General features: G+C 27.8%; 3 protein-coding genes and 1 pseudogene across 4 annotated transcripts; 2 read left to right on the top strand and 2 right to left on the bottom strand.

Moving 5' to 3' along the window:
* Positions 1 to 12,592: 12,592 nt before the first annotated feature.
* Positions 12,593 to 43,857, top strand: LOC114120319 (teneurin-a). 2 transcript variants are annotated; one of them, XM_027982192.2, is made up of 35 exons: positions 12,593 to 13,074; positions 20,833 to 21,111; positions 21,179 to 21,283; positions 22,769 to 23,368; positions 23,434 to 23,628; positions 23,684 to 23,893; positions 23,967 to 24,152; positions 24,241 to 24,387; positions 25,464 to 25,671; positions 27,461 to 27,487; positions 31,625 to 31,744; positions 31,807 to 31,985; positions 32,060 to 32,193; positions 32,937 to 33,179; positions 33,291 to 33,456; positions 33,615 to 33,867; positions 33,939 to 34,177; positions 34,929 to 35,086; positions 35,146 to 35,528; positions 35,904 to 36,045; positions 36,110 to 36,367; positions 36,435 to 36,593; positions 36,818 to 37,055; positions 37,165 to 37,424; positions 37,485 to 37,660; positions 37,724 to 37,856; positions 38,016 to 38,288; positions 38,624 to 38,932; positions 38,996 to 39,312; positions 39,524 to 39,665; positions 39,726 to 39,857; positions 39,924 to 40,181; positions 40,678 to 40,855; positions 41,049 to 41,689; positions 42,265 to 43,857. In XM_027982192.2, exons 2-35 carry the CDS (start codon positions 20,889 to 20,891, stop codon positions 42,571 to 42,573), a joined length of 7,701 nt encoding a protein of 2,566 aa, XP_027837993.2. In that variant the 5' UTR covers positions 12,593 to 13,074; positions 20,833 to 20,888; the 3' UTR covers positions 42,574 to 43,857. The 2 variants fall into 2 exon arrangements, with proteins under 2 accessions (XP_027837993.2, XP_027837992.2); XM_027982191.2 differs by having other exon boundaries at positions 36,815 to 37,055.
* Positions 43,858 to 58,388: 14,531 nt separating this feature from the next.
* LOC126552392 (piggyBac transposable element-derived protein 3-like) lies at positions 58,389 to 64,256 on the bottom strand. Its single transcript, XM_050207092.1, has 3 exons — positions 64,156 to 64,256; positions 58,839 to 60,568; positions 58,389 to 58,447 (listed from the first exon to the last, which is right to left on the bottom strand). Exons 1-3 carry the CDS (start codon positions 64,254 to 64,256, stop codon positions 58,389 to 58,391), a joined length of 1,890 nt encoding a protein of 629 aa, XP_050063049.1.
* Positions 64,257 to 69,473: 5,217 nt separating this feature from the next.
* Positions 69,474 to 70,010, bottom strand: LOC126552391 (uncharacterized; annotated as a pseudogene).
* Positions 70,011 to 74,560: 4,550 nt separating this feature from the next.
* On the top strand, positions 74,561 to 117,889 carry LOC114120322 (procathepsin L-like). Its single transcript, XM_027982194.2, has 8 exons — positions 74,561 to 75,002; positions 75,090 to 75,210; positions 78,410 to 78,559; positions 89,596 to 89,706; positions 90,148 to 90,281; positions 90,373 to 90,508; positions 115,755 to 115,915; positions 117,494 to 117,889. Exons 1-8 carry the CDS (start codon positions 74,806 to 74,808, stop codon positions 117,732 to 117,734), a joined length of 1,251 nt encoding a protein of 416 aa, XP_027837995.2. The 5' UTR covers positions 74,561 to 74,805; the 3' UTR covers positions 117,735 to 117,889.
* The last annotated feature ends 23,517 nt before the right edge of the window (positions 117,890 to 141,406 follow it).

Genomic DNA, 141,406 nt, shown 5'->3' with positions numbered 1-141,406 from the left:
CGCGGGATCGGAAATGTATTTCATGGTGGAAGGGATGAAAGTGGATATAGAGAGCGAGATACGCTGTGAAATCGTGTATGCGTGTGAGGGAAAAAGTTCAGAGGTATAAAGAGTAAAGAAAAGTGACCTATGACCCTTTCGCCGCCGTCGCGTCGCGCTACCATGGTTACCGGACAACGACCCTAAATGTGTCACGTATACGCTACGACGGTTCTTCTGGCACCGGACTTATCGTTGCACACAAATGCAAATGCAAATAATGTATGTATTCATAAATATATATTTTGTTTAACATATGTTTTATTTCCCCAAGCCCGTCGACGCCGTGCTCACTAAAGTTTGCACATTCGCTATCATTTTTGGAAAACAACTACTCACCCTTACATAGCGTTATTAGTATATGATAATATCACTTTAAACTAGCGCCATCGAATTATTAGATTATTAGGTGAGTTACATAATATACCTACATATTATATACAATTAAAATTATATTATATTATATTATTTAAATACAATTAGTGGAGATTTGATCAAATGTTGGTGAGCTTATTTTTTTAATAAATATAATATAACTATCATAATATTAGGAAAACAAAATATTCATATAACCGCACAGATCTGAAGATATATTAAAGGATTAAATTACTTTTATAAATTCAGAACAGTAAGAACAGTAAATTACTCATAAGAAATTGCGACAGCCGAATGTTTGCATTTTTGGTGCTTTGATTTAGAATTGCTTTATGATAAAGTTAATAACTGTGGTGCCATGGAATCAAAAGTTTATTTGCTGCTCAAACAGCACAACGATTATTCATATATTTTGTATCGCAAAAGTTATTATATGATTTACAAACTCTTCATCTTTATTACAGTTTTAAGCTGGCGAGTGTGTCGAATATTATGTAATTCACTAAATAAAATGCGATTCCCTCTATATAGTCTATAATCTATACGTTTAGTTTAAATCAACTATTTTATTAAATAGCCGAGATACTTCATTATATTATAAGTCTATAATATTTAAATTTTTCTAAAATATTTAACAAAGTACCTTCATTAAATTCATTTTATTATGAAATTATTCATTTGTACACACAAATTAGGTAAATGTCTTGTCTAAAATGAGTTTTGACTAGTTTTTGTAATAGAACATTTTTTTACTTGCAATTATCCTTGTACATATAATAATATATAGAGACTAAAGGTACATCATAGCATGGGTTTATTCATAGTAATAAATAATATGCGTTATAATATAAATTTCACGTAAAACAAAAATGTAGGTTATTGAATTTGAGTGTATGTATGTAAGATTTAAAAATAATACAATAATAATAATAATAATAAAATAATAATTGTATATAATATAATACAATATGTTACCTACCTTATTTGTATTCATATTAATGTGGATGGATAATTTTTCTTTTTATTATTATTACTATAATTCATATAAGTCGTTTTTTATGTATGAAACATTAAGTGTAAAATAGTTAATGCAGCGATAATCAAGTCAAAAATAACAATATAATAATTGAAAAAAAAATAATAAAGTAATAACCACTATACTATAGTATAGGCTTCAATTGAACCTCGTCATTGAGGAGTCGGTTATTATAATGGAATAGGTATATGTAATTTTGACATACGACACATAAAAAAATTGGTTTTATCAAAATTAATTTTTACGTCTTAATTCATCGTTCTTCTCTGAATTTTAAACTACATTACACTGGATTACTAATAATTTATTTTTAAATGTTATTATTTCTATTCTTGTTTTAAAATAGTATTCTTGGACCGTAGGAAATCACTTGTCTACTTTAATTCATTTATCCTGTTTATGAAAATGTTGAAAATAAAAATATAATTAATTATAATTTTGACGAAATTTTGTCAATATTTTAACTTCAAATGCTAATAAAAAAAATTGTGACAGTGTATTCTTATATTTTTTTAATCACTATAAGAAGAGCTTATGAGAAACTTTGTATTAAATTTTAAAGTATTTTGACTCTGCCAAAAAGTTTTTATCGATATGTCAAGAAAAATCGAAAATTTCAGTTGTCTATAAATAGCTCAAAAAAAGGCAAAATATTTTGAAAATTAAATCACGTAAAGGAAATGTCACTCTAAACAACTGGTGCAATTCTCAAGTATCTACGACTCATATTTTTTGAATAATAACAAATATTTAAAATTGTTTTAGGATAAATCGTTCTTGTTATGCTATTTCGTAAAAATTTAAAATTCAAACACACTTAAAATTTTTCCTATAATGATGCTTGAGTTTTCTCTATAGCTATTTGAAGGAAAACAAATGGAAAACTTAGTGTTGAATTTTTTATCCTTTAATATAAACACAAAAAATTTTATGATTTTTCAACTTCAATATACCTTACAAATGTTTGCAATTTCGACAGACCAGCGACCCGGACAACAGCGAGACTTCTACATTAACCAACCAATTAAACGCGAGGATGATTAATTTTGGATGAATACCACGAGCAATTATAGGACCTGCCAAATCTGAAGAAACCAAAACTGTCCTTTTTAGGACAACCAGCGAGATAAATCAAGTTCCTCCAAGCGCGCCTACCTAGGCCACGCTTAACCCGAATAGATATTGTAATTAGACGTCACTTATTTGAGCGGGCCAAATTCAATATTCTTGTTCATTCCATTGTTTTGTATAAATAATAAATTATCTTTTGTTAACGGGATATATATATTATATATGTGTATATATAAATATATATCTTTCTACTTCCTATTTATGTATTGTTAAGATTTGTAAATAGAAATAAAAAATCAATTATATTTATTTTTTAAAAAAAAGACGTGTTCATATTTATGGTAAACGGCTGCAGTGCTATGTATTGTGTACCGTTACAATTTTTTTTCAAGTGAACACTCAAAAATGAATATAAGCAATGTGTATCAATGACCAACGTGTTCCAATTTTTGTTACAAATCTAATGGTGCGTTTAATACTTTTATACCGTATATATTTTGGATTAGGTAATAAAAGTGCAGGCACAAATTCCTAAAGCTTCTAGTAGTGCTCAGGAAAGGAAAAACATTTGAATATTGGTATCGTGTAATGAAAAAGTCAAAAAAACAATTTCACGTTTTATAAAGTGTAACACAAGTAAATAGAAAGTTGATTGTGTAATGTGTATGTACCTAAATAGTTTCAAAAATATGTGTATAAAAAAGAAAAATGTATTTATTATTATTACGTATAAATCGTTTTTGACTCAAGTTAAGATACAAAAAAATATTTACTTTTATTGTTCCAACATTGCGGGTAATTCAATAATCTGTTTATCTTATTGAAATTCTACCAACATTCAAGATAATACCGATGGTCTAGCGCACAGATGTGGTAAGTGACATTTACCAAATTGTTCAGGACAAGCATTTGAAAGTTATTTTAAATAAACGATTTGATTTTATATTATATTTGTAAGAAATCCTTAAATAAATATCATAAATGTATATAAAAAAGTTTTTTTAATGCAAATTTGATTTAGGAATTGGAATAGTTGAGTTGTATGTAATTGGTAAATTATATTTTTACAATTTACTAACTTATTAGTCTTACATCCTTTTCACAAGTAATTATCATGCAATCTTCTGAGACGCTTGGCAAAATATTGTTTTCAATATAGTGCTGATAAGACGACTGGGCTAATTACCTTGTTAACCAAGATTTAAGAAAGAGGAGATGAAAAACAAATAAATAATTATAAGCATTGTTTATTTAAAAGTTAATTAAATTGTTTTTCAAATTATTCGAGGTGAAGTAAGTTAAGTGTCATACGACTAAGTCAAAGAATAAAACGGTATTTCTACAAAATGTTGAAACTTTGTTTAAGTACCATTTCCTATGTCACTTGTGCAATTTTTTTTAGGATCATCTATCTACTAAATATTTTAATGATATAGGTAAACTACATTTACTATAACAAATCATTGGGGTCATTGGGGAGTCCGGTGAGAAATGCATACATATCTCATTCTGGTAACTCTCCACAAACTTTTAGGTATATTTCTTACTTCATAATTAATGTTATTAATATTAAATTATTATAATAATGTATATTTATACCATATTTTATGATTATTATTAACTTAATTATAAAAAATGTGAATACGGCTATGGTATAAATAGATGTTATAAATTTACATATTCTGAAAATTTTACTACTGAAATAACCGGTGGTAAGGGAGACGTTACAGTAGTAATACTAAATAAAAATATAAAGATGAAAGAAAAATTTCAAGACCCTATAAATAATACTTTAAAATTACGATAAAATAACTAAAATCGTTATTCTTTCTTTTAAACATCTAATTTAGTCAAATTTAAATAATTATAAAAAAATTGTTATATTATATATGTTTTAGATTTTTTTAATTTCAGTAAAAAACTACTTACGAGTATAAAGGGCCTTCTATTAAATTTTCAAGTCTTAACTATAAAAATGGAACATTTTATAAATTTTAGCTGCAAATTATTTTGCAAATGTTTATGAATAGAAATGGAGAACTTCAAATGTTTGTAAAAATGAATTTACGCTTTTAATATTTTTTTATTTGAATAATTTATGAGGAAACTTGCATTACATTTTTAAGCCTTTTTAGCAATCCAAGAATTTAAATTGTCTATAAATAACTTAAAAAGAGTAAAAATATATTAAAAACTATACCGTCGTGTATAGAAAATGCTGATATAAACATTTCGAGAACATTTCAAGAACATGCAGTTATATTCGTTTTTAAAAAATAACAAAATAAAAAAAAAATCAATTTTGTCAAAAATAGATTTATCATGAAATTTTTATTTTTTATTTATTTGATTGATTACTCAAAGTATTAACTAGGTCCAATATGCTACTAAAAACCAACCATAAAGTTGAAAATCAAAAAGTAATGCCAGACACAAACCAAAAAGAAAACATACATCATTTTAAAATTATTGTATTGCACCACTCAAAGTATTATATAGTTGCTCCGATTTTTTCAATTATTTATAATAACTCCGATAAATATTATTTTATTTTAATAAATATTAAATTTTTAATATACTGAATACATTTTTTTTTTTTGAATAAAGTCCTAATATTAAAACTATTATCCAATGAATAATTAAAAATTAAAAATTCTATTTTTCTAATATTCATCAATCAGCTCCCTTTTTAACTACCAATTATTAAGATATTAAAATTCAAATATAAATAAATTACAAACATATTATGAGACGTAATACGTAATCAATTTGAAAAATAGAATAACTTCAATATTAATTGTATTGCTAATTACAGTTTTTCAGGTTTTACCAAAAACGTTATTTTTTAGCATTTTTTTATTATTGGTTTGAATTCCAACCGTTTGCATTCAAGTTAATAAAGTTAATTTAAAAGCTAGGAAAACGGTGAGTAAATTAAAAATTTTAAAGATTATAGTGTAAGTTAATAATAAATTTAGATATTAATTTAATATGTTTACATAATATTCAACTATTTAAAACGTAAAAATTATCGCCAATACAACAAAATATTGTTATAAAATACTACCTAATCAAAATTACGATTAATTATACCTTACGTATATAATATAATATTAAACATTATAAAATATTGTTATTTATTACATATTATTTTATATATTACAGTATTAAGGTGTTATAAAAATTTATTTATTGTAATAAAAATGTTTTATTTTTGAACAGTGTGGAACCTAATTAATTAAGTATTAATTCCCCTTGACTTTAAATTTTATAGTATACCACCTATATAAATTAATCTATTTAATGAACATTTTCAAATTTTGTAAACATATATACCTATTATTTTCTAACAGTAATTGTGTGGACTATTAGTCAGATATTAGGTACCTACTCAAAAAAAAAAAAAAAACGCATTATCATAATATTATACACACTACATAATAAATTGAAATTACCTATTGATTTTAAATCAATTAAAATATTGTAGAATTTGAAATAAGCAAAATATACTGAACAATTAATATTTTAAATATATAATTCAGGTATTATAAATATAGTTATGGTAAGCTTAAAATTTAAATCGTTTCGGATTATATTTATTTTGGCATTATCAGTTTTAGTTTACAATAAATATATTAATAATGAAGTCTTTAGGCCTCATGATCCCCGATCTGGCACGTAAAGCGTGACTTGCAGCCACAAATTCAGATTACTGTGATTGATTTTTGTATACTTATAAAGATGCATAATGAACTCAATTCTTAACAAGTGAAGTTTAATTTTTAGATTAACCGAACTCAATACATTTGTCATGTACATACAATTTTAAATTTTAATATATTGTATATAGAAGACTAATACATGAAAAGAACTGTATCATTAGGTTATGCAAGGCTAATCTTAGGTAGATAGGTACTCATTTATTATAGAGAAGTTTGTATCGAGCATAATAAATATAGATACATTAACACAATTACCTGAGAACGAACATTGTAATACTATGTTTTATTTTTTCGACAAAGTAAGATTAAATAATAAACATTTGTACATTTTAACGCTTGGTATTTAATTGTAGGAGTACAAATAATAGTATAAGCATTAATAAATAATATTATATAATATACTAATGGTACAAGTAATGTATTAAACTATCAAAAAAATAATTATCCATGGAAAATATTTCACTTTGAACACTGTACATCATATATTTAATTTAGACAAAATCAATTTTATTGTGTAGTTGTAATTCAAAAACGAATAACTGCAGGTACCTACTTGGCATTTTACCAAATGTTTATATTAGTATTTCCTATACATTGTATAATTTTCCAAATATTTTCACCCTTTTGAGCTTTGTTGAATAATTTTTTTTCTATTCATATCGATAAAATAAATTTTACAAAGTTTTTATTTGCTTGAAAAATTAAAAAAGTGCCAAAAATAAGTTGTTTTTACTAGAAATAAAATTAAAAATGTTGAGTGTAATATAATAATATTATTATATCATGTATACACGATGTGTTTTTGGTAAAAATAGTTGGTTAACTTACCTATTACTAAAAGCAATATTTGTGTACAATAACATATTATCCTTAGGAGTAGGTTTTTATTTTGCAATGACTAATTTCTGAATTCAATAATTAGTCACTTTGTTATACACTTATATAGACAATTAAGTTGTTAATTTTGACATTGTGAATGATATATTAACGCCTTTTTAGTTTCAGTATCTATTGTACTAACGTGATACAAAAATAAAATTTATGATTTATGAGAAGCTAAATTTTTATTTTTTGAAATATCCATATTTATATGACCCCGAAACGGGTGTAATATAAATTGTATGAAGTAGTGCAATTAAAAAGCTTTTTTTCTGGTAAAATGTATTTGTGTATACTGTATACTGCTAACTCTAACATCAAATCAAATAGGTGCGTTTAATAAAATCACCTTAGCTGGAAATATCAAAGTTACATTTGTTGTAGGTATGATCACTAATTCAAGCCGATATTGGAAAACAAGTTGACAAAACTGAAAACCTATCCAGGTATACCTGAAAAACTGTTATATGATTTTTTCTATATTACCTAATTTGTCGTCTATTGATTGGATAGTAAACGCGTTGGGTCGTAAAAATTACTACGGTTTAAGCGTAAAATTCCGAATTTATAATACCGTTGTGGTACATATTATCTATATTATTTTGTGTTCTTTGTTTTTGTGTATGTATGTTGTATGATGGTAGTTTGTGAAGACCCAAATTGTATATTATAATTCTTTACGGTGGCCAAGTTGCTGGTTTGGAAGTTATAGTCTGGATATGGAATATCTAAACTTCAAACCAACTCCTCGTTTTTTAGGTTTATCGAATAAATCAGGAAAAAACATCTAATAAAATATTTGGTTATTTAATATAAAAAATATTATACAAATAATTAAAAAACAATGTAAATACTTTGTTTATGGTTCTTGGTTTTCTCAACCAATAGTCCAATGTTGACCGTGTTGTTTTTTTCAACTTCTATTAGCTGAATAATAGAAATAAACAGAACAAAAACGTCATAGTGTTCACTAGAACCTAATCTTCAAATGTATAAAATCGATAAGTGAATGCATTACAAGTTCCCAATATTCTTGTAAGTGTAATGTTTTTTATAGAGAATATCATGATCATTACCTACATCGTGAATACTTTAAAAGTTGAACGGGAAGGGCAACTTCTGTAAAGTAGATTTTGATTTTACTTTGTCAATGAATAACTCAACGGGTGAAATAAATATGTTAAATTTGAATTCAACCATAAATAAAAAGTTTTGAAACTAATTTATTTTAAATAAAGATATAATGTTTGCATATATTATATCACATTTTAATTTATATATTGTTATAAATTACTAACTTATAAGTTATAATTCAATACTGACATAGCTACGGTAGAATTATGTTAATTATAAATATTATAAATAATGTGTTGGTATTAAATAAGACAGGTACTATTTAACTATACATAGGTACCTTAAAATTAGTTTAAAAAATTCAAAAATTTAATTTATGCATATAGTTTTTATACGTTTAGGAAGTTGTAATACTATACTAACTTGTTATCACGTTATTCTAATTCGTAGATACATAATTAAAAAATATTAAATTTAATTCGTGAATATTTAGTTTTATTTTTATTTGAGCAAATACTTCCTTCCGTTATGTTAATTGACCGCTTATTTATTATCGGCGTTCAGTGATTAGTCTATTTAGTGTGGAAATCGAATGAGGTCGCTAAGTTGTATGTGTTGTATAATGATATACATATTATATGCGAAAAGTTTGCATAATTAATACGTATAGGTCAGAAGTAGGTAGCTAATGTTCGGTTAGGTTCATAAGGGATTTGTACAAAGCTCGTTGTGACAAAATTGCCGACTAACAGTCATCTGCTGGTTTGTTATTACACTTAACGTATTGGTGTACGTGCTCATGTAATAATAAATGTCAATTAAACGGATTACAATACATATTTTATTTGTTAGATAGATGTGATCATTTACTATTTATACACCAAAAATGTTTTTTCAAATCATCATTCCATTCAATCAATTTTGCCATTTGTTAAAACTATGAATCCTATATTTTAGAATCTTTTATTTATATATATTTTAGTGAGTATTCTTATTTTAAGGTAATTTACGAGCTTTATTTATATAAAATAATAAGAAATTTGTTAAAAATATTAAGAATACGATTTTAATTTTAATATCAAATAATTATAAGTAGGTACTTATTTTACTGATAATAATGTGTCTATATAGTAAACTGTATTATTTGTTACTGTATTGTGCAATTTAATTAATTTTCTAGTCCATTAACTTAAATAGAATGTGTTATAATGATCCACGACCCTCTGTAGTACATACAACATTGTTTGGCTATTCAGTAGGGAGCTACTCATTTAAATTAATAAACTAACCCTTTCAAGCCAATTTCACACTTGCATTGATAAACATGTCATTTAGAGGGTGCCGAACACTTAACTGGTAATTTTCAGTAATCTATTTTCTACGCTATAATTGAATTATTCACTTTATCTATGATTTAAAATTAAGTGCCAAAAATTACTAATTACAAACTCTATTTTTTAGTTGTCTCTGACACAAAGTGTATTGTTTGAAATTGGAAGTAAAACGGATTAAGAAAAGATTGTAGAAAAGTGTTTAGTTTAGTAAATCAGTATACATAAGTAAGTAAATAAAATAAAATATCATATTATTTATTTTATTTCTTACAAAAAAAAAAAATGTTTTTATGGACAAATATCTGAGCAATGAAGATAATGTGATCCATCTCATTAATTGGTCATTTCTTTTTAAATAAAATCAAGTAACAAGTAACTGCTATTACGTTATATTGATACTTTTGTATTGTTTGTAATTTAAATAAAATAACTAACAAGTGGATATTTGATAAAAAAAATAAAATGTTTTAATTTATTACTAAAAAATATAATAGGTGCCTATTGATATATTATAAAAGCAATTATAAACTACAAAAAATTATATACAAATATAACTTTTAATTTAAATAATATTTTATATAGAACAGTTAAGGAAAAAAATTATAAATTAAAAAAAATAATACGATTGTTTTATAAACCTAGTTACGATCTATATAAGATATAATGTGAAATATCAAACATACATTTGTTGTTAGTTGTGATCACTAATTCACGCCGATATTGGAAAAAATAGTTGACAAGACCTACTCAGGTGTACCGGAAAAAATGTTTTATGATTATTTTCCATATTAGATTGTTAGATAATTCGTCGTCTATAGATTGGTTATAGTAACGCGTATTATATATATTCGTGCATATCTATATTATTTCATGTTTTTTTTTTTTGTGTGCATGCATGTGTTTTTGTTTTATTGGTATAAACTATAAATATAAAATAAATGTAAGCACTATTCGTAATAGTAGGACGTTTTTTTTTTTATATTGTCATTCGATAAAACGTTTCAAAAGAAATATTATCCAAATAGATAACTTTTATAGTAGGTGTTTGGTATTTCATTTAGTTTTATTTTCGTGCTTCTATTTTTTAAGTTATACATATGCGTACATTATGCATAGTAGTAATCAGTGTTTTTTATACTATCATTCGATTACAACGTTTCGAAAATTTTTTTTTTTTTTTTTTTTTTGATGTATAAGGAGGGTGCGATGACAGCCACTATGAGTGGCATGAGCTATATTGGGGTCGTAATAATATACTGTAGCACACTACTACACAAACACGATATAATATAATATAATACATCATAATAATATTACTACTACAGTTCCACGACGAGACCGCCTCGTCGTATAATACGTGAATACAATTTATCATGTATATCTGTTCTATTTTACATTTAAAATTAAGAACAGCCGAATCTAGAAATATGCAAACTTTATTTCTGTATCATTTAATGTCACTGTTTTATAGCGAAGCGATGTAATTGTGATATTCAGTTTTACGTGGACATTTTTTTTTTTTTTTTGGTAACTACCGTAGTAAAAAAAAACTATGTATGCGTTTCATTAACACATTTTATAAATTCATTTATAACATTTAATATTTTAATCAACTAAATTGTATTTCAGTAGACTAACTAAAAAAAATAGAAATAAAATTACCACCCTATTCATGCATTTCTAGTTTAGGTATTTAGTGATGATTAGAGACTGGAATCATATGCATTAAAAATGTGATAAATATGATGCAAATGTGTAAATAAAATTGGTCGATATGTATGTACCAATATGCAAGAATAATTGTAAAATATGTTTCAATATGCAAAAATGAAAAATAAATTCATTTGAAACGAAGTAAAATAAATATTGTACTTTTACACGTCAAAAAATTTTAGTCAACAAAATAGGTAGGTACTTTAATATAATTTACAAAAGCAATCATTACTTTGGTTTTTGGTATAAAATTTAAATACATTAAATAAAATAATAATAATAGAAATACATAAAAATAAATAATTCATTAATGTGTATAATATCAGTCATAATCGTTACACTATATTATTATGTTTGTTATTCTACGCGTGTAACCGCGGAGAGGCGAAAAAGCTTGGTTTTTCAAAACGTCACGGTTGTTGTACGCTACACCCCCCGTGTGGGTGGTGGAACACTTCCGGCGGCGGTATAGTCGTCAATACGACAAAAGGCAGGTAACCTATACGGCATGTATTCGTCGCGGTACGGAGCTGAAGGAGCGGCGCGGCGATACGAAACATAAACGGCGCCGCCGCCGTCGGCCAGACGCAATCGTCGATAAAAACGGCGCGGTAACTCGCGGTGCACGAGGAGGTGACGAGTAGTGGCGGGGCGGTCGGAGAAGAGGGACGTAGAGAGCTGTGTTCTCGTGTGTTGTTTTTCCGTGTACGTTTTGTTGTTGAACGGCCTATCGTAATAATAATAATAACACCACAATATTATATTATGCGCTTAAATAATATATTTAAAAAATGTTAAGAGGGGACGATAGTCGTTGTGTATATAAAAAAATACAAAAAATGACGACACCGTAGAGGGGCAGGGGGAAGACGACTGATCTACCCGGAACACGGGAAATCCGTCGCCGACGGATCTGCTACCCGTCGTAATATGTTACGAGACCGCGAACACAAACGACGGCAACAGCGTTCATGCGATCGCATATCTCCGAGCGTTTCGCCGGGGTGTATGTGCTCGCACGTATTTACACGGCGGCGGCGGCAGCATCTGGCCGAGGGGTGTATCCCGGTGGGTCGGGCGGCAGGCACGTTCCGGAAATTTAATTAAATCCACGAAACCGCTTTGGCTTTGATTACGGACTACGAAAATACCCCCCTTTTCCGCGAAACGCGAACGCACCGGCGACGGCGCACGACGGACCGCGACGGCGGCGACCCTTGTGCGAGCGTCGCGGGGCCGCGGCCGCGGGGTGGACTTGCGCACGACACGCGCGTCGTCCCTCTCGCCCTCGCCGACAGCTTCGCCGCCGTTGCGTGCGCGACACATTATGGATTTGCCCGTCCGCCCGACGAGTTGCACCGTCGCCGCCACCGTTCGACCGTATAATAATTGATCGAACGCTTTCTCTCTCTCTCTCTCTCTCCCCGTCTGTCTGTCTCTGTCACTCTCTCTCGCCGCCTCTCTTTCGTCCTATGTATCTCGTTCCTTTTTCTCTCCTTCGACGGTAGTCGCGCGCATTCGCTCTCCAGACACCGTCCGTTCGCGGCCCGAAATAAACGAAACGCTTCAAATAAACAGCTCGCACGGCCGCGTACATCGTTGTCGTATCCGTACACCGTTACGTCCCGTCCGTCGTACGGTTTTTCGCGTTATTTTCGTGTCCGGTTCGCGATCGTCTCCGATCGTCGCCTCGCTCGCGATGTACCCTGCGAGACGTGTACCGCCGTCGGCGGCGGTACGCCTGTTCGGCCTTTGACGACCGGGTGGCTGCAACGCGAGAGCACATCGACGACAGAGCCGCCACCGCCGACCGTGTCCCGAACGACAAAGGGTGAGTAGCAGACGCCACTCGTTTGACATAATTATTATGATATGACAACGCCCTGCGAGTTGTTTGAATTATAATATTATCCCTTTCGTCGTCGTTATTATTATATCTGATTATCTGGTCTGTCGTGTTGGTCGACGTAATTATACGAGAAAATCTGCCGACGACTATTGCGACGTATACATAGGTACCTACCTCATATACGTACGTGATGATCGCGTACTTTATAACACGCCTATAGAAAAGAAAAAAAAAACGTCACTGTCACCATTGTTCGCTTTCCGGTTCCCAACATGTAACGCTCGTGTTGTCGGTCGGGTGATATAGGTGTCACGACGGTTTTCGACATTGATTTATAATTTTTTCCCTACCCTCCCCGTTCTTCTATCTTCGCAACTCGAAACCAAAACGTCGATCATGCCGAGTGTAATGCGATTTTCGACTATAATTGCCTGAATTATTAGATAGTCACTCATACAACCGTATATACTATAGATCGATAACATTATGTGGGTATCGCAAAAAAGTATAGTACTTAGAAACCAAGAGCTTTAAAATTCATCAAAATCCTTTTTGAAAACTTATTCACTTGTTTCAGTTATTACGAAATAATTATTATAAAAATACGTTTGTGTGGAAATAATTTTTTTTTTTTAATAATAAACATAAAATATGATACTATAACTATTACATATATTGATCAAGTTTACAAGTCTGAATTATTATCCTATTTCTTATAAATATTACTCGGAAATACAGTATAGTTTTTTTTTAATTTTGATAAACAAATTGAAAGACAAGTACAAAAATAAAAAATAGTGGGTATGCGAAAACCAAGTACCTAGATGTGTTCACTACACACGTGAATTCAAAATATAAATAATATACTGTGTTGTTTTAAGTACCTTTAACTGTATAAGATATGTCGAATACATTAAAACATACCTATTAAATACTTCTATTTAAAAACGAAGAAATAAAACTACGTTAACACCGTCATTTGACTAAAATTTTAATTCATAATATTATTTTTAAAATAATACGTTTCACCAAAAATCAAATATTTAAATTTATTTTGCTAAATTTATTAAATTAAAATATTTTACTCCTCTATCATATGCAATCAATTGTAATTTTTTAATTCAAACATTTGAATTATTTCTATACAATTCCTAAAAATTATTTTTTTTAAAATACCTATCGACCTTGTCCATTTAAATTGATAGACGTAAACACTAAGCGTGTTGTGCGTCTAAACCTACTGTAAAATAAATAATTTTCACTAATCCAATAAGTTTTAAAGAAATAAATACAATGCAATACCTGCAATTTATTATGAAGCATGGTTTTAATTGTTAAATGCACATGTGTTACATATAACAACTAATATAAAATAAAGACATTTGCAAAAATTGTTTTTTTATGTCAGAAGGGTCTAGCTAATGCGCTTAAACTAAAATAACATTTAATTAAAGATCTTGATTTGTTAAATTGTCTAACGCCATAATAAAATGTCAACTGAAATGAAACTGGCTATTTTTCGTGAAAGCTAGGAAAGTTATTTTTCCGTGTTTTTTCCTTGATTTTTATGTAGCATAACTTTTACATTTTAACTTGTGTATGAATATCGGAATAAAATGTTTACCATATATTATTATAAATCGTCAAACAGAGTACATTAGGTTAACGTTATAATTAAATTAGCCTGTAATTTAATATTATTTAACAAAATTACCTCAGTGTAGAATAATCTATAAGAGACCAATGAATTGCGTTTATACATTCTGGGCATGTTCGTTCGACGCGGTTGTGCATCATGTGCGCAAGCGTATACGCCAAAATTTAAATGACTACCCTCGACGCTTTCCGAACATAAACGGGACGTCAAATCATTGACATCGGTCAGTTTTAACAAAAGTGGTCTTCTTTTATTCGTTATTTTTCTTTACTGACAACCAATGTGTGTTAAAATAAACGTGAGTTGTCGAATGGCATAAGGTTAGTGATTATTTATTTATTAGTTTGATGTAACAATAAATACAAAACAATGTAACAAACGAACTTTTCATGTGTTACTATGATTAATATTCCTAATAATGAAACCTGTTAGTAAGATAGGTGTAAATATGTTTAATTTTTAATAATTCCTCAACTTTTAATACAAATAGACGAGATTTTCGTAGTTTTTGCGATTTATTATGACTACTGTGAATTGTATTTTTGTTCAATCAAATAAACAACTAATAATAATATAAAATTATCATATCATTGTCATTAAGTGATTAATACAAAGGGTTGTTATTTGATATCTATGTTAACATCAAAAGGCGAAATAATTTTAAGAAGGAACACCAGATGTGGTTCTTGTGATGAAAAGAAAACATTGTTATTATTAGCCCTTGGCGATATATGGCAGAGATAATAACACACCGGACTGTCTTAATCGTACGCATGGGACTAATGTTAATTATAAAATAGAAAATAACGTTTTAAAAATAAAAATATTTCGTTATAGAAAAACACTTTTATTCTAGTTATTCCAGAAGTGGGAGTGATTTTAGATTATAAGATACATTTTATGGTCATCATCCAACGATCGTTTATATTGATTCTTTATTTAGCTCAAGCGCATTCGCATCATATAAAACTAGTAACAAAATTAAATTGAAGAGTTTACTGAAAGAATTTCAATTAATGAACAAATACCTAGAGGCTAAGATAGAATGAATAAAAACAATTTGATAACATTGTAGATTCTTCCAAGTCTTAAGTTTTTTTTTGTTAGACGTTAAAAATTTAATAAAGTTATGTCAATTTAGTGAAAACTTAATTTTACACATTACTACAATTAGTATAAAATAAAAACTTAGTTAAAGACTGGCTAACAGTTAGTATCAATCAAAAGTCTAATGTATATTAGTTAAAATGTATAAGTTGGTGTTTATGCTTTATGGTAACTATAGGTATGTAGTAGGTATAGATGGTGATAATTATTAAATAGTTATATCACTACTGGCTCTATTTCTCTCACTAGATTTTGGTTTCATTAATTACCAAAGATTTTCAAAATGTATTTATACTCTTTTAATAAAAGATGAATTTACTTTAGTATAACTTCTTTAGATGTTGATATGTTATTTGCTGCATAAATAACTGCATACATTTAAACGTAAAATTAAAAATACACAATAAAAATCTCATAAACATTGAATAGGTAGTGAATACACCTATCAGATATTTTTTAAAAGAAACAACACATTTCATTATTTAAATATTTTAAAACGATTTTTTTTATACTTGTATGCGTTATTTGTATTAATAAGTATATATATATAATATGATTTTAATTATATTGCAAATTATTTTTTTGTAATATAATTTATTTAAATCTATAAAAACATGTAATTAGTTATTTTTTAAATACTTTTATTTATATTGTTTAACCAATTATTAAATAAAAATAAATTTAATATAGAACATATTTTTGTAAATTTATATTAAGAATAACTGGATTTAATATAAAAAACTACCAAAAAGAATTAAATAAACATAAAAAATATAACAATAGATACTTCATTAGTTAAAAAATAACTTTTGTTGAATTATCATACGCATAATAGGCATATTTGATATTAGTATAATTATAATTTAGAAACGTATCATACATATTAAAAATTATTTAACAAAATGTCATATATTGCAGAAAAATTTAATTTAAATATTTTTAAAGAAGTTGACGCATGAAGTGCAAACAGATAATAATCTTAACTTTAAAATTGATAATAGGTAATTTCAATGTAATACTAATGTGAATAACTCAAAATTAGAGTTTTTGAACGAAAATATGCTATAATGAGTGTATCAGTGAGAGAAAACAAATAAATATTGCAATAGTTGCTGACATAAAACAAACATAAAAAATAAAATAAAACTATGGCTTTGTAATAATTTGAATAACTGCAAACAGTAAATTTTCTTATAAGAAATGACTGGTTTACAATTAATACATTATTTACAACATGTAAACGTATTGTATTATATTCCTTATAAAATATTATTAACTACTGAATAGTGAAATATATTCTGTATTTCTGAGTGTGCTGTGTATTGTAAACTGTTTTACAATTATATTTTATGCTTGGTGAGTAATAACTAATATCAATAAGATTTTTCTTTTTAAAAAATAAAACTGATCATAAAATTAGCATACCTATTATAATAAAATATTAATATTACTTATACATTTTAATTGTCCAGGAAATAAACATAATTAACTATAAACTTCTAGTATAAAAATCTATAAAGACCATAGATGCTGTGGATAAATATTTATAATGGTAATAATTGTTGATTCGCAAACATAGAATCGTTTTAAATAATCATTAGTTTGAATACGAATTAAAATGTTTCCGAAGAGTCTTCATATTATATTTTAATTTATGAATCAAATTGATTTACAAAGTATAAGAAGTTTAATATAAAAATAATAAACATTTCAAAAATGAATAATATAGCGTGAATAAACGGATCACTCGAGGATTTATACTTTAGAAAGTATACTTTTTATTAAAAAGACTGAATACAATTTCAATAAGCTCGACTATTCGTATAAAAAGAGAGTAGGTGAGTTTGTCAGTTTTTGCTTTATTGAATCAGAAACTGATTCTTTGTTCAATTTTACTGTCGTCCATGTTAAAAAAGAAATTTTTCTGATCAGCCTGACTGGATTGTTACAGGATTCTTTTCCATTCTATAAAATGGAAGCCCTATTATTAAAACGAATTTTCAGACGTATTTCAATCAAGCCACTCTATATTGTCAATACCGGTTAAGTACAAAAGTCCTGAAATGTAGGGGTTATTTTTTACTTACTATTTAGTACTTATATAGTTATATGCGATGTACTTTGAGAATTATGTAACTTTTTTTTATTTTCCTTATGAAAACTGGCAGTACCTACATTATAACTCACTTTTTTGTGATACAGAAAAACTTTGTTCAAACTTATTTCTTGTACTCGTGTATACCGGTGTGCTGTATTTGAATATAAGTTTATAATATTATTGTAGAACTGCATTTCAAAAGTATTGGAGAATTATTATATTACCTAGTATATAAACACAATGTTCACATTTTTTTATAATGGAATATTATTTGTGACGGCTAAAACTCTTAGATAGGTAGTAGTAGTATGTATAACCAGAAAAAACAAAAAAAAGAATATTGTTTAATATCAAATTGACCGAGGCTTACAATTTTTTTTTTATAGACAAATTTACATTTATATGTATTCGCTATTAAACTTAATCGAATAATCGAAACAATAATTATTGAAATAACCTACTATTTATTTTAGCTTAATTTTATTTTATTTTGCTCAAGTTGTTATAAGTTGAATGTAGTTGCTTATCAAATATTTTTTTCAACGTTTTTATGAACTTTTTTTTTATTTTACTCTCTATATTGAACCAGATGGGTTGATTAGAATACGATCTCATATACAAATTATTGACATGTGGCTTATTTGTGAAGCGAATAAGTTTTTATTTGAGTATAGTATTAATATAAATTTATATTAACGGTAGTTCATTATAATATATATTTATAATAACGTCATCATTGATTATAGATTGTAAATGACTCATACAACATCTACGATGATTAAAATAATTTATGTATGTCTAAATAGATATCTAAATTAATTAGGTTCCTTTTGTATTTTACTTAGAAAACGTGTATAGATATTAGCTTATTACTTCGCTACTACTACTTATTACTGAGAAATGGAAGACTCTACACATTACATTACTAATCCGACCATCAGAATTTTGATTACATTGAACTTAGATTAACAATGACACAACATGTCACTTTTCATGATTCACTGTAGCATGTTCGCCTCCATATTATAATATTACGCTAGTTATTTTATACTATGCGTTTAATAGTAGGTAAAACAGTTTTTAACAAATTATTATTACCATTCTAAAATTTCAATTTATTTAATTATAATCTATAAACGTGTTGTATTCACACATTTTTGAACTGCCATAAAAGGATTTTTAGAAGTGAAAAATATTTGTCATTGTTAAACTAGGTAGTAGTTTTCTTCACAAAAAAAAAGATGAAAGATTCATGTATATAATACTACGAAAATGTATCAATTTTCTATTGGAAAAGAAACTATTATATTCGTAGGAGTTAGAACATGTATAGAGTACATTTTGTACAAACATTCATTATACCAAAGGTTAGAGAGCATAATATTACGAATTCGAAGTTGGGAAAAATACTATTCATGAAAGTCAATATTTATTTACTTTTCGTGTATAGCTTGGTAATAAAACCAAAAAAAAACCTTATCAATGTGATTTAGTAAATAGTTATGTAATATTTTAAAATCGAGTTTTTGTGCTAAGTTATAAGATATGTGTGTGTATGTTCAGTCATTCATGGTATGGATTTGTTTCTAATAAAAGATTTTATGCGTTACCGTTGAATAATAAAAAGGAAAATCTCCCTTTTATTTTGTTATTGATTTTTAGAATTTTACAAAACTATTTTGTGTATAAAGAATAAGTGTAGACACATACTGTATTAGAAATGTGTATGGTGTCAATACTGTTAGGTATAAGTAAGTTATACTTACATTGATATCATCTTTATCTTACTTATAGTTTTAGTTTTTAATAAAATATTTAATATACATTGACCAAAATTTCTAAAACTAAAACTGCTTGATTTTAAAACTATTAGCTTTTCATTTCTACATAATTTTACTGTTTTAACATAATATTTCGTTCAAAAACTATTTAGACATTAGACTTTTTTATTAATTAAGTCTGGTAATAGTAAATAATAAAATGTAAGAACACCTAATATTATTTTATGTTGGTACCTACTTTAATTTTATATTAGTGTCTGTTGAATCGATTTATAGCTTGTAGATTAAATTCTTGGGTGTATTAGTAAAATTAATATCCATCTACCATCTATTTTATAGAAACTTGAATTTTATATATCAACCAAACAAACCTTACATTTTTATTACTTTATAAAATTCATTATTTTGTTTATAAATCTATTATTAATATTTTTTTTTTTTTTGATAATAAATAATTATTATTAAATTTATATAATTATCATTATTAATCATTATATTCTATTATTATTTTTTTAACTACGTGTAGAATATTTTTTTGTTGGCTACACTTAAAAAAAAAATAGTATTGGTTATTTTGATAACAAAATTTACAAAACAATGAAGACAAAAAAATCTCGCCCTTAGCTATGATTAACATTAAACAGACAGTACATAATTTAATTTTAAAATAAAACTATATTTTACCTACTCTTAACAAACGTATAATACCGCCTATCAATTTTTAATAAATTCAAATGTTTTATTGAAAATTAAAATCAATAACTTATGTCTTTTTATATGAATTTAAATAATATCGTTATCCACTGTTGTAAGTAATGATTTGTTATAAAATTTTACACTGATAAAGTAATAAATGATATTTTTATTAGCATATTTTAATATGATATGTAAAATATCGAATGATGAGAATTTTATTTTTAGTTATGAGTATAGAAAATATATTCGATTTTTTCGACATAACTAATAAATTTAAATATATATTATATATATTTAGTATTTATTAACCTTTGAATATTTTTAATTTAGTATGTAGTTCTAAATTGTATTAATTTTTGACGGAAGTAAAATGTTTTAATAATATTTTATATTCTGTTTAGGATTTCAATGGACAGTTTATCAGCATGTTAATATTTGAAGTGAAAAATCATTCAAAATGATGTTCCCCGGTGAGCTTAATACAAATTCAAGGGCGAATCCGCCAGTACCAGTTTTTCCGTTAAGGTCTACGGGATTAAGTTCTCAATATTCACCATATTCAACTTCAAGATTTCAAGAAATACAACAAAAATGCAATTTAAAATGCACTTGGAAATGCAGTTTTCTTCTATTGGTATTCTTTACCTGCGTAATCACATCATTTCTTTTTTATTTAATGGGTTAGTAAATATAGAAGAGAAGTTAAATTTCATTGTGATTTACGATTTTATTTTTATTTGGTAATAGCTGTAAGGAAATCATGTACAGATACTAGAGAAAAATGCGTTTTCTTGGAAAAATCAAAGGCTATTGCAATGGATTCGGAAAACTCGCTGAAACTTACAACTGAAGGTTTGAAATAATCGAATTTTAATATCGTCAATATTATTAAAATAATATTTATTTGAATTCAAATTAAAATACCTTACTTTTATAACTTAAATCCAGTATTTAAAACAATTAATTTTTATCATGAACATTTGTTGTTGCGTATAATATAAGAATGGCTTTAGAGGATTAGTTTTCAACACATTAAGTTAAATATTAATTACTTAAAATTAAAATCTTGATTAAATATTATAACATTTTATAAGTTAATGTTAACCGTTTTGAATATAATATCACACACTTTTGTAAACTTATTATTTAGAAAAAATTCTACGTTGAATTTTAGTGCAAGTTTTTTTAAAATTATTATGATTATAGAGAGTTAAGGTCAATAGATTACCAATACAAAAGCATCGTTTTTAATATATTTACATTTTTAAAATTATTCTTACGTTTATCATCTATATAACTGTCATTGTTAAGCATTTCTTAGAATAAACTGAATTCCTTTTATTGTAAGGATTTTTTTTGAAATTGTCTATCATATTATAATCTTTAAATCCACGTGCAAAATAATAAATAAAACGTATTCATTCCAAATCTTGTTTTTTTTTATGTTTTTAAAGAATTTTAAAGTAAAATCATAAAGCATAATATAATATGATATTATTTTTCTATACTTTTTGTACTTAGTAGAATGATTTTATTCTAAAAGAAAAAAAAATATTTTACATAAATGCGTTTTTTATATGTTGGTCGTAGGTCCAAGAGAAAACTGCGCTATCCTCTAAACTGAATAGTAATACGTATTAATAACAATAAATAATTTTATTTAAATGTTTTTTGGTAGTTATTCTAAACATCCAAATCAATCATTCTTTTTTAATATAAAGCAAAAAATATGAGTAGTTAAATACTTTTTTGTTAAAATATATATCATATTATTTGAATACTTCTCATGGATAGGTAATCGTATTTTTAATTCCTAGAATTTTCATTATGAATCTCAAATTGATATTTAAATAAATTATACTTATGTATTTAATTAAGTTTATATAAAACTAGATTTAAAACGAAAACATCCAACTATTAGGTAGTTAATGTATGGCTTTATTATTGTTTCTATATTAATACTGCACCATTAATTAAGACAATTTCGGACGATGGTTATTGATCTTAGATATTAGATTCTAGTAACTAGAGTACCTATTACAATCCAAACTTTAAATGAATACAATTTTATTCTAGTAAGGTCATACATTTTTATTAACATATAGAAATAGGTACGTTTTTACAGAAAAAAAATACTAAAATTACTAAGTATATCTTGTTATATTGATTAGATTTTCAGATCATTAGTTTCAATCAGCTCATTCTTTAGAAATAAGTTAATGCTAATATAGATTATATTTGGTTTGTTTTACACGCTTGGTAAACAAATATGTAACAAACTTCAATTTATTTTGATAAATTGTCTTGATACATAATATTTAATATCGTTTTTTACAGCACCACCGTTAACAACTACTACTACTTCAAATGTATCAACACGTGGTAAATTTAAAAGTGATGTTACTCCAGAAGATCTAAGTGATTTGCATCGCCAACATACTAGATATCAATGGCCCTCAGTATTGGAGATAACTAGTTTTAATACTCCATACAGTTCCAATGTATATCCATACCATTTTTGGAACTTGGAGTTTTATAATAAACAGCCAGTGTTTATGAGACTCAACCTAACATTACCATGGGGAGCTAATTTTGCTGTATATGGTCGACGAAACGTAGCTCCTAGTATAACCCAACATGATTTTTCGGAATTCATTAAAGGGGGTAAATTGGACAACAGGTTAAGTCGCAGGTCGGCAGATATAATTGAAAAAGATCCTTTAGTCGTTAATGTAACATTAGTACAATACCTAGACACGGGTCGATGGTTTTTATCTATTTATAACGACGATATTCGACCGCATACGATAGTACTTAAAATCGCAGAAGCTGAAGACGTTTCAACGACATGTCCCAACGAATGTTCTGGGCACGGGTCCTGTTATCTCGGAAAGTGTGACTGTATAGATGGATATCAAGGAAACGATTGTTCTAAAAGTAAATATATTTGCATTTTAAATTTTTTTTTCTAAATTTTAATATTTTACGAAAAATGTATAAAGGTGTATGTCCGATGTTGTGTTCGAACCATGGAAAATATGGCGGAGGCCTTTGTCATTGTGAAGAAGGTTGGAAAGGTACAGAATGCGATATACCTGAAACAGATTGTAGAGTAGCTGATTGTTCTGGACACGGTGTTTGTAAAAACGGTGTATGCCAGTGCCAACAGGGATGGAAAGGAGATGATTGTGACGAAGGTACTGCAATCGTTTTGCTTATTATTTGATTATAAAGATATATTTCCATTTTCAGTGGACTGTATGGATAAAAGCTGTTCTGGCCACGGTATTTGTGTATCGGGTAAATGTTATTGTAAAGCTGGATGGCAAGGCGAAGATTGTTCATTAATGAACAAGCAAGTATTCCAATGCCTCCCTCGTTGTTCAGACCATGGCACATATGACTTAGAAACGGGAGTTTGTATTTGCAATAAATTTTGGACCGGGCCAGATTGTTCACAAGGTATTATACGTTTTATGCACACATGTCAAGAAATGAAATCTTTGATAACATGTCCATCCTTTACTAATTTCAGCATTGTGTAATCTCAACTGTGGTCCACATGGCAAATGTGATCAAGGTAGATGTGAATGTGATATCGGATGGACAGGTGATAAATGTGATCAACTTCCTTGCGACGAAAGATGCTCTGAACATGGGCAATGTAGAAATGGTACATGTGTATGTTCTAGAGGTTGGAACGGCAAACATTGTACTTTTCGTGAGTTAAAAATAATATTCATAATATAGTTCAACATTGTTTTTATTCTAAGCACTATCGACTATAATGTATATGCTCTATTTTTCAGAGGGTTGCGATAATGGTTGCGGTAATCACGGAAATTGCGTCTTAATTAACAATATGTACAGTTGTGTATGTAACGATGGATGGGAAGGAGAAAGCTGCTCGGTTCGTTTAGAAATGGAATGCAATGATGAAATCGATAATGATCAAGGTACACCTATATTCTAATTAATAATGAGCAAATAAAGACCAATATCAATATTTGGCATTTTTGGTCTTGGCTTATTTACTTATCCTTAGAATTAATATCGTTATGATCAACTAAATATTGTTTGTGTCCTTTATCTTGTTGATTCAGTCTTAGTATTGCTGTCTAGTCAGTTCGCTAAATATACATGTATATAATATAAACTATAAATACCTAACTCATTTACACAGTTAAGTTGACGTAGATACCTATGTAGTTTTTTTGGAAAAAATGGTTAGTGTCTTTTTTTTATGTTCTGATAATATTTTTTTGTAAGTTTTGAAGTGTTTTGATACTTTATTATTGTACACACTTTCTTTTATTTTACTTCAGTACACAATTTACAAATTCAGATATTTTGTTATCAACACTTATAATGTTTTAAAATAACAATTAAAAATCAATACTGTTTGAGTTTCTTGGTTTTACATTTTACATTTTTTGTTTTATTTTTATTTATATGCCAAAGTCATAAAAAATTTATTTTAATTTCATTATTCGTCCAAAAAACTCATTTGATTTAAGAAATAAAAATAACACTTCTAATTTCGCTGGCCGCACTATAATAAGCTATAAAATACACGAATTATAGGATATCTACTAAGTTTAAAATTCGTACTGTATTAGCAAGAGTTTTCAATTCTTAATCAATTCTCGTTTTGGTACCAGTATAGATGCACTTAAAGTCTTTTCTTTGTTTTGCTAGTGCAGTTACTATTTTTGCATTTATTTTACATTTACAACAAGACGCAGGATCATGATTAATTTTGCTTATCAGTTTATCACTAATTTTAATTATTATCATCTAGTGATTTAATTTCTATGAATCATTAAAAATATGAAATGTACTTAATATAAAAATCATATTTATATATAATGTTTAAATCTTTTTACTATATTACATAAATAATACAATTTATTTATGATTTGCTATTGAAACCACCAAAAAAATGTATATTATTTATTGAAACATAATATTTTTGATTGAATAGGCATTCCATTTTATAATAATGTACAATATAATGTTTATAACTGTTTAGATGGAATGACTGATTGTTCGGATAGCGAGTGCTGTAATTCTGCTTCCTGCACTGACCATATAATGTGTTTAGCTTCCAATGATCCTCTTGATGTATTACTAAGAAAACAGCCACCTTCGGTAACTGCTTCGTTTTATCAAAGAGTGAAATTTCTCGTAGAAGAGCATAGTGTCCAAAGCTATGCACATTTGGATGAATATAGAGAGCAGTAAGTATTAGGTTATGTCATTACACCTATTCATACATATATTATATACACATACATTTCAATCACTCATTTAGAAAAATGTATAATGTTTCACATATTAAGTACAATTATAATTGAATATTTTCAAATTTGAACAAAGTACCTAAAGGCACACACAAAGTATAAGTTGTGTGTACCTATACATAACCATTATTTATCGGAGTATCAAATAGTTTTAAAGATATTTTATGCTTGAACTTAATTGATAAATCTATACATACATTTTTTTTAAAAGCATATTTTATACAGTAATTAACTACTATAATCATAGATAAGATGGTTATTCTCGAATTTAAACGATAACGATACATTAATTTGTAAATTCTTAGTTTCTGATTCATATTTGTTATTATTATTATTTTTAATGTTGATCCTTTGTTCAGAAAAAAATATAGCCGTTAGTTAAAACAAAAAATAAAATAAGATATTCTCGATGTTTTTATTATCATTTATTAATCAATTTAAAAAATAAGCGATTTAGACATTTTGAAAAAAAGTGTCTAATGATAGATCCATTGATAGATTAGTTATGTATTGTATTTCGAATTTTTTCCAATAGACGTAATGTCATAACTTATAAGTTAATTAGTACTTACAAAATAGATCAGTAAAACTCTTATAATATCAGTCTCGTTGACCATATTTTTTATATTCCATTGATATACAAATAATAAGTAATAATAATAATATTTTTAGGTGTATGGGGTTGGATAGATTTTACTATCTTTTTTTTTTTATTGTTATTTTACTTGTTTTACTTATTTTATTTTCAACACTGTGTTGTGTGTGTTAATGCTTTTATTACATAGATATGTCGAAATTCCATTGTGTACGTCTCGAAAAAAAAAATACTTGTGACTCATTTCTTACTTTATTTGTAATAAGTAGCTGCCTGTGTAGTACCCTTTTCTGAATAAAAATGTTGTTCCAAAAGGCTTGGCTTTCGGCAAAAACAATATATATATATATATTTATATACACATATACATACATATATTTATATCATTTTATGTATATATACGTGTATTTTACATAATCGCATTTACACTTAAATTACGTAATTGTGAAACGACAAGCTTGATAATATCAAGATCAACATATGAAAAACGTGCATTACGAGACTTTTCAAAATGCAGGTGGAGTTCGTTTTGGTTATTAAAACAGAATTTTCAACATAATATAGTTGAATTATTTAATTAATAAATAAATAATCTAACGCTGTTAAGATGGTTAGTATACTAATGTTTGGTTTAAATTGTTATCAAAAAAAAAAAAAAAAGTAATAAAACTAAAACACGCAACACAATTCATATAAGTAAAAACCACACTTTTAATAATTCTCAAAAATCTATGTATAATGCCTATATAATATATTATGATTTAAGAACATTGTTTTAGACATCTTAAACAAATCAACTTATTGAAATAAAACTGCGTTCTTTAATTTTACTATATGTTATTGTAAATATAATTTAAAGAAAACACCATTTTATCATTTACCAACGAACTCCGCCATACTTATGCGTTTGTAAGAAATTGTAATTTACTAACATCAGCTGGACTAGTTCAATGTCCAGTACAATATTTTCATATTTGGTTTGTTTAAGATGTCTAGAGCTCACAAGAGTTAGACGATAAGATATTTTTTTATATATTTTAAAATGGTATTTTGGTAATATTCCTTCTCTTTTTCATTCTCTTTTTTTCTATTGTCCGTCCTCGTACACTTCGAAACGAATATGTACCATAGTGAATTTTGGAACTCCTTTGCACCTGGGTAAGTTTACAAATTATAAATTGTAATTTTGTTTTTGGTTTTTTTTTTTTAATATTTCATAAAGCTTGTATTTGGTTTTTTTTTCTGACAGCACATAGTCAGATTGCTCATCATTTTGTTCTCATTTTGTAAACGATTTAAGAAATGACTAATTGATTATAATATAATACATAATAATTTTATAATTTGTTGTTTGCGAAATTTTGAACCCAGATTATTGTAATATTTTTTTTTATTTTTTTTTTCGTAACTTCATCAAGAATGAGTAGATTTTTGTTGCCTATAATAACAAACCCCCCTTCTAGTTATCTCATAATATTACTAATTTTATTATCTGGTGTAACAATTTAACATTTAACTATTTCAATAAAGGTATAAGGTAACAGCATGGGAATTATTTATATTTATGTACAGAATTGGTGTCGATGTCGTTTACGAGATTAAAATAGCACGTAACTATAATATTGGTTAAAATAAAAAAAGTAAACTTTTAGTATAGTAAAACTCCACCTGCAAAATGTTTACAAATTTTACTACTTCGTTGATATTAATAATAATAACACAAAATTGCGCTGTTGATCGAAATTGTACATGTTTGTTTTTTATACTATACTTACATATTTTGGTTAGCTTATAATTATAATATACAGATAACCTCAGCTGATGCTCTTGCGATATGTTCACAAGTATAATACAGGTATCTACAACTTTGTTTTGTGTCATATGTGTCTCTATATGTGTCGTCCAGTAGTAATTAGCATATAGGCATTAGAAGCAAACATTTTAGCACTGATATTAAATATTTTGTTTTATAGGTTATTTTTTAATACTTATCTATTAATTAAAAAATAAAAATAAACAAACCAAAAATTAATTTATGATTGTAATTTTTATGACAGATGGATCGATAATGCGGACGATATTATTACAATATCGGTACCTCCTTACGATTATCATTATTATTATTTTATTTTATTTTTTAATATGTCACAATATAATATCAACATATTTCTTGGGATATGTATGCATATTATGTATTTTTTTGTCGATATTACATTTACGGATATTTTAACCGAGCTGTGTATTTTTTAATTTAAATATGATAATATTTACATCACAACATCATATAAACTTAGAATTGTACAAAATGCCGAGATTTTATTCTTTTAAGTACATAATATTATTAATGTTAGTATACCATGCTGCTGCCTTAAACTTTTAAACCAAACAATTGTTTAACGCATAGTTTATGCAGCTCCAAGCAATGTCCCAAGAATTCAAGAGTCAGTTACCCACCTAAAATCAATGAAATTTTCTTATGTGTTTACATACGCATTAGTGTATACACGATTTTATTAAATTTGCCTACAGTACTAATCGAAAACAATTTATTTAGAATGATTTGCAAGTTGGCCATTTAGCAAAATTACATTATCATCATAAATTTGGTACATTTTATTTTAAGTTATTTTGGACACTATTATTATTAGTATTGGATGCATTTGTTAGTAGAATATTAACGTCTCATTACATTTTGATCTGGTCAACGATTTTCGAGTATTTTTGCGCGAGAACCGATCTATACAATCGAAATAATGGTTTGACTACCTATACTGATTGCAGCTAATTTTTTTTCTCACTTTTTATCGTACTATTTAATTCACACTTGATGTGTTTATTTATTATACCTACCTATTATATTTCTGTGGAAAAAATATAGAACTGACAACACCAACCACAACGAAATCATCATTGCATGTATTAATTTCACTATTATCATTGACAACGTGAAATAATGCTTATTTAAAACAAAATTAGAATATGTTGGTACTTCACAGCCTTCAGAACTAAACACTCGGCTTAATATTTTGTCTAATTTATGCTTGTTTTTATTTTATTTTTTGTTTAGGCGTATTCTGCTTTTTGCATGTGAACGTATAAATATTATTCTAATATATAATTATGTATCAAAATAACAATATTGTAAATAAATATCTAAATTATTGTTTGTTTAATTCTTGAACAGTATAGTATTAATAACCATTGTTTAATTACCTACTGATTAAACTACCGTAAATCGTTTACACAAACATACATGAATTATTATGATATTAATATAACAATATAACTTGTAAATATGCATACCTATTTATTTATTATTATAGAACCGTACACAGTTAGAAGACGTACAATAATACTCGTATGGCCTTTAAACGTTGCGTTGATAACTATTGCAGTGATGCGTATGGATTTGTTTATCGATTAAACAAAATAATACGCTATAATTACATATTTAATTTATAATTTATAAACATGCAGCTAATGTCCATTTGTATTCATAATTCATAACATCTCAATTTCTCATAATAGTGAACTAAATATGTACAACAATTTTTCAAGTTATTTTATGATAATCTGTTATAAAAAGCCAAAAGCCGAATTGGAAATAAATCAACTGTATATCAGCGCCTGTAAATGTTGCTTGTTAAATTGTGGCGTCTTTGTGTCTTTCGATTTTTTTAGATTTTTTTTTTTTATTATTATTTTTTAGTTTTAAAACCGTTTCATTGTTTAATTAAAATATTGTTTTTTCGTATACCTAGTGTTTAACTATTACGTTCACTGTGTCACGCAATTATTATCATTTCCGTAACGTTTTTTAAAGTTAAATATTACAAAATTCCCACGTCGTACATAATAATGAAAATAAAATATTACGATCAGATAGATATTATAGATGTTACAACATTATTTTCATTTAACATTATAATTATAATACAACATTATATTATAACTGATTTTTCAATGTCTAAACTTTATTACTATAACTATATTTTTTGTTGAGATATAATATTGGAACATTTAAGTTGTTATCTATTTGGATAGGTATAGTATGTTTTAAGAATCACATGTGCTTTAGCATATGTAATGACTCAAATTAACTGTTCTTGAATAGATAACCAAATTAATTCTAAATAAATAACGACAATTATTTAAATTTATAATTAATAATATTATACTGTTTGACTTAATTGTTAATCCATGTTTTATTTTTTTAAATTATATTTACTGTAAATAAATTAAAAGAATAAAAAAGGAAGAAATTCCATAAATCTGAACAAAACAGCGCATAGGAAAATTTAAAAAATTAAATTAATAACTATTTAAAAGTACTAATTTATAATATTTAGCCTTATTTAAATTTAACATTTTTGAATACCTATTAATTAAATTAGTTTTTAATGAAGCTAGTTGATATTTTACTTTTTAATACAAATTTGATACTAAACTATAATTAAGTACCTCAAAATAAACATATAAGTTACCAAAAATAATTTAAAAAATAAGCTTTAACTTTTATCGTTATAGTTGAAATGTAACAACTCTAGATTGATATTAGAAATATAATTTCTATATGATTTAGGTATCTTAATATAATATTTAAATAAATCAGGAAAAACAGTGTCGTCAGGCATTACTGTTAGTTTAATAATATTATAAATCGTACAATGTAAAATACGTTGAATATTTAACAAAATAATATTATATTTCTGAAGTTATTAATAATAATATAAATAAATTATTTATATTGAACTATTTTATGGATTAGGTTTAAAATAAAAATAAATTCTCAATTAAGTATAACAATTTATTGTATCTGCAGATTTGCTCAATTATGTGTGATTTAATTTAAATTATAGAGTAATATTCGCTAACTTTTTTTTACGTTTTACGATTATTTCAAAAGAAATATTGTATGTTAGGATACATAGATGATCTTAGATAAGACCTTCGTATAAAATATTTTAAAATTTATACTATAATACACAAAATCAATCATTTCAATTATTTTATAAATATTTCCACACCACTATTAACTTAATTTTAAAAATACTTAACTCATATTCATAATATGAACTCATAGTATCGGCCAAAATGGTAATTTATTCTTAATACGTAATTAATAATGGTTTAAATTTGACATTTTTAAAACAATAAATATTAATATGAACTATTGTACCTATCTAATATTTTTGATTAATATTTTAAGAAGAAAATAACACATGATCGATGGTGACTTGACTTATTTAGTGGGTACTGATTGTATTAATATATTAATATGTTTTTTTTCTCTAGACGAGTATCTGTAGTGCGGGGCCAAGTATTGTCACCGCAAGGATTGGGCATTATAGGCATTCGAGTTTCAGTGGATCGAGATTCTAGATTTGGTTTCACGTTGACTAGAGCTGGTGGATGGTAAATAAAATCGATCGAAACAAATCTCTCTGAATATGTTGATTGAGTATACGCGTGCTTAGGTTTGACGTAATGGTCAACGGCGGTGAAGCAGTGACGCTTCAGTTTCAGCGAAGCCCGTTCAGGCCGCAAACCAAAACACTGTATGTGCCTTGGAACCAGATTGTATCCTTATCTCCAATAATAATGACCTTAAACGAAGAAATGGATTCGTATAAAGAACCCACGTTGGACTCGAATGGTAGTATTTATTGATGAGTTTTACCAGTATCATAATTAGTAACCGTACTCATAAATAAATTACCTTATGTGTAGGTCTATTCGAACAGAATTCATACAACATAACACCATGTATTGATCACAAAGAAAATCCACAAATTGTATCTACATGGTTGCCAGAGAAAATTGGAGGCATGCCAGGAAAAAGTGTTATATTCGCGGAAACGCAGGTAAAATTGTCTGAAAATATTACACCCTCGTAAGTGTTGTCTCTGCTTTACAAGGTGTTTACATTTGTGTTATTTCAATTTAGTATAATAATCCTTAATAGTAGAGATAATTAATCTTTCAGAATCAAACTTTTTTCCTGTGCCAACCATCTTTGTATATGTATTTGAACTATTAGTGATGTTCTGTTATTTAGTGAAAAGGATTAGATAAATAATAAATTATATGATTAAAATGAAATAATTAAACAAAAAATGCATACAATAATCAATAAATCAATAAATTAATTAATTTGAAGGTCAACCAGGATTAGTAATTTTATAAATGTTATTGGGAATTAAATGTTTTTGGGCAGCTTAGATAGTTTGGTGGGAGGTGGATTGTCTAAAGTTGTTCGTAATCACAATACATGAGTTTGTCGTTTACAGATTCAGAACAATATATCTCTTTTATTAATCTTTTTATAAAAGTTCTTCAAGTTAATCATTCTAAATGATTACCTGTTGATAGATGTTAGACTAGTTTTCTTCAGTGTCTGATCTTATTCGTCAAAAATTTACCATCAATTGACCTCTTCTTAATCTTGGTTTCTTCCCAGTATTTTTCACGTATATCTACTACAAAATTAAGTTCAATAATTAAAAATTATCAATTGTAATATTAGAACTATAAGCATTTATTTTTTTTAACACTATTTGTTATACGAGTACATTGAAAAGTGTATAATTATTATTTTTATTTTTAGTTACTCCAAGAAAGTATTGGTATCCCCGGTTCAAATTTGAACCTAATATACAGAAGCAGCTGGGCAACTGGGTATTATTCGTATTTAATTATTCATCTCACTCAATCTGATATATCACCACAGCTAAAAGTTGTACACATCTCAGTTGAAATTGAAGGATCAATTTATAATCATAAACTCGAGGCAGATCCTAATTTGAAGTATACGTTTACGTGGGATAAACGAAATGTTTATAAACAAAAAGTTAGTTTCGTTTTCGTTGTGTATAGCTAATCATTAATTTATTCATAGCTTATATTATATAATATATTTATATTTATAATTAATGAAAATTATTGTATAACGCATTAATAGGTCTATGGAATCGCAAATGCAAAAGTTTCAATTGGTTATGAATATAAGAGCTGTAATCAAATTATATGGGAAGTACAGATGGCGGTTCTACAAGGTTTTGATGTAGACATATCAGACATAGGTGGATGGAGCTTAGATGTACATCACCATTATAACTTTCACGAAGGTAAATTAAATTGTACATTAAATTTGTCTTAAAAGTAATTAATAGTAATATTTAAATACATATTTTGAATTATTTATAATAATATTGCTGAAATAGTTCATATCATTTAGATACCTTTAATCAATACGTTTATTTAATACCGATGTGTATATTTTTAGGAATTTTACAAAAAGGCGATGGTTCTATTTTGTACTTTAAACATCAATATCCTCACACACTTCATGTCGTAACTGGAACAGGTATGCAAAGACCATTGAATTGCAAGGATTGCAATGGACTTACGAAAGACACAAGGCTCTTATTACCAATAGCATTAGCTTGTGGTCCTGATGGAAGTCTTTATGTTGGAGACTTCAATCTTATTAGAAAGTTGACACCGGAAGGAAGTGTTTTTACAGTATTACAACTTAGGTGCATTTTTAGAAAATAGTAGTATTTAAATATTAAGTATCTATTATTAAATATAAACAATATTTTTTCAGTGCCACTCAAGTATCATATCAATACTATTTATGCTTGTCTCCTACCGATGGACATTTGTACGTTTCTGATCCTGAAAAGCATCAAATACTTCGTGTATTAACTACAACTTCAGTAGTAGTTGACCCTACAATAAACTACGAAGTATACGTTGGTTCAGGAGAACGTTGTATACCAGGTGATCAAAGTAGTTGTGGGGATGGTGGACTAGCAGTCGATGCAAAACTGTCGAATCCTAAAGGTTTGGAAATTAATTAGTAATTATTAGTATATTGCAATATTTACACTCATTAAACAGTACAAATTTTTATTTGCTTAGTAGATATTTATAAAAGAAAATTTTAGAAATTTAAAATAACCAACATAGGTAGGTAATAGTATCTGTAAGTAGTAATTATAACTAAATATTTCGTCATTGAATTAATCGATGTCGATTCAGCTGTTTGCACCTTATATGATACGTTTCACTACTGTATTCTGTACTTTGTGTTTATACAAAGTATGTGAAACGTAAATTCCCAGTCTAGCTTACATTAAAACTTGAATCAACTGTCCTCGCTAAAAAACAAACGTATACTCCTTCAAATAGTCTGATAACTCGCATCATTACGCTCAGTTCTCTAATCTCTATATACAATAGAAATCCGAGTTCAATAAGTGTTTAACAGACTATATTACCCATACAGAGGCTGTATTAAAAAATAACCCCATCTCTTTTTTAGAAATGTATTCGTAGTTTTAGGTCTGAAAATAGTATTCCTAACATTGCCCACTTAGATATGCTCCATTCAGAATTATTATTTTTTCGTTCTAAAGAGACACCGTCATATTATATTAATAATGTATAAGTTATTAAATTCATGTTTTTTAAATTGTTATTTTCTTAAGACTGTAGTATGTTTGCAAATTTAAACAATTATACATTTATCTTTTAATACATTATGTTTGATATAATTTGATAGTTATTGAACTCTTGAAATAATTTTTTTTAGGTATTGCAATATCTTCCGATGGGACTATGTATCTAGCTGACGGTACTAATATTAGAGTAATTACTCCTAAAGGAAATATTTATACACTGATCGGTCATCATAAGCATAATAATATTTGGCAACCGATGCCTTGTAAAACCACTCTACCGACTTCACAAGTATGTTAAAATTATAGGATTTCAGTGGAATTTATTTTTTAAATATATTATTATACTAGGTACAACTTCAATGGCCTACTAATTTAGCGTTGAATCCTTTGGACGAAAGTTTACATATCACTGATGATAGAGTTGTTTTAAAAGTGACCAAAGACCATCGTGTTAAAATAGTGGCAGGATCGCCATTACACTGTTACTCGGGAAATGAAGTAGACAAGGGTGGAAAAGAATCAACAATGCACGAAAACCAAGAAGTTATGACAGAATCATTGAAAGCCACTCAAACGGCTTTGGGCACTATTCTGGGTATTACATTCAGTCCATATGGTGATTTATATATAGCCCAAAGTGATTCACGAAAAGTCAACACTATCAAGGTGGTCAATTCTGCTGGATACATATCACATTTTGCTGGCTATCAGCAAACACAAAATCCTCAAAAGTAAATAAAAAAAACTTATCATAAAAATAAATACAAAAAATACCTATTATTTTTTTAATTTTTTTTTTTAACAAAAAAAGATTTTTCAACACAAAAAATGTTGATCGATACTATAAACTTTTAAAAATGAAATTATCCTGTAACTTTAAATTGGGTATGAGCAATGCTAAAACATATAAATTATTTAACTTAACATAAGTATTGTAAATTATTATGAAAGAATGTAATGCATAAGTATAAAACATTTGTATCATCTTAAATTAAGCTGTGAAAAATCTTAGTGTTAAAACAGTTTTTGGTTTATAATTATTAATTAGTAAATAAAATACTTTTTAAGGAAATAAAATTATTTATTTTCATTTTATGTTGACTTAGGCAATGTGATTGTGACAGCTTTAATACTACTTGTCAGTGCGGAAATGGGTCCCGAGAACATCTTTTATCAATTACTGCAAGGTTTACAACGATATCAGCTATTATAGCATCTCCAGATGGTGTACTTAACATTGCTGATCAGGTATGCCATGTACAATTCATCTTTAAAATTGATTATATAATTAATTTATTGAAAACCAATTTAGGGTAATCTTCATATTCTCGCTCTAAAACCATATTTGCCATCGCATGCTATGAATGGAGAATATCAAATACCATATCCTGCCACTGGGGAACTTTATATTTTTAACAGATATGGCCAACATACGGCTACTCACGATTTAATGACCGGTCAAGTGAGGTATACATTCTTGTATTCTAAGAATACGAGTTTTGGAAAATTATCAACTGTGACAGATAGCTCTGGTAACAAAATGCTATTTTTGAGAGACTATAGTAATGTGGTAAGTATATTTGATACATTTTAATTTGTATCGATTTCCTTAACAAATGAACTTATAATTTTTAAAGGTGAGTGCTATAGAAAATTCACAGGATTATAAATCTGAACTTGTAATATCTGGTGCTGGAAACCTCGTCAAATTTTCAGAAAAAGGTCGATCAGAAATAATATTTAATTACGATAGTAGCAGTGGACTTCTTACAAGTCGTTCCGATTCTACTGCAGAAGTACGTTCATTAATAATTAAAAGTCATAATTTAAGTCAATAAACTATAAAACAAAAAATATGTTGTAGTTATTTATTCTTTTTTTATTATTATCATATTATCAATACACGACTAATTATCAAAAATGTATTCTGAATTTTAACTTTGGAAGTATATTTTAAGGATAATTAATAGTTAAAATCATGTATGTATGAAGTATCTGTTATATATTTTAATTTCAGCAGGGTGGATCGCTATTCATTTATAATTACGATAAATTAGGCCGTTTAGTCGATGTTGTGCTTCCAACCGGTGAAGTTTTTGAGCTTTCATCTCACATATCAATGGAAGATGATGGTTTTGAGGTTAACGTACTTACACCGTTGCATAACCCTATAAGTATGATATCATTAGATGGTCGCAGGGATCATATTACTATTAAAATGGAGGGAAATGATTACAAAAAACTTATAGTGAAAAATAGTAAGTCTTAATTTTTATAGAATAACATATGCCTAATGCGCCATAATATATACCTATTGCGGTATTTTTAATAATAGTATAAGTAATAATGTCTTCTAATTTTTATTAGGCGCTTCTGCTATTAGCGAAGCTATTAGTTTCAAAAATGGTTCATTTATGTTCCGCTCCAGATCTGGAGAAGTAGTGCAATGTTTTGCAGAGTCTAAACATCCTATATTAGAACTGTCTTTGCCGGTAGAAGCCGAAATGTTACAAGTTTTTAATAGACAAGTTTCTTCTAGAGGTACTTTGTCAAACATTGTATTGTGGACGTATTCCCTCGTTGGAGATGCAGGCTCTACCAAATTCATTATAAGAAGAAAATTGACTGTAAATATTATATTTTAAAATATAAATACCATTTACTATTTTTATTCATTTTTTGTTTAGATTAATAATAGTTCCGTTCTCATAATTGATTATAATCAATATACAAGAATTGAAACAGTTTACAGTAGTGATAAGACATCGACTTCTTTACTCAACATTGCATACAGTCAGAATGGCCTTCCCTTATCCTGGACAATTGGTCACTCAAAACACAGTGTTAATATAACATATGACAGGTGATAAAATGAAAAAATTGAATTAATTTTAAAATTAGTATCATCATAAAAATATTGTTATAGATTGAATCGTCTAGAATCTTGGAGCTGGGGAGCAATAAACGAGCAATACAAGTACACTCATCATGGTTTGTGTATAGAAAAGCTATTGAGTCATAGAGGTCCTGTAAAATATCTTTATAACAATTGGAATAAGGCAAGTATTACAGTTAATGAATTGAGATGAAATTGAATTTTCTTTGCTGTTACAAATGTACAACGAAAGACTTATAATACAATCATAATACAATCAATAATCATATTATAGCCGCTATAGTTATAATTCATAAATATTTACCAATGATATTTCCAACAGATATCTGAAATTGAACTTTCTACTCATCGAAAGTTTGGTTATTTGTATGATGAATCTGGTGGCTTGAAACATATTGTTTTGCCATCTGGAACTAAACATTCATTTTCATCTCAAACATCATTAGGATTCATACGGTACACATATACTCCTCCTGGGTCGACACGAGCTTATTTACAACATTATAGTTATACTGGAGCGCTACTTCAAACTGTATATCCTGGAGATGGTGCCCGAGTTCTGTACAGATATCGTAGTTCCGGTCAATTATCTCAGGTAAATATTTGAATGGAACTAGTGGTGTAAGCAGAAGAAATTCAGAAAAAAATTCGTAATAAAAGATATAAATTCGTAGAATATACTTGAAATTAAACTTGTAAGAATTATTTTAAAATTAAGAATAAATGTTAAGCAATGTAATATAAGTATTTCTAATTTAAATCCAAAAAATATTTTTAACTTTTATAATAATATAAATTACATAAGAAGGTTGTATCTAAAATTAAAAGTGAAATAACATACATTTCAAAAATTAAATTTCCGAAATTTAACTTACCTTGATGAAAAGAGCTTGCGTATAATAATATCTATGATTATTTTATAATATATAGGTAGTACACGGAGATGGTATTACGAAAGTTAAATACTATCCAAACACGCAATTGCCAAGTCAAGTATTGAATATTGAAATGGATTTCGAATATCGATGGGACTATCAGTATAACGATGGATTATTAATTGAAGAGAGAATTGATTATGGTCCTAAGACTGGTCTTAGCAATGCCAAAATCACATACGAGTATGACAGTAATTTTAGAGTGGTTTTGATTGAAGGCCGCATTGGTGGACAGACCTTACCAGAATATCGTATTGAATACAATCCGATCACTGGCAGCAAACAGCTGTTAGGGTTATTCGAGGTGAGTTATTTTTCACAAAAATCTGTAGAAACATTCAACTACTAGATAATTATTTATTTATAGCGAAGTACAAATGGAAACATAACAAGACTTACCGATGGAACTGGTATATTTAATCGAGTAACAAATGACTATTTCCAAGTGTCACACATGTCAGTCACGATACACCAAATGGAAGTTTTCCGTATGGAGTTTATGTACAATCTAGATGGCCGGATTGAACAATCACGTACTTATACTCACAATGTAGGTGTAAACACTTATACTATCGTTAAGAACTATACATTTGATGCCGATGGGCAACTTATGTCAGTGGAAGCTCAAGAGCCTTGGAGTTTTAAATATGATCAAAATGGAAATATGCTCGCTATGACGTACAGGTAAATATAATAATATTAAACTTAACATGTTTTTACGTAATAACATAAACATACATATTATATAACAGGTACCGTACCATTCATAATAATTATTGTACTTCATAATCATTACATACACAACACACACACACAGCATAAATATATACATAAATAAGAATAAAATAAACGTCGTTTCAAAAAACTTAATATTTATTAATTAATTGATATTTAGGGGTAATATGATTCCTATGGAACACAGTGTTATGGACCGAATAGAAAAATTTGGAGAAGGTCTTTATAGGTATAATAACCGTGGACTTGTTGTGCAAAATGCTAGAGAAGAAAAATTCCATTATAATTCTAAAGGACTTCTGGTAATAAATAAATTATGTTTAGTAAAAAAGAAAAATCTAATGATATTCTAAAAAAATTAGGTGAGGGCAATAAAAAGAGGCCGTTTTGATGTACGATACTTCTACGATCATCTAAATAGGCTTAGTACGCGAAAAGATAATTTTGGAAATGTTACCCAGTTCTTTTATACTAATCATAATAATCCAAACGAAGTAAGTAAATCACATACATACATTATAGTATTATGTATTTACTAACATGTTTTATCCGTTCAATAGGTTAGTAATATATTTAGTCCAAGAGATGGAAAGTTGATGTCGCTGACCTACGACGATAGAGGATTTTTAATTTACGCTCAAGTGCATAGATACAAGTATTACGTAGCTACTGACCATTGTGGAACACCTGTCATGATTTTCAATCAATATGGAGAAGGAATTAGAGAAATTATGAGATCTCCATACGGACATATAGTTTATGATTCTAATCCGTACTTGTACTTGCCAATTGATTTTTGTGGTGGTCTCTTAGATCAGGTAAATAATAATAATCAAAATGTAATTAATGAACATATTATCGTTACATAAAGTATTTAAATCAACTTGTGTTTACTTAACTTTTAAAATTTTAGATTATTATTTTTAATAACCCAGAAGCCTATCTAGTTTAAGAATGCAATTTTTAAAGTAATTTTTTTTAATTACAAAAGTAAAATTTAAATGATTTTACATCCAATTAACTATGAATAAAACTAGCGATATAATTTTCAAATATCACGTAATTTATTTTTGTTGTTTTTAATTTAGTACTTATATTTATTTATTTTTTTTAACACTGCAGTACAGTATACTATATTTTTTTAAAGTTTAACCTAAAAATATTGTAATAATTTCCAAGATTTAACTAATTTATTTATATTTATTAAAATTAATAATTTATCATTCGAAAATATATTTTTTTGCAAAAATTTTTTAAGCGTTTGGGGTTAACAAGTTTGAAAATAATAATATTTTGTTTTTAAAAAAAAATCAGGTTACATCATTGGTTCATATGCCAAATGGAAAAGTTTATGACCCTCTAGTCGGACAATGGATGTCACCTCAATGGGAAGGTATGCTAGCACGTGCAACAGAGCCCCAACAATTACATTTATACAGGTTCAATGGCAATGATCCTATAAATGTAATGCCTACTCGACAATACCTTAAAGGTATGTATTTTAAAAACAAATTCCATATATTGTTCGAGGTATGTTACAATTATAGAATATAATCATTGACTATTAAATTTACATAATTTTATATTCTTCTTTTTATATCTCCAAATATTAGTTTCTAGTTCAATAGAACGAAGAATTAAAATTATTTTATAATGATATTAAAAATAACTTAAATTTTTTATAGATGAAAAATATTGGTTGTCTTTGGTCGGCTACGACTTGAAGCTACTCATGCCTCAGATGCCACAATCCATATCGACATTCCCTTCATTATTACCATCTATGTCAGCAAGTCTTGGTAATATACCATTGGATATAACGTCCGTTTATTTCAACCATTTGACCAAATTATTGAACAAACGAAAACTTACGTCTCTTCCGGAATCCCAAACCCACATTGACCCGATAATCAATTCATTCAAAGAAAAACCGAAATATTTTGACCCGATGTGGATTACGTTCTACATGAACGATTTAGAAGAAAATGTAGATAGAGGTCCCAAAGCACACGGGACCCAGCCGGGAGCATCTTTAGCACCGCTTTTTGGTAACGGTATTCACTTATCGAGATCATCGGATGGCAGAGTGATTGTACAAAGCGTCCCAAATGCTAATCCAATTTATAAGGATGTGTTTACTTCAGTTTTCAACGATACGTTCCTGTTACCATTTAGCTTAGTGATGCACGGCGCCCAACAAGATGCTTATTACTTCGTTAAAAAGGATATTTGGCATGCTAATGAAGATAAGGCACAACTAAAGAGATTTGGTTCCCAAATGAATACTACTTTCCATGAAAAAGAGTCCGATAACAATTCTGGAAAGGTAAGGATATTAATTTAATGGTATTCCTAATTTGGGTAGAATACAATATTTTAATGGTTAGGTTTTTCTAAAACACAATTTCTTTCGTTATTTCTATTCGACGTTGGTATATTGCCTCATTGGGAAATCATATGTATTATACCGAGAGTATAGACGATATTTTCATATAATCAAAGCTGTGCAAGTTAACTAATATTTTCAATTTGTCAAGTTAAGTTTAAAGTTACTTTTATTTTTTTTAGTCTTGTAAAAGGTGCAAGTTTAGTAGAAAAAAAATTATATGATTTAGTTAAAAATCAGTTCATTTTTTTTTAACTGCATATTTACGCCTATGTTAAATCATAATATTGGATCGATTTTACTTACAACATAAAAATGTCTACAAAACAAATATTTAATTCTATGATTAATAATAATAAAGCATTTTAAGACAAATTTGGTTAAATAATGTTTTAATAAGTGCACATTACCCTTAATTATTAAACTTTGTAATAAAATAATTTAGAAATTAGGCTTGGCCTCTAAAGTTTTCTGACGTTTTCATAGTATCTTTATACGTTTTTTTTTGTTTCCAGATGGTGGACGTGCGAATACATTGTGCGGACACAGTGATCAATTTGCGATACGGCACAACGTTGGAACACGAAAAACAGCGACTGTTACATCACGCTAAGACATCTGTGATGCGAAAGGCTTGGCATAGGGAACGGGATCTGCTGAGATTAGGTTTACCCACGAACAAAGACTGGTCGGTCGCAGAGATCGATGAAATACTTAAGTCGGGCTATGCCAACGGTTTTGACGGCGAATACATCCGAGACACCGAAAGGTATCCGGAGCTTTGTGACGATCCGTACAACATTAGATTCGTAAAGACAAACTAATGTTCATGACATCAATGTCGTTACGTCGCAGCTATTGCTGAACTCTGTAAAATGAATTCTTGATTACATTAATACATACTTTAAGATGAAAAAACAATCATCAAATTGACCAATACTGTTTGTATGGTCCTTGATTTTAATCATCAACGATCACGACAGCAATACGACGTAAGTTGTTCGCCACAATTGAGTTGACGTACAATTCAATCAAAGCTGAAATATCGTTGGAAACTATACATTATTGTGATTAAAAATAGGTACTTTAAGCGAAACACGACTTTTCAACATCAGTTCACTCATATTTTATCTAGTCAACGAGTCGAACTGCAGTATTTATCTAATTTTAATTCTATATGTGGTTGGTTATTATTGTTTGTTTGATTGCCATTCTTTTTAGATTAAAATATTGTTATTCTTTTATTATTTCCCTTATAATTGTTATGTGTTTACACCACATACAACGAAGACTATATTTAAGTAGGGATCATTCAGTTCAAAACATTCGTCCCAGATAATTTTTAAAATATATATTTTTTTTTCCATTATAATACTTAGTTGTCTATAAGAATTTATTAAAAAAAAATAATAATACGTTCATGTTATTGAAATCTTTTAGATTGCTTATGATCCTAAGTACGGTCTTGTGTGTACTGTTTAATGTATTTACTTTATTGATGTTTTCGTTAATTCGTCCTATTGTGATTCAAAAAAAAAAAAAAAAAATTAAAACCACTATATTTTGCTATATTTATTCAGTGTTAATATTATTATTGTGTATTTATGTGTATTATTTATTTTATAAACCTTGAGTTTGTAACGTCCTTATGATATATTATGTATTTTATATAAGTTAATTTGTTTCTACTGGCTCACGATAGAAACTTATTGTTTGATAATGATTCCAATGTTCTTTTATTACAATGTACATTCGTTTATACTTAATTTTGCCAAAAACGACATTTAATCAATTTATTTTTATATTTAAATAATATTCGATTTTATATAACCCACCCTTATATTTTCAATCTCTGGTGACATTTTTTTCTTTTTTTTTTAAGTGTCCCATGTATTGAATTTTATGTACAGTAATAACCTAATTTACGGCCACTGCATTATAGGTGCCGAATATCAGTATTAATTACCAAAATTATCATTATCGATAATTTAAGATTAACTTACTTGATGTGTCCAGATATTTATAACATTGTAAAAATACTTATTATCAATATAAATATTTAATGAATAAATTTACTGCATTTACATGTATTTTATTTACATACAAAATTGTATTCATTTATTTGACATTGATTAAAAAACAGGTATGCTGTTAATATGAAACAATAATGAATAATGAACTAATCAAATAACTAAAATGGTACCTAAACCAAATAATATAAAACCACGAAATCATTAATATAGGTACTTATATATTAGTATTATACATAACGTCATACAAACAATTAAGGTAAGTATACATTCAAAGGCGATTTTTTTTTTTATTTTGAATGAAATGACTCAAAGCAACTTTGGTTACGTGCTATACAGGGTGTAATTCGTCTATTTGACCCAGACAAATAAAAATATGAGAAAATACATATATATGTACACTAAAACAAGACAATTTTCACTGAATTTATTTAAAAATGTATTTATTATTTGTATTATCAATTTTTCCTTTTTTGAATGATTGTAGGCAGTGGCGTAGCCAGAATTTTTTTTAGGGGGGGGAGGGGGGTTTGTAATAAAATGTAACTTGTGGAGGATTTCACACTTCCTGAAATGTATTCATAAATTGTTTAAATAAATTATAATATACGTTTAACTGTTAAATATTTATTTAAAATAATTTTTTTTCTTTTTTTACAAATACATTTAAAATATATTAAACGAAAAAAATAGTATTTAATAACATATTATGTTTTATAACAGTCTAATGCGGCGACTCTTTCTGGCCATATTTTCAATAACTTCTTCGACTGTTACCTTTACATCACGGTGAATATTCATTAATGCTAACCCGTTCAATCTATTTGCAGTTATTGTGTTCCTGAGATATGTTTTCAACCGTCTAAGTGTTGAAAATGATCTTTTACTAGTAGCAGTGGTAACTGGTAAAGAAGCTAAAATATTTAAGAGTGTGTATATTGAAGGGTATATGTTTTCGTTACATTCGGCTAAAGCAGATACAACATTTGTTATGGGTTTTGATTTTATTTGCTGTTTCCATAATGAAAATTCCCCCAAAGCCGAGTAGACATCAGCTTCAATATCAACTTTATAGGTTTTCAAAAGTACCTTGAAACATTCATCATTATTTTCTTTATCTTTCACCAAACAAAGAAAATTACTCAAAATTGATTTGTGTGCTAAAAATCTGTCATTCAATTGTTGACTAAAACTATCCAAAAAAGGAATATATTAAGAGACTCTATAATATGACTCAGCCGAATCTGTGATCACATTTGTTCTATGCTCTTGTTTGTTTGCTAACCTAGGGACTTTTATATTGATATCAAACTTTTCAGATTTTTTTAATACATCATTATATATATTTTTTAATTGTTTTTCTGCTTCAGCTCTTCGTTGAGTAGTTACCTCTATTACATTTTCTGCAAGTTCTATTGCTTCAATGAGATCTAAATGTTCATCTTGTAATTTTTTACTTAATGGCAAACTTACTGAAAAAACATCGACAAGAATAAAAATACAAAGAAGAAACTCTCCTTGTTTAATTGAACAGAGCAAATTACTGGCTTGAGATGATGTATCCCTGTCATTCCATGAAGAAATATTTTCTAATGCTTCTACAATAGCATCGTATAGTTCCAAAAATACTAATACTGCTTCGTGCCGTTCAACCCATCTAGTTGGGCATAATTTTTTTAGCTTTTTCTTTCTCGTATCTGTAATACATTTATCAATAGCCTTTTCTAAAACATCTTGTCTTTTAGGAGTCCTCAAAAATACACAAACAGCTTGTAAGGTTCCAGTAGCGTTGCGCATCGGTTTCAAATTGCAAGCGTCTGATATTTATAAATTAAGTGAATGTGAACTACAGTGTAAATACAATGCTAGTGGATATGATTCTTTTACTATTGCTTGCACTCCGTTAAATTTTCCTTGCATTGCAGATGCCCCGTCATACCCTTGACCACGTAGAAAATCTAAATTAATACCTATACTTTGTAGGGTATCCAACAATACTTTAGCCAAGCTTTTGCCACTTACATCTACCACTGGAACAAATTTCAGAAAGTCTTCTCTTAAAGTTGTTGTTTCTTTATCAAAGTAGCGTACACACAAACTAAATTGTTCAACACCGGAAATATCACAAGTCTCGTCAGCCAGAACTGTGTAACATTTAGACTGATTAATTTTACATACTAACTTATTAATAATAATATGGTAAATTGTATCAATTATTTCATTTTGAAATTCTGGACTTGTATACATGGCATTCTTCTTACAATTTTGTAAATGGTTTTTAAGTATTAAGTCACCCCCACTTACACGATATCTTAAGAATGCTCTGAAATTTCCATCGTTTTCTGTAGAATATAGTTCATCAGGTTGAAAGTGACCACTATCTTTGTGACCTCGTAATGCCAATCCTTGACGCCCACACAATGTAGTAGTCTCTATAATTGGACGTAATATTTGCCTATTTTGTTCAATTTCGAGTTTTGGGTTGTTATCAAGTTGAACGGCAATATTATTTTGTTTTTTATTAAACACTGATAAAAATCCATCAACCTTTGAAACAGCAGTTAAATGATTTTATTTTTTTGATGTTCATTAAATTTATCAATCGCGTAGGGCCAATCGTCAAAAAGTTTAAAAAAGTTTATCTTAAACTGTGGTAGTGTGTGAATACGGCATAACAGAATACATTTTACCACGACCAAATGATTGTATTCCTATATTATAAATATTATATTTTTGATATAAATACGGCTGAGGGGGAGGGTTATAACACCCAAAACCCCCCTGGCTACGCCACTGATTGTAGGTACCTATTGTTCAATATTAATGTCATTGAATAAAAAAATAACCAATAATTCGATAGATCATCTGTGACAAGGAGATGATGGAGATGGCGATTTAATCGACTATGTATGTTTAAATATTCATATGCTCAAATTAGTTAAAAAAAAAAAAGAAAAAGTAGCTTCTGTGTGAATTAACTTGTAAAATATAATTGCAAGTCTTTAAAAAATTAAATTAATATAGGTACTAATTTTGTTTATAACACTCGCAATAGTTACTTAAATTTATTAGCCATAAGAATATTGTCTATACATTTATATTAAGCATGATTGATCAGTTAAATTTATAAAATTTTGGTTCATGCCAGAGGTTTAAAATCGTTTAAAAAAATATTTACTATTTAGCTACATTTCAACTATAGTTTAACTTTTAATTTTTAACTATCATTTATTCCAGTTCGTGTTAAGACGTCGTACAGTCCACACGTTAATTGCCTCTCGTTCCGCTTTATCTGCTCCCGATAGCTTGTGCATTGTTCGCTGTGTCCAGCTCGTCGCGGTATTCGTACCGTTGGTAATGTATAAATTATTTAAACATTACCCAAGGTCAACCCATAATTTTCCTTATCTACATCATTATGAGTTACTCTAATCGCCCACCGACTCCTATCACCAAATATCCCAAATCGCCAAAAAATAAACATTTAACAGATAAAACTATTCCATCGCTTACTATCACCAAAACACTAATAGATCAAACGGGTGTCAATAGCCCCTCGGACTTCTCTGACAACGAAAATGATTGGCTAACAGTCCAATCAAATACTTCAAAACGCTCAAGATCTCACAACAGCTCTTCTCCTACCACAAAAAAACCTGACAAAAATATTTTTATTTCGGCTAACCGTTTTTCTCCGATTGCACCTTCTGACGAAACTTAACCTATAGAAACATCAAATACCAATACAAACCCTGTAATCAATCTCAATGAAAATAATACATCAAAGCCACCTCCTATCTTTATTCAAGAACTGATAAACTACAACAATTTCTGTCAAAAAATAAATGAATTAACTGATGAAACCGGTTTTGTTTGCAAAAGCTCTACCAAAGGACTTAAATTCTAAACGTACAGTCCTGTCTCCTATAGATCAGTCGTATCTTACCTCAAAAATACTAACGTCTCCTTTCATTCATTTCAACTTAAAGAGGAGAAAGCATATCGCGTCGCAATACGAAACATGCATCATACGACTGACACCTCTCTTATTAAACAAGAACTCTTAAATAAGGGATTTGTCACTAGAAGCATAACGCCTATTACAAACAAGCTAACCAATACTCCCCTACCGATATTCTTTATTGATTTAGAACCGTGTCCAACAAACTCCGGTATTTTTAAACTAACCTCATTATGTTATACAAAAATTAAAGTTGAAACTCCCAACCCAAAAAAAGAAATACCGCAATGTCACTGATGCCAAAATTACGGCCACACTCGTGGCTACTGTAATCACTCTCCTCGTTGTGTACGCTGTGGTGAACAACATGAGTCAACTGTATGTACCAAAGATAGCAGCTCTCCTGCCAAATGCGCTCTATGTAGTGGTAATCACGGCTAAATTTAGGGGCTACCAATCGCACCTAAATCTTAAAAAAAATTATCAGAAAACCCTTCAAAAAAAATCTGGAATAAAAGTTCTCTTCCACGCCAATCAACTGTAAAAAATACCTACGAATATACACACCAAGCTTACTCACAAAATTTCCCCCCATTAAATCAAGATTCTTCTTCTCACAGTCATGATAACAACTCAAAGGATAATCATAATGAAAATATCTCTGCACAACTATCATCATTTATTAACGAATTTAAAGCATTAATAAACCCTCTAATATCACTCCTCACCACAGTCATTGATAAACTTATTAAAAATGCCAACAAATAATTTGCAAACAATCTCCATATTGTTATGGAATGCAAACGGCATCTCGCAACATTTAAATGAACTACAATTGGTCCTCATGCAAAAAAAGCCGAAATTGCACTTATTACGGAAACTTCATCGCTCAAGCTATTTGGTTACGATATTATCAGAGCTGACCACCCATATGGTACTGCCCACAGAGGCGCTGCTCTCTTAATCTCAATCAAAATCGACCATCTCCCTCTTCCTCCATATTTATCTCCAAACATCATTCAAGCAACTAGCACATCAATAAAAATTAACTCTACAACTATCTCCATTTCCTCTTGCTATTTCCCGCCAGGAAGACCCTTCCCTTCGGTCGAACTGAGTAAACTTTCTCAAACTCTAAGCTTCACTCATGTTATTGGTGCTGACTTCAACGCTAAATTCCATACATGGAGCCGAACCACCAACACTAGAGGTCGTGCTCTAAACAACTTCATCTCACTCAACCACCTCAAGGTAATAGCGCCGCACTCTCCAACCTATTGGCCATCGCATGGCAACCGTCACCCCGACACCCTTGACTTTTTTATCACCAATCTACCAAACCGCTTTTCCACTGAACTTAAACGATCCAGCTTCTGATCATACACCTGTATTACTCCTCATTGGTGCTCAACCCACTTTGAAGCAAAACAGACCAACCATTACTCCAGGTACTACAAATTGGAACAAATTCAGAGTTTTCATCTCAAACAAAATAATTCTTAATACTAAATTAAAATCATCTTCCGATGTCGACCAAGCAATCACCCAACTCTCGGATGTCATTCAAACAGCAGCCAAGGACTCATCTACCCTTCGCGCACCCTATTCTCAAACACCCAACCTATCACTGGAACTAAGACAACTTATTGCTGAAAAACGCAGAGCCAGATCTAAATGGCAACAAACTCACTACCCTGCAGACAAAGTTCAATTATCTTTCCAATAAACTTAAGTCCCTACTTAAAACTCACAAAGCCAATCTTTACAAAAATCACTTACAAAACCTCTCTCTTACAAATGGATCTCTCTGGCGCAAAACTAAGTCAATACTACGAATTAAGGACTCTCCTCCGCCTCTTTGCCGTGCAGACAACTCACTTGCTTCTACAGACAAGGAAAAAGCAGATATTCTCACTGAAGAATTATCGGGCATTTTCAAACCACATCTCATTCCTACACCAGCACCACACATGTCGTCAGTCATGGAAACTCTTCAGTCTACTTTACCTATGGTCCTACCTACAAAACCTACTTCCCCAGCGGAAATAGTGGGTATTATCAAAAAACTGGCAAACAACAAATCCCCAGGTCATGACCTCATCTCTAACAAAATCGTCAAAAATCTACCTATGAAATCGATCGTTCATCTTGCTCATATCTATAATGCAGCCCTTCGGTTATCTTATTTCCAGACTACCTGGAAAGCATCTGTTATTATTACAGTACTCAAACCTGGTAAGCCGTTAAATATCTGGGTCTTACATTCGACAGACGACTTACCTGGTCTCTCCATCTTAAAGATAAGCGTAAGAGACTTAACTCTAGGTTTCACCTGCTAAGGCCACTACTTCGTTCGAACCTTACCTTACCCATCAAAATCATTCTTTATAAAGCTCTTCTTCAACCAATATGGACCTACGGTATTGTAATCTGGGGTTCCGCTAAGAACTCAAACAAGAGAACCATACAAGCCTTCCAAAACATCTCTCTTCACTTAATCACTGGTGCACCCTGGTTTGTCTCGAACGAGACCATAAACTCCGACCTCAAATTACCATCCATCGACCATACAGCTGCTATCTACTACAAACGCTTCCACGCCAAACTCCAAGTTATTCCTAATCAACTAATCAATGAATTAGCTTCACTAACACTTCCAGGTAATCCAGCCAGACGTCTGAAAAGGAAATGGTGCCGTGATATGATAACTTAAGTTTTAATCTTATAAATATATGAGGCGTCACAAATGTGTGACTCCCTCCTCATGTGATTATTCTTGTTAATTGTATGTAAATTTGTATTACTTTTAATTATTGTACTTTGTATAGATTGTAATTCTTCAAATAAAGCCAATTAAAAAAAAAAAAAAAAAACTATCATATAATAATTATAAAGTAAGAAGTGATATCAACAACCAACTACATGGTACCTATTTAATTAATGATGGTAAGAAATAGCAATAAGCTAACCAATTCTAAGCCGAAAGTCAGTAAGTGATAATGTGATAGTTTTTGAGAAATATGACTTTTTCTATATTATCTTTTTATTTTTATCACGTTGTAAATAAATAATAAATTAATAATTTTTAAATAACTTTTGCTGTAGAATCTAAAAAAAATAATCGATCAAAGGATACTTTAAACATTTAGGACAAAAAATTTCATTGTCAACCATATTTTTCACTTCTTCAATAATTAAATTATACCAACTCTAAAATAATGAATGAATGAAGAAATCACTAAATAAATTGAATAAATAAATAAAAATTTACATTTAGAAATAAATCAATGAATATTATTTTTGCTTTTGTTTTATAATAAAATCATCTTTAAATTCATTAACACTTTTACCATAATAGTATTTTACTGTGATAAAAAAAATAATTATTATTTTGAAAAAAAAAACGGAAAATTAACAGTTTGAAGTTTGATAATTTATAAAGTATTTAAATTTAGAATTAAAAAAATTCAAATTCAAATACTCACAGAAAAATAATAATAGAAATTCAAAGGGAAGCGAATTTAATACCTTCATGAAAAAAAATGTTTAATTCATTATTTCTGATTATAATAATTCATAAACAATTGTTTATTTGCATTAATGCTCTAATTTTACTTAAAAAAAAAAAATTGTTCAAGAAGTTGCAAGTAGTATTTCTACTGCTTTTGTAAAAAATTAAGGTTTTGGCAAAACGACATTCGATTTTAATTTATATACATTTTTTTTTAATTAACAATATATGAAAAAAAGCCAAAAAAGTGTGCCGCTACCCGAGTAACACTGTATAATTAAAAATATATTTTTAAAATATTTCTGTAAATTCCCTACATTTATTACTTGTGTTTATATTCAACCATAAATTATACTGGTTTTTAGAGAATTTTGTACGATAGTTCATGATATTGAACGCATTATTTACTTAAGTACAGAACTCATCAGTACCTTCACTTCCTTTAAAGTTGCTATCTCCTAGAAGATCACAACATTATAGAGCATTTGAAACACTATTACCTGATTGAGTGTTTCTTCTATGTTCGCCAGGCTATCAGGAACGGTCGACAAAACACGAACGATACAGTACACTGAATAATATACAGAGCATTTAATAAAAACATCGAAGAAGTCTTAAATGTTCGTTTCAAACTGTTGAGTGTATCGTAATAACCAACGTAACCATTAATGGCTACGTCTGGATGGGGTGGACATTTCGGATACAAGTGCTGTTTTGTGAACGTGAGCACGTTACCTAGCTGTTGCAGTTACAGAAAGGCGGGTTCTGATACGTTAGAAGCTGTAGTTTGTACCAGCTGCAGGATCTCTCTCTCTCTTTCTTTCTGCGTTATTAAGCTATTGAGAATTCTTCTGCTTGAGCGAGAGAATTCTGAGCCATAACATCGCCGTGGAATAGTTATCCAAGTACTCGGGCAAGATAGATTTACCCGAGTAGGAGTCATCAGTGATAAGCTCGGCAAATGTATCGAAACACCTGACGTGAATTCTGAACCTTCGGCAGGGTTGGATTCATTCACACAAACGTTGGATGTTTGTGTAGACGAGTGGGCACTGGCAAATGTGAATTAGCCATACACTAATTATGTTTTGATGATTGGAAATGGATGTAATGTGTGATTTTCAATGGTACGGAATTCGCTCTCCTTATATACAATTTTAAAAATTATCATGCTTACTTAAAGCTATTATAAAAGTAGCTTCTAAAATTTTTTCCGCTTCTTGCAGCATTGATGTACAAACCCCTTTGATATATTAAATAATTAGCTTGTGTGGTTATGTTTTGAAGATTTCTTTTAGGTGAATAAAGTGGTTCACATCATTTCGCATGAAACAAGATGGTATTTTTATTTTTTTTCACATGCTAACTAAAAATACACTTACATAGATTTTTCTAATGAATCATACTCCGTAAAAAAATCGCTGACATTAAGACCAATGCCTAATTAGTTACTGATATTTTAGGAAGTTTTACATCACAGCGTAGCCATTTTTTCAAACACATATATTATAAAAATAAGTGTACATTTCGAATACATTTTATAACTCAAGATCCAATACTCCGATTTCAATAAAAATTTCAGGGCATATTAAGATTGATGTTTAAATAGTTTCTGTAAAGTTTGTACGCTGTGCAATGAGTAGTTTCGGAGTTATGGCCTCTTAAAAGCCAAAAAAAAAAAAAAAAAAAAAATTAAAAGTACTGATTATTGTTATTTATTTTCGATAACCATGATAACAACTTTTTGTTCTTTATTTTCTTCGTTTTTGTAAAATTTTTCACTAATGATTCACTCCCATTGGTTGCAGGAGAAGGTTCTTATGTAATACAATTTTAGGAAAATCCACCAGAAAAGTACGGAATTTGGATTTAAAAAACAACAACAATGACGTCACTTTCCAGCAAGAAAATAAACTATATTTTTGTTTATTGTAAGGTCGCTTATCGGTTAAAATTAAATATAATAGTTTGCAGACTTGTTGTTATTTTTTGTCAAAGCTATAACAACAAAAATAAGAATTGCGAAATAAGTCAATGTCCACTGTAAATCTCAAAATCAAAACAATAGACTAACAAAACAAGTTATACCAAATTTTATTTGGTTCAAAAGCTAATTATTTTAATTCTATTAGCCTTGCATGATTTGCCTACAATTTAAAATTTTATAACTTATATTTTGATTCTTCATTAGTTCATTACCTATTCCAAGCAATATCACATTTTTTAAATTTTTGACTTGAATATTGTGTGAATTTATAATGCACTTTTATATATTATAACACACATATATTTATTTATTGGTTTTCCAATTTTTGTTCTCTTACAGTTTTTATTCATTTATTCAACTTAAATTTATTGTTTTACTATTTCATTTAAAATACTATTTACATGGCATAATTAATTTTACATTGTTAAATTCAGGTATGTTGAATAAAATTGGCATTCGTCATTCCAAATTATTAACACCAAAATGTCAATCTCTTTACGGCACTGGTGTAATGATGCAAAAATTATTACGGACTGAAAAGAAAAAATGCCAAAATTCAAGGAATGTCTTAAAGCAGCTGAAAAATTCTCAGATAAATATTTGGATTCTAAAATCATTGGATGTATGACACCCGCGGCAGCTATATTCACCAAACTTCAACTTCGTGAAACGAAGAATAGTCCCAAAGGCCGTAGGTTTACTCTTGAAGAGAAGCTACTTTGTTTGTCACTGTATAAGCAAAGTACAAAGTCCTACCAATTACTTTCGAAACTTTTTATATTACTGGCACGTAAAACCTTATCAACATTGCTATCCCAAATTCCAAGTTCATTTATTGTAAACTGTATTCATATCTGTTATTATGTATCTATAATTATGTTTTTATTGTTATGAAATATAATAAATGTATATTTTGTTCTGTAATTATAAAATGTTTGAATTGTATTAAGTATTGTCGAAATATTTCTTATAATAAAAAACAAAACCTAAATATGTATTAACTTTTGTTGTCGTTTTTTCCATTAATTAATAAAAGGTGTTTTCGTTTGATTAGCAAATAATATCTTATTTATATTTTTATAAGGTATTTCAGTATTTATTTTGAAGTAACATACAGAAAATAATGGGTAATAAATTGAGAAAAAAATGATGTTATTAAATAATAATTTAAAAATAACGGGAATATTTTTTGGACCAGGACGCGACGAGCGCCGTCGCCTCCACCGTAGTTCTTTACATCGCTCACCGGGAGCGCTTTTCACAATGTTCCGAAAAATAACACGGTAGATGCCTATCTATCGGTATACTTGTCTATGCACTAGTTTGTCTGCAGTCGTCAGCCGTTAATGTTCTTCGTAAAGTAGCACGACTATATTTTATTTATTAATTATTAATGTTGTACGCGTTATCAAACGCGTTAAGCAATTATTTAGTCAAATAATATTATTCTATTTGCCCATGAACGCATAATATTTTATGAGGCAATCATAACAAATTGATTTATATGTAATGACTAATGTTATTGACATGAAAACAATTATTCAACAACACCCATTAATTTGGAATACAAAAACTAATCGACATTTTGCAAATGGAGCATACCTAGTGAAAATATGAACTGCACTCAATTGTAATTGCCTACACGAAATTTAAAACAAAGCGTAACACGAATTTTAAGAAAAACTGTTTTGAATGGTTTTCTTTTTCTTTACAGACTTTGGTCTGCACAAATTGTCAAACGAATGTATGATAAATAACGCTGGTTATTATATATAATAAATTAGATATAATAAAGTGTAAGCTGGTACCTAAATTAATGGTCAGTAAATTTGTAAAGTCATATACCTACCTATTAAATCACCATCAGTATCGTGCAAGGCATTCAATTGGGGGAATTAGCTGGAATGTTATTTATGTTTGTATAAATCTAGTTCAGCACCTCTTCAAAATTTCGGTTTTTTATTTTGGAAACCTATGTATTTTAACGTTTAAAAATGATGGTGCAAAGTTTTTTTCGGAAATCATTAGTTATAAAGTTGTAGAGTAATAAACTCACGATTTTTGGTGTCTGAGCGAGCAGCGAGCGAGTGGCAATGTTGGCCCCTAATTCCCTTTAAAAAATGAAAACGTATTAAAAATAAGCATAGGTATATATTTTTGTTTTTGGACTTCTCAAAAACTTATGATTTCGGAAAAAAATTTGACACCATAATTTTTAAAACGTTAAAATACACTGGTTTCTAAAAAAAAAAAAACAAAATTATGGTTACAATTTATTTTATACTATTGTTTATAAAAATTAAAACCTAAAATAAATTCCCAGTTGAATATATTTTTATTAAAACAGATAATATGTGTAAGTACGAGTGCTACGACACGTATCATTACGTATTACATATATAATTATCTAATCTGTGTTTTATAGTATTATATCGCCACTAGCATCGGCTAAACACTGAAAATCGTAAACTTATTATAGTCTGTAACTTTAAAACTAATGATTTCGGAAAAAGCTTTTTGCACCATCATTTTTAAAACGTTAAAGTAGGTACATATGTTTTCAAAATAATAAATAACCAACATTTCGAGTGGGTACTAAGCTAGATTTGTTCCTTTATTTTGTATACTTTTTCCTTACAACATTCCTAAATAATTGTATTCGAATAAAAACCGAATCTGCTTCATGTAATGCCACGCTCCTGGTGGATTGTTTTGTAACTACATCTTTAGGAGAATCAAACGTGCCAGCCGCTGGGCGCGCGCCGGCAGTTGGAGACTAGTTTGTCCGCTGCCGTTAGGCATTGACGTTGTTCGTAAAGTGTCATGATTATTTAATATATTTAACAACATTTAATGTTATTCGTGACACCAATGTGTGAAACATTTATTTAATCAAATAATATTATTCTATTTGCCCATGAACGCATAATATTTCATGAGGCAATCATAACAAATTTATATATAATACGTAATATTATTGACGTGTAAAACAATTATTCAATAACATCCTTGAATTTGGAATACAAAAACTAATAGATATTTTGCAAATGCAGCGTACCTAGGTGAAAATATGAACTGCACTCAATTGCAATTGCTTACACGAAATTTAAAACAAACCGTAACACGAATTTTTAAGAAATACTGTTTTGAATGGTTTTCTCTTTTTACTGACATTGGTCTGTACAAATTCGCTAACGAATGTATGATAAATAACACTCATTATTATTACCAAGTTTACTATTTATTTGAAAAATATAATTTTATCGATCGCAGAAAACGGTGTAACGATGTGATCGCTAGACGTTCCAAAAACAAGAAATTCAGAAGTCTTATTAAAAACATTGTGCCAAAAATAATCCATCGATCGCTATTAGACGAGAATTCATTTATTTGTCTTAAACTATTAAAAATGTTATCTATTATTCATATTAATAGTGCTTACTTTTAACTCACAATTAAGTTTTTTACGCCACCCATCGAAATAACCGTTTCAAAGCTTATAAAATACTTAATAGTGTACCTATTTTTATTTTCAAAAAGTGAACATTAATAAGTTAAACGCTGGACTTTTTTAAGCACTTTATTTCACATAAACTTAAACGTTGTATTAGTTAAAGTAATAGTCATTTTTTGTTGATTGTATCAGTAGGATGCATTTTTAACAAAATAGTATTAAAATTAATGTGCACTTATATCACTTTAGAAGACTAAAATTTAATTTACTGCGATTTTCTTAAGACAAGTACTTAAAATAAGATATGTGTGAACGGAACGGTATCCGACGATGTCTTACCACTGACGACACTAATAACGCAAAAATAAAAATAAAATAAAGAGAATAATTATAAATATAAATATATTAATAATATATTATGAATATATCAAATATATTATTATTTAAAATAATAGAAAATAGAAAATATATTGTTTATTTATAATATTATATATTATTTATGTATGGTGATTATGTGGTTTAAATAAATTGTAAGGCAAACACAAGGGACACGGACCTTGAATGAACGACTTTTATATTTATAAGTCATTAGTTATTAGTAGGGCTAGGGACTTCATTCCCTAATTTTCATATTAAAAATGCTCAAATATGCAATTATAATTATAAAATGGTCAAATATGCAAAATATGAACTCGTATTACTGTATTGATATGCTCGATTTTACATATAATTATTGTAAATTCGTTATTTTTATTTAATAAAATAAATAACGGTCGAGTTGTCGCACGCATGTAATATACTCTAAAATACCCCAATAAATCAAGTCGCTGATGATTGGAACCAGTGGCGTATTTTCAACATTTTTCTGGGGGGGGGGTCCACAGTTTATGCATAATTAAATAATTTATATAAACTATGAAAACTATGTACCTATTGCCTTTATCACACATTATATTTAGCCATGACTTGGAAACTGTCGTTAGAATACACAGAATACCAATTTCTATACTTATTACTTTACTATACTGCAGAGATATGTATAGGTTTTTTTCTAAATACGCCACTGATTGGAACGATTCCTATTATCTAATCACGATACACTCGTCGGAACTTAAAATACATAAAACCACCATGTGACCGTAACTATTAATTTATCGTTTTTGATCATAACACTAGGCTAATTTTTCCAAAGGAATTCGGCATTTATTTAAATCGTTTGAATTCGCTTTCGCGCATTCTAAAAAATTTTTTAGTTCGTCCTCACACGGCGGCTTTACATAGGTACTTCGATATCGTTTTTTCCTAATAATAAATAAATTATCATTATAAATAATATATTATTTATAAATTTTTAACCCCTTTCTGCATGATTTTTTATTTTTGACTGGAAAAAAATCTACTTCATTAAAATTTTTCCCTGATTATGGGAAAAATAATAAAAAAAATTTCAAGTTCAAAGTTTGGAAGTTATAAGGTAAAGTTTATTGTGTTCCAAATATGGCACATCATGCATAATAGTCACTTATCAATACTTTTGTAAGTGCCATATTTGGCACACCATGCATAATAGTCACTTATCAATATTTTTGGAAGTGCCATATTTGGCACACCATGCAGTATCAATGATTATAAACATTTGTAATTGTGCCATACTTGGTAGGTAAATTGGTAATGGTAAATATTACCACCATTTTTTTTATGCTTTATGTATCACAAAGTTTTTGGAATACTTAACTACAATAATGTGGTTAGCAGCTATAAATAAAGAACATAATATTAAATGTTTATTAATAATTTATTATGATTATAACAAAATTGAACAAATATGAAATATTAATAACAAGAGACCTCCTTTGGTAAAAAATTATAATTATAAATTGTAAATAAAATAAATAGTATCTTCAGTATTTTGAATTGATAACATAAATTTAAATTTTCTTTACTTAAAATTAATTAATAATAAAATACATAGAAATTATAAGAACTTTCTTCAGTCTTTTTGATTACATTCTTAATGAGAACCTCCTTTGGTTAAAATTAAATAATAAAAAGTAATAATAATATATTAAAATAAATCATTGAGTATGAAATAACAAAAAACAGTTTCGTTTGTCATTTATACATAAATTAATTTGACATTTCGAACATGAGATCATAGTTTTTTGTGAACAAGTAGGATATTTGCAGCGATTTCTATTTTCATGAATGGGATAATGATCCATACCATCCAAACGTACATCTTCAGCAGGAAGTTCTGAACATGGCCCTCTTTTTTTTTTTGTTTCTATGAGCCCTTGTGTTCTGTTTTCTTCAGCAGTTGGACGGCCTTTTCTCTTTGGAGTAGTTCTTTTCACCTCACAAAGAACTTCAGAAATTAAAATTTTAAAATCCACTAAGGGTAGGTAAGATTCATTATTGTTATTAACCCGTCTGTATAATAACCAAGCATTGACAACACATAGATCTATTATATGGTAAAATATCTTCATATAATATTTCTTAGATCTTAATGGAATTCTATAATATCCTAACATTGAATCAATAAGATCAACACCTCCCATGTATGAATTATAAATACCCACTGAATTGGGACAAGAGATAACCTTGTGAATGTTTTCTGATTTAAAAAACCGTTTTTTTTCCATAACCGGTTGACTCCCAGCATATGTTGAAACCATATTCACAACTTTATTATCCAACCAACTCACAGCAGTAATTTTAATTTCATCAACATTAGTTACCATCTCACAAAAAGTTCCACGTCCTTTTTTTCTTAGTTCTTTTTCTTTTGGCATTTTCAAACCTGTTAGTCTATTTAATCTTGCAGTACCTAAAGGTAAAATACCCTCCTTATGCAAATATACTAATAAAGGTATAGAAGTGAACCAATTATCAAAAAAAATTTTATAATTACAATGCTTTGGTATGAAGTAACTCATTCTAATAACTACATTACTACTAGCAGATAAATTTGGGCATGATTCAGGTACCACATTACTTTGAGCCCCAGCAAAAATATCAAAGTCATAACAGAAACCTGATTTACCACTCAAAACAAAAACTTTGTACCCCCATTTATGAGGCTTTTTTGGATTATATTGTTTGAGTGATGTTCTACTCTTGGTAGGGATTATTTGTTCATCTACTGCTAAATGTTCTTCCTTGGGTATGCTTCTTATAATATTTTGAACTTGAGAACATAAAGGCCTGACTTTGAATAATTTATCATAATTATAATCACCTCTTGCTGGTAATTGACTATTATCATTGAAATGAATAAAACGTTTAATTTCTTCAAATCTATTTACAGACATTACATTATATATTGAAGGAATGCCCAAATTTCCCCAATAGTGACGTACAGTTGGAAGTTTAACAACTGACATTTTTAAGCATAAACCAATAAATTGTTCTATTTCTTTTGCACAGATCATTGGTAATTTATTAGGACTAATTTGAGATGCATATAGATTAGTTTGATCAGTAATGTATTTTATAAGTGTTGGTGGAAATAAAAAACTAAAAAACTGATATGGATCTGTAAGGCACATAATATTTTCTGGCAGATTAATATCACCAGTAAACATTGTTGATTCTGGAGGTGTTATAAGATGTTCCTCTACCCAAACTGGTTTTGTTTCTTTTTTTTTTAATGATCTTTTGGACATTAACCTATCATACCTTATGGAAAGAGGTATATCATCTTCATCTTCAGTGTTAATTTCTTCATCAGATGCAGGAATGACTAAATAATTTTCATTAGGATCAATAGAATCTTCATCAGTGTCAGAAACCAAACATCCGTCTTGTTGAGATATAGGTGTATATAAATCTTCATCATCAGACCATTCAGAGTCTGAACTGCTATCAGGTATACTTTGCACACGTGAATAAAAAGAAGTCGAATTAATTTTCACCTATAATGGAAAATTAACTGTATGAATATTTCGAATACTAGATACAACATAATTTATAAAGCACACAAAAGTGAAATCATAAGTGCATGATGTCCCAAATTTGGCACAAATACAAATTTGATTGTATCCAAACAAATATTTGATGTATAAAAATGTACTTACCATGGTTGGATAGAGCGTAAAATTTTGAATGAGATCATATTTTTTTGAACGAAATTCGTACGTTTAAAAATGACTTATCATTGTTTGAAATCAACAACACAACTGATAACATGATAATGATTATATCCATGATATTATTCGTAATAGCCAGCACAATTTTAATCCTAGAGGGCAGCACCTTACATAGTTTTTATATGCCTTTTCGTGCCGAATCTGGCCATGCATGCAGTTTTGGAATATTTCAATTATTTTAGACACAAATAATACAAAACCAGTATGTGCCACATATGGTACAATATGCAGTAAGGGGTTAAATTATTATACATACAACTATTAATTGTGAGTTTTGTTATTTCTTGAGTTACTGTTTCTGCGCATTTTTTTTTTATCATTTAATTGTAGTCCATTTGATTTTAAATGTAATTTCAAGATTATTATTATCTTCAATAGTCATTTTAAAATAAATTTCACGCGTGTTTGGAGAGTCCTCTGGTGGACTTTCAATTTCAGGCGAATCCTCTGTTTCATTATTTTTTTTCGAATTTATATAAATATGTATATTTATATGAATAGTAGTACATATTTTGTACGCAAAATAAAATGAGAACATAAATTGAAATGCTGGTGGTTTAAACCACTTTTTAATAAAAGTAATAAGTTTGTTAATAAACTCAATTTTTCTGCCACTTGCACCCGACTTCAACCAACAAATTTGTTGATTATATGCCTGATTATAAAAATAGAAACTGGTATTAGTTGAGTAACTCGAAATAACTGGATGAATTTTAAATAAATTGACTAAAGTTATACGATACCTTGTCAATGGTAAATCCAACTACATGACGTGTATCTAATGTAAACTCTTTACCTATAATAATAGATAAAAATTATAAAATATTAATACTATGTTATGAATGGTATTTCTGAATACCATCATTTAGTAATTAAAACATTAAACTAGAGATAAAGAAGGACCATAGTCACAAATAAAACTCCTTGGAATTTTGTATCGATACATAAATCACTTCATGCTTATAGCGTTAAAGAAAAGTAGGTTATAACGCTCAGGTTCAAATTGCTCATGCATAACTTGTGAAACAACTTCATGCGACTGAATCGAGGAAGGTTAGGCACTATTATAACTCGGATATTATATAGAATTGACATTTTTAACGGGCAACGAAGTGCACGGAGCCAGCTAATGTATATATATATAATAATGTATAAAATATTTATTTAATTATAAAACTACAATTTTCATATTAAAAATGCTCAAATATGCACTTATAATTAAAAAATGGTCAAACATGCAAAATATGCAACTATAAATTTTAAATATGAACTCGTATTACCAAGAAACAAATTTCTATATTACTTAGCTATGTTTTGAATGATTATTGAAAAATATGCAAACTCCTAGAAGTCCCTAGCCATAGATAACTTACTTTAGAAGTTATTACAACTTATGAGTATTTATTTTAAATTTGCGCGATTAACTTCCTCCTGATCGTTGGAGGGCTCTCGAGGTCATAATTCGAGAACGATCAAGTATACCGTTGGTAAAATATTTGTTAATTATTTAATTATTAAATTATAATAATTTACTAATTAAAATGTGATACCTATATCAAATTGTAACTGTATAAATATGAATGCTCATGCACCTTACCTTATTCGTAGCTGTTTAAACACGCAGTTGACGTAATAGGACGGAAAGAATTATTTTAAATACTCAAATAGAAATAACGGGACATAGATTAATTTCGTTTTTAAAAAAGAAATGGCACAGTTGTCGCTCGCAGGATCTTGTGAGTGTGTCTTGACTAGTTGTAGGTGCTCCTGCACTTGTCTAGTCGAATGGTGCTCGTGCACTTAGCTGGTAGAATGGTGCTCATGCACTGATGAGAGGAGACGACTTGGTCAAGCCCATTTGCAGAATATTACATTCTACTAACCTTCTAGCTCTTGATAAACGATAATTAAAAATTATTTTTTCATTTGTTAAATTTTTTTTTTGGAAAAGGTCTCATTAAATTGGTTTGTAAAGGATATGCTTTGTCTCCAACAAATACAAATGGATACTCATCGTTAATTTGAGGGCCAATTTTTTTTGACTGCGGAATATTTAATTTATTGTTTTTTAATAATTTTCTGAAATTGGGCTCTTTAAAACGGTAGAGTACGATTGCGCGTGAAATTGGATGCGACGTTGCCAACTTATTATTTAAATTAAAATTATTATTATTATTAAAATAATTGTCACGTAGCACAAATAATATAATATATATTTAATATAAATAGTAATAGGAAAAAGGAAAAAAGAACAGCGAAAGAAAGACAAAACAACAAATGTATGTGACGACGGAAACGAGCTTCTATAATAATAAGAATAATAATAATAATAATCGTACGCGCACTATGCGTCCGAATAACACGTATAAATATAATGTATATCTCGGAGGTACGAATAAACAGAATAGGCAGAGTATATATATATATATGATAATATATATAGATAATAGTTAACACTAATAAAAAGAAGAACAACTCAAATATATAAATCAGTCGCGGAAAACGCATAAAAGCACGGACTTTAAATAGAACGGCGGCGGGCGGGGATCGATCGTAACGACGGTTAACGATAGACAAAAACGCCGCCGAAGCTCTCGGTGGTTGTCACCCACGCCGCGGGAGTTCGGGGCTCATCGCCGACTCAGAAACTGGTTCGATTAATCGCTCGGGTGTCCCGATTGATTATCGAACGAGTGGTGATACCTAGGCAAGGGGGTCTAGCGGGTGAGATCGCGGTATTCGTGCGACACGACCGTGTCAGAATTATAAAAAAATTTGTTATTTATCGTATATATCGTATATGTTGTTATTGTATTTATTTCTAATAACATTATAAACGTGCGTTATACGACAATTAATCAGTCAAAAATATTACATAAAGTAAAAAAAAATTCAATAAAAAAATCGCTGAAATAAAATAATATAAAACTAGCCGACCCGTCACAGCTTCGCCCATGATTGGTTGTTTATATTGCCTTCGGACCATGATTTTTTATTCAAATATTATTGTTTAATGTGATCGGCAAGTAAATATAAAAAAACGGTTAATGAAAACGGATTGAAATTTTTCTAGCGTTATATAAATGATAAAAATACAGATAAAAAAGAAATAATTTATGGTTGATAAAGAATTTGATTGAAGTTGATGAAGAACAAAAAGAAGAATTAAAATAATAATTTTATAAGACTTCTGAGTTTATGATGTTTTTTGTTATATTTCCTGTTGAAATTAAAATCATAAGATGATTCGGGTCCCCAGTTCGAGAAAATGACACGTATAATTACTCTGTACGAAGATCTACCCCAACGTACTTGAATGTTTGACCTTGTGCTTTGTTTATGGTAATGGCAAAAGAAACTTTAACCGGGAATTGAAGCCGTTTGAAAGAAAACGGCAAGTCAGAGGGAATCATGGAAATTCTTGGAATAAATGCAATTTCTCCTTTCGCTGGCCCTGTAAGAATTACGGCTAATTGGAGCACCAATTTTTAATTTTAGCTTATGAGGAGGAAATCCCGAAGGAGAAAGAGAATTGAGAAATTCTTGTGGATAATGAATAGCATCATCTGTTGATGTAACTGTATCAATTGATAGATATTCACGTGAGTGTCCATTGAATTTTAGAAGGACAATATCATTAATTCCTCCCGCTGTTACATTTCTCGGAGAGATAATAGCTCTTTCACATAACCACTGATAAGATTTATTGGACAGATTAAAAATGTCATGATAAACTGTAGAAATCAACTTCCACGTTATTGACTACCCGTCCAATCGTGTGATTGACAGAAATGTAACCATTTTCATTTCCTAAAGTTCCATTTCCAATTTTCAACAACTGTGCTGGAAAAAGATCGTCCCCTCCGCATAATAAACTCTTATGTTTGTTCGCAAATAAAGTTTTTCAACATAGTTCCATATAGGGGAAGATTTTAAGCAAGCATTAACGACATCAGCTCGAGTACCTTTAAGGCGCATTCACAGTTACGTCGTGTCGTGTCGTGCGATGTGAAGAAGTGGACATGGTAACTATGGTTACAAATGTTACAATGTTACCACCATATTGCTTACCTTGGTATCTGGTTTCCCATAGAGCCGGTCTTTTTAAAAAATAAATAAATAGACTGCGTACTAGTAAATAATATAATTCATGACTGTCATTATTACTGATTAAAATTGTAAGTGACGATGACTACTGTTTTAACCTGTGCTAATTAGTAAAATTTTCAATACGAAAGGTCACGTAATTGTGTATAATATTATTTAGTTGTTTTATATTATAAGACGGTCCTTTTCAGGACCATCATATATTAATTTATATTACAAAAATCATTTTCAAAACGTTTTTAAAATTACTTAAAAGTGATTGAAAATGAAACGTCAAAATGAAATATATAACCATGAAATGGCATTATATAGAAGAAAAGTTGTGTTGCTGTATGTGTGGCACAGATGCCAAATACAAAAAACGTAAGTTTAATGAGAGTGCATCTTTCAAGTTTTCAGCATCAATGAAATTTGACTTAAAGAAAACCAAAAAATGCTCTAAAAATAAAAAAAAGCTGGCAAGTGGCTACCGCTCTGCTGTACATTAGGTGCCGTGTGGATCACTATTATGTATTATAGGAGGGTTAAATTTGAATCCAATGATAATTATCATTGTATACGAAAAACAATTCTGAACGAAGATGATTTGTTAGCCTAGGATATAATTTTCAGTTGTTGGTGAAAAAGGTGATTTATGTTTTAATGACCTGAATACATCAAAATTTAAGTTTTTTTATAATTATTATTAGCTAAACTTATGGAAAATTTTGTATTACATTTTCAACTCTTAGCTACTTAAAAAAATTGTGCCTATGCATTCTTATAATTTTTTAATCACTATAGGAAGAACTTATGAGGAACTTTGTATTAATTTTTCAAGTATTTTGATAGGGCCAAAAAAATTTTATCGACACTTCAAAAATATTTTTTCAGAAAAGTTGAAAATTTCAGTTGCGTATAAATAGCTCAAAATATTTTAAAAATTAAATCACCTAAAAAAAACGCGAATCCTAGTAACTGGTAAAATTTTCAAGTATCTACGACTTATACTTTTTGAATAATAACAAATATTTAAAATCGTTTGGGATAAATCTTTGTCGTTACGCTATTTCGTAAAAATTTAAAATTCAAACGCACATACAATTTTTCCTATAATGATGTTATGAGTTTTCTCTATAGCTACTTGAAGGAAAACTTAGTGTTATAATTTTAATCCTTAGTTATGAACACAAAATTTTTTATGATTTTTCAACTTCAAAATTACTTGCAAATTTTCGCGTTTTCGACAGATTTCTTAAAAATTTGAACTATAAACGCTTATAAAAAAAAATTGTGACTAACGATTTTTAATTTTTTTTAGCTACAATAAAAACAACTCATAAGGAACCTTGTATTACATTTTAAACACTTTAAAAAAAATTTCTGAAAAAAATCGAAAATTTCAGTGGTCTATAAATATAGCTTAAAAAAGTCAAAATATTTTGAAAATTTAACCGTGTATAGATAATGCTAATGTTGAAATTTAATGAAAATATAAATATTATCAAATATTCGTTTTTGAGTTGCAACCATATAAAAAAATCGATTTTGTCGAAAACTGTTTTTGCGTAAAATTTCTTTTTTTCATTAGTTTTTTTTTGTTTTTCCAGCGCTTTTCAATAATTCTTTAGAAATTTTCACTTTTAACCCCATAGAGTACCAACTAAGTTCACTAAAAGAAAAGAAAAGATACTGTTAAAGAAATTCTAAGCATTTTACTGCCCTGAAGTTTGATGATAAATGAAAAAAAAACAACACGCATCATTATAAAACCAATACATTCATCGCTCCACTCAATCTATACGTTAAAGTTATCGAGATTTTGATGTTTGTCAAAACATTAAATGCATACAACAATAATTAATTTAACATACATTTTTTAGTGGCAGAGTGTAAAAGTAAGTGGGCTTGTCTTCGTAATAGTTTTGCAAGAGCATTACTCGAAGAAAAATCAAAAAAGTCTGGTTCTGCTGCTTTAAGAAAAAAAAGTGGTATTTATTCGAGGAAATGTCGTTTTTGTTAAGTTTTATGATGCAGCACTAGCAAATATTAAGTAATCTGGTGGCATCAGATGATGATAGCAAGGCAACTGATACTGAGAAAAATACAAAAAATGCAGATTTCAATAAAAGCAGTAATGAAATTGAAAATGAAGCTACAAATACTACGTCTTATTTAATTGACAGGCAAGAACTGGTATCTTCTGAACCTGTATTTAAAAAATAAAAAAAAACTCAAACTAAAAATTCGGCTGCAGAATAAGTTGCAGAGCCTATGATTGAATTTTTACATTCAAAAACAAATAAGTCAGCTGTTGAAGATGTTGATTTATTATTTTTTTAAAGTCTTTCCTGGTTTTAAAAAATTAAATGGAAAAAACCAGCGCCAGTTTAAACAGTTTGTGTTGACAACTTTAAACTCGTACATCGACAGTCAAGAAGCGCAAGAATCAGCAGCTAATGATAAAGTATCATAATATGGTAGTACTACATCACATGTATACCAGTACAGGAATTTCAAACGTACAACTATACTTTCAGCCCACCCGGATATTCATCATCAAATAGCTCAACATACTGACTATACCTACTTATTAACGATTTTGAATACTTATTAAATTATTAATACTTATTATGTACATTTGTTTCACATTTACTTCAGTTTAAAGTTTGATTAATAAATATTTCTAGTATATAATTATAGTACCTATTATTATTTGAACTTACCTCAATGTTACTAATAATTTTTCAGCAGGTTCTATACTTTTACGAAAATTTGTGTCCTGTGATCTTATAGCCTCACCAATTTCATTTAACATAAAGTCAAAAATAGTTGAACTCATATGAGTGAAATTTTTAAATTTTAACTCATCTTTACGCAATTCAGCAAAAAATTCAAAAGTGTACTATTTTCTGTACGTTTTTTATTTATTTCGTGTACCCAAATTTTACGTTTACGTTTATTTTCATTAATTTCACTATTTAACAAAAATTGCCACAAAAGAGGTACAACATCATCTTCATCAGAACTCAACTTGACGACTGGTGTATAAAAACAAAAATGAGTCCGAAATTATTTCGTTTTGTTTGGTTTTGTTTTGTCAGTGTGAATGAAATTTGTTTGGAGCTGTTTGAAACAATATGTTTCGACCAGCTCGGAACAGTTTTGCTCTTTCAGTATGCGCCCGGCCCTAACAGTTTGACATTGCAAATGCGTCTTAATAAGAACATACCTATATACCTAACGTACCTATATACGTTAGCTATGGTTTTAGGTAACTGATAATTTATTATTCTTTTTAATTAAAATATTTTATTGGCTACAACCATTGATTATAAATATTATACAATACATAATCAATGCTACAATTGAAGTTATTACACTAGAAATTTGCAGAATTTAAATACATTTTTTGGCATAACTAAAATAAGTAGAAACACACTCAGATACTAACTTTCGTGTTCTGCTATACTTTTGAGTACGAGGTGTGGCAATTAAATAACGAGAATTTCAAATGTTAAAACATTTATTTAATATTTACAACAATTTATGCACCCATGCCTTCACAGTACTCTCCTCCGAGTCTAATACACTTGGTCCAGCGTTCTTCCCATTTCTGGAAGCACTCCTGGAAGTCTCCAGAAGTTAGGTTCTTCAACACTGACGTTACGGTACGTTTAATGTCCTCCAAGTCCTTATAGCGATGTCCTTTCATTGGTTACTTCAACTTTGGAAATAGCCAGAAGTCCAGTGGAGCCAGATCAGGGCTATACGGGGGGTGGGGGAGCGTCGTTATGTTCCTACTGGTCAAAAACTGTTGAACTTTTGATGTGTGAGCAGACGCATTGTCATGGTGAAGGACCCAACCATTTTTGCCTAATTCCGGCCTCACACGAGACACTCTGACACAATCGCTTAAGAACTTCGATGTAAAATACCGAAGTCACCGTTTGTACTTGAGGAATAAATTCTCGGTGCACAATACCCGTTTTATCGAAGAAACAGATGAGCATGGTCTTGATTTGGCTTCAAGGCATCCGGGCTTTCGTGGGACGCTCTCCCCCCTCTTCAACCCACTGTTTGCTCAATATTGAACACATGTTGCAATTTACGAAAAATTTCGGCCGGTTTTTCGCCAGATTTCACTAAAAACTTAATGACAATTCGCTGCTCGTTTTTCACGTCACACATTTTTACGTCACGACCCTTCACTACTAACTTTGAAAAATCGCAGAGCACAAAATATTACACCGATCACTATCAAACTTGACTAAGTTGTGTATAAGCTCGCGAACTTAACGTCAACAAATTTTCAAGATGTCAGTGTTACCACTATAGGAACTAAAAATAAATTCTCGTTACTTAATTGCCACACCTCGTATGTGATACCCATCTTCGCCATTAATAAAGTAACAATATTATTATAAAACAAATATTTATATAAGTACCTACTATTTTTTTTATGGATAAATATAAACAGATGTTTCCAAGATGATAAAAAATGATATTAAATATTTTATTATTTTATTATTTTTAAAAACTTCTTACTTATTGTAGATATTTTGGGAATCAACATCATCATACTGTTTATCCAAACTTGAACAATACAAATAAATTGGTCAAACGGATCAGATTCACTAATTAAATATTTAAAATACCACTTAAATTAAATTTAAAAAATAGTAACCTTCATAAAAATAATAATAAATATGAATATTTACATTGCTTTTTCAGTACCATAATCTTGCTCATCACTGCTATTTGAATCTACAGAAACAGTAATGAAATCTATATTACTATCTTCTTCTGCAGGTATATTCTCTGGAACCATATCCTCTATATCTCTATAGTGTATTTGGACCTATAATGTTATCACTCAAAAATAAAGCTATAGTAATACTTTCATTAACAGGGTCGTAACCGTGAATAGCAGTATGCCCTAAAATATCTAACAGTTGTTCGCCAGCTTGGTCAATGCACTCTTCATCCTGTTTTTCACCTCCGCCAGTCTTATTATAATGGGATTTTGAAGGGACTTTTTGTTTTGCAGCCGATTTTAAGTATTGGAAACACTTAACATAAAAAAATTATCATTATAAGCTTAATAAATTTCATTGAAACAGGGATGCCTATTATGGGGTTACCGTATTATCATACCGACTAAATTTCGAAATAATATACTAAGTGAACTTCATTGATGTCACATGGGTTCTTCCAGTATGAAAAGTTTAGCAAGATCATACTTTTGGTGGCCAGGAATGGATAAAGAAATTGAAAATATTACGCAAAATGGCGACAATTGTCTTAATGTCAGGCAGAATCCACCCAAATCTATTATATCACTGTGGAAATGGCCAGAAAAACCGTGGACTAGACAGGTAAGTTACCCTGGCCCCGCCACTTACGATTTATAAATGGAAACTAATGTCAAATTATGTAATATCATTTGTAATCATTTGTAACCACCAAAAAAAAAAATTGTTCATCGATCCTTTTGACTAAATGGTGCATGTCAATTATTTTCAATTTTCATAATAAGTAAACTTGGAGATATTAGCAAGACAATAACAATTAATGGAGATGTGTACAATTTAAGAGGGGTAATTGCTTTTGACGGATCGGCAAGAGAATTAAGACAATCATATGGCCATTACATAGCGTATGGTTTGAGATCAAATGATCAATGGCAATGCTATGACGATTTAAAGGATCAAGTATCAACAAAATCAAAAAGTTTTAAAGTTAATGCTGAAATTCTATTTTATACAAAATAATACCAATATTGTTAATTTTACGTATTTTTCATTTGAAATAAAACAAAGTACCTGCACAACGTAAATGATCCTCTTCTCTATGACCATATCGATTTTCTTTAATGCATGATAAAAACTATATTATATCCATCATAACTTAAGAAAACATTAAGAATAGCTACCAAATAATGTAATTATCGCTATGTATTAAATAAACGTTCAATTAATAACATATAATATGTGTTGCAATCAGAGCCCAACTTAGGGGGGGCTAGGGGGGCTGCAGCCCCGGGCCCCGATATTATTTGGGGCCCCGGGCCCCTGTTAATATTTAATTATTAAAGTGGCATTTTGAAATAATTGTATGATATTACTGGTTAGTGGTTACGTAGTTTCGTTAGTCGCGTATCGTAATGGAATTTATGATTATTCTCTAATCGATAAAATAAGCTATTAAGTTTTAAGATAAAGTTGGTCAAAAGCACTTTATATTGTTATGATTACAATTTATCTTAACATAGGTACATTTTGATGGTCAGTTTCGCATTATTAGTACAATCGGTACACGGTACACTAGTAGGTATTCCGTCGACTGTCGTGATATTAAATTATTAAATTAGTTTTTAGTCGAGTTCGTGAGTTTAGTTTGTTACTAGTGTATGCCAAAAACTATTGCAATTTAAAAATGTCTGATAAAAAAAGGATTTATCTCAGTGGTTATGCAAAACGAAAATTAAAGGAGGCCGAAGATGCAGTAAGCAAGTTACCTAAATTAACTAATTTTTTTGAAACTATCAACAGTGCAAATAGAGTAGAAACTAATAAAAATAATAAAAATGATTTGGTTCTAAATAATAGTTATATTCATGTTGAAAACATGAATAATGATAGTAATAGTGTAATGTAATACAATAGTGACTTCAAAATCTGATAATTTAAATTTTTCTGAAAATAATATTAACAGTTGTTCTACAATAGAAAACTCAAAATCTGATACTTATAATTTTTCTGAAAATAATGTTGACAATGATTCTACAGCAGAAAATGCAGTGATTGCAATGAATTTTAATTCGAATATTCATACTATTGAACTTGATATTGAATTATATCAAGATCCGGGAATGTGGCCATTAGTGTTAAACAACAATTTTATAGAATTATGCTGCTTAAAAGGACCAGAATTTTTTCAGAATATGGATCCCAAAAAATTTCAATCATCCGAAAAAGAATTTAAAAATTTTAATCGCTCATTAAATATATCATTACATCGATGGAATTTGCTTTTGACTGGTTTACAATCGGAAGAAAAAAATAAAATAATTGTTTTGAAAACTTTAAGTAATACTAGGTGGGAGTGTCACGCGGAGTCGTGTAAAGCTATTATCTTAAATTATGACCAAATTATATGTACATTAACGGATATTTTTGAAAATGTTAACGAAAAACAAGAAAATCGTCATGCTGCTAAATCAATAAAAAATAAAATGATAAAGTTTAAAACAACTTTTATGGCAGTTATGTGGAATGAAATTTTATCGCAATTTAACAGTGTTAGTAAATACCTTCAAAAACCGGGAATAGATTTATTTACAGCTGTAAATTTATTAAAAGGATTAAAAACTTATGTTAGTTCATTAAGAGAGAAGTTTATATATTTTGAAAACAAAGCAAAGGAATTATCAACTAATATTTTGCCTTGTGGAGAAAAAATTGTTAGGAAAAAAAAATTCTCGGATGGTACAATAGAAGGAAATTCAAACTTATGCGAAATAAGAAAGTTTGAGGTTGATACTTTTTATGTTATTATTGATTGTTTAGTTACTGAACTTGATAAAAGATTAAACGCATATGATAATCTTTGTAGTATTTTTGGGTTTATTACAAAAGTCGGTTCACAATTATTATCAGAGACTTCTGCCGACATATTCATTAGCACATTTAAAGATGATATTGATACAATAAATATAAGACAAGAGATTGTGCACTTTTCTAGTTATGTAATGCAGTTAAATTTACCAATAATTTCTCCTCAAAATATTTACTTATATGTACATGAAAATAATTTAAAAGAAGTATTTTCAAATGTGTACATTTCTCTGCGACTTTATTTAACTTTGCCAGTTTCGAATTGTGAAGCAGAAAGAACAAATTCAAAATTAGAACTAAACCATTGTCTTAAATTATTTCTTTAATTATTATTTATTTTTTATTTTAATTTTTTTATTATTTACATTGACTATGTTGAAAAATGCATTGCCATTTTGACTTTGTATACAATGTATATGATGTATATAAGTAAACATTTGTTTGAATTAAAAACTGTACTAAAACTTCTTTATTTTTATATTTATATTTTTAATTGCATCGTTTTATTTATATTAATTGCCATTAAATAATTTCTTGTAGCTTTATTATGGTATAATTGATTTTTAATCCTATATAAAATAAATTGAATATAACAAATCTATATATAACATAAAGACTGCATTTATAATTTAAATTGATAATTTAGAATTTAGATAATAATTAATTTTGGGGTCCCATTAGAAAATTTGACCCGAGCCCCAAAATTCCTAAGTTGGGCTCTGGTTGCAATGTAATGAATAATAATATATGTAAACGTACCTACATAATAATGTCGTAATAACCACCAATAATATGATATAGGTAGGCGCCTACCTACATATATAGTTACAAATAATAATTTAATGATTTAAAAAATGTAAAGAAAGGTAAGACTGTTTTTGGGGTATTATTAATTATGAATTTTGCACAATATTTAATTTGACGAAGTGAAAATTATTTTTAACATTTTATTATATTTTGTAGTATACTTTATATGGAGTATATTAACATAGATATTAGCTACATAATATTATAACGTAAAAAACATATTATATATAATATAAAGGTATAAATAATTAATACATTTGTTTCAAAGAATAAAAAGTTTCAAAAAAAAATTAATAACAGGGTAAACAATTGAACATGAGTGAGTACTTATTATGAAAATTGAAAATAATTGACATGCACCATTTAGTCAAAAGGATCGATGAACAATTTTTTTTTTGGTGGTTACAAAACTTACCTGGACTAGAGTGCATTGCGATTTTCTCGGACCATTCCAAAATAAATATTTCTTTATCATTGTTGACGCAACCACAAAATGGTTAGAAGTATTTCAAGTAAATTCTATGACAGCGAATATTGTTATTCAAAAATTTTCAGAAACTATAGCACGATTTGGCATCCCAAAAACAATTACATCAGACGGCGCAAAATGTAATTATAATGTAATTATGTGTAACAATAATTAATTATTATTTTTAATAAAGCGATTAAATACTAATACTTTATTTTATATTTATTATATCATATTATATACCAATATTAGTTATTAGCACGAATTAAATATATGTATTCACCTGCAATTTAGGAAACACTGAATTTCTCGGCCGGATTATTTTGGGATAAATCGATTTTTTTTTACAAGCTGGTGGTATATAAATATACATTTCAAAATTGTTTGAAATTTTGTCTGCGCATGCGCAATGAAAACTATTTTTTTAATTGCACCACCTACTTTGAACACCATATTCGGATAGGCCATTTTTTTTCAAAGTAATTTGTATATATTAACTATGGTTCTAAATTCAAAATTAACCGAATACGAGCCAGATAAATAATACATTTTTTTTTTATTTTTTTTAAAAATGTATGATTAATTCTTATTGGTCAGGTATTTTTTGAATATTTGTAAGTATTTTTTTCTTTAGAAGTGTTATATTTTATACTCATATTATGTTAGTCTTGTTTATAAGACTTACTTTATTAGGTATGACAATGCTCAAACATCACCCGTCTGTATAAAAACAGAAAATATTTTAAGAGAAAAAATACAAGTGGCTCAAATAGCTGGCACAATATATGACAATAAATGACCTATGTATTATTGAAGACCACAAATCGTGAAATTCCTGTCGTAGTCGGCATCGCCGCCTCTCTTTCGAATGTATGAACAGTTTAGCAGAACGACGGAAAACGCGTTCTATACATATATATAAGTGTGCGGACACGCGTTATCCGGTCGTCGGCGACATTGATTTTCGTCGAGTGTGCAAAAATGTATGTTTGCATGGTTTTTTACACGGCGGTTAAGCAATACATCGGAACTTCTCCGCGGCAGAACACCTCTACCCGACCAGTGATATCCCCGTACATGTTGTTGACCGTCGTCAAATTCAGACGTGCCGTGTATCGCATACAAAAGTTGTACCTATTTTTCGGATATTGCGCGGAAGTTAATGGGAAGTCGACGATGTAAGTGTATTATAATATAATACCTAACATCTTGCGTTTGCGATAAATTTGTCATAAGTGTCGGCGGTGGTATTGTTTGACTTGCAGGTTTGGTACCAGGCAAGCTCCACTTTGGCCTCTGTTTTGTTGCGCTGTACTCCTCGAAGTCGTCAGCGGAGCGAAGCCAAAACATTCCGTTTATTTGGATCCGCACTGGGACAATTTTAAGGTCAGTTCATAGCTGGATAACAGTTCTGACGGTTAACAACTACTTAATCACCACGTTTTATTTTGATTTCTCATGAACGGCTTACTGAGAAAAAGCGTGTAGAAGTAACATTGTATGGTTAACTGCGTTATAACATATTATATACAAGTATGACTGTAACTTTCAAATAAAAATAAAACATCAGCTCAATGAAATTAATTTAAAGATTGTTTAAAAATTTAAATTCTGAACCAAATTACAAATGTTTATTATGATATTTTTTTCTGTGTGTGAGTGTCTCATACTATTTTAAATCTGTAAAAATGCTTAATTTTTAACTTAGAGAGATGGTTTGTAGATACAAATTTAACCTAGTTTTTACTTTTTTTCAAAAGTAGAAATTTCCAAGCAATTATAATTAGCACCCAATATCCATATTTCACATTACCAATTATTTGAAATTTGTACAACATTTTATCTCATTTTGCACTACTATAAGATATACTATTTATTTTAGGTTTTAAATAATATTATGGTACAACTTTTGTTCTATATAAAAATCAATGAAAATTTAATATAAAGTTTTTCCAACAGGATTGAAAAAATATCAAAAATACATAGTCAGACTTTTTTTATATACATAGTTTAACGAAATTCATCAAAATTTGCAAATTATTATTTATGTAGGTGTTTTCATAAATATTTAAGTTTAATACCTTAGGTTTGAAAACTAAAAACAAGATTCCTCATAAGTTTTTATATTTGGAAATTTAAAAAATGTTAAGAATTATGTTTAAACTATACCTACATATTGTTTTGAGTAATTGAAGTTTGATTTCTTACGATATTGGATATTGAAATGTATAATAACGATTTATTCTCATTTATCATTTATCCACAAAATATATCAATTTTTGTGATTTTGTTATTAAAAAAAAAAAAATAATCGTAGAAACTTAAAATATTCCACTTAAACATTTTTTTTCCTATAGGTACATTGAAACTATCAAAATATTCAGACTCATTTTAAGCATTTTTTTAAGCACTTTAAATTTTAGTTTATTTTTTAAATTCGATAATAAAAGAAGAAAAGTGGGTAATTTCTAATTTCTCATTACAATCACATTCAATCGCTGTACATAAGATTTTACCATTCCATTTATTTCACTTAATTCATTAGAATGAATACCTATGTCATATTTTAATTTAATGAATCAATATGTACCTACGAAAACGATTCTGATCTAAGTGGTGACCTGTCAGCCTATATTACTAAGTATAATAAATTCATAATGTTTGAAACAAAATCGAATTAGTTGAACATTACTTTTTCGTAGAGAAAATCATTAGAAGTATTTTTCTTTTTATATATTACAAATACTTCATATTTTATTATAAAATTCATTGATGGTACATATTATTTAAATTCACTTCCTATAAAAGTACTTGGAATTAAATGAATAGTTTGTTATAATAATAATTTTTTGTATAATGTATAAATTAATAAATTATACATTCTTATTCGTATACATTAAATGTACGTTATATGTGCGAAAATGAAAATAAGGTTTTAGAAACTTTGAATAATTTTTTATATATTAATCTTATGACTTATGCAAATAGCTATAAGCCATTTTTCTTTAATATGATTAAATTGAAAATAGTAAAAAAAAAAAATCAATTGATATGGTCTTATTATTCCAATTATCATAAACACATATAATAGGTACTATAACATATTTCCAAATCTTTTAAACATTTGTTTATCATGCAATCATTTAGATACTTATAATACTTATAATAGTATAGGTAAACATTGTATGTCGAATGCGAACTATTCGTAATGTATTTAATATTTTCATAAACTTTTTAAGTAACGAAAACATCAAAATTCAATAAATGACATAATTTAACGCAGCGTAAAATCGCCTGACCGAGCTTAAAAACTGGGTCTCTTATGATGATATAGCGTTTATTTAAAACTTATTATAACAATAGAATACCTGGATTCTTTTGTTTAATAATTTGTTTTTTATTTGTCTGGTTAAGAAAAAAGAAAAACAAAACTTATAATATGAATAATTTATTATTTAAATTTAATTGTTTTATTCCTTATGAATGTTGTTATCATACATTCAACTAAAATGTATAAACATAGTGATGTTTTCAGTTAAACCGAAGATCGATTTAACTATAACGTGTTTGTTAATAGGTATATTAATAAAAGTATTTAGATATACCGCTAATAAAATGTAACTATTACTTTGGTAATTATAATGTATGTTTTTATCAATGACACTGTAACTCAATACTTAATTTACACCTGAATTTATATTTTATATAGTGGATTCCGCTTAATGTGGACACGTCCGGAGCAGCCCTATTTTCTCATGTTAAGCGGTTGCTCATAAAAACCAAATTAGTTCAAAACATAAACATTTGTAATAACAAAAAGTTTTTATTTTGCATATGTGAACCATACAATTGAAAAAATGATTAAAATACCAAATAAATAAAATTACTATTTTGAGGTATAATGCGTATAAAACATTAAGGCTTAAATGGTTATGCTTTTTATAACTTTCGATAAACACTATCTCAAAGATCCGAAGAAAACCGATTATATTAATCGTATATTATATAATATTTTATATTAGGTTATTGAGGATTTGTATTCAATTAATTAATTAAAAATTCGACTTTCAACTCGGGGTAGTTTTTAGTAGTTAAATAGATCTAAAAGGTACTTTGGAGGTAAAAAAAAAATTCAATACTCTTCCAACTAACTCAGTTTTCCAATTTCAAAATGCAATTATTTTATACGCCATTCAAAAATATTTTTAGAAGATATTTTTCTTCCATATTCAACTAAAAATTTTACCGCCAGATAGATGTATATGTCCCATCCATCAAAATTGTTTGCTTTTTAGTGCCAAATCTGGCCATCAATGCACTTACGTTGTAACTTTATTTTAAAAAAACTATAAATAATGTAAAACTAGTTTATGCAATATTGATATCTAACGCAACATATACGAAGGGTTAATTTATGACATTCATCGAATTTATACGAGTACTATTATTATTTACCACAAAATAATTATATACCTCTACCGATGGTTATAATTTATAACTTTATAACTTCTAAATTAATTATTTATTATGTTTAAATAATTAAAAGATAATATTTATTTAATAAATCGTAATTTATATTTTATAGGTGGAACACAATAAAACATACATAAGAAATAATGAATACCACCATCGTACAGCGTGGGAGGAGAACTTCCATCACATTAATAAACACAACGAAGAGGCCAAAACTGGAAAACACAATTACACACTAGATTTGAATCATTTAGCCGACATGGTAAACAAATCTGAATCTAAAATAATAATTTTGATATTTTGAACAAATGTTGTTAAAATTTAAACTTTAAATGATTGTAATGTTTTTAAATCATTGTACACGAGCAATTTGTTGGTTGAACAATATTTGTGCTATAAATATAGTCTTTAGTGTTAATTTATTCCCAAGAAGATCGTAATCATCAATTATTTAATTTTAATTTGTTTACACAAAATCTATGAAAGGTATAGGTAGATAGTACATTTACTTTTCATTTTTTTCTCTTAATATACCTGAACTTAATGATCATATATTGTAACAGCATTCATTTAAACATATCCAAAACTTAATTGGAAATTTTGTTTAAAATTAATTGAGCGTTCGTTAAAAATGTATTGTTCAATAATTTTCCAATAGCTCTTTCTAAATTCATATACCAACTGCAGTTAACACCCGCATGTGTTGTCTCTGTCTTACAAGTGCGTAACATAGCACATTTACAGATTACGTTTAGCTCCGTTAGTTTAAAAATCGACCTATTATAAAACTAGTTAGTAAGTACATTATGTGTGTTCGTGTGTTGGTTTTTTACGAAGTTCATTTTTTTAGAAAGTTATGCGTATATAATATTATAGTGTAAATTTAAAATGCTCATAACTCACTTGAATAACGGAATAATCGTAAGAAACCAACACACCAACACAGATAATGTTCTTAATAATATCATTAAGTACTTAGGTACATAAATATAATTTAATATATATTTATGAATAAATGTAACAGCAACACAAAATATGTTGGCATTATATTTGTTGTTAATCTAATAACATATTGTTCTATGATAACATTTCATAAAGATCTATCGAATCTATCAGTATATCGTTCATGATAATTGATAGTTAATTTATATAAAAATGTATCATTAATAATGTCTGTACTCTTGACTATTTTTTTTATTATGAACAATAGAACAAATGACATTGAACAATGTTATAATATAGCACCTATTATATATCTAGGTATTTGAAGTTTGTTTGTTATATTTTATTATTATTTGATACATAACATTATAAATTGTATTGATATATTATTTAAAAAGAAACTTGCAACAAATTATTTAAAATATATTTAATTATTAATTAAATTAAATTATTCACTTAGATATAGTCTATATAATCTAGATAAGTGTATTCATCTTCTTGTAGCTTTACAATTCTGTAAACATTTTTGCTGCCGCTGTCAAGGGCGCACACGAATTGCCTCTCAATTAAAAAACTATCATTAATTTAAATTGCCTTTTATTTTAAGTAGGAACTCCCTTTTACAGGAATTTCCTCCGGTATAATAAATATAATTGATCGGTTTCTAGTTCAAATTACAAACATTTTTTTTTTTTTTTAATTACAATAATTGCAAGCGCATACGTGACAGTTAATATGTAAAAATAAAGCCGTGTTATTACATATGCAAAATGATATATTGATATACAATTAAAAATAATCAATTGGTCTTAAGATAAAATATAATTTTTTACAGTCAATATTTAAATTGATAATAAAAATAAATCATATTCCTATTAACAAAATGTATCTTGATGTTTTTTACTTCTTTTTGAAAAATCTAACAAATATAACTATTTCTAATTGTATTGATTTTTACACATTCATAAATTCATAAATATGGTGTTCAGTTCATAAAAAATTTGAATTTAATTTAAAGCTAATGATTAACATGTTAGTTATGGTAAACTAATTACGTTAAACTAGTGATTTGACAAATTAATCTGTCTTGGGAAGTGTTGTATAATGTATAACTTAACCATAATATTATTGAAAATTAGGAAAATCGATATAATAATTTAGTTTTTAATTATTTTAGCATAATTCAATTTTAATGCAACTATAATAATAATAACTGATACCTATGTATTCCGACTGAGCTAAGCTCGTATCTGGTATATAGAGTTCCAAGATTAATATAACTTATTGAAAAGCTGACTTAATTTTCTAGGTATATAGCAGTGTTGATTAAATTATGTTATTAATATTAATACCAAAGTTTCCTTGAACATTTTTATTTACAGATATTGGTTTTTATAGTTTGATTGATATACACATTCTACTCAAGGCCATGAACTACGTACCTATTTTATTAATTGTATTTTTATATGATTTTTATTAATTATATCATTGATTTTATTAGAATGAATTTTACATGAAATTTTTATCAGACTCTTTACATCATTATTTAAACTGTTGGATATAGTCTTAACTATGTAATAATACACACATTTTTGTTAGCGATATTAGTTTTGCTGGAAACTGAAATTCAAATGTTATAATACTATACAAGCTTTTCCGATGTATTCTGTCCTAGGCTTTATTGAAAACAACAAAATACATATTTTGTCGAAATTAATAACTCTTTTCAATAATTCGTACAATTATTGACTGCTGTTCAAGTGTTGATTTACCTCTACAAATCCATACTAGTGTCCTCCGATACACTCTTCTGATATGGGTTATACAACCGCTTCAATAGAATCCTTTAAAACACCATATAAGTAGGTATATTGTATTTGGTAGGGATATTTTTTATAATTGTAAATTGTAAGATAGGTAGTTTTGATAATTTAAAATACAGCGGAATCCATTTATATTTTGGGATTGAATATTAATTAAATTTGTTTGTGGTCTTGAATTGAAAGTTGAAAAATAAATATGTTATGAAACTAATCCTCTTCTAGGATTTTATAAGTTTTGTTGACAATTTGTACATAGATTTAAATATGTCCTAATAGTTTCGTTCGTGATATTGCAATATTTTGATTTTAATTCAGAATCCATTTTATACATCTTCCACCATGAATAATGAGTTGAATGTAAAATATTGAACAATTCGTCAATCGTAACGAAATACAGTAAATAGCAGAGGTGGCCAAACCGCGTCTCGCGAGCCGCATGCGGCTCGCCACATAGACTTTTGCGGCTCGCATCTTATCTCATTTTTACGAAAATATTTTTTTACATGAATTTATGTATTATATATATTATATATATATATGACTTTTAATTACATTTTGGCTCTTCTATATTTATTAATACATTTGGTGGCTCGTGAGTCTCTTCTCGCTGGGCACTCGTGGTGTATAGTATAGTATAACGCTAGTTACAGGTTTAATAAGACGCTCTTTATTATTTATTGTTAAAATATCATGTTTACGTACCATTCGATAGTATTTCATTGACTCTTTTTCCTGGTGTTTTCAACACAAATTTAGAATGTTTTAATTGTTCAATACGAATATTTTATTCATCTATGGTTAGTAATGCGTTATTATCATTACGGTTTTTTATAATTATATCAGATATAATATTGTTAAATTTGTTTTTCATATCAGTTCAACCATATTGAATTGTATTAATAATATAATTTAAATATAACTTTATGAATATTTTAACATGTTAACAATTAAGAAATAATTGATAATCAAATCCAAAAATTAATAAACCACGATAATTACTAGTTTGTTAGGTAACTATTGTTATTTATTAGAAAATAACGTTATTTTGATGTGTAACATAATAATTTACTGTAACATGTATACGAAATATAGATGTATAATCTAAAATTGTTTTAACTAATGAGGAAGGATATTGACCCTAATTTATTAAAAAAATAAAATAAATAATAATCACCATTACAATGATTAAATGGAAAAAAAAACTATTTACTAAGTTATTTCGTTAAACTAAACAGGTTTTTGATTTTTAATTATTTTTTATATAATTAAATGTAACAGAATTCAAACTTTTACAAAAATTAGTTTTTGATGTTTAAAACAACTTTCTACTTAAAAAATGATTAATATGTATAAATTGGTTATGAGTAACGTTGTAATATTTCACGTTACTTTAAAGTTAAATGTTAAAAGTTTTTACTCAGTTGTGGATAATGAAAATGTAAGGTTAGTACATTAAAGTAGTGATTTCGAGGTTGTGTTGTGTATGGAATTCTGTTGTAACTCGACAAATTCCCATGGGATTTTAGTCAGATATATTAAAATTAAATTTAAAACCACAAAGATTAAATTACAGTTAATTAATTTGTTTTTAGCAATTCTTTCTCTAATAAATGTTTATGTACCAATGGAGTAACTATTAACCAACAAGATGTTTTATTAGTTTAATTTGTAATTTTGTTATGGTTACTTATAAGTACTTTAACAAATAATAATTATCATTAGTAAATAAGTAATTATTAGTATCTACATTAAAATTTCATATATTTTATAAATATTTTCATAACAATTTCAATTACATTTTCGTGTAGGAGTTTACATTTGGTTATATAGCTCCTTGTTTACAATTTAATCTAAATATAGGTACCTTTAAATCTATAGTATTAAAACACTGACAGAAAGAAGAAGAATTCTCATAAAAAAATGTAGAGAAATGTATATAATTATATAGGTAAACTAAAATTTTTGGTTAAAGTATCTATTGTAGCGTGAAGAAAATGACGTTTAGATTTTTAGGTAAGTTGGTGGATGTAGAATATGTGTGTCGATATTTCTTAAAAACCTGGCGTATTGTACGCGGGCTTACTGTATTCGAAGGGTGAAATTTATTCCTAACTCTGGGAAAATGTTATTCACTTATAAAATCCCATCTCGACGATATACATTCACTCTCCACTACACATTTATTACATTACTGTATAAACTTACTATAATACATGTGACGGGTTGAAACTTATATAAAAGTCTGGGTAGATAAATGGTATTCATTAATACCTACAAAATCGTGACAAATTTTTCATTTATGCCGGTAAATCATATTTTGAATTAAATATGTCACACACTCGTATATACATACTACACTTGCATATAATCATTATAAGTTTATTCCTTAAAAAATTAATTTTTAAAGTTTATAATTTTATTGAGCATTAAATTATAAATACACCTATATTGTTATGAGTTGCTTGTAAAGGAGACCGTGCTTACTTTGTATACTTGTGTTCTTAATTTAGTGAATTTTGTATATTTAACGCTCAAAATAAGCTAAAAAGTCAACTAAAGTGTATGATACATAATTAATTTACATTATTATTTTAAATTATAAATTCTATTCTAATTTTCTAGAGAAAAAAAAACTATGACTACAAGGCAATAGTTAACATACGTAGGTATAAATATTAGAATTTCTTAATTTTTTTGTTATTTGTTTAAATTTCAACAACATATACAAAAAAATGAATAATGACTATTAAATAAAATCATTTTATACTAAACAATATTTTAATAAAATAAATTCAGGGCAGAGGCGTTTTTTTACATCTATCACAGACTGAAACATAAATAAACTACATTATTCCTTTTAATATCTAATAAATATTAATGAACATTAAACATTTGTATTTATTTATTTACGGCGTAATTTTTTTCTTAATTTACCAGCCGCCCATTAAGCAGGGCTGGGCACACGAGTGCTGTATAAACTACCACGGCCTTTAAAAATGATTATTTACTCACTTTTATGTATAAAGATAACAAAAATTACAATTTTACTATTTGACTTTTCACAGACACTATAACTTTCTGCCGTATTTCCGAGGTAAAGTTTCCACAATAAAATATAAACTATATAAATTTAACTATATACGTGCCAGGTAAAGGCGGGTCGGCTGTATAAAAACTTTTTCAATATGACTCGTTTTTTTTTTTAAAAGTACCGTTATTGCCTATTGGTTACCAAAGAAAATTTTTTACTTAAACACATTATTAATGTAATACCTAAACAAAATTCAATCACGGAAGACGACAGAAGCAGCATGTTAACCAAAGTATTATTAAGTACATAAAACATGTAGATACTCTTTTTCTAATGTCTAAATAAAAAATAAATATACTGCATCGAGTCAGATAACCTATATTGCAATTCGTATATTTCTTCGTTTATTATGTATAGATGCTTTTGATAATAATATAACTGTAAAAATAATTGCAGTTACCCATAAGGTTTGACCAATTGACCCAGGGGTCCTCTGCATTATCTATTAGACTTATTCTATATTCCCAATAATAGTTTAATACTCTTCACTCGGTGTTCATTGAAAATATCCACTGTCACTATACTTTTACAGCTCCATTATAAACACTTCAATAACCAACTAACTAACCATTTCAATCACCCAATTCGCATTCAAAAATATTCCAGAAAATTCCAACAAAGTTAAAATTACACTAGTGGTAGATATATGACTGACGTATTTATAATAAAAAAAGTGTAGATCATAATTAATTATACATTTAGGTAATATTACTAATATTTTTTGTAATGAAAACCCATCATTGGAAGACCTATCAACTATATTATTTTTAAATTAATATTTACTTATTTTATCAATTAAGCTAATTATTCAGATGTATAAAGATAGGTAGCCAGATTGCTAATAATAAATTTAAAAAAGCCAAATAATGTTATAATGTTATTATTATATTTATGTACAAATAATTTTAGTAAACAAACAACAATACAAAAAAAGTATTTATAAATTGTCACCTTAAAAAAAGAGTTACAATAAAGTAAATTTGTTTCCATATTAGTAAAAAATATCAATGGATTTATTTTTGAATTTGTTGGTAGAATTTAAAATCTTACTCCTCCAGGTTTCTGAGAACAAAATGAAAAAAAAACTATTTTTATTTTTGATATAACTAATACACCAATATTATGGTATAAAGATGTAGTAATAGTATTTTACTAGTATTCATAAGCAAAACAAGGAGGATGCAAGGAGTTTTACTGTGTTCCGCGCAATATTAAATGATTTAAACATTACTTCTGTAGTTTAAAATAAATCCTAAAGTATTTTTTTTACATTCTGAGCATAACAATAAAATTATTGATTATACAATGATGTGATTTTTTTTTTAATGTATTGTACTTTTATACAATAAGTATAGTAAAATAATTGCTTCAATTTTTAACTGTAAGAGATGTTTTATATATTAATTGTAGTTAAAAATTAAAAATTTCCAGTACTTTCAAAATAAACAAAAAAAATTAAAGAAAAATTGGAATTTTTATGTTAAACCAGTTTTTAAAGAAATTGGGAATTTTTAGGTACCAAGTTTATAATACCATTTTTTAGATATGGTAAATTTTCAACGTATTTATATTTATTTATAAATATTTTTCTTTATTTTTATGATTAATGATTAAAAAATTTTCATTTAGTCAAAAAGCTTAATAATATAATATAAGATTCTACGTGTGTTGTTGAGTTGTTCTAATAAATGTATAGAAATATTTTCTAATAATACAAACGCACAAATTATTTTGTAGTGGAATTGCTATGAAATGGTTATTTTCATAGTTACAGCTTGAAAATGTAATACAGAGTTAACTAGTTAGAAATTAAATTAATAGTGAAATAAATTACTTAACATTATAACAATATTAAAATACATAATAGTTGATAATGCTGATTATAGATCACCTTTGTTCAGAATAATTTTTTTATACATAATGATAAATCATTGAATTCAAAATTAACACATTCATTACAGTGACTTACTCAACGGGTTTTGTATAGCAAAGCGATATCCACTTCCCCACCTTTTTATTCTCATAATGTATTCATGTAGGTATCAAGAAAACAATAAATTTATGCAATACACGCTCCAACACATACACTATTAGAAATTGAACTACAATTATTTTTAATTTATTTTATTATTTTGTTTACATCTAACCCTAAAAACATTAGTCAAGCATGTAACATTATATTGAAATTAAAACAAACTATCACAGTATAACAATAATAAATTTTTTGACCAACCGCATTCTAATTCATTCTAATTATAACAAATTATAAATTATGTAGGTAAGCACTAAATTAAAGCAAAAGCTCTCTCCTCCCCTTTCGAAATAAAATATTATCGTGTTTTTATTTTCACAAAAAAAAAAATTAAAATTAAAAACGTTCCTGACAATACGCTCTGCCTACACTTTTATACTTGTATTCATACGACTTACCTGATTATTCGGTGATCTATCAACGCATATCTATTATCCGCTATCTACTGATCACAGACGGCTATACACGCTTAAAATCTAAAATTTCAATAATGTTAGTACTTTAAAAATTAGCCCTCTTAACGGGCGAGGCTATCAAGTCAAAGATATTAATATCACAGACTTATTATTTGTTATCATTTACCAATCACTATTACCAAATTTATAAAACATAACTAATAATTTATAAAACTCAGGACTAGAAACTATCACTATCTGTTCAAAAAACCGAGACGTTTCTCTGACCTAGGGTACTCACTTGGAAATGAGTTGAAGCTGTATAGGTACCTAATATTTAAATGAAATAAAAAAAAAATAAAAAAAATACCTTGTATAATTTATACACGTAATCAACATTCTCTATTTTAGAAAATCAACTTATCTCGTAAGTTTTTTCCATTATATTGAATCAATAATAAAAGATAACATAGACATAAATATGGTGAAACAATATTTATATAACATGTATTTAAAAATATATATATATGTTTATATCGCGAATAACAGAATTTAAAACAAAAAAAAGTTTTCTTTTAAAATATCTGACACATAATAGTTATGAAATTATTTACTTTTAATTCTCAATTGTTTGTATAAACTATAACTTTGTCAGAATTTGTATTAATGAGGTTTTTTTTTAGAAATCATAAGCATAAAGTTTCTAATTTATTTTCGTTCAGTGGATGGCACAACCAAGTTTAAATTACTTTTAAAATAATGGTCTCAAGACACCTACAATAAATAAAATACGTAAACTAGTACAATACAAAAATTCAAGTAATTAATTTTTTTCACTTAATGAATAGTTGGCTTTATTTGCCTTAAACCAGCAAAAAGCATATTTTACACACATGTTGTATTCTTAACAAGAATATAAATTATATAATATATATTTATCATCAATATTCAATATCGACAGTACCTAATTTTATTATTAGATATCTTCGTTGTTACCAAATTTATACAGGTATCTAATGCATACATTTTATTCTTTTATAATGTATAATATAGTAGTTGCAGGTTATCACAAAATGTTACAAAAAAGCTAGCATATCCCGAGGGTCTGTTGATAACGACTAAAAAGTTATATCAAAGTTTAAAAATTATATACCACACTATAGGGATTGTCAGTATGGTATTTGCAGTTATTTATGAATTCACAAAGCGTATATGCAAGAATGAACTAAAACATTTTTATATAAGACTATAGTATACAGTCTTTTTTCATCGGATAAAAAAATTTCTGACATTTTTCATTCAACGGTATCTCAAGTTACCTACTATATATTATACTGTACAACAGGGGTCTCCAACCTTTTTTTACGGTGGGCCAAATTTGGTATACGCTTTGGCATCGCGAGCCAAAATTTTTAGAAATGTGTTGTCTAAAAAAAGCAAAAAAATTGTTGTCTATCTAGGAATAGATAGGTTATGAAATTGAGAAATAAATAAGAATAGATAAGATTTATTTAAAAAATGTATGTTTATTTATATAATTTTTTATTTTATAATTCAAAATTTGTTTTATATATTTTCAAAACAATCAAAACATTAATTAGCTTGGCGGGCCGGTGCAAAAAGCTTGGCGGGCCGTAGGTTGGAGACCCCTGCTATACAACATCGATATACTTGCGTTATTCATATTGCTGATGATAAGACCCCATATTTCAATATAAAGTGCATTATTTTTTGTGTGCTCTAGATCCTAAGACTAAACAAAAAGCTTTAGCGAACAACTGTTCTAGGATAATACATTTCAAGTACATAATTCGTTTTATGTGACAGATCCTTCAAAGGATATGGAAATGAAACAGAATAATTACTTACTATAAACAAGTACTTAATTTGGGTATTTAAAAAGTCGATTTTCAAATGCAGGTGTTTAAAATAAGTGTGTGTATATCATACATATATTATACATGATAAAAATTATGGCATAAATAAACTTACATTGGGATCTTTTATAGTGTAGGTAACATATTTGTGTATTTACTTATAAAATAATAAAATTTTAAATAATTTAATCATATCTCATCTTGTAGAATATATTTTCTGGTTTTTTTTTACAGTACAAAGTGTCCACGGTATGCGAATCAAACAATAAACAGTATAATGTGATGTTTGTTTACCTAGGTATTCTTATATTAATTATGGTGACTGATAATTGATAAACTTTATAGGTATTTTATATTCTATCTTTATGACTAGTTATAAATAGTTATAAAGAAACAATGAAAGTCACAACACATTTATCATATTTTGATTTTAATTCACATGCAAATTGGTTGTAATAATATTTTTTAAGCTTAATGACTGATGTAAATCGAATTTTCAATGTTATTGACAACGAATAAATTATACAAAACTTTATCGAAATAAAAATTTCATATTGACAGTTGTAATACAAGTTTATTGTTTAATTTTATTCAACTCGAAATTTGTTGAACTCACTACTAACACGGAGAGATAAAAAACAGTATTTTTATATTTTATTTTATTGGAAGTATAATTGGTTAAGGAAAAGCAGAAAAAAGTACTAAAATTTTAGCTGTATTACTAATACACATTACCTAGTAATATACACTGCCATTTCCGCTCTACCGCTCAGAATCGTTTTTCGTACACAATGATTTATCATTGAATACAAGTAATATATAAATTGCAGTGACCTACTATTATTCACTCGACTCCTTATATAGTTTAGCAATTATCTACTTGCCCACATTTATACTTTATACTTAAAAAAAAAAAAAATGTTTTTGTAATACCTTAGAAGTTAGGACTAAATACTTATCCCATCGGATAGTTATATTTATTTAACATCTATTTAAAAAGATAGAAAGATGGGTTCTATTCAAAGAAATAAAACTTATTGATCTTTTAAATGTAAATAAATCTTCAAATGATATATTAATTAAGTACTTTTAAAAAGTTTTATTTTTCCAGTTAATGATAATTTTGTATATTTTACAGCCTTTATATCTGTACAATAAACATTTTACTAGTCTTTCGTCAAGAAAATTAATCAAGAGCACAGATATACATACTGATCCGTCACATCATACCAGACCAATTCCAGAAGAGGTACGTAAACATAATTAATTAATTAAATTTTAATTAGAGTTTAGAGAAAACGTTCGAAATGGTTTCTAGCCTGACAAATGAACCTAAGTATAATGGAGAAATTGAGAAATTAAGTTTTTACAAATTCAAATTTTATTTTTGCAGTACTTAATTTTGATTTTTTTTTTCATGTGTTAAAACGTGAATTTACTTTAATTGAGCTAGCATAAAGTATTTCATAAGGTAATGAAAATGTTTGTTGACAAATTAAATATAGAAATAGATGTGATTTTTTTTTTTTTTTTTTGTTAATATTATAACAACATTTTTGTAGGTATTTAATACTGTTATGAAATATGAATTATATCTATATTTTTATGTACATTTTACATTTTCCTCACGGGCTACTTATACGGACAACTGTGTCCGTAAAACCACTAAAGACCTTTTCTCGGTCGATAGGTTGACTGGCGGGAAAGGGGGTTCAACACGCCTGGATGGAATCAACTGGATTGCGGTGCGTGCTATGCTTTCAGCATAGCTTCCATGCTCGAAGGACAGCTGTTTAAAGCTACGGGAAAGTTGCACACGTTAAGGCGAGTATAAAAATAAATGAATAAGAATCAAAAGAAACGAAATCCAAAAGTACAAAAATTGACTTTTCTTGTGTTATTGGGACACATTTAGTTCTCAACAAATCATCGACTGTTCAATCGCATACGGAAATCTCGGTTGTTCCGGTGGATCGTTAAAAAACACACTGCAGTATCTCCAGAGAGTCGGGGGAATTATGCAAGGACTTGAGTATTCATACAAAGCAAAAGTGAGTACTTCAGTTTTTTTACCCAAGAATTTTTTTTTTATGTAATAGGCTACACAGGTAACAACGTACAAACCTAGACGTTTTGTATTTACATTATTTTCATATATTTTGGACTTTGGTACTTACCAAAGAGTGCCAGTACTTATGCACATTAGGGTACAAGTTTGAATTATACTTGTATAATGTGATATCTAGGGCTAGGGACTTCTAGGAGTTTCCATGTTTTTCAATAATCATTCAAAACATAGCTAAGTAATATAGAAATTTGTTTCGTGGTTTTTATTATTTCGTATGGCGTATTAAGTCCGGAAGTAGGCTCGAAGGCCTAGTTCGGACACCTATTTGGCAGAATTTCTAATGGGGCACCCACAGGTTTCTGCCATGTCCCGGGGTGGCATTTTTTAATTATAAGTCCATATTTGAGCATTTTTAATATGAAAATGGTAGTTTTATAATTAAATAAATGTTTTATACAAACAATATTAAATATATTATAATAATTATTTAATAATATAAAAATATATTCAATTTAAAAATGTTTTTTAAAAAGTTTTTTTTTATTTTAGACTAGAACTTGGGTATTAGAAGAATATCAATTATTTATTATGACAAGTTTTTTTACTTTAAATTAAAATTTTATTAATTATGTCTACATATTAAAATAAAAAGGTTTTTATTAAATACTGTTATTTTTTTTTTAAGTGCATATTTTAATAGCATATTTGGTAATTTTTAAATGCATAAATGCATACATATTTTAAGGTTTTTTAGGGAATGAAGTCCCTAGCCCTAGTGATATCAATCATAATATAGCAAGATGGCATGATCCATTTCACAATGGTAACGCGTATATAACACGCAGTTGATATCCGTTGAAGAACATCCGGATTCACGCTCAGCTATTTCCTATCGATTTTGTGTGTTATTGCGAGAGCTAACTTTTGTTTTCATTTTGTGGTAGTTTCCTCTAAAATTCAAAGTTCTATTCAGAGTTATGCCTAAGTGTACTGTTGTCGAGATGTGTCTAAGTTTTACACTTTGCAATTTTAGTGAAAGTTCACTTAATTTGTTTGTTTATTTATTATTCAAATGTTTCATATTTGAGTTTAAATAATGATGCAATAATTGTTATTTAAAAAACAATAACTAACGATATTTGTTTAACTTTTTTTAATGTAAATTTAAGAACAGTATCGAACTAGTGTTTAATTCTAATTATAATTACAGTAATATTTTTATAATGATACTTAAATAGTATTGATATGATCTGTGTTGAAATCCTAAACATTAAACAAATCGTGAATTAAATATTATAAGTACCTATTTAATATCTACTATACATAACTCATTATGGCAGTTAATATTTTGATTTGCAGTTTTTTTAGCACCCAACATTATTTATCGAAATTTTAAATAAAAATTCTTAGATAAATCAAAAATTTCATCTATTCATGAATAATTTAAAAAAGTAAAAATATTTTGAAAGTTTTAACTGTATAGTGTATATAGATAACACTAATATAAACATTTGATGAGAATTTCAAGTATTTACAGTGATTCGTTTTTGAGTTACAACAATATATAAAATTGATTTTTTTGAAAACTACTGGAAAATTCTTACTTTTGACTTCTATAATTAACTAATTATATTCATTTAGCCGTTGGAAACTACCTCTGAAGTTTTAAATAGAAGCATTTTTTCGACAAGTTATGCTGTACACACTACACACACACACAAAGAAAAACACTCATCGTTGTAAAATTAATACATTAGTCACTTAGTTCAAAATGTAAAAGATAATTCTAATATCTACTGCCTACTTTAACGTAACATTAAGAATTATATATAACGTAAGAATGTAAGAATATAATATTTTAATCGACTAAGCAAAAGTCACCAGCAAAAATAATTATCAAAGAGAACTTAGTGACTTTTTAAATAAAATAAAATGAAATATTATTTTTATGATAAATATTATTCAAAAGACAATCACAATTATCAAGTTATGGATTAATTTTAGTCACAAAAAAAGAAAAAAAAATGATATTATAAATTAATAGGTATACATAAATATAATTTTCTTCTTGATGCTGCAGCCTATTAGTGCGATTAATATTCATATTTTTTTGTTTATTTTTTTAAGTACCTACAACTGTGTTCTATTTTGAAGTATCTGCGGTAGTAGACATACCTACATGTATAAGTAGCTGTATGTATATTTGATTAAAACTTATACCCATGTATACACTATACATACAGGTCCAACTATGTCCGTCTCGAGGCATTGCTTTAAGGCACCATGTGTCTAAAAATAATAAAGCTCAAATCCCATCAAAACTTTCAGCAGTGTTTAGTCGACCAGCTGCGTATTTCAACCCTTATATTATATTTATTTATGTTCGTATACTGTGTACACAGTACGCACTATACATTATTTTTCCCATCTTTCCAGAGTGGTTCCAAAATTATACGGAGGGGGCGTGTATTGTTTGAATTTTTTCCCGACGTTACGATAGAAATGTTATTATTAAAACTGGAATGAGAAGTGAATACGCACTTCCTCAAGATAATATCTCAAAATTAAAATGCATAATTATGTCATATTAATTAATATTGTATTTAATCCATTTGGTTAATTACTAATTAGTCTATGGAACCTCTAAAGAGGCGTAGACTTGTACATAAATCATGTATTTCGTATAATATGTTAATAAAACGCAATATTTTCGTAATAATCGTAGTTCACTGCTTATTGCGTTTTTTCCAAACTTGATAGTTCATAGTTCTATTACAATAATGTGCAGTATGCATGTCATTAAAACTCCAAATGGATTATAATGACTTATAGACTACTTCATAACGTATCTACTATCTATTTTTTTTATTCCATAAAGCTCATGTGTACAATAGATGGACATTTATTTATCTTTAGATATGACTTAATCAAAGGAAAACATTAACCATCTCGCCATTTTCTTGACAAATATGGATATTATATTAAATGCTTTAAATTTTTAAAATCAATAATTTGATTTTTTTGTAAATACTTGTAAAGAGTGTGTGAGATATAATAAAGTCCCCCCTGATGGACTCCACTTTATAAAAGTGTTTTGGGAATTATTTATTTTATCTTGATGTTTTCTATTTGATAGATATAAACATATAATAACTTTTAATCTGGTCCTTTAATACCAACATTTTTAATATTTTGTTTTAATATAATATGTTCAATAGTATCAATTGTCTTAACTAAATCTAAATAAACAGAAATAATATTTCCTAAAAAATGATCCTAAAATAAATATATAATAGTTTATAAAAAAAATTAAAAACTGAAAGCGTTTATTGTATACATGAATTTAGATATTTTTAAATATTAAATATAATATCCAGCACCACGGTTGTGGCGCGAGCTAAGTAAAAAAAAAACAAAATAATAACTGCACAACGGTGTGTGTAGTATAGCACGGGTGGCCAAACTTTTTTTGGTCACGATCTACTAAAAAAATACTTCACTTTTGAGGATCGACTTCTATAGAAAATTTTTTTTTATCATTGAATAATTATAATTATTAAGAAACATATAGAACGCGTGGCCCTAAAAATAAATTCTTACATGATCGACTTTAAAATTGTCCACGATCGACTGCTTGGCCGCCCCTAGTGTATAGTATATCGAAGCAGGAGTTGTCTATTTAAACTGTGTAAAATACAGATAAATTTTTTATACGACATAATTAATTTTCTACTTTATCAATTAACTCTTGGTAAACTTTAAAATATCAGAAATATTGTGTATCGCGTGCTTTTGTAAAAATCATCAAAATCGTACTTTTAGAAATTCAGTTATAAATGAAAAATGCGAATTTTTTCATGGAAATTTTTATTAAATTCAGAATCACGGCAGCTGTTTCTAGCGTCGCCGTTGCCATGGATAAATAGATAGATAAAAATAAGTGATATCACAACAAAAACCCTTCGTAAAGTACGTGTAAAAATGGCTAAGTTAAAAAAATATATTAGATCTTTAAGCACTATAAAGATATGATATAATGAATAAATACAAAGTATATTGAACTTAATAAGTAAACTAATTTTGTTTCAATAATTTATTTACTCGGCGAGAAATTATTTCTTTAAAAAACAAAGTGTGATGAACAAAATAATTAAAGGCGATGGACTATTAAAATATAACTTATTATTATTTAAAAAATTGTAATATTAATCTTTTTATACTGTTCTAAATAATGCATCGCCAAGTAAATAAATTATTGAAACAAAATTAGTTTATTTAAATTCAATATACTTATCATTTATTCATGATATCACATCTTTATAGTGTTTAAAGATCTAATATTATTTTTACACGTTGTAGTTTTCGAAGAGTTTTTATTGTGATATTATATAGTTATACAAAAAATAAATAACAATACTATTTGAATATACACTATACATGATTGCAGATAGCACGTAATATTGGAGAAATGTGTATGGGTTGGGTTAAGTGTAATGAATTAATCATGATGATTACAAAGCACATATTATATTATATACATACGTACGTACAACCTACATCAAATAGTAATTTTATTTAACATTTTAAACAGAATGGCCCGATATAACCCGATTCGCGTGTATAAAAAATATCAACAAAAACGTTAACGAACGTTAACTTGAAAACAAATAAAAGGGATCCCAACAATTTGAATGGACTTTTTGTGTGTACATGATTTCCGGTTGGGTAGGTCATACTGATCAATAAAAATATGTAGTAGTAGTAGAAGTATACTTCCTTATAAGCTTTAGTAAAACAAACAGTTCGAAATCTAGGCTAAAACCACAAAAATCCTGATTAAATCGGGATAATGTATAACAATCACTACAGAGTATAAACCCTTCTTAAATAAAGTGAGGTGTATTAGTTGTAACATTTTACCAACGGAATGCGTATACTGGTTTACTTCCATGAAGCCAAGTCTACAATCAGGGTTAGGTTAGGTCACAGAGACTATTTCAGAATTATTTAAAACAATTAAAACTAATTTTTAATAATTCGAGGATAGTACGAACAATATCCGGAGTAAGAATTTGTACTTTTCTTAGCATTTGAATTTGTTATTGGCCTCCAAATATGATTTTTTTTTTTTAAATATTATCATATTTTAGAAATCAAACATTATTGTTATATTTCGTAAGTAGTATTTTTTCGGCTTAAATTCTCTTAAAATCATATACTTGTTTTCGTATTTCTTAAGAAAGGTACCTATCAAATTTATGTAAATATTTTAAATTTGAATCACTCTTTACTCTCAAAGATGTTTGTATAATATTATTATTTAGTAGTATATGGGTATAGACACGATGGAATTAAAAATCACGGTGATATAGCTTACTTTATATATTGTATGGTAACTGGTCGATAGATAATAATTAATGTAAGTTATTCTATGAACCCATAATGTGATGAAATAAAATATAGCCAATATAGATTTCAAAAAACATTATTAGAGCCGCATTCGAAACAATCCATTTCCTAGTTTTTTAATATCTCAGTAAATATACCATGTGAATTTTTACTTGTAAACGTGACAAGTGGATGTAAAAAATAATACTTGTATAAAAGTACTTTTTCATTAAAAATAAAAAAAAGTGGGCAAGTGAGTACCGCTCTGCTGTACATTAGGTGCCGTATGGATCATTATTATATATTATAGGAGTGTTAAATTTGAATCCAATGATAGTTATCATTGTATACGAAAAACGATTCTGAACGAAGATGATTTGTCAGCCTAGGATATAATTTCTAGTGGTTGGTAAAAAAGGTGGTTTAAAAAAACCAGCTTATATTAAAAAATATTTTGAAAATTAAATCACGTAAAGAAAACGCGAATCTTAATAACTGGTAAAATTTTCAAGTATCTACGACTTATACTTTTTGAATAATAACAAATATCAAAAATCATTTGAGGCTAAACTGTTATTTAACTCGGTTTTTGTAAAAATTTAAATTTCAAACACTCATAAAATTTTTTTGTCTGAATCCGGTAGAGTTTTTTTTACAGATATTTGAAGAAAAATGTATGGAGAACCTTGTACCAAATTTTCAAAACTTAGTTATAAAAGAAAAAAATTTTATGATTTTTCAACTTCAAAATTACTTGCAAATTTTCGCGTTTTCGACAGATTTCGTAAAAATTTGAACTAAAAACGCTTATAAAAAAAAATTGTGACTAACGATTTTTAATTTTTTTTAGCTACATTAAAAACAACTCATAAGGAACCTTGTATTAAATTTTCAAAACTTTTTGGTCATCCAAAAATTTTTTATCGACACTTTAAAAAAAATTTCTCAAAAAAATCGAAAATTTCAGTGGTCTATAAATAACAAAAAAAGTCAAAATTTAACTATATACGGATACTACTGACATTAACATTTGGTGAAAATTTCAAGTATTTTCAGTGATTAGTTTTTGAATTACAACCATAAAAAAAAATCGATTTGGTCGAAAACTGGTTTTGCGTAAAAATTGCCGTTTTTCCGTCATTTTTTTTTTGTTTTTCTCGATTTTTTTGAAAACTGTTGGAAAATGTTAACTTTTTACCTCTATAATGCACCAAGGATATTCACTTTTACATCGGAAACCACCCCCATTGTTTGAAATTGGAGCATTATTTCGACTAGTTATGCTGTACACAGACACAAAAACAAAAAAAAAAAACACACACCATTGTAAAATCAATACATTCATCACTTCGTTCAGAATCTAAAAACTTATTTACTTTGTAGGTAAGTATACAACAATATTTTAATTAGTGGAATTTGGCCATCTGCTTTAAAACATCGAGCTATGAACTCTGGTAAGAATATTCCAGTAGCAACTTAGTTTAGATCGTCAAACCTGGAAATGTCAAGTGTGGGTACACTTACCCATGATAATTACTGATAGTCGTAACTCGTAGGCACAAAGCCATATTTTTAACATAGGCCATATGGTAGACAGAGACTGAGAGATTCACACATTATAGTTAAGCATGCAATTGTATATCATAAAATCACTGTACAGATATTACATGTAATGTGTGCACATACTGTTGTTTGACGTACTATGTACGAGATTTTGGTAGTGCGTGTGGATATCAGTGTCCATTGATAGTTTGATTTCAGAAGTGTCTTTGTGCTGTGGACAGCCCAACTCAATGAGAGCTCCCCTAGCTTTGTAACGCAGAACTTCTTGTTTGGTGAAAGGTAGGATATAAGTATAATTTGATCTCCACGAGTCAGTATGTTAGCTACAGTACGTATGTGCTGAAGTCGCAGTAGATTAGATTCAAGTAATGGTCTTTTGATTGTATTCGGTTCATAATACAATATAATAATTAAAAGAAAGGAACTAATCGGAAATATAATGTAAGTAATTAATAAAAAAAAGGCCTTAAATGAAAAACCATTTAACGTTGAAAATAATAGACTTCACTTAAAGCTATTTATACTGGAAAATGAAATACCTCAAAGTTTACTCATTAGCACCACACTATTTTTAATTACAATCTACAGCGTTGTTATTAAACAGATACCTAGCGAAAATGTCCCTTTACGTATGACTTACACACAAAAGCTTAAATATATATATATAAAACAAGCTCTTTCACTGTTCAATTAATCTAACTAAATGATAAAAAAATCAGGTTTATCCTTTTCACCAGAAAAATCAAAATAAATTTTATTTTCAAACAGCAAAAACCAAACACTACGTGAGATAATAAACAAATTTATAACATCAAAATAATAAGCTGATTTAAAAGTAGCTCAATAAAAAATACACTCATAATTACAGATGAACTTTCTCTAAAATATAGTTATAACAAATAATTACTAAATGCAATGCATAACCAAAAATCAACTTATCAAACAATCAATGTTTATTTCAAGAGGGTATCCATAAAAGTAAATAATGAAGGGAAGTAAAATATCGTATACATTTTTCCGATCTCCCTCCTGAAATAAACACTGCAAACAATATTCTAATCCGTCTCACCAATACTATTAACAGCGACAGCAAACATATAAAACCGATGCACAAAAGAATAAATAATATCACAATAGCACATAAAATCAACTTCAAACATTTCTCTAGATCAAGACAGTCATCAAACAAACATTTTTATTTAATAAATACATTTTGAAAACTATTTTAGCAAAATACACTATAATACTATACATAGCAAATCCAAAACGTTTTATTTTTATTAATATTTAACCAATTTTATTATTATTATTAATATAATGACCAACTATAGTTATTAAAATGTATATCCAATGTCAGTAATGATCAAGTAGTCGGGGCTTATTCCTTAATAATAATAAAAACAAGTTTAGCTTTCTCGAAATCAACAACTTTAAAAAATACTTTCTATACCAATGGTGGGAATTGAAAATTAATTTATTGGCCCCTGCTTATCATAGATTTTAAATAATATAATTACGTGTTACTTACAATACAAAATGATAACATTTTAATATTGATAAATGTATAAATTATTTATTTAGTAATATGACATGAATTTATTATACTTGAGATTCGTAAATACCAAAAAAAGGAAATATAAGTACCTAGATATTTGCTCTCACCAAAATACCACTACAGAGCAAATAATGTTGCCTATATATAATATGACATATTGACATTATACAATGTTATATTATATGGTTTATTGATGTTTGAACGCGACGCAAGTTACATAATGATGTTTAAACAGAATCAAATGTAAACCGTTGTGATTATTTGTGTGTGTATTTTTTCCCTCGACTATAATTAAATATGAATTAAAAGCTCTTACTTATGTAATATGTATGTATAGTAGTTAGTTGAGCACTGCAGTTTTGTGGTTCCTAACCTAATACCGTATTTCATTAATTTAATTATTGCATAATTGCATTTTATTGGGTTATAAAGTAGGCGGTATTAATCAGTCGAATAATTTAATATTATTAAATTGTGTTAGTAAAAATAAATAGTATAAATAGTTGAAAAATACTGCTGTGACTTTTAATTTTCCGCCAAATAAAACAGATTTTCTTTTACAGTTGGCTTATTAAAAACACTCACAAATAATAAAATAATAATTATGACATATTATGGCATGTGTATTGCGTATAATATCAAGAAATGTATGTTTTTTTTTTAGCTTTTATTCATATGTTTTGAGTGAATTTAGCTGGGCTGAGTTGGAAATGTTGTCGAATTTACCAACTTAAATAATGTACATAAAAAAATTTCCTATATAAAAGCATACTATACGAAATTAATTGCTTTTTTACTTTCGTTAATTGAAGATAACTATACGTAGGTACTTATCGTGTAGTACCTTGTTTTTATTTTACTCATGGAATACATTTGGAAAATTAAAACGGAAAACATTTTTTTTTTGGATTCTGAACAGAGTGATGAATGTATTGATTTTACAATGATGCATATTTTTTTTTATGTCTGTGTACAGCATAACTAGTCGAAATAATGCCTCGGGGGTGGTTTCCTATGGAAAAGTAAGTATCCTTGGTACATTACACACGTCAAAAGTAAACATTTTTCAACAGTTTTTAAAAAAATCGAGAAAAACAAAAAAAAAGTGACGGAAAAACGGAAATATTTTGAAAAACCAGTTTTCGACAAATCGAATTTTTATATGGTTAAAACTCAAAAACTAATCACTATAAATAATATAAATTTTCACCAAATGTTTATATTAGTGCTATTTATAAACAGTTAACATTTCAAAATAGTTTGACTTTTTTGAGTTATTTATAGACAACTACAACTTTCGATTTTTCTGAGTGGCAATAAAAAAATGTCACAATTTTTTTTATAAGCGTTTATAGTTCAAATTGTTACGAAATATGTCAAAATCACGAAAATTTGCAAATAATTTTATAATTGAAAAATTATAAAAATATTTGTGTTTATATCTAAGGTTAAAAAATTCAACACTAAGTTTTATCCAAGTATCCCTTCAAGCAGCTATAGAGAAAACTCAAAGCATCATTATAGGAAAAATTTTATGTGTGTTTGAATTTTACATTTTTACGAAATCACGTAACGATAACGATTTATCTTCAATCGAATTTAAATATTTGTTATAATTCAAAAAGTATAAGTCGTAGATACTTGAAAATTTCACCAGTTAGTTAGATTGGAATTTTCTCCACACGGTTGAACTTTCAAAATATTTTGTTTATTTTAATATTATTTATAGTCATTTAAAATATTTGTTTTTTTTTATTTATATTGATAAAAAATTTAGCCCAGTCAAAATACTTGATAGTTTAATACAAAGTTCCTCATGAGTTAATCTTATGGTGATTCAAGAATTATAAGAATACATTTGTATATATGATACAAAGCATTACAATACATTTTATTGACATTTGAAGTTCAAATATTGACAAAATCATAAATATTTGCAAATTATTTTGTAAGTATAATTCATAAAAATTTTTGCATAGGTAGCTACGAGTTGAAAATTTAATACAAGATTTTTCATAAGTTTGGCTTACAATAATTATAAAAGGACTTAAATGGTGTTTGTATTCAAGCCATTAAAACATAAACTACCTTTTTCCCCAACCACTGGAAATTTTATCCTAAGCTGACAAATTATCTACGCCCAGAATCGTTTTTCGTATACAATTATGATACCTATCATTGGATTCAAATTTAACACTTCTATAGTATATAATAGTGATCCACAAGGCACCTAATGTACAGCAGAGCGGTACCCACATTTTTTTTTTTGTTTTTTTTCTTAAAAAAGTTGTTAATATTTTTTATTAGTCATTGTTATATTCTAATCTTCTAATTTTATTCAGATTGTTGTCACTTAGTTATACGTTTTGAAAATGTAATGCTACATTTTTTCTTGTAATTCGTCTTATAGGTCCATAATAAATAAAATAAATTTAATATAAATATGGTTATGTATTTATTATTTTATAATAGGTATTTAACAGCACAATCAACTTTAATGGATAAAAAATTATTTATGAATATCAATAATTCAATAGAAGAAATTTGTTAGAATTACCTGAAGTTAATACATCTCTGACTTTATGTGAATCCAACGTAGAAATTACATTAATAAAAAAACATACAATTATTATTCACTGATTTTCAAATTAATGTAACACTAGATGAATTTGAAACAGCACAGCTAAAAAATATTTTTAAAGTACCTAATTTATTTTTTTCATGATTACCTATTGTTTTAATAAACTATTAAATAACATGTATTTTCTTTAATTCGGTTTTTTTCAATTGGTCATTTTATTTTGATTGTTTTTCCTGCTTCTGATTTTATTTATATGGAAACATTCCAATTTTATTAAATAATTCAATTTTTTTTTTTTGCAAACGAATCAGTATTTGTTGGCTTTTTGTCGCTTTTTTGGATAACATCCAAAAATCTTAACTTAGTTGCTCTATTCGACGAAGTTCATTACAAACAAATATTGCACTGTTAATAAATTTCATACGTTTAAAATCTATCAGTTTAAGGTGAAGTAAAAATAATAAATGTAACAATAATAATGTATTTTTACTATTTTCCAACATTAAATACATTAAAATATTATTAAAATCTAACGGAACGTGAATATGGATTTTTTCATACAATAATAAATCACTAGGTACCTACTAATAAATTTATTAATTTTTTTTTTTTTTAAAGTTTTCGTATGGATAATAATTTAAGATATTAATTTGAAAGTAGGTATAAATTTATTTCTTGTCAAGAAATAATTTTTAATTTTATTTTCGTAAATAATGTGTTTGAGAACTCGAAAATAATAGTAAGTTCAAAGCCATATGAGCTAGTCTTAAATATAGGTATAAAAGATTACATTTTATTCAACAAAGCTTTTCAATTTATCTTCTATTTCTACGGCTGTCTCCACTTGGTTTACTTGTCAGGCCAGTTTAAAACGATTACGTTAGGTATCACGAATCGTATACTCGAAAACCCAATCTAATAAGAAATAAATATTCCGTTTTGGGGGTTATCTATGTTTTTTACTGAATAATCTTTCACCTTACATTCCATTTTAAAATTTTTTTCTTTGTATTTTTCAATATTGAATTTTGTCTATAACTATTATCGTAGGTATGTTGTTAGTTTCTCGTTGTGAGTGTTTAATGTTTATACCAGTATTTATAATATTGCGAATAAAGATAAAAAAATAAATATTTTACTATATTACACATGTTATTGTTTGAAATGTAATTACCTACTTATTTAAAATTTTACTTTTCAGCTTTTTTAAAATTCGTTGTTTAAATAAATTTAGTAGATAATTTGTGAATTTATTAAAATAATACAAGATAAGTTAAAATATATCCGATTATATAAATATACTATTATTATGTGAATTATGAAATTATTTAAATATTTAAATTTAATATTCACGCACGTCGGTATTGAGGTAATTATATCATCTAAATATATTTATTTTTATAAAATTGAATTTTTTGCTTAAATCTGAAACGTAAATGTTAGTTATTTTTGATATCTCAATAATTATTTCTTTTATTCCTAACAAAAATACACTCTTAAATACGTCGTTATAATCATTGGAGTAAAACGGTATATAAATGAAAATATATAGACAAGTATTTAAATTATACTTCTCGAATTTAAATCTAGTTTGCCTTATCCAGTATATATATATAAGTCTACATTATTATTTTTAAAAAATAAATAAATAAATTTGAATAATTTATTTAAACATCAAAAGTCTTACCAAAATGATATATATAGGGATCAAATACAAGATGCTACATCAATTTTTACTTTTAGAAACATGATACATTTTTATCAAACAACTAAAAATATGATATACATATCAAAAACACATAAATATTATTTACAATCATATTATTAACTTTACTTTGAATTAAAATTAAAAACATAAACTTATACATATCACATATATCCGAAAATATTTAAAGTATACATTATTTAACACAGTTTGAACTATTAAATCATTATTATCTATTATTGTATTACATTTGTTTTGGTTTTCTTTAATATATACATTTTTAAATATTAATTACTTGATTATGACATCAGAAATTTGAAATACACTTAATAAATCCATGTATATCTGTTTATCGTTTTAACACGCCATGCAAATAGTTTTCAAATCACTTATTTCGACATTCTTAAAATATTTTCATCTAATATATAGCCGAAATTTCTGATGGAAGGATTTGAGATTCAGATATATTATTACATATTCTTTAAAACAAATAATAAAATATATGACATAAGTTTAAGTTCTTAGGTGAGCGATGAGAGCGTATATTAAAATTGTACAACAGCTCAAATTATCAGCATTTCTTAGCTACCTAGAATTTAAGACTGACGGAATAGTAATCAATATTTTATTCATATTATACCTACCTAATAGTCTTATCACATTTAGTACTTTTAATATGTAATAAATAGTTTTCTATGTTTTCTTTTTTTTATACAAAATAATTGTATACTAACGTCATTGCCCATTGGTATTTATACATTATTATGATTTTATTGTTTTTATTTTATAAACCATCATTATAGACACCTAAATATTATACCTACACCGATTTATATATTAATCACTGTGGTTTCTCCGGTAATAGAAATCTACTGTATACACGTTTGTGCATTTTATAACTTTTATTATTATTTTGAGTTAAGGGCGTGAAAGTATCTTTGAATCTCGAGTTTAATTCTTATTTTAATCAACAATGGCGTGGGTCGTACATTTTTTGTGAAGTCCATAATAAACTATGTCGGTCGTCTGGCAGATATATAGTTTTAAATTACATTTGATACACTCGTAAATAACATTTACATCACGCATTCTTCAATTGGTTACCTGTTTGGCATTAAACTTTAATTAAAACAATTAAATTAATATGCCGAATTAAATTAAATCCAACATTCCAACCGATAACGTTGAATAAGCAGAATAATGATTTTATTATACAACTGTGTATTTGCTTTTACTTGAATAGACTTTTAAGTAAAAATGTATTTAGATTATGGATTGGTTAACCACAATAATATATTAGCATTTTGGGTAAAATATAATATTTACTGACAGTAACGCAAAAATGTCGTGTATAACTGCAGACAAAACAAAGATTATTCCCCAAACTCAATCAATTCTATGGTTGAAAAATCATCATTAATTTCTCATTGTATTTTATTTTTTCTTTATATTGTATATTTTTTTATTTATCCATGGATAAATTGAGATAATAAATTTATCCTTTGTGGATTGATTTATAGAGAATTCAGAGTGATATGTTAAACTAGACGTATAGCTGACTTCTAATAATAAATAATTTTTTATGAACTAAACATTTATTAGAATAGTTTATTATATAGTGTTATTATTTATGATTGACAATATTTTTTTTTGACTTCACCAAAGCCTCACTAAAAAAATAATTTGACGTTCATTCATCAACATTTTGAATATCGCGCGTTTAAATTATCAAACGTCACTAATGCTGTACCTCATATTAGTTGGCTGGCGTCAATAAACCGGCGTCAGACATATGCTGGGCCGTCACCTAGAAATAACAACAGCAAACAATAACAACAACAACAGTAATAACAACAACATAATAATTGAAAACAGAAACAACAACAACAACAACAGTAATAATAATGGCATGCCAACAGCAGCGGTCGTAATTAATCCGGAGATGGAGAGAGGAAACGTGCGTACGTGCATTGTAAGGGTGCAATTGACAGAACCGTAACGGCGACCGTTGACATGGCACTTACCCTTAACGTATACACTTGCGGTAGGTATATACGTACGTAATTGCACCGTTGGCCGATCGTGTCTGCTCTCTCTCGGCCTCCTCCCCGACCCCCGAAATGACCGAAACGATGTGTCAAATGTTTCAGAGCCCTTTAGTGATGAGTTTTTTTGGAGTGTGGGTAGACTAGAAGTTGTGAGGGTGCGAGTTTTCACGAAGGATGGACCGAAACGCTGCGAGCTATACGCCGTTTTCCTTGCGGCTGTGGGTTATTGATTGCCTCGCGTTCAACTACCCTCCTAGTTGCAGCACACCGCGACGGAATGGAAATGCGTTTCGACCGAATACATTATTATTCTACTGCGTGGACCTAAGAATTATTCATCACGTTTGATCCAAGTACAGTAAACTGGTTATAGATAACACTAGGGACGTATATAAGGTCAGATTCACACATGGGATTTTTTTATTACGCAATGTTCTGAGATTTTTTTGTAAAAACGGATTGAAGTTAATCAAAAAAGCATCAGCCAATATTATAAATTCAAAAACAATATATATATATGAAGTAAAGAAGTGTGTATTTATTTATTTTATATCATGTACCAAGATTTAGAACAAATTACATTGAAACAATTATTGTTGCTAGTTTTAAAATTATGTTTTATTACTGCTTAAGTATGAGTGTTTATGATTTAATGATTTTTGTTTTTTTTTCTATTATTTACGGTTAGTTTTTCTAGAGCTTATTTGTAGTACTTAATTTTATGATTTTTTCTGAATTGTTACACAATTTTGTTTTCATTTGAATAATGAACACAATTGATGTAAATATTATGTATAGTAAAATACTTTTATAATAATTAATAAAAAAAAAAAACCTTAAATCTCTTTCAAATTTTAAAATGTATATTCTGACATATTATGTTTGTACTGCTAATAAGCAGTATTAATTCTATCATATTTCAAAGTTAAATGGATTCTTTTTATTAATTAATAATTATATACCTAAATTGGTAAGCGTTGAAATTTTCGATTATTATTAAATTATTTATTTATTTGCTTCACTTGTAAAATTTTTACTATTTCGGTCAAATTCGTCCAATGAAACTCATGAAAGTAATGTAACAATTACTATTTTCAAATTGTATAATTACCTGGTATTCGAAATTCTAACTACCTATTCATTTTTAATCTATTTTATTACTACTATTAATAACATTAAAAAGTATATAACTACCATTTATGATAATGGTTCAAAAATTTATATTTTCTAAATAAATGTCAGCAAGCAATTTAAACAGGGATCCGACCAGAATCGTTTCTGGAATGTGATAATTTATTATTGCCCTCAGGTTTAATATTCTGCAAACGTGAGCAAAACGAGACGACAATAGTGCCAAACACAGCCGGTGCTTGTATCCGATATGGTTTTTTGTTTATTACCACGTTTCATAATATAACTTTAAAACCCGAGCGGGTTACGTCTGCTTAATAATTTTGAACACTTCTATTTGTTTTGTGATAAAACAAATGGAAATTCTTAAAATGAATGAAACATTAAATAGGTTGTGTCGGTTGTGGTATGCAAAATGTTACATTAATAGTTGCATTCAGATAAGAGTACCTAGTCTATTTGTTGTTGAAATAATTTTCGTTTATCAGTGTGGATTACTTTTAATTTATTTACGTTTTAATACAATTTAGTGATTCGATTCATTATGCAAGCAAACAAAACATTTGTGAATAATTTTAATAGCAATTTTGGTAACGAAATTAAAATCAACTAACAAGTTATTAATTATAGCTTGTCCAAATTAAAAGTCAGTCCTGAACCTGCATTATGGTAAAAAAAATATGTACGTTGTCAATATCAACAAAAGGGGGAAAGAATGTAACCGCTTTGCTACACAGTACCTATAATAAGAGTCGAGCATTACTATTCATACTCTGCAAATATAAGGTCTATGGAATCGTGTGTAGGTACTTCGTAATTGGATAGTTACTATGTAATAGATGTATTAAATGTTAACTCAGTGATAAACCCGTATTAATTCAATGGCCAGGTTACACATATCCGCATAGGTGTGTAAATAAATATTCATAAAATATATTAATATTACATTTCGATGGTCACTAATGTTAAAATTATTCATTTCAATAATAATATATTATAGGCAAGTACCTCTACTCTAACCGTTGACGTTTCGTTATCATTTTGAACATTTCGTGACAAGTTTAAAGTTGAATAATAATAATCGATCTCCACTGCCACGGCTATGATAGACGTGTCACTATGATGGGGAAGTCGAAATTATGAATAATTATTGTCGGCGTGTATATGGGTGATAATATATATTTTATACTCAATGCATGTACTACCGCTGCAAACATATAATTTAATAAAATAGGTAACTGACAAAAGTGAGCGAAATGCGATAACGGGGATTATCCATCCCTGTTCATAAATCTGAATTCAATTTCATTCCGACCTCAACAGTGTAAATAATCGGAGTTGACTCAGTATGTACCGAAATTAATTGTTGATAAATGTGCGAGACCGCTATGGATCTCCGCCGTGCAAAATTAATTGTCATCATCCTCGTTGGCCAAATTTGTGAAAACATTGCAATGATATTACAATAGAGTGATGGTACAATATTCATTTATTGGTTTGTTTAACCAAGTCCCGTACGGAAATAAAAAGTATTTTTAATTCTTTGTTAAAAATGTTCTAGTTCTGATGATCAATTATTGGATCGAAGGTGTAGTGTATAATAAATTATTTTTTTAATAACTTATCAACAACTGTTAAAATTATACTTTTTTTAAAAATATGGTTTGTAAATAGTTATAAAAAAAAAAATATTAAATAAACCATACAACCTACAATACATCCGATGAGGTGCATTACGCTAACTGTTAAAATGTATATGTATTGAGAATAAAGAGTAATACATTATAGGCTTTCACTGATTGTAAACGATTTTTAGTGAGTTATATAGATACGAATATTACATAGGTATCTAATAAATTTAAAGCATTAGCACCTACTTTGAACAAATACGTAATAGATAATTATTTTTCATACGTATAAATGTATAATAAACAAATTAATGACAATTGTTTACAATAGATCAGTTATTACCGCCCCCGAAGTTTTAAATTGAAGCATTTTTTCGACTAGTTATGCTGTACATAGACACAAAAACAAACAAAAAAGACATATATCATTGTAAAATTAACACATTCATCACTTCGTTCAGAATCTAATATAGAGCTATAGATATATTTACTTATAACTTATCTATTTTATAAAATATAAAATCAGATGATAGATAAGTTATAATTAATAAGTAGAAAAAATTATTAATTAACTAAAGTTATAGTAAAACATATATTTAAAATTATTCAAAATAATTACCTAATATGTATATCTTTAAGTCAATTTCAACTTAATCTTGTTTATTAGATTATATAGTTAGAAAAAAGCTGAACAATTTAAACTCTTTGTTGGATGTATACTTTTGCATGTTTTGTTGATTTCAGAAAAAAGTGCACATCTATTTATACTTCAATTGTTTATTTTTTTATTCATAAATAATATTTTCCACAATATGTATGTTGTTCTTTTAATATCACTAAATTTTATACTCAAATAACATTTACTTGAGTAAATACTAAGAAATATTTATTATATTATATTATAAATTATTATTATTATTCATAATCAAATACATTATACAGTGTGAAAGACAAAAAATGACATATTTAATTTTATTAACTGGCTGTAGATTTTATATCATAAAAAGTATTTACCTATGTTACGTGCAAAGTGGACAATCGAGCAATGCGATACGTTGCCCGGTCAAAATGTACTTCGCTCGTAGTAAATTGAGCATTGTGATTTGTGACTTGAGTATATAAAAAAAATAATAATTATTTAAAATCACAATAAATTATGAAATAGGATTATAGGAACCACTAAAAGAAAGTCGGGATACACTTTAATAATATAATCGTAATTAGTTTACTAAGTGTAAAAATAAATTAATTGTCATGGGGGACGGATATTTAGGACGCCTTAATCTAACAATTATTTCATTAAGGGAAGCAGCTAGGATATTTTTCAATTTAAAAGTACAAAGGTATGATAGATGTAATTACACTTATAAGTATTCAAATAAAAAATGTGAATGTAAGGCGTCAGAGTAAAAATGTAATTATAAAAAATGTCATTCCATTAATAATTGTTCAAACAAATAATGATATTACAATAATTTTTTTGTATTGAATCATTTTTTTTTTTTTTTGAACTTCAAACGCTTATATAATGTATAATAATTGCTGTCTGTATATGTTCACACCGTATTTCATTAATTTAATTATTGCATTATTGCATTTTATTGTGTTATAAAGTAGGCAGTAGTAATCAGTAGAATAATTTAATATTCTGAGAAATTTTTTTTTGAAGTGTTGATACAATTTTTTTAGCCCAATCAAAATAGTTTAAAATTTAATTCAAAGTTCCTCATAAGTTATTCTTATAGTGATTAAAAAATTATAAGAATACATAGGGACAATTTTTTTTATTAGCATTTGAAGTTCAAATATTGACAAAAATTCGTCAAAATCATGAATATTTGCAAATTATTTTGTAGGTATAATTCTTAAAAATGTTTGGATAACCCTCTGCATACACCTTTATACTTACTATCTTCCTGTTTTTATTGATGGCTTTGATAAATTTGTTTCTCTATTTTTGCTTTTGTTAAAACAGTCTTGGCATATTATGATTGTTATTCTCTTCTCTTTTTCCCAAAAGTTTCTTCTGTTCCCATTTTACCTGCTACGACGATAAATAACTTAAAAACGAAATTACAAACGATAAGTAAAATTAGATCAATATTCTATAGACTTTAATCCACATTTACACATAAATTGATTGAAACATAATTAAATTACTCTAATTTTAAATAAAAATTAAAAATAAAAAAGCTTCTATTAAAATTTGGCGAAATGTATCTTTCTTTGTATATTACTGTATTCATTATTCACCGTTTCGCCGATCAATGACTAAATTAATAAACATAGGTAGGTCTTACTGTAAGAATGATTACAATTTTAATACTTAACTATAATATAAATACCTATGCATTGAAATTGATTTATTATAGTATATATTACATTTTATTATTTTAATATGGTTAGCGTATTAATGATGTATAGGTATACATTCTCTTAGATGATTATAATGTTTTTATTAAAAGTATTAAACTTAAAACATTTTCTTGAAATGTATTATGCTTTCTTAAACGGGATTTTTCAAATTTTAAATTATATTCATGATTGTTGCGTCATTTATACTTCAGATATTACGCAAGATTAATAATAAATTTATAATTTTTGCTAAGTTATTACCACTTTAAAATTATACAAGTATTTTAATTAAAATATTCATAGAGTAAATAGTTTGTGCATATTTTAGTAACGTTATTGAGCTTGTATTTTAGTTGAAATATTCTTATTAATGTATGATAATATTAACATTTCTTTGTAAAATTATAATAATATGAGAACTTTAATGTTTCGGGATTGTGATCAAGAAATATTTGTGTAAATAATTAGGAACATAATATGTTTTATCGCACTTATACTCTTTATTTTTAAGTTTTATAAAATTTATACATTTTATAACTATTTGAACCCATTGGCTTAGTAAAACTATTCTTCTGAGATATTATTATCGGAAGAACATATATTTTTATAAACGATATTGTATAATCATAATACGTACCATTTATGTTTGTTATTTAATTTAATTGCAATCTAATTTTTTTCTGTAGATTGGTGAATTCAATTATTAAATTTCATCACTCGATTTATTGTTAATAGGTACCTACTATGTTTTTTTAAAGGTAGGCAATTAATTAGGTAAGTTAAAAAAGTAAACTTTAAAGGTTAGGTACAGACGTACAGTAGTTTTGACATTTGAGATTAATTCGAATTCTGTGAAAATGTATAAGAAATTTTCGATATAGCATTTTAGAACTTTTGTTGTTTTAGATTCTGAGTGGAGCATTGAATGTATTGATTTTATCATGTTTTTTATTCATATATGAGTACATGATAAGTTGTCAATAAAATGCTTCGATTTCCAAAAATGGGAGTTGTTTGAATGTCAAATTGGATTTAATTTATAATTTATATTAGTAAGGTCAAATATAAAAATGTTTAGTATTTATATGACTGTAGGTACCTTCTTGAAACTTTCACTAAATCCTATCTTATCGTTTTTTATTTACAACCAGATTATTAAAATATTTTGATTCCTACTTTTTTTAAGCTATTAACAAACGTAAGAAATTTTTTAGTTTTTTTTGTATAGATGTCGATAAAAACATTATTTGCTGGGTATAAATTCTTAAAAATGTAGTACAAAGCTTAGTAAGTTACGAATATTCTCTTTAAAAAAATATCGAAAATGTACAATTCTTTTCTTTTTGTATCTAATTTTTTAAAATGTTATGCAAGATTCATCATAAGTAGTTCATACTATAACTATAAAATTTAAAAGATAATTATTTTTTAATATAATTTTAAGTTCATTATAATTTGTACGAAATTACTTATTTAAACGATAAATAACGATAAAATAATTATTTTGTTAGGTGTTATTTAAAAACTTTATTCGCGGGAACTTAAGCTTTTATGCATTTTATATTATCACGAATTCGGAATTTCACTAGGTATTCGAAATAATATTTATTTATAGGTACCTACTATAATTCTATTTTCACTGTTATATGGTATTTACTGTAAGATATTATTATATGTTGTGTTATATAAGTTGATGCGATAATATAATATAGATTTTATTTAAGATTAAAAGTTACGACACCATCTTCTCTTAAGCTTCCTTCAGGAACTGTGTTTGAGTCAAGTGCTGAGATTAGTATAGGTTAAGGTGATTATATAACTGCGAACGATAACGTTTGTGTATATATTTGATATACATAATTGAGGACATTTCTGAGACAATTTTGAATGTTTTGATGTGTAGGTCTGTGTTAAGCGTATGATTGGATACTTACTGTAATATTAAAGGTAAAATAAATAACTTTAATAGCTATATCAAAAACAAAAAAAAACCACTTGATGATGTATAGGCTGATAGACTGTTTCCGCTTAGAATCTTTTTTTTTGTATACAAATATAATGTATAACTTAATTCAAATTTAACACACCTATAATACTGACCCACTCGACACCTAATGTACAGCAGAATGGTACCCACTTACAAATCTGTTTTTCTTTGATACTTATAAATACATTAATAAACTTTAATTGCAACTGATTCACCTTACTCCGAAAGTTAAGTTTGGTTAAACTTCGAAAATCTTCAAAAAATAACTGTTCGGTAATGGTTATGTCACAACCTTAGAGCCCTAGAATAAATAAGTACATAAAAAAAAATACTAGCTAATAAATATAACCAACAATAGTTTATTTAAGAATAATAAAAAGTTTAATAACATAATAAATTCAGTATAAAATTATAGATAGGTAGGTAGTACAATATTAAGTATAGAGTAAAATGAAAAATATCATAAACTTTTAATTAGTAATATACTAATATATTACATAACTACATATATTTTAATTTACTTAATTAATTTTAAAAGTTTCTTGTAAAATAATAACTTAGTTTTTTTGCTATCTTGTTCTGTCTTGTCACTAAAATAAACCCAAACAAACCAATAAAATAAAATTGAATAAAAACCAGATTCTGAAATTCGCTCATACCTTCCAATTTTAACTTATATTACGTAATACGTTTGTGAACTAATTTTATATATACTCTGTTAATGAAGTAATATCAGTATAATATTATGTAATGATTATGTAATGATATATACAAGGCAATTTAAAAAAAAAAAAACAATTTTAGATCCCTATGCATTGTATATTTATTATTTTTATTTATCTAAGAAACTAAGGCTGGACAAAATATTAGCATAGACGAAATTTCCAATGTATTTAAACTTAATTGTGCTTACCGATCATAAATATTTAAACGTCTTAGCACCTATTTTATACAAAAATTAAATATGTAAACTGTATATATAATTATTAATTAACTTATATTTATTTAGAACTCTAAACGATTGACACAATTTATTAAATATGATATGGTAATTATTAAATAATTACATTTAACAAACTACAGAAACTTAATACCAGTTACCTTAGGTAACTAATAAAAAATAAAAAATAAGCTTATATATTTTAGAGATAAAAGATTAATCTACCCATATTTCCAGGTATTGATTTATGTTGTATAATTTTGGTTAGTGCATATTTATAAAATAATTTATAAGCTCATTAATTCACGCAAGATTTTCCATTGTATCTTTATAGAATGAAATTGGTTTATTTTAATGTATAATTATTATTTATATATTCACTGAATCTGATCCGCTTGTCTTGTTTATTTTAAACATACAAACGGCACTATACAGTAAATCCAATGTTAAACCTTAGAATTATTTGTTTTCAAATATTTTTTTTACTTATATTCATTCACACAAAATATTGATTTATGCTTTTCGTTTTTTTTTTTTTTTTATATATAAATAGCTTCAAAACACTTTTTAGAGCAAATTTGTATAACAATTTTAATATTTGTATACATATTTTTGTGTATATAGATGTGGGATATGCATTGTTGAATTTATTATTTATATTATTTTTCTGAGCTAGTACCACTTTTCACTTTTAAAACACATAATTTCAATTGTTCGCAATTCTGAACTAAACCAACATCACAGCAAAGAACATAATTTTTTAGATTTTAGAATATAGTTTGAAAATCGATTTCTTTTATGAGAACAGTTTTTATTATCAGAAAATACGTATAAGACATCACTAGGAGGTAAATAACAGAAACTAAAGAAAAGCTTTGGCTATGTTCCAATATCTGAATTTTTGTAAAGTTTTATTTTTATTTTATAAACGATTTATTTGTTTGCTATCGCCTGAACCAACTGCATACAAAATTGAATGTTTTTATTATTATTATTATTATTCATTATCCAAAAAATCAAGCTTTTGTAAACTAAAAGGATTAAATTTAGTATTGTTTTTCTTAACCTCTATATAATTATAATATTTTTTATTAATTTTTAAAATTGATCTAAATTTTATATACATCAATGGGTGTAGCCCACACCTTGAATAGTACGTATCCATAATTTATCAAAATTTATCAAATTTATCAAAATTATTATACTGCAATTTTTTTTTATTATTATATTCATCTAATATTGGAGAATTGTCGAAAAAGGTAATGTTTGAATTATTTAATAAAAGTTAAAAATTACACTTATAAATATTTGTTTTGGCTTGAGCTCGTTCATGTTGAAATGAAAAATAAGTGAACTATATAAATTAATTTTTATTGGATTATAAATAATTTGTAATAATTGACTTATGTGCTTTACATTATAATCGCTAATGAAGCAATTAGCTGTCGTATTACGATCACGATATTGACCAGTACCGTCACCAAGGCGACGTTAAGGTGAGACTGATGACGAGTGCCTTTTATTACTTTACCTCGTTTAGTATGACTAGAATCGAATTTTGTTTATTATTTTGGTGATCATATTCGATAAAAACTTACATTAAACAATACTTAAATCGTGATATTTATTTGTCATTTTAAAATACTATTACATTTTTTAAATTTCCTTGCACCTAATATACTACAATATTAAGCGTCTAAGCCTTAAGATAAGTTAATACATAATTCTAAATTAACATAAAAATATAGTCTACTTGAATATAATATACACAATTATTATAATAACGAAACATATTATATATTATATAATCCATAATAAAAATAAAAAAAAATAAAAATAATGCTATAAAAACTTATATATATATATCGGCATATTCCTTCCTTTTTTATATTGATCAATTAAACTATGGTTTTTTTTGTCTCATTAAAATTTGGGTTTACGATGTTTTTGGTTCCTCGATGCTTCTTAATTTCTAATAAACGTCAGTTTGCACTATAGTTAAAACATTATTTAACCATTTTGAAATAGATGATAATATTATCTGTTGATAGATATTATTTATATTATTTATTATATAATATTTTAATTATATTACCGAAATATAAAAACTGAAATTTATAGTGACAGAAAATGGAAATATTATTAGTATTATTTATTATTCTGACGGTGAACAAAAAGATCAATTTTAGCCGAAAATGGTAACACCCAAAAAAATTGCGTTAAACATAAAATAATATAATGTGTTAAAAAATAGCTTATTTTAATAAATATTAGGTTAAATTTTAAGTAAATTCTTAACAAAATATACGTATTATCACACATTTTTAATTTTATTAATTTTGTTATAGAAAACCTTGTGTCGTTTCAAAAAGTTTAGAGCCGTACTTCAGATTTCAAAAATTTCAATACTGCCACCATCCGATGAACACGCGCTACAAGCAGCTGTGGCGTTTGTAGGACCAATCAGTGTATCAGTAAATGCGAGTCCAAAAACATTTCAACTGTATTCGTAAGTATATCCGTCATGTTGCCGGAAAAGATTTATGATAATTCCTTGCTAAATTACAATTATTTTGGTATTGTCGTTGTTGACTAGTCATTGTCAACATTAACTGATTATCATCTTCTCCGTAACATACATATTATACACATATTTTTAAGGATCTGATTTTTCATTTACATAAAGTTTTTAATCATAAACTTCATACATATATATGACTTATAATTTTTTTTTACATATCTTTTACTAAACAAATTATAAATAATTGTTATTAATTAATTATCTATAAGGTACTAATTTAAATGCCATAAAAAGTATCAAAACATGCTTTAAAGAATTAACCAAAAATGTCTTCAACACAATGATGATCTTTAAAAATGACCAAAATAGGTAATCAATTAGGAAAACGACTGATTTGTAAAATTTCTTATTTAGAAATACATATTGAATTCAGCCTTAATTCTTAAAAGATAGCTTAAAAATCATTATCCAGTTATCAACTTCAGTTGATGTGTTTTTTTATAGTTTTATGTTTGATATTCGTAGAATTTCTAAGACCTCAATTTGAAATTCTTTATGAAGAAATGTGATTATGTCAATTCACTATATGCTACAAACCTCTTTTCGGGGCATTGGTTTGATGGAATTTCTATTAATTCTAATTTTCAAAAAAAAATTTTAAAATGTCCATTTCAAAAGGTATTATCTTTTATTGATCCATGACGAATTGTGAAAACTGTGAAAACAATTTGATATGTCGATATTATGCCACATTGCAATATATGTTACACAATATTTAAAATTTAAATACTACCTGTTTTGATTTTAATAAATTGTATTGTTTATTCCACCGTACTTCTTATTTTTTGCTCAACTTCGCTAAACCTATTTTTAACTTAAAATAATTAGATTATTTTAATCTCCTAAAAATAAAACAATATTATTGAGACTTGTTAATAGGTTTTTACTAAAGATTACTATATTATAATATATATTCTAAAGAGAAGCAGAGAGTATTACTTACATTATACATTATTATATATAAGTTATATAGCTATATGGGTAAGTTAACATGAACCTTTTATACCTATTAATATCGAACGCCGTATCCAATTTACCACAAGCAGATTCCATAAAACGGGCATCAATTTTCACCGAAGATTGTTAATAATTAAATACTTAAACATAGCTTTCGGCGTTGCAATTATGATACATATATACTACACACTTTAAACTAAATGATAAATAATATTATAAACTTATGAATAGTACTAATATATTTTTAAATTCCTTTTTTCAACTACACAACAAGATCACATTGAAAGTGCTACGTCGTTTAAATAATTATTGTGATAACCTGCAATCGCAGTGCCCTGCGGTCTGCACAGAGATCACTACACCTAAGAGTTAAAGTGGTTTTACCTATCTTCTAAACGTTTTAAACAGTCTCAAATAGAAATGGATATTAGTTAAGTTTAAAAACATGTCATGGTAAATAAATGTATTTTAATTTGAAATTTTTTTTAAATTAGCAAGTATAATATATCGTGTATATTGTTCAAATATTTCTATGGAATATTCTTTTAGATCCGGAGTATACGATGACCCAGTCTGTTCGTCCAACACCGTTAACCACGCCATGTTGCTAGTCGGGTACACGAAGAACGCTTGGATTTTGAAAAACTGGTGGAGCTCGAAATGGGGTGACAACGGTTACATGTATTTGGCCCGTGGAAAGAACCAGTGTGCTGTGTCCGCCTATGCTGCTTACGCTACCATATTATTGCCAAGTCATCGATCGCAGCCTTCGACGCATCCTCATGGTTGACCGTGGCACTAAATTTTCTATTTACTCAATAAGTTATAGTTGGAGTCAGATTTATTTATATGAACCAAACATGCATTAGATAAATATGGTTTATTATTTAAAAAAAAATAATAATCTTTTCATTTAAAATATAATAAAATAATTGTATGTACAACTTTAAATTTAACATTTTATAAATAGAAATTAATTTCACATCAAAAAATTTGAACGAAGCGTCGGTGAATTTTTTTAATTTTCAGGATTCAGGATTTTTTTGCATGGTATCAAATTTTAGAAATGTTGCAAAATATTACTATATGTTTAACTTTTCTAAATATACAACTAACAGTGGCGTATCTAGGATTCATTTTACGGTGTTTTAACATTTAATAGTGTCATGGAAGGTAGGGAGGAACCCTCACACCTCCCATAATACATTAACGAAAATCATATATTGATATAAATTATTATTGTAATTAGTATATGTAAGTTGTTTAATACTTTTTTATTCTAAAGCATATAAAATAAATAATAATAATACTAAGACAACAATACTATAACATAATACATACAGCCGATGGAGGGTGTTCTAACACCCCCCCCCCCTAAATACGCCACTGCCAACTAACATTAAACAATAATAATAATAAAATAATAAATAGATATGCTATTGTCACTATTTCTATTAGGAAATTATGGGTAATACCTATAGACTAATTTTTCAAACATACTAATTACTAGTTTCAAGTAATGGTAATAAATATAATAATAAAGCTAGTAAATATGCGCTTAATAAGTTTTAATCAACGTTAATCGAAACGTTGTACCCACATATGTATCTCCATGTTACTAACGTGCGACATAGAAAATGTATATTCAGCAGATTCTCTTTTATGTTGATAGCTCTAATATTAGAGTAAATTGGTTTATTATAAGACTTAACCAAATTATCAAAATTAATTTTTAAATGTGGCACAAAATACATGTTATATTTGTATATTTTGGCTCAAATTACATAAATACTTAGATGTACCTATTGGTGGCGTAACTTTCAAGTAATACAGTTGGTGCAAAATACCATCAACCCTTTATCTCTCACCGTTACATTATTTAATATTTACTACCCCCCAATTGTCAATTTGTCATATTATTTTATAAAAGATAGATAAGAAATTATAAAATAAGTTTGGTAATGAACAATTTAGAAATATTTATTTATTTTAATCAGTATGCAAAAAATATAACCCGCTTACACCTTCTTATGTGATGATAGAAATTATACGAAATATACCTCAGCAAATAAATTTGGTCCCAAAATCTTTTTTATACAACTTGAGTCCTGATAATTATTAACAACTACACTATGATATCGATGATGTTGATATTTCATTTAATGATTCCCTATGAATTAATTTTGATGGTTTATCGTAAATATCGCCTATTGCCTTTTATTTTAAACTATCGCTTAATAAAAGCTCGAGTATTAAAAATTTTAACAGAATTACTGTTATACTCTCTAGCACGCTTAGTATTTCATTTTTACTTTTTAACTTAATGTATGACGTCCATAGATTTTTTACAAGATATCCAACGCTGTATTTTATTTTTTTTAATATTTTTTGAAAACAGAACAGCGCACGATGGTCAACGAGACAATCGAAACACATACCAACCGTATAGGTACATTTATTTCATAAGTTAATATATGATAGATAATTGTCATTATACTCATATCGGTTGTTGAATTATATAATTATATACTAGTTTGTAACTGAAAAAAAAATTTCGGTGGGGTCCAACATTTTTTTTAAATATATAGATATATAACACTTGATATTATTATTGTCTATAATTTATACGTTAAATATTTCTACTTTTAAAAATTTCGGGGTCTCCTAGTTATGTCCTTGATTATATAATATATTGATATCAAATAATTGTAATGCAATTAGTATATAGTTGAATATAGAAACCGGGAGACAATTCGTATTCAGTCAAGTATACATTATACCCTTGGAAGTAGGTACCATACTACCATAAATGCAATTTTACCGCTTGGTCAATCTAATTCAATAATCAATATAATTTAATCTATTTTACAATCTCGTGAAATTCATATCATTATATAATATTGGTTGTGTTAGTGGCGTACACAGGATTTTAGTAATGTGGGTCTGCCTCACTTACGAGAGACCCTGTGCAGAAGTTTGAATCAACTATATAGGTATTACGAAATCGTTCACTGAGCTCGCGATTCAGATTATTTATATCACATTTTGATACCTTTATTAATTTATACTTCAATGCTCAGTCTTTGCATCTTTATCTTTATACATCTATTTTTCATAATACTCGTGTGCTTATAAATTTATAACAATTTATTTTATAGAAATATTCTTGATTATGTATACATTGTTTGAATAATTATTATTTTATCATTGATTATTGTAATATTGCACATATTTTCTTCAAATAAAAAATATGTTATGTAATATTTAGTTTATCGTTTTGAAGGGCCATATTTTACTGAGAAGAAAATCTAGGGTCCACTGACCTCCCAAACCCTCTCCCTTTGCGGCATCCGGTCTCCTGAATAGTGTATTATATAGTACTGTATAGTGTATATATTATTTAATAGTTGTTTACAATAAATTGTTTTGCGTGACATCTTAGAATCTTTGTAAGGTCGGTAGGTCATGTGATCAAGTTAATATTTGGTTGTGTACAGAGGATAAAAATGTAAGTAATAAAAATCAATGTATTAATGCTGTAAGGATTACATACTGTAAATCTGATGTATTTTAATCGTATAAAATCGAAAAAAGTTTCAAAATAATAATATGCTTAGTATATTTAATATTATTTACTTACCGCTTTTGGTGTTGTACAATAGGTATGTAGAACCTATATCAGGGGTGGCCAAACATTTTTTTGGTCACGATCTACTAAAAATATACTTCGCCTTCGATGATCGACTTCCATGAAAAAATTTTTTATTATTGAATAACTTTAATTATTAAGACATATATTATAGGGCGCGTGGCCGCAAAAATAAATTCTAACATGATCGACTTTGAAATCGTCCGAGGTCGACTGTTTGGCCGTCCCTGTAGTGTACTATTAGTAAGAAAATGTCGGTTTAATGTTTAGTAGATACACTTACATCTACTAAGTACTATACAATAATAATAAAAAAAAAAACATGTACCTACCAGTCCTACCAGAATAGTATAAAATAAACTAAAAACAATTTTCAAACGATCATATTATTTGCAATTGAATATGGAAAATGTCTAAGATTTAAATTTAGGTACTTACACATTGTTGTCTAACCACATATATTCGTATTTCATATGAATTAATTTTAGTACTGATGTAATATTTCGTTCTATATATTGTAGGATATACCAATTATGATTAATAAAGTTTACAATACCTTAGGAAAACTTATTAATTAGTTATTCCTAGTAATAATTAACCAATTAATTTAATGCATTAGGTTAATATTTTCAATATAATATACTAATATATTTTATGCCCTTTCGGCATATAGAGTTCTGTATCGTATCACGCAGTAATAGTAGTCACAACGTAGGATATAAACAACAGCATTAAATAGCATTTATATTAAGTATCAATTTTAAGGTCCGTAATATTGAAAGTAGTCCTATGACAACGTCCTGTGGGGCTTGTTTCCAGTGGTAGGTACCTGATTGTTTATTGCATCTTTATATAGATTATGATACTGCTGTGAAATCTGGTTGTTTCGAATCTAAAATATTATACATGTACATTCATAAATAAATACACAACCTAATGATATAATAATAATGTATACACTGTGTAGTTGATCCTCGGAGATAATATCGGGTCATATTCGCTTTATATGCTGGTTTATTTTTTTATTACGATTAAATATAACTGTATAATACATGACAATAGTTTGTAATAAATTGTATTGTATTATTTTTTTTAACCCAAGCGCAAAAAATTTGAACCTTTTCTACGTCTATATTACGAGAAGTGCAGTTTGCTAACTTCCTTTTCACAAACACTTCTGCTATAAATTGTATTAAACTATATTCGTGTTAATTATTGAAGTTTGAAACTTAAAATAGAATATTTTTTTTCCTATGTTTGTAAATATTTAACACAGTATTATAATATGTATAGTGTATTTTTTATTAATTTCTAACTATTCCACGTTGTTAGTTATTAATTATTTATGACAATTCATCACTTACAAATTTAAAACTACAAGTTACAACATATAGGAGATACCTTGCTTTTAATATTTCCGCTTAAGCAACCTACATAATCATATTTTTCACAAAATTGCTCTTAAAGCAAAATACACCTTTCTACCTAACATTTGTAGAATAAGATCGATTTTTGCCGATTTAACAATGGGAGGAGGATACGTTTGGTTGCATTTACCCAAAACAAATAACACTTTAGGGCATAAATGAATACAACGTTTGAGCACATATTTTTTTCCAATTTCATAAGTTTCCCAATATATTTGTACAAACTTTTGTTTTTCTTCAATTTCTTTATTTCATTAAATTGTTTTTTTTCTTTCAATTCTATTTATTTTTAAATTGGTCTCCGTTTGAATTTCCATCAATATGTTTACAACAATTTGATGATTTGCATGTTGTGTATAAAATTGTCGGTTATTATTTTAATGGAAAGATTCAAGCCATTAGTTGTTCTTGTGTATGAAAATTACTCCTTAGAGCAAATAAGAAGTGAAAATTGTAAATCTTCAGTTACATAATTGTCCAATATATAATCAGTAAAAGCTGTCATATTGGACAGAATATAACCAGACATGCTCAAAATAATCATGTTCAACCTACCTAATCGGACGGTAAAAAACTCAACCCAAAAAAATGTTGAAGCCAAACCTCTGTATTTGTTTTCTGGTGTACTTTTTCAACAGATGTTCCCTACTTTTGTTAAATTTATAGTCGCCAATTACAACGCATAAATTATCTTTTTGAGTTTCAGATTTGTCATAGGTTTTCAATTCCATAGTAATATACAAAACTTACAAAAATATAATACATATTTTTAATACGTTCGTTGTCCACTCACGAAAGCTTTATGCACAATGTTCATAAACTATAATCAAACGACGAATACATAATCAGTACTAGCAATAGTAATATAATTTTTTTTTTATAATTTTGTCATATTATAGTTTGTTTGTATAATATCACACTTATTCTGTGCCTAGGTATATATAGTGCATAGATTTATACAATAAATGATTACCCGTGCCCACCGAACGAAATTCTCATTCCCGCATATGTCTATCCCACAACATCTGTTCTATCTTACAACAATATACAATTTTAGCGAGCGTCTAAAATCAATTTTGTTTTTTAATTACACAGACTTCTTAAATTGCATTATCACTTTAGGCCGGGGATATTCACGGCGGATTCCACCGCGTTTCAATCACCACGGAATCCGCGTCATTTTCCGTCAAATTAAAAATGCATTTATATCGGAGTAGCTATACACGACGGATGTGATATGCCGCGGACAAACGCCGAAGTAATAAAAACGCAAACTCCCTAATTTTACATTATTTCAAAATAAGGATGGGCTATACTGGTGTAAAAAATGCCGCGTATAGCACCAGCCTTAAGTGATAATGAAATTTAAGAAAATATTTAGCTTAGGTACGTTATTCTACAGCGTAAGGTGTATTGATTCTAATGGGTTTTTTTAAAAAAATTCCAAAATTAAAGGTGACCGGTAAGGTAGAAATGTTCCGGAATGCCGAATAAATAACATCAAAACATGTGATTTTAAATGTAAGTGCATAATATAATAATTCGGCCCAAACAGAAATATTACACAGCATTATGCCATTATTCGTGTTAAATTAGAAAGTCGGAAACGTGCGCATTTACTTAAAGTTATTATATAATTAAAATTAAATAGAATAAGTAATACTTATCTTCAAGTAGTGTCAAAGTACTGCCACAAAAAATTACGAACACGGTCAAATCAGTATGACGATCGAGACTCGATAGACGAAAATGCACCGTGGTAGTACACTGATTGTATAGAGCACGACTAAAGATATTTTTATTACTCTATGTGTCCATGATGCGAATCGCCCCTACACATGATATGATCTGGTCGGGCCGACAGGATAAATTGGTCGGATCAACTGCAATATCAGGTCGTGTGTAGACGTGTCATCTGACAAACGTCTTGTCGGGTGGCCAAGCCATCCGACCGCCCGACAAAACATGCGAACACTATTGGGATTTAAAATTCATCTGACCAAGTCGTGCAGAGGTCGTGTCGTCTGTACACAACACGCCTGGTTTGGCCAGGCTATTTGTCGGGCCGACCAGATCATATCGTGGGGACTATACTTATCAAATATCAGTAGCGAAAAATCACGCCATTATCACCACAGAATAAGTTGAATTTAATCCGTGCCACGATTTAAACTGCCGGGCGAGTTTCAACCTCCTAATGCACTGTTCGTATCGTTATTATTGTTACAAAGTTATTATTCTGGTGCAAGGAGTGTAATTATTAATTATAGTAATTGTACTTATCCAGTAGCAAATAAATATCTATATCTTTAAAAATGCGTACAAGTGGGTTATGTCTAAATTATATCTCGTCAAATATCGATTACATTATACATTACCTATCTAAGACTAACATCATTATTCATTATAGATATTATATAATAGTCAAAAGATATTTATTGTTGAGTACAATTTATCGTATATTTCTTATTATGCGTGGAACGAAAGTACAGAGTTTTATTTACTACTTTTTTTTCAGTCTCGCCAAAAAACAAAACAATAGTTCAAAAATATATATTTTTTATTATTATAGTAGGTATTAATAGCTATGTACAGGGGCATTTATAAACTATCCGTGGAACTAAAGACAAGGTATTACTATTAGATAACGTGTTAAGTAAGTATTTTTTCTCTTTTGGGTATAGATATATTGGTTAATTTACAAAAATGTGTTATACTTTATGCTTTAAGATCATAAAAACACCTAAAATACCAACAATACTATCGTATCTATACGATTTATATACCTTAAACTATTATATTGTATTGGAAACGTGTTGACACTTATCTATGAGCTTGATGGCTTGAAGTACTGAAATGGCATAAATTATAAAATTACCAAAAAGCCCAAAAGTAGGAATTAAAAAAAAAAAAAAATGAATTGGTTTTTGTGGAAACGTGGGTATTCAAATATCAAATAAAGATACTCTCGTCACTATATAATCCTCTAAAACCAACCCTGTTAATTCAATTAATTTAGGTATATATTTTGTATTTAGCCCTTATAATACATGAATACGAGTACATATTATAATTCTTGATCATAAGAACAATTATTTAATACGCTTCAAATTGTATATTATAATAGTAAATATATATACTATATATCATTTAGTTAAAACTTAAAATAATATAGTACATTGAAAACGTACCTAATACCTATAATATAATTTATAAGCAAATAACAAAATAATAAATATAACAATTAACATATTTTTATATGGAGATCGTATTTTCAATATCAATTGATTTATTAGTAGTATTACCTATTTATAAACTAATGAATACTAGGTAATGGTTATCTACTAACTTTAATCAAAAAAATACTTTAATTGTTAAAAATATTAACTTATAATATTATCGATAATTATTTATCTAAAACGGATAAAATATTTTTATACAAAACTGTATTTCAAGAAATAAATATGGCTTAATTTTAAAATAGGAATCGTTATAAATAATAAATAATAAAGTTTCTTAACAACACATTATTGTTTAATTCGTTTTTTAAATTCTTTTAAGTTTTGTTATTAAAAACAAATAAATTCTTAACATAACAAAATGTGTGTTATATGCGGCTTTTCGTTTTTTTGCTTCGTAATGTACGTTGGAGCATCGTTAAATTTACAAAAATATTTTATAAAAGTCTTAAGATATTTAAAATGCTCATTCAACTCTATGTTACTTCCAAAACGAAACAATCCAAAAGACATATGTTGCTCGCCGTCTTCACGACGAAGAATGATGCGTGAAAACTGAAATATATATATAGATACATTCTGAAGAATTAATGATGCTCAAATGTCAAAATCGTAATTGAAATAATCAATTTCTATGAATAAATACCTAAAATTATAAATTAAAATTCACAAGTGTAAAAAATCTATCGGTCAGTTGTTGTACATGGTGTCATTTTTTTCTGACTCGGCTGCCATTGAAAATGTGAGGTACCTAATAAATTAGTATCTATACTTAAATATCGAGTGTATTACACTCGCAACATGTGCATACATTTAAGAGCGATTAAACGTTTTCTAGCCGAACCTAAAGCGTTTTAATATTTTAACACTTAAAATTTTCAAACTATACTGTCGCACTGTATGGCATAAGACACGCCAACGATCGTAGTACGCGAGCGTATTGCTGAGTATCATAATAATATTATTATGTTTAATAGATACAATATTACAGTCAATACAGTAAGCGAAAAAAAAACAGCTCTACAGTCAAATGGTATTGTATTGTGTTTTTTTTCCAAACATAATAATATTAGGTATAACATCGACGTGACCGGTAAATTGAACGCAGGCGTAATGAAATTAACCTCACGAAACCTCCGGAAGACATGAAAAATCGTTACGGTCAGACAACACTACTATACTCGTAAAATAATGTACAAAATACAAATATATAATATACGCATATTATATATTAGCCACGTAGTTCGTTCACTTGTATTCATATTATATTATTATAAAATGTGAAAAACTTATTTAATACCATTTCTGTGGTAAAAAAATGTGCTTACAATATTTATCATAATATAGTCCATAGAAGCATAGGTTATATATTAGGTATATATACATTATATATTTTTATTATATATATTAGGTCATATTCAAATATTTTTTAAAAAAAACGTGTGAATTAGTTGATGATTTTTTCATGTAGATAATATCTACATTTCATTTTTAATATATAAAATCATACTATTATAATCAATAATAAAAAGAAATACCTAATAAATAAATATTATTTCGAATAGTACATTAGTACCTATAACTAATCTACCTGTTTTGATCAACAAATTCATTATGTTAACCTTTTTTTTTGTGTTCAAACATTTTTGAACTAATCACCAAAAAGTCCGTTTTCTCTCGTAATGAAATAGTTAATTTTTAATAAATTATTTCGGATTCTATACAACATAAACACACGTCTTTGTTAGGTTTTTATGTTTTAAAAAGTACTTTTTCGTCTATTTCAACGGATACGCCATTATATTTTCGCGCGTGCAATTCATACTAAAGATTTTTAAAACAAAAGTTGGAGAGATCTGAGTTTGAAAATACTTATAGTTAACGAAAACACGTGATTTGTAATGGATTGCGCCCGCGTATTGTATAAACGCCGACTACTGTGTATTTTGTGTGTTTACCAAGGGGAAGTATTTTTAAACAAACATTTTTATGATTTTAATTATTTCTGTTTCATTATTTTTTTATACTTAGTAAAGATATAGTTTTCATTTGAACATTTATTCTTTTTTTTTTTTTTTGTACGCTGTGGTTTATTTTTTTAATGACTGGGATTTATTTTAAAGAAACTAAAGCATTTAAATCTATTACATTTTTAATAACATAAAATGAAATATTATTTATAACAAAAAATAATAAAAAGCGGGTAAGTGGGTACCGCTCTGCTGTACATTAGGTGCCGTGGGGATCACTATTATATTATATTATGGGAGTGTTAAATTTGAAACCAATGATAGGTATCATTGTATATGAAAAACGATTCTGAACGGAGATAATTTGTCAGCTTAGGATATAATTTCCAGTGGTTGGTGAAAAAGGTGGTTTATGTTTTAATGGCTTGAATACACCAAAATTTAAGTTCTTATTTATAATTATTATAATTTGTAAACCAAATTTATGGAAAATCTTGTATTTAATTTTCAACTCTTAACTACTTATACAAAACTTTTTATGAATTATACCTACAAAATAATTTACAAATATTCATGATTTTGACGAATTTTTGTCAATATTTGAACTTCAAATGCTATTAAAAAAAAATTATGCCTATGTATTCTTATAATTTTTTAATCACTATAAGAAGAGCTTATGAGGAAATTTGTATTCAATTTTAAACTATTTTGACTGGGCTAAAAAAATTTTATTGACACTCCCAAAAAAAATTCTCAGAAAAATAAAAAATTTCAGTTGTCTATAAATAGCTCAAAAAAAGTCAAAATATTTTAAAAATCAAATCTTGTAAAGAAAATGCCAATCTAAATAATTGGTGAAATTTTCATGCATCTACGATTTATAGTTTTTGAATAATAACAAATATTTTAATCGTAGTAATGATGATGATAAAATGCTAACGTCGATTGTCGTATTTGTGAGTATTATATTATTATATTTTTTTTCTACTTTAGTATAATAAATATAGAAATCTAATATAACTGATAGTATTATCATTGTTATTGTGGCGACCCACAATAACATTTTTTTTATATCATTAACCACGGTAACACGTCCTCAGCCGCCGTCTGCTATGCACCCACTTATTTTTGTATAACTATCGTACTCGCCGACTGTCGTCTGCCTCCATGGATTTTCCTGCGTTCATCTTGTCGCTCACTTTTTCTCACGAACTTCTAAATATTCGCACATTCATTTTCTATAATATCAGTCATCTATTATATTTCTTTTATAAGCTTTATATTTTGTGTTAAAGCTTTAATAAACATATTACTTTAACCTAACTTGTGTTGTGTCATTAATAATTTATAAAAGTGGTGTTTACAAATGTCTCGTAACCAAATTATAATATAATAAATATTAAAAAAATACGAAAAATGGTAATTGATTATCTAGCTATCAGTCCTTAACCAGTGTAATGCCGTGCCCGGTTCTTTTTTGTATGTAAAATAAATATTTTATGAAAAACAAAAGAATACGAAAAATTGCAATTGAGTGTCTAGCTATCAGTCCTCCACTAGCGTAATCATGCGGTATTATGGGAATATTATAATTTGCATACTGCATTACTACATGCAAACATTAGAAACCTTTATGGATGTATAATATAATGCATAAAAAAAGATTAATATGATGAATAAGTTGTAGAACACTGTGATATATTCAGACATATTGTTTTGGTAATCTATCGACACAAACGCAGTAACTATTGATACGAATGAATAATGTTTAATTGTAATCTGTGGTACGAAATTTTCATAATTATTCGCCGTCAGAAATTATTACTTATTATTAGGGCTTTGCTTGTTTGCCTTGTCTGCTAGTTGCTAGTTGTTATTCAGTACTCTGCTGTAGCTGTTAGACTTTGACGTCATCAAACTAGAGACGACAGTTTTCCGTTTACCACCGAGCCACTTGGTTGCTATAAAACGAATTCTTTTGAAGCACGATACTGGTTATAGTCTTCGACTGTTCAACTATAATAACCATGTCTGGATCTAACGAAGAGGTTTTGGCGTTGGACACAAAAGATTGACCGACCAGCGTCCGTGAGGACATTGGTCGAGTGTTCGTGGCTAGTATTTAAGTATGTGGTTTTGCCGATGTCGTGACTGGGTAGAAGTGGATGAAAGTTATACGCCGAAGCTACGCGCTCGAGCGCGTAGTGTATGTGTAGCTCACGACAACGTCAATCTACACGAATGTTTAGAACTGATAACGACAGTTTTACGATATGCCGGCAGGCAAAGTGATTGAAAAATATTAATTAAGAAATATTTTTTTTTTTTTTGTTTTTACTATTATTATCGAAACGACCGTCTGGGTCTTTATCGAAGTTTTTTCGCTTGGGAGGGGTAGAGTGCAGTATGTAGCACTTGTACCCCCTTCTTTTAGGAATGAATATTCTCACGTGTGTGGACTTCACTCCCAGTGGAGTGGGTCCGGTGGGGGGCAGAGTGGGCAACCAGAACGACAGCTGGGGAGACAGACTACAGAAAATTCTGTAGAATATTTTTTGCACTGAACTGGGCTTGAACTGGTGACTGCGCGCGTTGTGGCCAACTTGTGTGACCACTGCACCACACTGCCCCTTAACTTAGTTTTTGGGATTTTATTATTTTTATGTAGAGAAAGCCAGGTTTTTTCGCTGGAGCTTAATTATACCTGATTAGGGGAAGCTTCTCCGTAAGAGGAGGGCCTCTTCCTCGATAACATAAACTTATTCGCATCACGCGAATCTATTCGTTAGTTAGGCACGAACAGACAACTATATTTAAACATAGTTTTAGTTGAATGGATTTTCAATGTAATAATTTTCATTGATAAGAGATTCTATCTCTGCAAATCCTTTATCGGTAGGCTGCGCTAGGTTATTGGGATCTTAGTCCCAGTAGGGTCCTAAACGGCCTGAGGCTGGAGTGTTAATTCTAGACTATGATTGCATACCTCGATAGTCGCATCTGGTGTTTATGCAAACGTACTGACCCACCAACTAGTAAAGTTGAGGAATCGCGGGCTCGGAGGAACGTTGATCATAGATTAACTTGAATGGATAGACGTCTGGAAAGGCTGAGGTTAGGGTGGTAGCTGGATTGGTAGCAGCAGTATCACTGGTCAGCTGTGTCATCTTAGAGCTTAGTAATGAGCTGGTTGGCCCAAACGGTGAGCATGAGCTAAGGTTGCTGCTTTCTTTAAAGAGAGAGTAGTACGTAGTCATCGTAGAAAGGAAGTTTTTGATCCATTGCATATTGTTTAAACAAGCAAAGTCTCTGAGGGTGACGGGTGGAGCATTCGCCGGTAAAATGGAAAGCATGAGCTTGTAGCCATGTTGGTTTAGCTGCTCATCTAATTCGGGGTTAGTCTCGGGTGTCCGGTGTAGTCCAGGTTGGAGTAGAAGGGAACGGTCGTTGGCTGTCCAAGCTCTTAGTGGAAATACATGTCCATTAATTACGCGTTGGTTTTGGTCATCAAAAGTGTTCGGGTTGGTGTAGTCCGGAACGGCGTCTGGTGCGGCGTTGATTATCGTGTTAGCAAATCCTATGATTGCTGGAATATTAGGAATGCCTAGAATATAGTCATAAGGACTTATAGTTTCACCGGCGTTACGGGGTCCTGGGTGAGAGGGGATGAATGGTGATATCATTCGATAGTGTGGGTCATCGGGAGATGAGGCGCATAACGCTTTTAACATGGGGAGATGAGGTCCGGGAACTGGTAGTCGTTCAGCGGGGAGGTCCTTTTCCAGTTGGGAGTGCATTAGGCGTACGTTATAGTCGGCAATCTTCGAGTGGTTCATAGCTCGTAGAGTTTGATAGTAAATAGTACTCCAAAGTATGCTTTGGAGAGGAAAGGGTGCCATATCTGGCCGGTTCTCTAGTGGTATTAATTGTCTATCATAAGTTGGTCCATGTAGTGGACAACTTGGTGATAGTTGAATGACGTGGGTGTGAATGTTGAAACTTGCACTGTTTTGCGTGGTACAAGAGGAAATCGTGCTTGTGCGGTAGCAATGAAATATTTCCTGGCCATAACTGGCGCATGTTTAACTTCTGGTTTGATGTCGACATCGGGTTTGGTCTTAATCTGATCTTTGAGATCAGTAAATGATACTTTATCTGGCCGGATTATGTGAGTCATACAGAATTGCGGCATCAAGAGCTCTCTCGTTGAGCGAGGTTGCTTTGACGTTAGTAGTCGTCATCGTATACGTGGGGTGGTTGTTTTGTTTGGTGTATGTTTCTTAATTTTAAAAAGCCGTGGTGTCTATAGGGTTTCTAAAGAACTCGGTGGAAACTATTCCAAGAAATAATTGAATATAATTAATTTATGTAATTTGGCTGTCCGATTTCTTAATAAATCTATACCGACCCTCATAGTTATGTTATTGTAATTCTTATTATAGCATTACCTAATTATTTATTTATCAATTACATAATTACAAAAATTACTATTTAGATCACAAATTACACTGACTTAATAAAAAAAATTTCCTATCTGCCTTTTAAGTGAATTTCAATAATACTTACTCTAATATCATATACAATGTAAATGCATTACTTTCCAGAATAATATTTTGATTATTCCACTTTTGCCAAGAAACAAAGTGGAATGTAGTAATCTAATCCTTCGTGGCATTTTTTTTCTATAGTCTTCAGCATGTTGACGGACACAGTGGAATATTGTTACAATCTGCACACTTATATTTTGTTTCTTTTCTTTTCTCATGTTTTTTACATACTACATATCTTTTAAAAATTGGTTTATTTTTAGTTGAACAAATCTTGAAGAAAATATCTGCCTGTGAGGCGCATTGAAATATCATCACCATGCCTTCCTTTTTTACTAGTTGGTGATGATAGATCCTTGGATGTGTATTTTTCTAACAATTCTTGTATCAGTTGCAATTGAAAATCAGCTAGTCGGATTTTCTTTTCTGTTACAGATTTATATGCTGAATAGGCATTAAAAAGTAAATGAAAAAACAATTTTTTATACCATTTTAAATTCTTTCAAAGACATTCTACCGAGCTAAGCAACATGTCTGTTTTATCTATAGTACCCATTGATGCATTATAGCCTATCATAGAAGCTGGTTAATAAACTTTATTTTTGGTATAGTCAATTTTCCCGGTGTCACACTTTGTACCATCAAAATATGTTGTAAGCATATGTATATATATATATATATATATATATATATATCCCTTCGATTGCTCAATAGTAGTCCTGTTTTTGAAAACACTCTTTCACATGGCACCGATGTTCCAAGAGCGCATAACGTTTTTCTGGCCAATTGATTGAGACATGGATAATTGTGCTTATTATCAAACCACCAATAAGAGGATCACAATTTCTATTGATAATTGATTATTCTAAGTATTGCTGTATCTCACTAATCAGTCGGGATATTTTTGTACTTGTTGCCTGTTGGTTGAAGTTGTGCCACTTTTGAATCTATTGTTTTCCAGATAGACACATCACTTTCATCTGTTTTAACTGGTTCATTTATGGAATTGGTATCTTATTCAAGTGGAGGATTAAATAGTCGACTTTCAGAAATAATTTCAATTTTTACTGACTGTTGCTTTGAACTAACCAATGTCCTACTACGTTTTATTTATCCCCATCTATCTCTATGTTGCATATCACTCAGTAACTTTACTTTTCTAGAACATTTTTTTATCTGTGGTAAAGTTTTTTTTTAGTCATATTCTTACAATCATCTTTAAGACCTTGGGCAATCACTATAACTATAGATGCGGTCATATATTTACTGCCGCTAACCACCTTTGTAGCTTCCTCAAAAGGACGTAACACTTGAATTAGTTCCTTAGTTATTTTCTATTCATCTGCAGTAAGTGTTTGAGAAGGGTTATATTGCATTCTCCAACTCAACAAAACGATCTAACATATAGTAAGTTGAGTTCCAACATGTAGTTATATCTTGCATCAGTTTTTTGGGTACTTTAGATCTATTGCTTGTCTGGTATATATTAAGTTTATGGTTTGCTTTACTGCTTTTTATAAAGTGAGTGACAATACATTTTATTTTTTCGATTAAACATTGCTGTAACTTTAATGCATCTTGAACGATTAAGTTGAGAGTATGAGCAAAACACCTCAAACTCTTAATGATTTGTAAGGAACTCAATGCAAATTTTACATTATTGGCGTTATCTGATACTGTCAAAACTATTTTTTTTATCCAATTTTCATTTATTATGGATTTCTCGAATTGTGTCACATAAATTATCGCCTGTATGGCTTTCAGAAAACTAGTAGCATCCCAACAATACAGACCTTAAAACAAATTGTGTGTCAATAAAATGATAAGTTATTGCTATTGCTATACAAATAAATAGCATTTTACCATCACTGGTCCGTTGGTAATTGAACTTACAGAACGTACTTCACCATCACCTAAGATAGAGGTTATCCCGATAGTTCGGTCTTTGAACTCACTTTTGGAGGGAAATTCCTTCATCATGAATAGCGTGTGTACTGTGCATGCGTCTCATCATGAGACACCGATGATCTAAGATCAATGAGTCTAACGTCCACCATCGAGGTTGGTTGGGTGTCATGTCGAATATTGCCCCCAAGGCACGGCTGTGATATTGACCTAAGAAATATAGAAGATCGGCGAGGGGTGCTGGTATGGGTATGTTTTACATAACTCGTACGAAGTGCTGAGCTTGTCGGCGCTTCTCTTGCTCGTAGACGTCCTGTACTTGTTTGAGTACCAACGTCTTCCACGTCTGGGGGAGTACTCATGCCTCAGGGGTATTGTGACTGAGACAGTTGAATTAAGACTTAGGAGCCTTGGAATTCTAGAAGGACTATCCCCTTGTATACAAGTAGCTTGATCAGATATATCAAGCATGTTGTAGTTTCACTGTTGCAAAGCGTAGTGAAGTGAACGGAACGATTTATCACACTTAGATAATGTATAATAAAAATATAGTTAAATATTTAATTGCGATTACTCCTCAAGAAGTTTTTTCATTTATATCAGAAGGTTGGGGTGGAAGAGTGAGTGGCAAACATATTATTGAATATTGCAACTTTTCAAATAATTCATTACTGGGTGATGTAGTTTTAGCCAATCGAGGTTTCACTATTAGCAAAAGTGTTGGATTTTATTTTGCAACGTTGAAAACTCCTGCCTTTACAAAAGGTTTACCCCAATTAGACCCATGCTCCATAGAAGAAACTAGAAAACTAGCATCAGTAAAAATCGAATGGAATGAATTATATTAATATTTATTTAATTATTCGTTAAAAATTAAAAATTCTAAATGCACCTGTGCCAATATTTTTTCATTTTTTGGTTCTAGCTGCATCGTGCTTTTATATAATTTGTCTTCTAATATCATTGGTAAGTGAAACTATGGTTTTTTTTCTACCATAATTTAACATTAAAATCTCCTAAAGTATTAAGATAACGTTAATTGAATAATTTATACCAAGTATTAATAAATTGTATTTTAATTAGATACTTTTATATTTGTCATTACACCTACCGAGAACTGACAAGACAATGTAAATTACTATACGTTAATATTAGACATAAGTAAAGTTTAGTATTTAATCATTTTATTCACTATGGAGACTGAAAACTTATTTTATACGCATATAATGAGATAAACTTCTCTTTTATGCTACATTGGAGTTAATTTAATATGATATAAAAGTATAAATTTTAATAATTTTAAATACTTATTATTTATATAATTCTAATATTATGTATATTATAATATTATAATAAATAAATATTTTGAGATTCTGAGTAGAGTGATATGCATTGATTTTACAACTAAATGTGATTTTTTCTTGACTGTAGAATTACGATAAGTAGATAGTTGAAGAAATGTTTCAATTTTCAATTTTAAAGTTAATTTCTGATAACGAACTAGATCTAATTCGTTTTTTGGAGAGGTCAAAATTCCTTATATATATTTATATATAACCTGTGACCATAAAAATATTATTGAAAAATTGGAATTTTACACAAACCCAGTTTTCGATAAAATTAATTTTTGTTATTTTTTTATGACGACATGAACATTATTTGTGAGAACATAAAACGTTGACGAATATTTTTGTATTTTGTACATATTTTTTAATGCAGTGTTTTCGATAAAAATAAATTCAATCGTCGGTAATACGAATACTAAATGGATTACATTAATTCCAATAACAAAAAATATTATATGAAATATAATAATTGGTGATATTATAGACTGACAGACTATTTCCTCTCAGCATTATTTTTCGTATACCATGATATAACATTTAATTCAATTTTAACACATCCATCACGATGATGAGCCACTCGACACCAACCTGTACAGCAGAGCGGTACTCACTCTTACCAAACTTTTTTTTTAAAAATTATCCTTATTAAATATTTTATTTTTTATAATTACCTATATAATATATTATATTGACTTCATTATTACAGAATATTTTATGACAGATTTTTTTTATGTTTCAAACTTTTTTTACCTTGTAGTGTACTAATAAATCATTATGTCGTACTTTTCAAGTAATAATATTGTTTGAATATGTGAAGTTTTTTGTTGTCTTTTAAATCATAAAAAAATATTGCACCATTTTAAAAGTGTATTGATAACGTAATAATTTAGAAATGGTAGGAAATAAAAAAAGTAATGGGGACAAGTGTCTATAGATATGCAACTGAAACTAGATTGGACATTGAATGCAATGGAATTAGTACATAAATGTTTAAAGTATATTATTGTTAATTGAAAATGAAACTTTGGATAAGTTATTTATAGTTGAGAATCAGATGGCCTACTAAACTGTAATGTAATTTACTTAATAAGTTCAACATGCAGATCCAGTCAAAAGAATTTTACTTCAAAATCGTACAAATTGTATTGTATATGTGTCATCTTAGTTAATATTATCAATTAAATTATATCAATACGCATAAATTACTGATGAGCATCATTATAAATTACGATGAGTGGAACATGTGTTATTACTAATTAGAAAGTTTAGGGTATAAAATAAAATCAACTTTAATTTATAATCTAGACACTGTGTACCGCAATACTACAAACAATAAATTCGAGTTGAATGCGGGTGGAGCTTGATCAATTTATTTAAACATGAGACTGAAGTCTTGGTTCTAATGTTTTACAAGTGTCTTTATTAACTTGGATAAAATAACTTATATTAAAAAATAAATAAAAGTAACTGCTTAAATAAATAATTATAATAAATATATAATAATTAATTAGTTTTTAAACTCAAAAATTGTATTATTTTTGAAAACATAAAATAAAAATCCCTTAAATATTTTTAATTTTAAATCCTTACTAAAATTAATCAATTGTTAAAAAATAAGATTGAGATATGTTAACATATTAAGTATATAGGTAGTGAATGAGAACTAAATTATCATTATTTGTTCTAATTTTTAAATTATTTCCTTTCGTACGAAAGAGATGTGATACTATAGAATTTTATAAAATGACAAATCAATAACAATTTACGACTTAGCAAATAAACAAAAAAAGGTATATTCATTTTATTTGTTCAATCTCAACATTCCAAGAATTAAAATAATTGATTGTCTGTTTTGTTATTTATTATTATATAACATGTTCTATTGTTATAACTTATAATATATAGTAGTTTACAGTTCTACAATCTCGATTTAACATTTATTTGTGTGTTGACTTTTCAATTATATAAATAAATAAACTATAATAAATATTTGTATGAAATCAAAAAATCCTAGTCATTGTCATATTAATATTTTCAATTTTGAATCATCGTAAGCAATATGAAACGATATTTGTAGTAAATATAACAACTTAATATATTCTTAAAACTGTATTAACATCAAAATACTTAAAAAAATATAATTATTATATATTTGTATATCCTTTCCTAATTAATTTTACTAATAAATAAATAAATATGTGTTAATGTATATTTTATGATATATTAAAATTGGCCATATCCATTCATTTTTTATAAGTACAGAGTGATTTCTAAAGAGTTTAATTGAATATTTGGGAAGGCTTAGCCCACATAGTTTCACCCATGTACCTAATTATAGTAAAAATTAATCAGCCAATATTAGTACTGAGGATTTTATATCTTCACCATTTTTTATTTACTGTGGTATTATCTATTTGCAATGTAGAACATAAATTAAAGATCTATACATTTTTTTTTAAGATTATAAAAAATTGTTTTCTTAATTTAAAATAAATAAAATATGTTATTTTATACTTATAACAATATTAAACAAATCTTTATGTATTATTATTATAATGATACAAGTATACAACTCATACATTTAAATTCAAAATATGTTTAAAAAAGTTGGGCAAGTGAGTATCACTCAGCTGTACAGTAGATTTACGATTATTTAGAAAACTATTGGTAATTTTTGGTTTTTGATTAGCCAAAGTACCTACCAAATAGTTTTAATTTTCTACCAAAAACCACTCTTAATCTTTAAAATTGTTACTGCCCCAAAACAGATAATGACATAATAATAAAAATACATCATTGTAAAATCAATATATTCATCACTTCGCTAAGAATCTAAAAATATAATTATAACTTATTGTATTTTTTTTATGTAGATATTATTCAAAATTGATATTTAAATGTTTTATAATCACTAAAGTTGTCAGTGTTTTTCTCAAGCAGATTTTTTTTTATAAAAATAGCTTCGATCAAAATATGAAGAATATTTTATACAAAATAAAAATTGTATTTCTATTTTCTATTAATCCATTGTTTGATCATTCAATCCATATAAAATTAAAATTTGTAACTACACTTTATTTAATTCGATGGTTATACTTTTTGAATAGATAAAAGTGAATCAAGTCAAAAAATGTAGGTAAACAAACAATTTCAAATTAAAATAATGAAATAAAAATAACTAAAATGTGTCATGCAAAACTGTTGCAAATCAAAAAATTCCATTTCCAATTACGCCAATTTATTTGAAATGTTTTAATTATCAAACTGGCTTTAATATGCGTTTTCTGGTTATGAAAAAAATGTTTACTTAAATAAAACTATCAAAGTTACATGGAAAAATACTTTTTTGACATTCCTAAAGAATAGATTTTTTTTGAGATGTTACAGTTTTGATTTGGGTTTGCGATTTATAAATTCAAAAGTATAATATCACATTGTTTTGCATCGCAAAGTGACCCAATCAAGGCGAATGCTAACAATAATCTGTGTGTAATTGTGTCATATTGACTTTTTTTTATTACAAAACTTAATAATTCACAGTTATAAACGAGAGAGACACTAACTATTACGTGCGGTCTACAGCTGAATTCTTTAACCAATCGATTGTTAATGTTCGAAAATGGTTTAACTGATTTCCATTTTCTAGAAATCGGCTGATAAAAACAATATGCTTACGAACTATACGAACGAATTTATTACTTTTATTAACTTTTTACACTTCTCGTATTATATTACATATTTTGTAACGCTTGCGTAAATGTAAAAATGTAAAACATCATTCCAGATCCATAAACATTAATACATTATCCACGAATGTTACCGAAAAATACATTTTAAACTACTGTAATAACAACGAAACGGTGTTTTGGGAAACAATTATTATTGTTGTTGAAGATTAGACTTTTTGTTTTGATCATGCACACTATAATAATATAATGTAAATACAAAATTTAAAACAGTACAATATATTATTATTATTATTGTTGTTGCCATGGTTGCACACGCTTGTCCGATTTCTAATAACAATAATACGGGCACGTCCCCGATATTATTATAATAATGCAGATGTTATAAATTCATTTAACTTATATTTATTTTTGGACACTTTTCTTAAAATGTATTGCTTTGTAAACATTTCGTATATTTTATATTTTTGATCAAACAGTTGTTTATACAATAATACAATATACACAACGTACATTGTGCTTACTATTTATTATACTTACCCATGAAACACATTCGTGTTATGGGTAAAGTGTTGAAAATTGGCATTCTATAGAATCCTTTGTATTATGTTTATGGCAATGTATTCAATTGTAATATGATGTTATATAAATTATGCCTAGACTATATCTATACGTTTTTCATGATTTCTTTGAAATTTCAATGAAATGTCAGATAAAGTATAAGTTTTGAATAATGTTTAGTCAATGAACATATTGTTCATTATTTTAATTTATTTTTAAATATTACGTATATTATGTAATTATATTGGTTATATATTTCAACATACGCTCAATGCATGACATTTTTAACTGCATAAAATATTATTTTTTCACAAAAACATTTTTTTTTTTTTTTTGGTTTGATACATTGACCAAATTTTGTCCATCTTACGTATAGTGTTAGGTTTCTGTTGTCCGTAAATCAATTAATGTATTTTTCATCGGAACTTAATCAATTATTACTAAATTTGTTTGACATATTACTGTGAATTGAGTCTTTGAGACTTGAGTATAAAGTTTGAAGTCTTGCTCTTTGTCTTGAACGATAATAGGTACCCATCAATTTTTATCTGAAATAATATTAAAATTATCATAAATAATTAAATATGTATAAATGACTTAATAACTATTTTATATTATTTTATGTTTACGTCTATAATTACAACTAAAACATTTCGATTATATTTATGGCCTTTGTCTAGGTAGGTACACCGGACACTGGAACTCGATCTGTAATACCAACTTCTATCGGTTTTAGTTTTTTATCTGATCATTTTGCTATGTATAATTTTATACATTTATTTACACTTGTCCTATTCATTTTTGATATTTCATAGAAAGTCTGTCTATAATTATTTTGTATAATAAAATTCAACACTGTTGGTAGGTAACATAATAAATTATTTACCTAAAAGCAAAAATAATGATAAATTAACATACACTCCAGTTGATATCAGATTTAAATACATATTTAATATGTGTAAAGTGTGCGTTTGAATAAAAATATGAATTGAATGAGGTCACTGGTCAGAATATATTACAACTCAATAATTAATTAGTTATATACTTTGTATATACCTACATAATACATTTATAATACAAGCCAATAGCGTCCTTTAAAAGGGTATACTTTTAGCTTACTTTATGTAATGTATAATATATATATATATATATATATAGGTTCCTAGTTCATAAATAATTATATTAAACAAATCGAAGTAAGGTGGCGTAGTTGTTGCACTATATTTTATAATTTAAATAACCATGTAAGTTCCGTTTGTTTTCATTTATCTATTTAATAATTTAATTTTCTCTTTACTCCAAAAATCACGAAACGACTAAAACTAATGAATGTAATATTATACAAATCCAAAAGTAATAGTGGTCATTTATCGAGTGATATATAATAATATATATAAGTCGTTCGTTTTGAGCATAAGCCATTATATTGGGAATTATAATTTTGTACTTATCTGTATATTATAATAATTAAGAAAATATAATTTTTTACAATTGAATGTAGACACGCAGATAACGAATTTATCAAATATGTATTTATATCTACTATTCTTAAAAATAAAATAAAATAAAAATAATGATGTTTGATGATAAAATATTGTTTGTATTTTTGATTATATTATACGTAGGCGCAAGTAGGTAGGTCGTAGGTACAATATTAGAGTGCGACTAACTGGTAGGATTTCTTTTAAAAGTATATATTGTAAGGGATGTTTATTATCTTTAAACTAAAACCAGTGACCAACCACCAACATCCATTGCAATTTGTTCCCATTCAATACCACTATTAATATAGCCACCCACTTCAGCTTTTCATTAGGTAGGTATTGAAAAACAAAATTAGGGTGCGTATAATGTATACAAGTATAATATATGTAGTAAAGATATTCACAACCGAAATAACTAGTATATAGTAATTGTGTAAGTATAAATGTATAATTCATTCTGAAAAGAAATAAATAAGAAAATATTATGTTACATAACAACTTGATTGACAGTAATTTTTGCAATCCATTCAGTTACAATTTGATAATGTTATGATAGTGTGTAGTACGCTAAGTGCGTACTTACATTAAGTGCATTGATAGATACTAATTCATACTCCTTATCGACCCATCAGTATATTTAATTTTTGA

This window comes from Aphis gossypii, chromosome X (assembly GCF_020184175.1).
Source record: "Aphis gossypii isolate Hap1 chromosome X, ASM2018417v2, whole genome shotgun sequence".
In the NCBI taxonomy this organism is placed as follows: domain Eukaryota; kingdom Metazoa; phylum Arthropoda; class Insecta; order Hemiptera; family Aphididae; genus Aphis; species Aphis gossypii.
This window is presented reverse-complemented; position numbering and strand designations above follow the sequence as displayed.

Excerpts from the sequence above, each read along its gene's own strand:
- LOC114120319 (XM_027982191.2), top strand. The coding sequence starts at position 20,889 with ATGATGTTCCCCGGTGAGCTTAATACAAATTCAAGGGCGAATCCGCCA. Across the intron at positions 31,745-31,806 it reads TTGACTAGAGCTGGTGGATG|GTTTGACGTAATGGTCAACG; the intron begins GTAAATAAAATC and ends ACGCGTGCTTAG. Across the intron at positions 32,194-32,936 it reads TTATATTCGCGGAAACGCAG|TTACTCCAAGAAAGTATTGG; the intron begins GTAAAATTGTCT and ends TTTTATTTTTAG.
- LOC126552392 (XM_050207092.1), bottom strand. The coding sequence starts at position 64,256 with ATGATTCCCTCTGACTTGCCGTTTTCTTTCAAACGGCTTCAATTCCCG. Across the intron at positions 60,569-64,155 it reads GCACAAGGTCAAACATTCAA|TATACCTGATAGCAGTTCAG; the intron begins GTACGTTGGGGT and ends ACGTGTGCAAAG. Across the intron at positions 58,448-58,838 it reads ACAAAAAACTATGATCTCAT|CTGCTAACCACATTATTGTA; the intron begins GTTCGAAATGTC and ends CTTTATTTATAG.
- LOC114120322 (XM_027982194.2), top strand. The coding sequence starts at position 74,806 with ATGTATGTTTGCATGGTTTTTTACACGGCGGTTAAGCAATACATCGGA. Across the intron at positions 78,560-89,595 it reads TGAATCATTTAGCCGACATG|CCTTTATATCTGTACAATAA; the intron begins GTAAACAAATCT and ends TATATTTTACAG. Across the intron at positions 90,509-115,754 it reads AGTATTCATACAAAGCAAAA|AAAACCTTGTGTCGTTTCAA; the intron begins GTGAGTACTTCA and ends ATTTTGTTATAG.